The sequence below is a fragment of the Lactuca virosa genome, chromosome 6 (assembly GCF_052849685.1).
Source record: "Lactuca virosa cultivar CGN04683 chromosome 6, Lactuca_virosa_CGN04683_v6, whole genome shotgun sequence".
Classification (NCBI taxonomy): Eukaryota; Viridiplantae; Streptophyta; class Magnoliopsida; order Asterales; family Asteraceae; genus Lactuca; species Lactuca virosa.
In genome coordinates, this window is record NC_136431.1 from 274,374,253 (window position 1) to 274,518,431 (window position 144,179).

Below are 144,179 nucleotides of genomic sequence, written 5' to 3' on the forward strand. Positions count from 1 at the left end.
CTAGAACCAAAAATGTGAATGCCTCAAATGGAATCACAAATCACCTTCAACAAATGGAAGAACTTGAGAGAGAATTACTTGCTTCACAAAATCGGCTAGCACTCTTCTAAGTTTTCTTAGGTGTCAATTTTGGTAGCCTTAGGGTCTCTTATATAGTGTGGCAAACTAGGGTTACACCATGTAAACCCTAATGACCTTCCATATCCCTCATGCTCCATGGGTTAAAACCTCCATGGAGTATCCATGGGTCACCACATGGGTTTAGCCCAACATAAAGAACTATGGATCATAACAATGAATGATTTACCAAATCAACCCCTTATATTTAATTAGTCTCTTTTGATCACAAAATTAATTCCAAATTAATTCTTGATCAATACTAATTAAATAATATGATTTCATATTAATATATTAGAACTTATAATATATCAATAAATCATAATTATCCTCTTCTCAAAAGTCCATCCTTCAAATTGTCCCGGTGAAGTGCAACCCAAATGGACCATGCTACTCTCGGGTCAAGTACATACCAAATATAGTTATAGACTTAGACACCTTATCCAACATAAAGTGTCTCAGAAAGTCAATCCAGCTACTAGGAATCACAATGCCTTCATGCCTGTTAAGATCCTTAAGAGGCCATCTAATCCTGCTAGTTCGGATGTTCAGAACAAATCTGTTAATGTTTGTATAAAAAAGGTCAATGTTGAAACATATTTTGTAAAGACTGACTCTCATCAGACAGTTTCTTCTTGTGTGTTTATTGCTAAATCGGATGACACGATTTTCAAACAATTTTTTTTTCCAAAACCTAATGTGCCTTCGAAAGCGGAAAACAAAGGATAAGTTGCTAGGTACATTGATGTTCAAAAATTTTCCAAAGACTCAAAACAAAAGTTTGAATGGAAAGTGAAAAAGTCTGAAAACACAACTGTAACATCTGTGAACAAATTTATTCCTACAACATCTTGGAAAAATGTTCCTCCGAGAAAAGCAGTATCCAAACAACCATTGGTTGAATACGATTTTTGGATAAATGAAAAGACCATGACATTCTGCTTCTTTCCAACAGAATCTCGGAAAAAGCTTTCCGAAATGCCAATTGCTCAGAAATTACAAACCAAGTCCAAAGCCCATGCCAATTTTTCAGGCACTTTGTGCTTCAGAACAAGATACAATATGTTATATTGACAGTGCTTGTTCAATTCACATGACTGGGCAAAAAGACTTTCTGCGTGATCTTAAGCTCGCTCCTAACGCTGGTTACGTTACTTATGGCAATAAGTCAAATTCTAAAATTTGAGGTTATGGCGTCTTCACTAATGGAAACTTGTCTATCTCTAATGTGGAGTGTGTAGCTGATATAAAGCATAATCAGATTAGTGTGGCTTAACTCACTGATGCAAACCGGAGAGTTGAATTCTGCAAGAAGCATAGCTACGTTATGACAAAAGACTGGAAATAATGTCTTATAAAATCATATCGCATCAAAAACATGTTTCCTCTAGACATCAATATGATCATCAGAAAAGCCTCAACTTTGTCTTCTTTCAAAGGTCGTTCCTAATGTAAGTTGGATATGCAATCGGAGGCTCGCTCATCTAAACTTTCGATACATAAATGATCTAGTTTCTGGTGAAATGGTCCGAGGTCTGTCACTCCTCAAATTCAAAAATGATCATCTCTGTGCTGCGTGTGAATGTAGGAAGCAATCAAAGAAACGTCATCCTGTCATCATTGAAAATTCCATTTCAAATCCACTGGAAATTCTTCATATCGATTTCTGTGGACCATCCACTGTAGAAAGTCTACATCACAAAAAGTATATTCTTGTGATTGTTGATGACAACATAATGTTAACATTGGTCTTCTTCCTAAGGCTAATGTCCGAAATAGCCTCTGAACTCGTTAATTTCATCAAATGAATTGAAGTTCTTGTTAAACTGTAACACCAGTCAAAATAGGTCAACAACAATCACATGTGATTATGCCAATCATGTAATGTGATTTTGTCAAAACAAGTAATGTAGTAGCTCACTATGTATTTCATGATAATTCAAATACAAGTATGAAATTTTATGATACAACTCAAAGTATACGTCCATACGATTCCAAAAATATAGAGAACGTCTAAATCTGACTTCGCGTGAAGAAGTTATGATAAATCGAACACTATAAATCTCTATAATAAGAGGAATTTAAAATAGACTTAGAATTAGCTATTTAAGTCTAAAATAGAGTTGTAGTACTCATAAATACCTATGCGTGGATATAAAGAATGTCAAAAACTGAGTTCGTATGCAAAAGTTATGGCCTTCTGAAGATGTCGCTGTCAGAAACCCTAATTTGACTGAACTCATGACGTGAGCATTAAAACTCACGACGTGAGGAGTCAAACCGCCACATTTTGAAGTTAGAAGTATACAGAACGATAACCCAAAAGCTCACGACGTGAACAAGGTTTTCTCACGACGTGAGGACGCTGCAGGACACGAATCGGGGCTAGAAAACACGCGTTAAAGCTATGGGATAACTCTGACCATAATTTACGACGTGAACCTATCATTTTTCACGTCGTGAGGGCCAAAAATCAGCCTATAAATAGCCATTTCGACCCCAAGACTTAGTACACCTAATTTCCTTCCTTCTCTCTCGTTTGCTGAAGCCGTTTCGCTTCCCGAGCCCCGACGACTTTGTACCGCTGACCGTTTCTGCTTAGATTACATAAAATCACACTACTAAGGTGAGTTTCACGGCCCCACTTTCTAATATTTCGGGGGGAAACGCATGATAAATATTATATATACGTTATTATTATGTCTATATGATAATATATAGTTATAATAATCGGGGTATAGTTGTTCTAAATATAATATTTTGAATATATACAACTTGTCAGCATGTTAATTTACTAATGTAGATCTTGAGTTATACTTAGGATCCTATATATATGTTGTGTGCGATATAGGTCCGAAGTTATATTCGGAAGTTCTATATGTTAACTTATAAAGTATGTTGCTATTATTGGTTTTATGTCAAGATAAAACTTGGTATGTTATATGTTGTTATTGTCAGTTTTATGTCAAGATAAAACTTAGTATGTTATATATTGTTATTGATAGTTTTATGTCAAGATAAAACTAGGAACGTTATATGTTGTTATTATTGGTTTTAGGTCAAGATAAAACCTGGTTTTACTTCAAGATATACCTGTTATACTGCCTAAATGTTATGAAGTTAGGAGTAATATTTAAAAGCATAGTCTAGTAACTTAGGGTTTTAGACATGAAAATGCTTTTGTTGTTAGAGCTATAGGAAGCCGTCGAATTCTACATGAGTAATTGTATTCATCAACTAAGATTAGGGATCTTAGCGGAAATCCTCTGAACTGTAACCGTTAATCCCGTGTGAGCGAGGAAGTCGTGTATGAATAAGATACGGGTTGACTACCCCACTCGTGGTTGTTAATTACAACCCAAGACAAGCGAGTAACGATCCGTTCCTTTTATTTGTTATTGTTCCGGCGTCGATGAAGCGCGCGGTATTGTTTCTCATGGTAAATCACGAGTGTATTGTTTCTCCTGGTAAATCATGAGTGTATTGTTTCTCATTGTAAATCATGAGTGTGTTTTGTCAGAGGTTTTGTTGTCAAGCAGTGGTTACAGACTCATGGTAGCAACTTGTTAGAAACATTATACTTTGTCGTATACAAGTATTAATGTTAAGTATAAGTTTCCCCCTACTTATACCCTAGGTACTACTTGTATATTGAGTAGATAATTATACCTAACACACATACTCGTATAGAATTGAAATAGATTTATACGTAGCGGTTTTACTCGTATAAAATTGAAATAAGATTTATACGTAGCAACTTTCGTTTGTATGGAATTACGAACACTTATATTCATAGTATATGAGACTTATAGGTAAACTACTTATTTGGTAAGTAAAAATTTATACCTAGGATATATATACTAAACGTTGGAGAGTCAAAATGATACTTTCAAAAATATACTTTTGAACTTGGAAAATGTATTATTTTATGGAGTCAAAACCTGTGAACTCACCAACTTTATGTTGACGTATTTTTAAATGCATGTGTTTTCAGGAAGTTGATAACTATGATACGAGAAATGACGTTACACCGCCCGGTGTTTCCGCCGATGGCCGGGGTGTGACAGATTGGTATCAGAGCTATTAACTACAGTGAATTAGTACTTTCTTAGGAAAGCACGACTATAGTTTAGGGCTTACTCTGTTAGGTTTAGTTATATCCCTTAACCTACAAATAAAAAGTATTAGTAATTATACTACTGAAGGACTACTTACGGGAGCGGTGACAGGATAGACATGTCGCGTTGGGTTGCTGGATTTCAGAACGACTATATGCTAAAATGATCCTGCCCACCGACTGTCCTGAATGGCCGGTGCCTTATCAGCTAGACCTGAAGTAACAAACAATAATTAATAATACTTGTGAATACAACAAACACAAAGATATAGAGTTATGTATGAACTCAGTCCCACGATGAGAACACATGTATAACCCAAAAATATAGAAAGCCCAAACCCTCGATAGCAATACAACACAATGTTTTAGGTCAGACTCCTTAGTCGAGTTTTATTGTACATGGTTCGAACCACAACTAAATGTAGACCGATCACCTATGTTTAATTATGGTTAGACCGATACACAACTAAAATTGGATACGGTGGTTGATAGACTAAAACACCTGAAGATTCTAGAAGATTAAAGATAGATCTCAGATCAGGATACCATCAACTCGGAGTACAAGAAGACGATGTTCCGAAGACAACATTTAGGACTCGGTATGGTCTTTATGAGTTCCTAGTTAAGCCTTTGGATTGACCAACGCTCCAACAATGTTCAAGGACCTCATGAATAGTGTTTGCAAACCGTACTTGGATAAATTCGTGATAGTAGTTATCAATGGTATACTGATATATTCACGAACCAAGGAAGAACACGGTCAACACTTGCAAATAATCTTGGAACTACTAAGAAAAGAAAAGTTGTACGCCAAATTCTCCGAACGTGAATTTTGGATTTGAGAAGTACAAATTTTTAGAACATGTAGTTAGTAACAAAGGGATTCATGTCCAACCCTCCAAGATTGAAGCAATTAAGAATTGGGAAGCACCAAAGACACCAACAGAAGTGCGTCAATACTTAGGACTTGCTGGCTATTACCGAAGATTCATAGAGAATTTCTCCAAAATATCCAAGCCGTTTACAACACTAACCCAGAAGGATACGAAGTTCAACTGGGAAGTCAAACAAGAAGTTAAAGCAAATGTTGTGTAGTGCACCAATCCTATCCCTTCTAGATGGGACAGAATATTTCGTCGTATACTACGACGCATCAAATCAAGGATTGGTGTGTGTTGATGCAAAGAGGAAAAGTTATTGCATACGCATCACGACAACTTAAGGTGCATGAGAAGAATTACACTACCCATGACCTTGAATTGGGAGCTGTAGTTTTTGCATTGAGAAGTTGGAGACACACAATTGGCCAGAGAACATATAGGTGATACCTTATGTACCGAGCCATAAATAATCCACGAGACAAACTCAAAAGATCGTGCAAATTAAGGATCAATTAAAGGTAGCACGTGATCGTCAGAAGAGCTATGCTGACGTAAGACGTAAGCCTTTAGAGTTCCAAGTTGGAGATAAAGTAATGTTGAAGGTCTCTCCTTGGAAAGCCGTAATTCGATTCGGGAAACGAGGCAAACTAAATCCACGGTGTATAGGACCTTTTGAAATTCTAGCAAAAATTGGTTATGTCGCATACCAACTCAAGTTACCTCAAGAGCTAAGCAATGTACACGATGTTTTTCACGTGTCAAATCTCAAAAGATGTCTATCCAATGACACTCTTGTTGTACCTCTCGACGAGATACAAGTCAATACCAAACTCAACTTTGTAGAAGAACCTGTCGAAATCATGGATCGATACTCCAAACGATTAAAACAAAGCCGTATTCCCATTGTGAAAGTTCGATGGAACTCTTTACGAGGACCTGAATTTACTTGGGAATGTGAAGATCAGATGAAACAAAAATACCCCCAACTATTTAACAAAACCCCATCCATAAGATAAATTTCGGGACGAAATTGTTCTAACGGGGGGAGAATGTAACACCAGTCAAAATAGGTCAACAACAATCACATGTGATTATGCCAATCATGTAATGTGATTTTGTCAAAACAAGTAATGTAGTAAACTCACTATGTATTTCATGATAATTCAAATACAAGTATGAAATTTTATGATACAACTCAAAGTATACGTCCATACGATTCCAAAAATATAGAGAACGTCTAAATCTGACTTCGCGTGAAGAAGTTATGATAAATCGAACACTATAAATCTCTATAATAAGAGGAATTTAAAATAGACTTAGAATTAGCTATTGAAGTCTAAAATAGAGTTGTAGTACTCGTAAATACCTATGCGTGGATATAAAGAACGTCAAAAACGGAGTTCGTATGCAAAAGTTATGGCCTTCTGAAGATGTCGCTATCAGAAACCCTAATTTGACTGAACTCATGACGTGAGCATTAAAACTCACGACGTGAGGAGTCAAACCGCCATATTTTGAAATTAGAAGTATACGGAACGATAACCCAAAAGCTCACGACGTGAGCAAGGTTTTCTCACGATGTGAGGATGCTGCAGGACACGAATCGGGGCTAGAAAACACGCGTTAAAGCTATGGGATAACTCTGACCATAATTCACGACGTGAACCTATCATTTTTCACGTCGTGAGGGCCAAAAATCAGCCTATAAATAGCCATTTCGACCCCAAGACTTAGTACACCTAATCTCCTTCCTTCTCTCTCGTGTGCTGAAGCCGTTTCGCTTCCCGAGCCCCGACGACCTTGTACCGCTGATCGTTTCTGCTTAGATTACATAAAATCACACTACTAAGGTGAGTTTCACGGCCCCACTTTCTAATATTTCAGGGGGAAACGCATGATAAATATTATATATACGTTATTATTATGTCTATATGATAATATATAGTTATAATAACCGGGGTATAGTTGTTCTAAATATAATATTTTGAATATATACAACTTGTCAGCATGTTAATTTACTAATGTAGATCTTGAGTTATACTTAGGATCCTATATATATGTTGTGTGCGATATAGTTCCGAAGTTATATTCGGAAGTTCTATATGTTAAGTTATAAAGTATGTTGCTATTATTGGTTTTATGTCAAGATAAAACTTGGTATGTTATATGTTGTTATTGTCAGTTTTATGTCAAGATAAAACTTAGTATGTTATATATTGTTATTGATAGTTTTATGTCAAGATAAAACTAGGAACGTTATATGTTGTTATTATTGGTTTTAGGTCAAGATAAAACCTGGTTTTACTTCAAGATATACCTGTTATACTGCCTAAATGTTATGAAGTTAGGAGTAATGTTTAAAAGCATAGTCTAGTAACTTAGGGTTTTAGACATGAAAATGCTTTTGTTGTTAGAGCTATAGGAAGTCGTCGAAGTCTACATGAGTAATTGTATTCATCAACTAAGATTAGGGATCTTAGCGGAAATCCTCTGAACTGTAACCGTTAATCCCGTGTGAGCGAGGAAGTCGTGTATGAATAAGATACGGGTTGACGACCCCACTCGTGGTTGTTAATTACAACCCAAGACAAGCGAGTGACGATCCGTTCCTTTTATTTGTTATTGTTCCGGCGTCGATGAAGCGCGCGGTATTATTTCTCATGGTAAATCATGAGTGTATTGTTTCTCATGGTAAATCATGAGTGTGTTTTGTCAGAGGTTTTGTTGTCAAGCAGCGGTTACAGACTCATGGTAGCAACTTGTTAGAAACATTATACTTTGTCGTATACAAGTATTAATGTTAAGTATAAGTTTCCCCCTACTTATACCATAGGTACTACTTGTATATTAAGTAGATAATTATACCTAACACACATACTCGTATAGAATTGAAATAGATTTATACGTAGCGGTTTTACTCGTATAGAATTGAAATAAGATTTATACGTAGCAACTTTCGTTTGTATGGAATTACAAACACTTATATTCATAGTATATGAGACTTATAGGTAAAATACTTATTTGGTAAGTAAAAATTTATACCTAGGATATATATACTAAACGTTGGAGAGTCAAAATGATACTTTCAAAACTATACTTTTGAACTTGGAAAATGTATTATTTTATGGAGTCAAAACCTGTGAACTCACCAACTTTATGTTGACGTATTTTTAAATGCATGTGTTTTCAGGAAGTTGATAACTATGATACGAGAAATGAATTTACACCGCCCGATGTTTCCGCCGACGGCCGGGGTGTGACATAAACTTCCTGCTCGAAGAATTCGAAGTGACAATGGCTCCGAATACACAAATGCCATCATTGAGAAATTCCTCACCGACAAAGGCATCGACCATAATTTCTCGGCTCCCTACACTACTCAGCAAAATGGTGTGATTGAAAGAAGAAATCGAATTCTCGTTTAAGCCCCTCGATCGATGTTGAACTTTGTAAACCTTCCTCTCTATCTCTGGGCTGAAGCCGTCTCCACTGCTTGCTTCACTCAAAATCAAAGCATCATCAATCGCCGTCTCAACATGACACCATATGATGCAATGAATGGTCGTAAACCGAGTACCTCGTTCTTACACGTTTTTGGTTGTCGATGCTTTATCAAAAACAACCATGATCAACTCACCAAGTTTTAACCAAAAGCCGATGAAGCCATCTTTATGGGATACTCAGCCAAGTCTAAAGCTTACAGAGTTCTGAATCATAGAACGCGTGTACTTGAAGAAAGCTTTGATGTCACTTTTGATGATAATTTTATCGGAATTCAGATCCCACTCATGTTACAACACACATCATCAAGTCTGATACTCCTCCTCCTGGGTCTCAGAATCCTTAAATTATCCATGAATTTGATTTCGAATGCCTGTTTGGACCAAAGAAACTCCTCTTTATTTGGAATCTCGATCAAGACCATACTCATCAATCGAAGCTCCGATTTATCAAAATGTCTCTGGTCCGACCCCAACCTTTCCTCCATTTGATTCCGATCCATTTCAACCTTCTCAGTTTGAGGGGGAGAATAGTCATCCAACCCTCAAATCAAATGTTGATGGATTTCAAGATGCAACATATGAATGCACTGAATTTAATCCCATTCTGAACAAAAACGAAGATGATGCTAACTCCTTTGACTTTCCGAACAATGGCGACGTTGACATATCCAATTCAGAAGTTCATGGGGAGCATCATCCTCAAATTCAAACTGTTCAGGGGGAGCAACATAACCCCATTTTTGACATTGGATCATCCGCTGCACAAGAACTTCCGAGATTGCATATCTGGACAAAGGATCCTCCTCCAAATCAAGTCATTGGAAATCTCAACGCTGGTATTCAAACTCGCTCTGCTACCAACATTCAAAATGAGTGTCACTTCTCGGCATTCATATCAACGGTTGAACTAAAATCCATCAAGAAAGCTTTAGAACATTCTGATTGGATTACAGCCATGCAAGAAGAGCTAGCAGAATTTGACAAAATCAAGTGTGGACTCTTGTCCCTCCTTCTCAGGATCACCCTATTGCTGGTACAAAATGGGTCTTCCAAAACAAACTCGACGACGCCGGAGTTATAATTAGGAACAAAGCGAAGTTGGTGGCCAAAGGAATTACTCAGATCGAAGGACCCGACTACGACGAGACCTTTTCTCCTGTTGCTTGTCTTGAAGCCATCCTAATTTTTCTCGCTTATGCTGCCCACAAAGGCTTTAAAGTTGACCAAATGGACGTCAAAAGTGTCTTTCTCAACGGTGAACTTGATACCGAAGTGTATCTTCAACAACATCTCGTTTTGTAAATCTTTCATATCTAAACTACTGTTACAAACTTCAAAAGCTGTTTATGGCCTTAAGCAAGCTCCACGCGCCTGATACGAGACTCTCACTGATTTTCTAAAGCGTTCCGGGTTTCAAAGAGGAATTCTTGATCCTACATTATTCTGAAGATCGAATGGAAACCATCTCATCTTAGTTCAAATATATGTTGACTACATCATCTTTGGATTAACGGATTCAACAATGGTTGCTGATTTTGCAAAGTTAATGGTTAGTAGATTCCAAATGAGCATGAATCTTAAATTAAGTTTTGTCCTCGGTCTTCAAGTTGAGAATACAAACAGAGGAATCTTTATTCATCAAGAGAAATACATTTCCGAACTTCTGAAAAAATATTCAATGGAAACCTGTGCCTTTGAAAAGGTTCCAATGGTTTCTGACACAAGATCTTCTTAGACCCATCAGGTGTTGCTGTTGATCAGAAGAAGTACAGGGAATGAGTGGATCGCTACTCTACCTCACTGCAAGTCGTCCGAACATCATGTTCTCTACATGTCTGTGTGTTAGATTACAGGTTAATCCGAAGATGTCTCATCTTCTGGCTGTCAAGCAAATTTTCCGATATCTCAAAGGAACAAAGAACCTTAAAAATTGGTATCCGACAAATGAAATTTTCCTTATTCAAGCCTATTCTAACTCAAACTATGGAGGTATTCAACTGGATAGAAAAATCACATATGGAGGTTGTCAATTTTTGGGTGGAAGATTGGTTAGCTGGTCATCCAAGAAACATAACTGTATTGATCTTTCAACGGCCGAAGCAGAATACATTGCTGCTGCAAGCTGCACTTCACAAGTTCTTTGGATGAAATCTCAGCTTTTGGACAATGGTTATCGATTTCAATAGATTCCAATCTATTGTGACTCTCAAAGCGCAATTGCGATTTCTCACATTCCAATTCAACACTCCATGACCAAGCACATTTACATTTGGTACCATTTTGTTAAAGAACATGTTTTACAAAGGAAACATCGAGCTCATTTTTGTTCCATCTGATGATGAAATTGCTGATGTCTTCAGTAAGGCATTAGTCAAAACAAAATTTAATGGGTTCCTGAAGAAAATGGGAATGATGATGCCTGATCCACAGTTCTTCCAAGAGGCTTGTACTCTCTAATGGAAACATTAAAAAAGTAAAGCAATTCCGAAGTCAAATTCTTTTCTCCTCAAAATCGTTTCCTCTCAGAAAATATAGGATCAATATATGTATCTTTTTGCCTAACCTCTTCTTCTAGTTTTAAGTTGTATCAGCTTTCCTAATCACTTGAAGTTTTGACTTATAATGTAACATCGGATTACTCGAGAAATTCTATTTTCGGAGTATGTGTCAACAACAAGCATGTGTTATGAATTTCATCTCAGAATTCAAATCCGAAATGGTAATGTGAGTTCATCTCTTATCTTCTTCCGAGCTCCGTTCCTCCAATTTCTACCTATGATATTCAGTTTGAGAATATGCCATCTCGAAATCTATATTACATACTAATGATGTGTTTATATTATTTCCGAAGTATCTTATGACATCTCATCTCGGAATCTAATTATTCCGAGATCCTCAGCAATAAAAGAATTCTAAGATTATCATTAACGTTTTTATTCCAAAATGTTTTTAATTAATACATTAATGGTAATTTTTCTTCATGATTATCCTTTTAGTACTCAATAAACGTGATTTGGCACACGTTCCAATAAAGCAATGAGTGAATTCTAAACTGAATTGATGGTTTCCTCTTTTGAACAAACAAACGTCCCACCTTTCGTTCGAAATAGTCATTCATGAAATCTTTTTAGGAAATGAATTTAATGCGACCCATTTCGTGTTAGGGTGTCATCATTCTTTTCTTCGACCCGACCCAAAATATCCAACCTATAAAAGGATTTTAAATCCTAACTGTTCCCACTTTTCACTTTTTCTATCTTCTTCCTAGAGCTTTCTCTCTATACCCTGTTCTTCAAACTTTCAAACCTTCAATAATGGCGTCTTCTCAAACTGATCCTCAAGTTTCCAAACCTTCATCGAAGAAGAAATCTTCAAAGGGAACCGCCTCATCTTCATCCATTGAGTTCATCTTTAGAGAAACAACTCTACTGTTTCCTCTCGATCCCATGGATTATGATGAGTCCATCCACATCATGATCGAATTCATCTCCCGCCACCCCATCACAGTTCCTCTCACTAAAATCCCTAACCCTAAACTTCCACTTCATATTCTTTACAAAGCATTTGAACGCATCAAAATAGAGGGTGATGTACTAGAAGTGACGATTGCTGATGATAAAATTGTTCCTCTCCACATGAACACCTTTCTGAAATCCATCAGAATTGCAAAAAACACCAAAGGTTTTTGCATTCAAGAACCTACGACTGAAGAGTTTCAGTCGTTTCTGAATCAAATTGGGTACAATGAAGAATTCAAAGCAAATGAGTTCAAGAAGTCTGTTGTTCCCGACCTTTGGGCCGTACTGATGCATTTAATCCTTCACGGATTGTCCGAAAAATATGGTGGCACAGACACAATGAGCAAGGAATGGCTATCTGTTGTGTGCAACATATTCTCCGAAAGAGACAATGCAGTTGACCTAACCGAGGTGCTATGACAGGACTTTCGGAAATTTGCTGTCAAGAGGAAGCCAATGAAATTTCCAGTCTGGGATTCTGGGCTCTGACGCTTCAACAGCTGTACTTTGAGAGATTAGAAGTTATTCCTCTTAACTCGGATATCAAAAAGGTATATTGCTTCTTTAAAGCCATAAAAACTTATGGGTTAACGAACCAATCCACTTTCGGACCTAGGAACAAAGTATGACTCATCTCTTGATCGAACTATTTCCAACAATATTTGATTCCTCTTCATAGTCATACAATTACACTAAGATATTTTGAGGATCAATCATGATATAAATCCACAATCACTAAGATGATCATAAAACATGATACTAAAGCATTCTCATTTCTTATCAGATTGGAGAATCTTTTATCTTTCTGCCTAATAGATTCTTCTTATTCGTTCTGCTACTCTTTGAATCTTTTCAAAGTATCAAAAGTATGCTTAATCTTATAAACACAACCATATTTACTGAAACATGAGAAAATCATAACAAATAGAGTTGGGCAGCTTCGTTTCCAATGTCCCTTCAATTGGTAGTAGAAACTAATGGACTCTTTGGGGTAAACACATGGAACGATCCCAAAACTAGTTTTTGTTCTTTTTACCATATGATTAAACGATTTGATCTTGGACGACCCCTTTCCATTAGGAAGAGAAATCTTTTCTGGACCACCATTGTCACCATTTTCAATTTCCATGGAAACCTTGGAATTAGACCCAATAAGAATCTCTGCTTTAGATATGCTCTTAATCATTTCTGCTTCAGCAATAATCAACATTTGGGTCAGATCAATCAGGGCCACGTCGATATTCCTCATATAAAAATTCTCAATGAACTGATCATCTGTCTTTGAAAGCGAAAAAAGAACCAAATCAATGGCTTGCTCCCTTGGTAAAACGACACCCATTCTTTCCAACTTGTCAATGTATGATTTCATTTTTAGAACATGCGTACACACAAAGTTTCCATCCTGATGTTTACATGCCAATAAGGATTGAGTAGTCCCATATCTTTCAACTTAAGGAAAAAAAAACATAATGTTGGGAGAGTCACATGAGGAGGAGGTGGAAGAGTTGAAGAAGTATGGTGTTCAGTTCCATCATTTCTTAAGATAGGGAAAACAATTTCACCTTGACTTGAAGTTGGAAGACCATCTATTAGAAGATTAAGGAAAACCATTTCCATAAGAATGAGTAAGACCATTTCTATCTTCATAAGAAATCAAAAATAGGATAAAAGAGAATTCAAGTTACTTGATTTTAATCCTTAATTATTAAGCCATAAATATAAATTAATTTCAGGATCCATATTTTCGATTCAAACTTTGAAGAGGATGTCGTAATCAAAGTCGAATATATTTTAGGTAGGTAAGGCTTTTACCAATTCCACTCTTATGAAACTCCTAGATCCTTTGAGATTCATTGAATCTTATCAATTGCATCCTTAATCTCAGATTATGCTCTCATTTTTGTGACTGGGATGCCGATGATCACAAACGAGATGTGAATAACCGTGCAAACTCGTTTGACAACTTCAATGTCATTTATCATATCACATTGATGTGTCGGTTAACCACTCACGCTCCATCAATAATGATAATTTTTGATATGCCCATCATATCTCTTTATAGTCCCTATTAGTGTACCGGTTAACCACACACGCTCCGCAAACGACATATAAAGCATGATGTGTGTTTTCAAGGATTAGCGTACTTTTCACATTTTTCCTAAAGTAACTAGAGTGGGGTCTTAAAAAACTTGTTTAGTTAGTTTACATCATTATACTTATTAATGAGATGATGTCCTCTCAAATCCGTTCAGCTAACGACCCTCCACCATACAAGAAAGCGGTGGGTAAGAGTGGATACCCAATGACAGTCATTTTATAGGCCGCTTCCTTAAATTCCCTTTATAGCATTGCTTCGTGAATGAGGCGTAGGAGCAATTTGACTAATTTGTCTTGTACATATAATATATTAATCTTTTAATTATATATAGTATAAGATGTATTTTAAAACTTTTCTAAAATACTAGGTTTAGATTTAAATTTTAGAAATTAATAAAAAAAATAATTTGATTTAAAAACAAACCAATTTTGATTTAATCTTTATCTTTTAATTAAACAATTAATTAAATCAATTAAATCATTTTCGATTAAATAATTATTTGCAATTAAACAATTAATAAAATTATTCAATTTAATCCTAATCCTAAGCCTTCTAGTTTTCGAAAAATAGGCTAGGATTTATCAGGTTTTAATTGTTGAAATTTTAAGGCTTTTAAAATAACAAATAAGGAAACAAGGCAGACCCTAAAAGGGATCCTCAATTTTCAAAAACTAGGCAAAGGGGGCCAGGGTTTCTAAAACCCTTGCAAAATTTGAAAATATAGGGTGGAGGCTAGGGTTTCAGGAACCCTAGGGATTTTTCGAAAATTGCCTCCTTAGGGTTTAGTTTCTATAAACCCTAATTTTGATCTATTCAACTTTGCACAAGATCAATGAGAACAATGACTCTAATACGACTGATGGATTTTATATGTTACAAAAAATCTATTTTTGGCGGAAAAACATAAACCCTAAGTTCACATGCACCCTAAAGGATCTATGTTCTCACTATGATTTGCAAATAACTATTGAATATCAAGAACCCTAATAGTACATTGCTATTTTCGAAACTACTAAAGGTTTATTACAAAATACATACCTTAGTGTGAGAATAAGGATATTATGCGTAGGGACAAGGTTCGAAAACTCAGTTAATGCTTTAGATCAATGTCTGCTTATAATTATGAGTTCCAGTCAAGTCTGGCAAGACCAGTCGAGACTGAAGGGAGAAATCAACAAAGTACGTCAAGTATTAAATGTAGAACTATGAGTATAATCAAGGTAAAGACAATAAATGAACAAGTAGCATGTTTTGAAATAGTTTGATATGAGAGAAAGGTGAAAGAGAGCTAATGTGAGACTATGCTATCTTTGGAAGAACAATCCATAATATTCTTGTCATTCAATCACTCCTTAAATAGTCAAGGAGGAACATCGTACATACTGGTTGACATACAAAGGACCTAATAATAATACTACTTCTGACATAGTGATTATCCAAATAAACAGAAAGACTTGGTCCTATGAAAAGTTACATCTAACAAAAGACAATAATAACTAATGCATAGACTGACACATGATCTCGGAACATTTCTTCATCTCGGCACGTACTCCACTCTGGACTCTACCATCATCTCGTACCATAACCATTTCGTACTCAAGCCTGACTTCGGAACTCCAAGGGTTAGAGATTGCTAGAGGTTCACTTTCAGGTTCCAACAATCTCCCCCTAAGTGAACTTAGCAACCGAGTCAGCTTAGTTCGATTCTTCCTTGATAAACACATATGCCCGATACAACGAATCTCTGACTTTGATATACCACTGCAGTTGACTTATGAATTTTTCCTTCACATGCTCTTGTGCGTCGGACTTTGAAGCACGATTGATAAACTTTCGAAGGGCCTTGGTGGGTACCAGATATTTGTCAAGGACTTGGAAGAAGTCCTTCTTATTCGTTTTCCTTTGAAGATACAGAAACCCTAACACTGGTTCGTCAATTGGTCCCTCTACCAATATCTCAGCTTCTGGCAGCTTGAAGTCAATCTTTTCGAAGTATTTTTTGGTTCCGAACAAGTGGGCCAATTCAAAGTCGCACCTGCAAAATTCAGCGACATAATCATAGAGAAAACTCAAAGCAGCATGGTAGGCTCCCATGCTAATATTGTCAACTTGGTGGCTGCTGAAGTGTGCAGCAATCGTCAGGATGTCATTGGGATTGATTGCTGGAAAGTCGGCGTCGGTGATGGTTTTTTGAGTTGGTTTGTTCTGGAAGATGTGGTATCGGAACAACACACAATTCAGTTCAAATTTGGTTAAGATTTTCCTATAGAACCCAGAAATTTTGGTGATCCTTTTCCGAGACCATACTTCTTTTTGGGGAAGTGTGTTCTTGGAGTAAAAGGTCTTCAAACGTTCACGTTCATTTCTGATGATTATTTGTGGATCATCTTCCGAGTGGAGAGGAGCGAACTTTGTGTAGAATTTGCTATATGGAGAGAGAGGCAGATCAATCTGGTCCGAATCTTGGTTGGGAAGATCATAGTACATAAATGGCACTATGTCCAAATCATGTATAATCCCTTCTCGGCAAAGAGGGGAAAGCCCTAGCATCGGACGAGGATTGTCTTTTAAGGATTGAATCTGGATGTTTTTCTCAAGAGCTTGATTTATTTCTTCCTGGGACCAACCACTTCTCTCTTTCATGGGAGTTCCGGAGTAGGGAAATTCAGAGATGGGCTTCTTTCCCTTATCTTGTTGTTTGTTGAGTACCAAGAGAATGTGTTGCATGTTCTCATCTATGGCAAATTTCGAAGGAGAGGAAGTCAGGGGCTCTTCCGGAATATCATCAGGATTTCGAAGAGGAGAGCCTTCATCGATAGGAGCAATCTTGGGCGAAGGAATCGGAGGCAGAATCGATGTGGTGGCTCGGCAGGCGTCAACCGTTAGTTTGGTTTTAGCCTTAGCCACTTCTCGGCTTCTTTGAAGTACATTAGCCAGATTTGATGGCCATGAGACTGGTGACCAAATCTGTTGCTCTTCCTCTGAAATCACTTTTGTTGGGAACTTCTTCGGAGCTGGAATCCCTATGATGGCATTGGTAACATACTTATCTTCTTCATCCTCATCATCATCATCATCATTATCATCTGGAGAACCTGAAAGAACTTTCAAAGTGTAACACTTGTTCGAGGTACTATTTAATTTTCTAAGTTTTAGGGTTTTGGTGTTGGGACTCGACGAGTTGGGGAGCTCCGACTTGTCGAGTAGAGAACATTTTAGGGACGTGGGATCTAAGACCTACTCGACGAGTTGGAAGGCCCAACTCGATGAGTAGGTGCTGTAAAGGAAAAACCCTAATTTTAGGGTTTGCACCCTATATAATCTCCTTAAGAACCTTGAGGCTGACCTTCCATCAGCCTCCAAACCCTAAGAACGTCTTTGCTAAACCCTAATCCCCATTCTCTTTCATTTTGTGAGCTCGAGTGACTTGTGGAGCTTAAGAAGAAGAAGATAGTGAGAAGAAGGAGAAGATCCACCAAGCCAAGTCGTCACTCTTGAGCTTGACCATCTTGTGGATTGTTGTAAGTCTTCAAGATCCGATTTTTATCTTAGAATATGGATAGATCTTGAGTTTACTCTTCATTTCCTATCATTTTTGTTGATTGCATGCATGGGGTTCATAAAGTTTGCAACTTTATGAATCTCCAGGGAAAAATGATCCCAAGGTGGGCTAGATCTAGCTTTTGTTCAAGAAAGGATGCCATGCAAGGGTTTTTAGAGTATATTTCCCCTTTTTGGCCATTTTGACTTAAAGACATGCATTGGACATGCTTGTCCATCAAGCGTCCATCTTTGGAACGTTTTGAGGACTAGAAAATCTTCTGGAAAGGAGGGATTCCAGATCCCTAGAGTCTTGGACCACATAAAAGCTTTTGAGCTTTCCAACCCTTGATAAGGGCCTTAGAGCATTCAGAGTGGTTCTAGAGGGTAAAGTTGGAAAATTTATCCTTCTAGACACCTTAGGGTTTCAGATCTAAGCCCTGGAGTCCCTGCATTTGGCGTATCATCATAATAAGCAAACATGGAGGGGGACTCGACGAGTTGCCCTGGCCACTCGACGAGTTGCATTGGGTTCCCCCGTCTACTGGATATCAAGTGAACTCGTCGAGTTGATGAAACAACTCGGTGAGTTGGCTAGTGTTTGTTCCGGTTTTCTGGACTTTATAGGAACTCGACGAGTTGCTAAATGCACTCGACGAGTTGGGGTCAACAAGGACTGTTGACCTTGAGTTTGACCAGGGTTGACCATAGTTGACTTTGAAGATATTTATGGTATTTCGGGATTGTGAAAAATTAATCTCATGATGCTTATAGGAAGTTGAGTTGGAGTTGTACATTGGGACTTATTGGATCTTATCTTGTCAGTTCAGCATTCGTGAGAGGTCAGTCTCCTCACCATACCCATGGGTATAAGGCACCAAGGCCGACCCATTTTATGATAGGTGCTTGCTAGTTGTATATGTAGTATGTTTGTATGGAAGACCATGGGAGAGTCCATGACACTTGGATGTAAGTCCATGTGGAGAGCCCATGGCTTTCCTACTAAAGACCATAGGAGAGCCCATGGCAACCGGATGCAAGACCATGTGGAGAGCCCATGGCTTTCCTATTAAAGACCAGAGGAGAGCCCATGGCACTTAGGTGTAAGACCATGTAGGGAGCCCATGGCATCCTGGAGTAAGACCCTGGGGACGAGCCCATGGCATCCCTATTTGTTGTATGTATGGCTTATGTGGTAGATGTAGCTTTTATAGCTAATATGATATGTGATATGTGGATTGTGTGTGGGGTATGCTCTGGGGAACTCACTAAGCATTAGCTTACAGTTTGTGGATTTGTTTCAGGTACATCTGAGCCCAAGGGCAAGGGCAAGGCTTGATGGCGCGGTGTGCACTCTCTCTCAGGCGTTTGTGGGACACTCTGATGTTTTGGAATAAAATTGTTATTGTTACTAAATTGAAAACAATTGTATTTGGGGATTTTATGGTTTGTGGCAAATATTTGATTTATTAAAAATGAAAATTTTCTTTTGAAAAAGTGGGTCGTTAGAAGTTGGTATCAGAGCCTTGGTTTGAGGTATTCAGGCACACTCACGGGTGTGTCAGGACTCAAACTAAGGAAATGGTAAAATTGTTTTCAAAAATAAAATAAAAGTTAAAACATTTAAGGAAGGGGAAAGATGAGAGTGCAACGCGTGTGATCGGCCGAGGCAAGTAAGTAGTTCCCTAATATGATTAGCCATGTTATACTGATATTTGAGCTATGATAATCGTATGGTTCTTACTATGTGTATGCTTTTAAAATTGTATACGGTTAGGAGCTTATAGCCTTAGAATGATTAATTTAGCTTTATTTCCTGTTCCTTGTTTGGTTGTGGTCCTAGGGTAGAATCTCTTATTCGAAAGTCTATTTATCCTTTTCTGTGTATAATTTGCATGCATAAAGGCAACCTGTTATGATTGGTCTGATTGATGTGAGTAGAGCAAATCTTAGGATAGCTTGGGATTTGAGATATGTGATAGTCTGTGGGATATGATTTATTTTTGGGACGAATTAGAGTTATTAGGTAGAGCCTTGGGGAAGCTACAGGTAGGTGTGGAAGGTAGTATTGGTCCCGTACTACTGAAAGCACAGGACCTGTACCCGAACCAATGTTAGATCTGTAAGCTCTAAAGAGGACCGGGGTGAGGGAATCCTCCAATTATGTATCTTGATCATTATGATTTATGACATTTCAGTTCAGCATGGTGGTGACATGATTGGGTACAGGAGGATCATGATCGAGATCGAGATCTGGATCCGGGTCGGGCAGCGATACTGAGCCCATTGATGAGAGGCTGCGCGAGCTCATTGCAGCCGAGGTGACGAAGGACATCCTTGATGCTACCCCAGTGATCTTTGGGACATTCAAGGAGGGTATGATGGAGATTATGGAGGAGAGGCTCAAGTTATTCAGAGCCGAGATTGCTGTGGGACAGGTCGGGGCCCGAACTCGCTCATTCCGGGAGTTCAAGGCGTGCGGGGCGCCGGAGTTTTTCAGGGTCAGGGATCCCATTGTTATCCGACGCTGGGTGGCGGATATTGAGAACGCCCAGTGCACGAGTTCTTGCCCTGATGCGGTAAATGTGGGTTTTGCTTCATGTATGCTGAGAGACAAAGCCCGAGACTGGTAGGGAGAGGTAACCATCCAGGTGGGGGAAGCCGGTGTGGCTAAGATGAAATGAGCCGAGTTTGTTCGGCGATTCGATGTACAGTTTGCACCACCTATTGAGGTGAAACAGCTTATGAGAGAGTTTCATGACCTTCAGCAGACCACCGAGACTGTGGCGGAGATCACCGCTAAGTTTCGGGAACGAGCCTTGTTGATCCCACAGTACGCTACGGATGAGGATATGAGGCGGACGAGATATTATTCCATGCTGAAGGATGATATCCGGGAGTTTGTGAGTTTTACAGGGTGCAAAACCCTGAACGAGATGGTGGAGAAGGCCCGTGAGCGGGAAATAGAGTTGGACTTCTGCACCAAGTGGAAGCCTGAGCAGGCACATACAACAGTGGGTCAGGCTAAAAAGCCTAAGACCTCGGATCCTTCCAGCATGGGCTAGCTGGGCCGTAGCCGGTGTGCCAAGTGTGGTAAACAGCACAGTGGGGCTTGTCGGACGGCAGGCTCGGGATGCTATGCATGTGGCCAGTCGGGCCACGTGCAGGGATTGCCCCAAGAAGGGCTTGATTTGTTTTCACTACAACCAAACCGGCCATAAGCGGGCCGATTGTCCGAGGTTGCAGGGAGGGGAGGAGTGGTGACGGTGCCTGCGCCCACCACACTGAGGATCACAGATGGCCGCCTTGCTAAGGCGGATGCTCCAGCGGTGAAGAGCCGCGCAGTTCAGTTGACTATCGAGGAGGCACGGGCTGAGCCAGACGTCGTGGCTGGTATGTGTTTATTCTTCTCTACTCTATATTTATTTTCACTGCTTATGTGTACACTGTGCTCATGTATAAGGACCTTTTTGGTCAATGGTATGTCGGCTTATGTTTTGTTCGATTCGGGAGCTACACGATCGTTTGTGTCTCTTGCACTTAGCAAGAAGTTTCGGGATGCGCCGGGAACTTTGGATTCCTAGCTCGAGGTGGAGATTACGGTTGACCGCACCGTGAGTGTTGCGAGGGTGTATCAGGACTGTGTCCTGAATTTGCTTGGGGAGAGGTTTCGTGTTGATCTAGTCCCGATACCGTTGCGAGGACTGAAGGTGATTGTCGGGATGGACTGGTTGGGGGCCAATGGGGCCATGATCGATTGTGTAACATCCCAAAAATGCGGTCCAAAAATTTCATTTTTAATCTATTAATAAAATCATTCATCCAAAATCATAAAGTCATTATCTTAAATCAGAGTATCATTTCAAAACACTAGTTCATTTGATCAGAGTAAACATCCCAGGCTAAACTTCTTGGTATGTGCCATGCGATCATCCCGAGCTCTTCCCTCCGCTACCGGAAGTACCTGAAACCAAAATTGAAAACCGTAAGCACGAAGCTTAGTGAGTTCCCCAACCTACCACATACCACATACATAACCACATGCTGCAAGTACTGGGCCTCGCCCTCTACCTCGGGCCCCGTCCGGCTTCGATTACATCCAACAACAGGCCCCGACTGGCTTCGAGCCCCGCTCGGTGTACAGATTTGTTTCTCTTAGGCCCCGCCTGTCTCTGGGCCCCCCCGATTAACATATACAAACATATAACATATCGCATAGCACATAAACTATAACTACTCTACTACATTCCTGTATTAAGGCCTCTCCTATCTTGGACCTCGCCCCTGTCCTGCTACTGATGAGTCATGGAACCCCGTCCACGCTCCTGCTGGTAGTGAGATACGGGCCCCCGCCCACACTCACCTCCCTACTAACCCGTGCCTCGGGCTAACCCCGGTAACGGATAAACTGCATCGGGCTAACCCCGGTAACGGATCTAAATCCGAACATATCCCAATAAGTGCCTAGGGCCAACCCCCAGGTCTTCCTACTGCACATAAGTATAAGTATAAACATAATGGGCCGGCATTGTGGCCGTAGACCCATACATACAGTGAGGAGACTCACCTCACACTGCTGAAGACCTGCTGATACCCTTCTTGCTGCTAGCTGGCAATCCCCCGGACTGCTGATCCTTTAATTCTCGAACTATCAATATCCTAACGTAACACTTAGACCACAATATTCCAAAAGTCAATCCATGTCAAACCTGGTCAAAGTCAACGGTCCAAGTCAACGGTCAAAGTCAACCTCCAGTTGACTTGACTCACCGAGTTGGTCTACCAACTCGTCGAGTCCATGCTTCTCCAACTCAATACAACCACCGATCCGACTCGCCGAGTTCATCCTTGAACTCGTCGAGTTCATCTCCCTCTTATGAATGTCCAGACTATGACTCGCCGAGTTGTATGAACAACTCGTCGAGTCCATCTTCATAAACTAAGAAGATTGCCTTAGACTCGCCGAGTTCCTCATTAAACTCGCCGAGTACGATGATCTTCATGCCTGCTATGGACCCAGACTGACTGAGTCCCATACCAACTCAACTCATACCCTTTAACAGAAGGGTTTTAGGGCAAGAAAGCGGACTGACTCGCTGAGTCCCATAAGTGACTCGCTGAGTCCATCAATGTCTCATTCTATTCAGACGATTTCTAAGCCAAACATCTTCTCCCAAAGGTAGATCTGGGCTCCTAAGATCGGTATAACACGTAAAGTCCCTGCCTTTCCTTCCATGCATGGCCTTTTGAGGCTTAAAAGGCCATAATAACCCCTTTAAGCTTGCATGAGGGTTTCTAATGGCATAAAGCTTGCACCTTTATGCCTTAACTATTCTTAGGGATACCAGATCTGAAAAGATCTTTGCTTGGGACGTCCTTGTCCCATAGATCAAGCTCCATGAACCAAAACTCTCATAAAGTGGACATAAAGAGATCTAAGAGACTATAAACCAAAGTGAAGACTTTATTACCAGAAAAGGATGGAAATGGGATGATGATGCTGGATCTAAACTCTCCTCCTCGTGCCTTGCTTCCAATCTTCCAAGGAGTGCACCACCAATACAACTTTTAGCTTCACAATGCTCAAGTATGGAGTTGGGTGGCTAGGGTTTCGTTTCTGGACCTGAGAGAGTATCAAGGAGGCTGATGAGAGGTTATAATGTTCTTTAAATAGGGTACAAGACCCGCATTTAGGGTTTTCCCCAAACCTGGCCAACTCGCCGAGTCAGTCTTCTGACTCGTCGAGTAGGTCACTAAACCCGCGACCAAATCGCACTCCTACTCGTCGAGTCACCCATCTACTCGACGAGTCACTTCCTCATTTGAGGTTTTCTTCTCTTTCAAGGATCTTCTGAATTCGGGGTGTTACAACTCTCCCTCACTTAAACTAGACTTCGTCCTCGAAGTCCGCTACGACCCACAATCTTGCAATCTGCTCACAACATTTCTGCCCGGTGAATTCATCTCCTACTGAGTCCGATCCTTGAGGGATCACTTTCATTGACCTTCCGCCCAATCATTCAGCGAAAACTAATCCTTGAAGATAAGAACCTTGAGAGCACTCTGCTCACCAACAATCTTGAGAACACGACTCTTTCCCAACTGATAATCCTTTCGGTACTCCTCGAGTACTTATATTGGACATCTTAAGGGCTCACCCCCTTAACTTTGTGCCGCTACGGCCTTCCCAAGGCAACAGTACACAATCAACTCCTTCTCCTATCTTTGTGAAGGACATACCCTTCGCTGTATCTACATCTCCAGCCACTCCCAGTGCTGGTCACTTCACTGATACCTACTGAATGCTTCCTCTTACTATATCCTGATGCTGGAAACCCCTCCCAGCGAACGGACCAGATAATCCTTCGAGTAATAGACTCATCCCTGCAACGGTTAGACTCAAACGAGAGCTGCGCAACAGAATCAAATCACTCACTCTGAGATTATTTAGTCCTGCTGTTGGTGACTTAGCACATCTCAGTCAACTAGCTGCTCCACCAGGAATTTTCTTATCGCTATCCCTGTCCGAAGATTCTGCTGTCCCTGATCCGCTATCCGGATGAACCGATACCACCCCGGTCCCAACTATTCTGCCCTCATCTTGAGCACCGGACTCCTACCGGTTACTGAACTCAAACTCCATCTCTCAGTCGCTCTCAGCGACTTCCGAAGAAAACTTCGGCTAACTAAAACTGCTCTGTCTACCTTGCCACTCTGGCTCTCTAAATCCTGGGATCCTCGATCTCCTATCTTGACTCTAAAGTCTCTACCAGGTTCCACCTGAGCTGCTAAAATCTCAAGGGCCTCGCTCACGGGTCTCACCCAAACTAGATCTAGAGCGGTCTCTCCCTCTAGTTTCACCTGTACTGCTACTAATATACGGGCCTCGCCCACGGGTCTCACCCAACTATATCAGGTCTCACCTATCTTGGGTTATGCAGGCCTGCCTCCATACTAAATCTCAACAAACTATGTCTACCTGATCCTGACCATACTAACTAGGAGATACGGGCCTCGCCCACACTCCGCTAACTAGGAGATACGGGGACTCGCCCACACTCCTCTATCTAGCAGATACGGGCCCTCGCCCACACTCCTCTAACTGACTACTAACAAATGTTGTGGCTATCCCGCAGTCTTACCACACTCCCCATGCTGTCTCTACACTGACTACTAATCCGAAAGCATCCCATGACGGACATTCACTCAATCTGTATCTTGACTCACCCGAGTCCTGCTGGCGGTCCTCCAACCTGGTCTTCCAAACCACTCATCTACTAATCGCTATTACACGAACTCGACAATGGAAAGTTTCCCAAACTCCCATCTCACGCGTTTTCTCAATCCGAACAGCCACTCGGACTATTACCCTGCTCAACAGAGTTGCGAACTCATTCCAACTCTTCACTTACTTCTGCTCCTGAATGCTTGGAGGGTTCTCCCCCACTTTGACTCAACTAGATCCTCACAGTTCACTGTCTTGAAAGGATTCCTAATTCTTCTTACCACTCCATAATCGTTCTACTAAAAACTGATGCTTACCGCTGCCAGTGCTCCAAAACTAACCAATACCATGACGCCACCGTCCTTGAAAGCGGGCGAAATACTTCTAGAGTCCCAATGCACGCTTGCTACAACGACCACATCCTGAGTAACCTGCTCTAAAAGGGGGGGGGGGGGTACAACACACAATTGGCTGCTGAAGTGTGCAGCAATCGTCAGGATGTCATTGGGATTGATTGCTGGAAAGTCGGCGTCGGTGATGGTTTTTTGAGTTGGTTTGTTCTGGAAGATGTGGTATCGGAACAACACACAATTCAGTTCAAATTTGGTTAAGATTTTCCTATAGAACCCAGAAATTTTGGTGATCCTTTTCCGAGACCATACTTCTTTTTGGGGAAGTGTGTTCTTGGAGTAAAAGGTCTTCAAACGTTCACGTTCATTTCTGATGATTATTTGTGGATCATCTTCCGAGTGGAGAGGAGCGAACTTTGTGTAGAATTTGCTATATGGAGAGAGAGGCAGATCAATCTGGTCCGAATCTTGGTTGGGAAGATCATAGTACATAAATGGCACTATGTCCAAATCATGTATAATCCCTTCTCGGCAAAGAGGGGAAAGCCCTAGCATCGGACGAGGATTGTCTTTTAAGGATTGAATCTGGATGTTTTTCTCAAGAGCTTGATTTATTTCTTCCTGGGACCAACCACTTCTCTCTTTCATGGGAGTTCCGGAGTAAGGAAATTCAGATATGGGCTTCTTTCCCTTATCTTGTTGTTTGTTGAGTACCAAGAGAATGTGTTGCATGTTCTCATCTACGGCAAATTTCGAATGAGAGGAAGTCAGGGGCTCTTCCGGAATATCATCAGGATTTCGAAGAGGAGATCCTTCATCGATAGGAGCAATCTTGGGCGAAGGAATCGGAGGCAGAATCGATGTGGTGGCTCGGCAGGCGTCAACCGTTAGTTTGGTTTTAGCCTTAGCCACTTCTCGGCTTCTTTGAAGTACATTAGCCAGATTTGATGGCCATGAGACTGGTGACCAAATCTGTTGCTCTTCCTCTGAAATCACTTTTGTTGGGAACTTCTTCGGAGCTGGAATCCCTATGATGGCATTGGTAACATACTTATCTTCTTCATCCTCATCATCATCATCATCATTATCATCTGGAGAACCTGAAAGAACTTTCAAAGTGTAACACTTGTTCGAGGTACTATTTAATTTTCTAAGTTTTAGGGTTTTGGTGTTGGGACTCGACGAGTTGGGGAGCTCTGACTTGTCGAGTAGAGAACAGTTTGGGGACGTGGGATCTAAGACCTACTCGACGAGTTGGAAGGCCCAACTCGATGAGTAGGTGCTGTAAAGGAAAAACCCTAATTTTAGGGTTTGCACCCTATATAATCTCCTTAAGAACCTTGAGGCTGACCTTCCATCAGCCTCCAAACCCTAAGAACGTCTTTGCTAAACCCTAATCCCCATTCTCTTTCATTTTGTGAGCTCGAGTGACTTGTGGAGCTTAAGAAGAAGAAGATAGTGAGAAGAAGGAGAAGATCCACCAAGCCAAGTCGTCACTCTTGAGCTTGACCATCTTGTGGATTGTTGTAAGTCTTCAAGATCCGATTTTTATCTTAGAATATGGATAGATCTTGAGTTTACTCTTCATTTCCTATCATTTTTGTTGATTGCATGCATGGGGTTCATAAAGTTTGCAACTTTATGAATCTCCAGGGAAAAATGATCCCAAGGTGGGCTAGATCTAGCTTTTGTTCAAGAAAGGATGCCATGCAAGGGTTTTTAGAGTATATTTCCCCTTTTTGGCCATTTTGACTTAAAGACATGCATTAGACATGCTTGTCCATCAAGCGTCCATCTTTGGAACGTTTTGAGGACTAGAAAATCTTCTGGAAAGGAGGGATTCCAGATCCCTAGAGTCTTGGACCACATAAAAGCTTTTGAGCTTTCCAACCCTTGATAAGGGCCTTAGAGCATTCAGAGTGGTTCTAGAGGGTAAAGTTGGAAAATTTATCCTTCTAGACACCTTAGGGTTTCAGATCTAAGCCCTGGAGTCCCTGCATTTGGCGTATCATCATAATAAGCAAACATGGAGGGGGACTCGACGAGTTGCCCTGGCCACTCGACGAGTTGCATTGGGTTCCCCCGTCTACTGGATATCAAGTGAACTCGTCGAGTTGATGAAACAACTCGGCGAGTTGGCTAGTGTTTGTTCCGGTTTTCTGGACTCTATAGGAACTCGACGAGTTGCTAAATGCACTCGACGAGTTGGGGTCAACAAGGACTGTTGACCTTGAGTTTGACCAGGGTTGACCATAGTTGACTTTGAAGATATTTATGGTATTTCGGGATTGTGAAAAATTAATCTCATGATGCTTATAGGAAGTTGAGTTGGAGTTGTACATTGGGACTTATTGGATCTTATCTTGTCAGTTCAGCATTCGTGAGAGGTCAGTCTCCTCACCATACCCATGGGTATAAGGCACCAAGGCCGACCCATTTTATGATAGGTGCTTGCTAGTTGTATATGTAGTATGTTTGTATGGAAGACCATGGGAGAGTCCATGACACTTGGATGTAAGTCCATGTGGAGAGCCCATGGCTTTCCTACTAAAGACCATAGGAGAGCCCATGGCAACCGGATGCAAGACCATGTGGAGAGCCCATGGCTTTCCTATTAAAGACCAGAGGAGAGCCCATGGCACTTAGGTGTAAGACCATGTGGGGAGCCCATGGCATCCTGGAGTAAGACCCTGGGGACGAGCCCATGGCATCCCTATTTGTTGTATGTATGGCTTATGTGGTAGATGTAGCTTTTATAGCTAATATGATATGTGATATGTGGATTGTGTGTGGGGTATGCTCTGGGGAACTCACTAAGCATTAGCTTACAGTTTGTGGATTTGTTTCAGGTACATCTGAGCCCAAGGGCAAGGGCAAGGCTTGATGGCGCGGTGTGCACTCTCTCTCAGGCGTTTGTGGGACACTGATGTTTTGGAATAAAATTGTTATTGTTACTAAATTGAAAACAATTGTATTTGGGGATTTTATGGTTTGTGGCAAATATTTGATTTATTAAAAATGAAAATTTTCTTTTGAAAAAGTGGGTCGTTACAAGTTGGTATCAGAGCCTTGGTTTGAGGTATTCAAGCACACTCACGGGTGTGTCAGGACTCAAACTAAGGAAATGGTAAAATTGTTTTCAAAAATAAAATAAAAGTTAAAACATTTAAGGAAGGGGAAAGATGAGAGTGCAACGCGTGTGATCGGCCGAGGCAAGTAAGTAGTTCCCTAATATGATTAGCCATGTTATACTGATATTTGAGCTATGATAATCGTATGGTTCTTACTATGTGTATGCTTTTAAAATTGTATACGGTTAGGAGCTTATAGCCTTAGAATGATTAATTTAGCTTTATTTCCTGTTCCTTGTTTGGTTGTGGTCCTAGGGTAGAATCTCTTATTCGAAAGTCTATTTATCCTTTTCTGTGTATAATTTGCATGCATAAAGGCAACCTGTTATGATTGGTCTGATTGATGTGAGTAGAGCAAATCTTAGGATAGCTTGGGATTTGAGATATGTGATAGTCTGTGGGATATGATTTATTTTTGGGACGAATTAGAGTTATTAGGTAGAGCCTTGGGGAAGCTACAGGTAGGTGTGGAAGGTAGTATTGGTCCCGTACTACTGAAAGCACATGACCTGTACCCGAACCAATGTTAGATCTGTAAGCTCTAAAGAGGACCGGGGTGAGGGAATCCTCCAATTATGTATCTTGATCATTATGATTTATGACATTTCAGTTCAGCATGGTGGTGACATGATTGGGTACAGGAGGATCAGGATCGAGATCGAGATCTGGATCCGGGTCGGGCAGCGATACTGAGCCCATTGATGAGAGGCTGCGCGAGCTCATTGCAGCCGAGGTGACGAAGGACATCCTTGATGCTACCCCAGTGATCTTTGGGACATTCAAGGAGGGTATGATGGAGATTATGGAGGAGAGGCTCAAGTTATTCAGAGCCGAGATTGCTGCGGGACAGGTCGGGGCCCGAACTCGCTCGTTCCGGGAGTTCAAGGCGTGCGGGGCGCCGGAGTTTTTCAGGGTCAGGGATCCCATTGTTAGCCGACGCTGGGTGGCGGATATTGAGAACGCCCAGTGCACGAGTTCTTGCCCTGATGCGGTAAATGTGGGTTTTGCTTCATGTATGCTGAGAGACAGAGCCCGAGACTGGTAGGGAGAGGTAACCATCCAGGTGGGGGAAGCCGGTGTGGCTAAGATGAAATGAGCCGAGTTTGTTCGGCGATTCGATGTACAGTTTGCACCACCTATTGAGGTGAAACAGCTTATGAGAGAGTTTCATGCCCTTCAGCAAACCACCGAGACTGTGGCGGAGATCACCGCCAAGTTTCGGGAACGAGCCTTGTTGATCCCACAGTACGCTACGGATGAGGATATGAGGCGGACGAGATATTATTCCATGCTGAAGGATGATATCCGGGAGTTTGTGAGTTTTACAGGGTGCAAAACCCTGAACGAGATGGTGGAGAAGGCCCGTGAGCGGGAAATAGAGTTGGACTTCCGCACCAAGTGGAAGCCTGAGCAGGCACATACAACAGTGGGTCAGGCTAAAAAGCCTAAGACCTCGGATCCTTCCAGCATGGGCTAGCTGGGCCGTAGCCGGTGTGCCAAGTGTGGTAAACAGCACAGTGGGGCTTGTCGGACGGCAGGCTCGGGATGCTATGCATGTGGCCAGTCGGGCCACGTGCAGGGATTGCCCCAAGAAGGGCTTGATTTGTTTTCACTACAACCAAACCGGCCATAAGCGGGCCGATTGTCCGAGGTTGCAGGGAGGGGAGGAGTGGTGACGGTGCCTGCGCCCGCCACACTGAGGATCACAGATGGCCGCCTTGCTAAGGCGGATGCTCCAGCGGTGAAGAGCCGCGCAGTTCAGTTGACTATCGAGGAGGCACGGGCTGAGCCAGACGTCGTGGCTGGTATGTGTTTATTCTTCTCTACTCTATATTTATTTTCACTGCTTATGTGTACACTGTGCTCATGTATAAGGACCTTTTTGGTCAATGGTATGTCGGCTTATGTTTTGTTCGATTCGGGAGCTACACGATCGTTTGTGTCTCTTGCACTTAGCAAGAAGTTTCGGGATGCGCCGGGAACTTTGGATTCCTAGCTCGAGGTGGAGATTACGGATGACCGCACCGTGAGTGTTGCGAGGGTGTATCAGGACTGTGTCCTGAATTTGCTTGGGGAGAGGTTTCGTGTTGATCTAGTCCCGATACCGTTGCGAGGACTGAAGGTGATTGTCGGGATGGACTGGTTGGGGGCCAATGGGGCCATGATCGATTGTGTAACATCCCAAAAATGCGGTCCAAAAATTTCATTTTTAATCTATTAATAAAATCATTCATCCAAAATCATAAAGTCATTATCTTAAATCAGAGTATCATTTCAAAACACTAGTTCATTTGATCAGAGTAAACATCCCAGGCTAAACTTCTTGGTATGTGCCATGCGATCATCCCGAGCTCTTCCCTCCGCTACCGGAAGTACCTGAAACCAAAATTGAAAACCGTAAGCACGAAGCTTAGTGAGTTCCCCAACCTACCACATACCACATACATAACCACATGCTGCAAGTACTGGGCCTCGCCCTCTACCTCGGGCCCCGTCCGGCTTCGATTACATCCAACAACAGGCCCCGACTGGCTTCGAGCCCCGCTCGGTGTACAGATTTGTTTCTCTTAGGCCCCGCCTGTCTCTGGGCCCCCCCGATTAACATATACAAACATATAACATATCGCATAGCACATAAACTATAACTACTCTACTACATTCCTGTATTAAGGCCTCTCCTATCTTGGACCTCGCCCCTGTCTTGCTACTGATGAGTCATGGAACCCCGTCCACGCTCCTGCTGGTAGTGAGATACGGGCCCCCGCCCACACTCACCTCCCTACTAACCCATGCCTCGGGCTAACCCCGGTAACGGATAAACTGCATCGGGCTAACCCCGGTAACGGATCTAAATCCGAACATATCCCAATAAGTGCCTAGGGCCAACCCCCAGGTCTTCCTACAACACATAAGTATAAGTATAAACATAATGGGCCGGCATTGTGGCCGTAGACCCATACATACAGTGAGGAGACTCACCTCACACTGCTGAAGACCTGCTGATACCCTTCTTGCTGCTAGCTGGCAATCCCCCGGACTGCTGATCCTTTAATTCTCGAACTATCAATATCCTAACGTAACACTTAGACCACAATATTCCAAAAGTCAATCCATGTCAAACCTGGTCAAAGTCAATGGTCCAAGTCAACGGTCAAAGTCAACCTCCAGTTGACTTGACTCACCGAGTTGGTCTACCAACTCGTCCAGTCCATGCTTCTCCAACTCAATACAACCACCGATCCGACTCGCCGAGTTCATCCTTGAACTCGTCGAGTTCATCTCCCTCTTATGAATGTCCAGACTATGACTCGCCGAGTTGTATGAACAACTCGTCGAGTCCATCTTCATAAACTAAGAAGATTGCCTTAGACTCGCCGAGTTCCTCATTAAACTCGCCGAGTACGATGATCTTCATGCCTGCTATGGACCCAGACTGACTGAGTCCCATACCAACTCAACTCATACCCTTTAACAGAAGGGTTTTAGGGCAAGAAAGCGGACTGACTCGCTGAGTCCCATAAGTGACTCGCTGAGTCCATCAATGTCTCATTCTATTCAGACGATTTCTAAGCCAAACATCTTCTCCCAAAGGTAGATCTAGGCTCCTAAGATCGGTATAACACGTAAAGTCCCTGCCTTTCCTTCCATGCATGGCCTTTTGAGGCTTAAAAGGCCATAATAACCCCTTTAAGCTTGCATGAGGGTTTCTAATGGCATAAAGCTTGCACCTTTATGCCTTGACTATTCTTAGGGATACCAGATCTGAAAAGATCTTTGCTTGGGACGTCCTTGTCCCATAGATCAAGCTCCATGAACCAAAACTCTCATAAAGTGGACATAAAGAGATCTAAGAGACTATAAACCAAAGTGAAGACTTTATTACCAGAAAAGGATGGAAATGGGATGATGATGTTGGATCTAAACTCTCCTCCTCGTGCCTTGCTTCCAATCTTCCAAGGAGTGCACCACCAATACAACTTTTAGCTTCACAATGCTCAAGTATGGAGTTGGGTGGCTAGGGTTTCGTTTCTGGACCTGAGAGAGTATCAAGGAGGCTGATGAGAGGTTATAATGTTCTTTAAATAGGGTACAAGACCCGCATTTAGGGTTTTCCCCAAACCTGGCCAACTCGCCGAGTCAGTCTTCTGACTCGTCGAGTAGGTCACTAAACCCGCGACCAAATCGCACTCCTACTCGTCGAGTCACCCATCTACTCGACGAGTCACTTCCTCATTTGAGGTTTTCTTCTCTTTCAAGGATCTTCTGAATTCGGGGTGTTACAACTCTCCCTCACTTAAACTAGACTTCGTCCTCGAAGTCCGCTACGACCCACAATCTTGCAATCTGCTCACAACATTTCTGCCCGGTGAATTCATCTCCTACTGAGTCCGATCCTTGAGGGATCACTTTCATTGACCTTCCGCCCAATCATTCAGCGAAAACTAATCCTTGAAGATAAGAACCTTGAGAGCACTCTGCTCACCAACAATCTTGAGAACACGACTCTTTCCCAACTGATAATCCTTTCGGTACTCCTCGAGTACTTATGTTGGACATCTTAAGGGCTCACCCCCTTAACTTTGTGCCGCTACGGCCTTCCCAAGGCAACAGTACACAATCAACTCCTTCTCCTATCTTTGTGAAGGACATACCCTTCGCTGTATCTACATCTCCAGCCACTCCCAGTGCTGGTCACTTCACTGATACCTACTGAATGCTTCCTCTTACTATATCCTGATGCTGGAAACCCCTCCCAGCGAACGGACCAGATAATCCTTCGAGTAATAGACTCATCCCTGCAACGGTTAGACTCAAACGAGAGCTGCGCAACAGAATCAAATCACTCACTCTGAGATTATTTAGTCCTGCTGTTGGTGACTTAGCACCTCTCAGTCAACTAGCTGCTCCACCAGGAATTTTCTTATCGCTATCCCTGTCCGAAGATTCTGCTGTCCCTGATCCGCTATCCGGATGAACCGATACCACCCCGGTCCCAACTATTCTGCCCTCATCTTGAGCACCGGACTCCTACCGGTTACTGAACTCAAACTCCATCTCTCAGTCGCTCTCAGCGACTTCCGAAGAAAACTTCGGCTAACTAAAACTGCTCTGTCTACCTTGCCACTCTGGCTCTCTAAATCCTGGGATCCTCGATCTCCTATCTTGACTCTAAAGTCTCTACCAGGTTCCACCTGCGCTGCTAAAATCTCAAGGGCCTCGCTCACGGGTCTCACCCAAACTAGATCTAGAGCGGTCTCTCCCTCTAGTTTCACCTGTACTGCTACTAATATACGGGCCTCGCCCACGGGTCTCACCCAACTATATCAGGTCTCACCTATCTTGGGCTATGCAGGCCTGCCTCCATACTAAATCTCAACAAACTATGTCTACCTGATCCTGACCATACTAACTAGGAGATACGGGCCTCGCCCACACTCCGCTAACTAGGAGATACGGGGACTCACCCACACTCCTCTATCTAGCAGATACGGGCCCTCGCCCACACTCCTCTAACTGACTACTAACAAATGTTGCGGCTATCCCGCAGTCTTACCACACTCCCCATGCTGTCTCTACACTGACTACTAATCCGAAAGCATCCCATGACGGACATTCACTCAATCTGTATCTTGACTCACCCGAGTCCTGCTGGCGGTCCTCCAACCTGGTCTTCCAAACCACTCATCTACTAATCGCTATTACACGAACTCGACAATGGAAAGTTTCCCAAACTCCCATCTCACGCGTTTTCTCAATCCGAACAGCCACTCGGACTATTACCCTGCTCAACAGAGTTGCGAACTCATTCCAACTCTTCACTTACTTCTGCTCCTGAATGCTTGGAGGGTTCTCCCCCACTTTGACTCAACTAGATCCTCACAGTTCACTGTCTTGAAAGGATTCCTAATTCTTCTTACCACTCCATAATCGTTCTACTAAAAACTGATGCTTACCGCTGCCAGTGCTCCAAAACTAACCAATACCATGACGCCACCGTCCTTGAAAGCGGGCGAAATACTTCTAGAGTCCCAATGCACGCTTGCTACAACGACCACATCCTGAGTAACCTGCTCTAAAAGGGGGGGGGGGGGTACAACTACAGACTACCACTCTAAAACCCATGGTATGCAGATGGCATATAACTCAATCATAAGCAGGAAACAGAATCCAAAGTACAATCACTAATATCGATGCAGTACCATAGCAAATACATCGCAAATAAAACTGTCAAACAGATAAAGGATACGCACCTGCCACATCCGGGGCTGCTCGCATGTCATCTGAAACCAACTGGTACGCCCTGCTCCATGCCGTAAGCGCCTCTGCCCGGCCCTGCCGACCGTCGGTGATCCTCAAAGTCATAGGGGCAGGTGTTATCACCTGTCCTGCTGAAAGTAAACTCGGACACTGGGCCTTCTTCTGGCCCCTCTGACTACAATGAAAACATATCAGGTCTGATCCCTGAGTGGTGGTAGCTGTACAATCTCTACTAAAATGACCAGTCCGGCCGCATTTGAAGCAGCCAGAATCACCACCACTACCGCTCCTGCACGCACCCTCATGCGCCCTGGCACACTTGCTACAGCGGCTGCGGCTCTGGAAATCCCTCGATCTCGAATCTGGCCCCTTGGGTCTCTTGCCTGAATCTGTGGCTACCTGAATCTCATCAGGTTTCCTCTTCCTCTCTAACTCCAAATCAATCTCTCTCTCTCTCTCTCTCTCCCTGGCACGAGCAATCATATCCTCCAGTGTCTTGCAGCTGGACCTGCTCACAAACTGCCTGATGTCACATCTCAGCATCTCGTGATACCGAGCCTTCTTCATCTCCTCGTCTGCCACATACTGCGGCACGAGAAGGGCTCTCTCTCTGAACTTGGTGGTGATCTCCACCACAGTCTCAGTCTTCTGCTTCAAATCCTGAAACTCTCGTGCTAGCTGCTGCACCTCGATCACTGGTGCAAACTCGGACCTGAACCTGGTTGAGAAGTCAGTCCATGTCATCACGTCCAACGCGGCATCATCTCCAATGGCATGTCCAACCTCCTCCCACCAATCTCGTTCTCTATCCTTCAGAAGACAGGAGGCAAGTCGAACCTTATCCCCCTCGGGACATCGGCTCGTACGGAAAGCGTTGGCAACATCGGCCAACCACCTGCTGCTAGCGATGGGGTCCCGAGCCCCATGGTAATCTAGTGCACCACAAGCTCTAAACTCTCGAAATGTCAAAGTACGCGCTCCCAGCATGGCTACCATCTAGGCGCGGAAGGCTCCCACCTCTCATCCAATATCTCCAATATGCCCTCCTTGACTGTGCCAAAGATCACAGGAGTCTGATCTAGAATACTGCGCGTAACCTCGGCTGATACAAACTCCCTCATCCGCTCCTCGAGCTGCTCGGTCCCTGAACCCGAGCCTGATCCCTCTCCGGCGCCTGATCTGCCAACTGGTCTACCCTATAGTGTCACCATTCTGTAACAAATCATAACTACTATCAGACTACACATTTCTACCGAGGGATCACACTCACACTACAAGTTTCCCGGTTTTATCTCAGCCCTTCTTGAATCGAGTACAGATCCTCTACTTTCAGGAGTATGGGCCCCTACTACCTTCCACATCTATCTGTACTTTCCTCAAAAATTGCCTCAACTACACCAAGTCCCTTTCACTGCTACTAACACTGCTCCCAACACTACTCTCATCCTAGGCTTGCCCTAGGGTAACCTCCAACTCACTATCTGCCATCAGCTGCATAAGAAGTCCTTGTTATCTCCCCTTAACTAACTTGCGAATACCATTACATATTGCTTAGGCTAGATAATTCTTCGAATGAGAGGTCCTACCCTACAACGGTTAGACTCAGACGAGAGCTGCGAAATAGGGCTAGACCTAACCTTCTGAAATTATTTAGTCCTTGCAATATGTAACTTAACATATTCGTTTACTAGTTAATTAGAGATAATTAAAACTCCTAATCGCACAAAGCAAGAAGCATTCGGGCATTGGGAAAGCTAACCACATAATACAATCAAGCTGTTCTATCCTCTAATCAGAAATCTGTACTAGCATGCAATTCATAAAGCTCATACACATATAACAGGCACATAAGGCATCCTCCTAGATCCTTAGTCCTAATCTAGCATGCAGTTCTAATACACATAGCATAACATAACTTGTATGGGTAATTTGGGAGAACTTACTTGAGCTCGGCTGATTGCATGCACCACACCCTTTTCTCTTTTCAAAGTTCTTTTCTCTTTTCAAAATCCTTTTTCTTTTTCTCAAAGCTCTTTTACAAAAATGATTTTCCTTTGAAAACCTTCATACCAAGTCCTCAGTTTGAGTTCAGACACACCCAAGAGTGTATCCGAATCCCTCAAAGCAAGGCTCTGTTACCAACTCGTAACATTCCAAAAATGCGGTCCAAAAATTTCATTTTTAATCTATTAATAAAATCATTCATCCAAAATCATAAGTCATTATCTTAAATCAGAGTATCATTTCAAAACACTAGTTCATTTGATCAGAGTAAACATCCCAGGCTAAACTTCTTGGTGTGTGCCATGCGATCATCCCAAGCTCTTCCCTCCGCTACCGGAAGTACCTGAAACCAAAATTGAAAACCGTAAGCACAAAGCTTAGTGAGTTCCCCAACCTACCACATACCACATACATAACCACATGCTGCAAGTACTGGGCCTCGCCCTCTTCCTTGGGCCCCGCCCGGCTTTGGATACATCTGACAACAGGCCCCGACTGGCTTCGAGCCCCGCTCGGTGTACATATCTGTTTCTCTTAGGTCCCGCCTGTCTCTGTGCTCCGCCCGATAAACATATACAAACATATAACATATCGCATAGCACATAAACTATAACTACTCTACTACATTCCTGTATTAAGGCCTCTCCTATCTTGGACCTCACCCCTGTCCTGCTACTGATGAGTCATGGAACCCCGTCCTTGCTCCTGCTGGTAGTGAGATACGGGCCCCCGCCCACACTCACCTCCCTACTAACCCGTGCCTCGCCCCTACTCTGCTACTAATAAGATACGGAACCCCATCCATACTCGGCTAGTGATGAGATACGGGACCTCGCCCGACTCACCTCCCTACCAGGCACATACAAGTATCACAAAGACAACAAGTATCACTACACATACACTATTTCCTCAGGTACCACCCGGCATTGGACCGAAATCCGGAACCGATAAACTGCATCGGGCTAACCCCGGTAACGGATCTAAATCCGAACATATCCCAATAAGTGCCTACGGCTAACCCCCAGGTCTTCCTACTACACATAACCATAAGCATAAACATAATGGGCCCGCATTGTGGCCGTAGACCCATGCATACAGTGAGGAGACTCACCTCACACTGCTGAAGACCTGCTGATACCCTTCTTGCTGCTAGCTGGCAATCCCCCGGACTGCTGATCCTTTAATTCTCGAACTATCAATATCCCAATGTAACACTTAGACAACAATATTCCAAAAGTCAATCCAGGTCAAAGTCAACCTCCAGTTGACTTGACTCGCCGAGTTGGTCTACTAACTCGTCGAGTCCATGCTTCTCCAACTCAATACAACCACCGATCCTACCCGTCGAGTCTAGCAAGAACTCGAAGGGTTCTCCTTCAGTCTTACAATCAGGACCATCTCGAACCGACTCGCCGAGTTCATCCTTGAACTCGTCGAGTTCATCTCCCTCTTATGAATGTGTAGACTATGGCTCGCCGAGTTGTATGAACAACTCGTCGAGTCCATCTTCATAAACTAAGAAGATTGCCTTAGACTCGCCGAGTTCCTCATTAAACTCGCCGACTACGATGATCTTCATGCCCGCTATGGACCCAGACTGACTGAGTCCCATACCAACTCAACTCATACCCTTTAACAGAAGGGTTTTAGGGCAAGAAAGCGGACTGGCTCGCCGAGTCCCATAAGTGACTCGCCGAGTCCCTCAATGTCTCATTCTATTCATACAATTTCTAAGCCAAATAACTTCTCCCAAAGGTAGATCTGGGCTCCTAAGATCGGTATAACACGTAAAGTCCCCGCCTTTCCTTCCATACATGGCCTTTTGAGGCTTAAAAGGCCATAATAACCCCTTTAAGCTTGAATGAGGGTTTCTAATGGCATAAAGCTTGCACTTTTATGCCTTAACCATTTATAGGGATACCAGATCTGAAAAGATATTTGCGTGGGACGTCCTTCTCCCATAGATCAAGCTCCATGAACCAAAACTCTCATAAAGTAGACATAAAGAGATCTAAGAGACTATAAACCAAGGTTAAGACTTTATTACCAGAAAAGGATGGAAATAGGATGATGATGCTGGATCTAAACTCTCATCCTCGTGCCTTGCTTCCAATCTTCCAAGGAGTGCACCACCAATACAACTTTTAGCTTCACAATGCTCAAGAATGGAGTTGGGTGGCTAGGGTTTCGTTTCTGGACTTGAGAGAGTATCAAGGAGGCTGATGAGAGGTTATAATGTTCTTTAAATAGGGTACAAGACCTGCATTTAGGGTTTTCCCCAAACCTGGCCAACTCGCCGAGTCAGTCTTCTGACTCGTCGAGTAGGTCACTAAACTCGCGACTGAATCGCGCTCCTACTCGTCTAGTCACCCATCTACTCGACGAGTCACTTCCTCATTTGAGGTTTTGTTCTCTTTCAAGGATCTTTTGAATTCGGGGTGTTACAGATTGCGAGCGCCAGTTGGTGAGGGTTCGAACCCGAAGTGGGGGACAACTGGTTATTCAGGGTGAGAGGGCCTCGCAGGGGCCAACCCTCTGTGCAGCTGCGAGGGCTAGGAGATTACTGCAGCAGGGATGTACGGGATTTCTGGCTTATATCTCGGATACAAGGGTTAAGACCACGACGGATGTGGCCAGTGTGCCGGTTGTACAAGAGTTTCAGGACGTTTATCCCGAAGAGTTACCAGGGGTGCCTCCGGAGAGGCAGGTGGAGTTTCACATTGATTTGGTGCTGGGAGCCGCTCCGATAGCCAAGGAACCGTACCGGATAGCACTGCCTGAGATGCATGAGCTATCTACACAGCTTCAGGAGTTGCTAGACCGAGGGTTTATCCGTCCGTGCAGTTCCCCGTGGGGAGCACCGATCCTGTTCTTGAAAAAGAAGGATGGATCTCACTGAATGTGCATTGATTACCGAGAGATGAACAAATTAACGGTGAAGAATCGTTATCCATTACCGAGGATCGATGATTTGTTCGACCAGTTGTAGGGTGCGTCTTGGTTTTCCAATATTGATCTTCGGTCGGGATACCATCAGATGAGGATATACCGAAGACAGCTTTCAGGATGTGGTATGGGCACTATGAGTTTGTGGTGATGCCATTTGTCTTACCAACGCCCCAACAACATATATAGATCTTATAAACAGAGTGTGTAGACCGATGTTGGATCGGTCGGTGATCGTTTTTATTGATGATATCCTGGTATATTCTAAGACCAAGGAGCAGCATTAGCAGCATCCGAGGGAGGTACTGTAGAATCTGAGGGCAGAGAAGCTTTATGCAAAGTTCTACAAGTGTGATTTCTGGCTGCGAAAGGTACAGTTTTTGGGGCACATCATCAATCAGAAGGGAATTTCGGTTGATCCAGCCAAGGTGGAGGCAGTGATGTGGTGGGAAGTACCGAAGAACGCATCCGAGATCCGTAGTATCTTGGGTTTAGCGGGCTATTATCGGAGATTTATCCAGGATTTCTCCAAGATTGCTGTGCGATTGACCCGCTTGACCAAGAAGAATGTGTAGTTTCTATGGGGCACGGATCAGCAGTTGGCTTTTGAGACCCTGAGACGGAGGTTATGCGAGGCTCCGATTCTAGTACTACCTGAGGGATTAGATGATTTGGCGGTATACTGTGATGCGTCGATATCAGGGTTAGGCGCGGTACTGATGTAGAGGGGATATGTGATAGCCTACGCCTTGAGGCAGTTGAAGCCTCATGAGGCGAATTACCCCACTCATGACCTGGAATTGGGAGCAGTGGTGTTTGCCCTCAAGATTTGGAGACACTACTTGTATGGAGTCTGGTGCACGATTTATACTGATCACAAGAGTTTGAAGTATTTGATGGATCAGCAGAACCTCAACATGCGACAGAGGAGGTGGTTGGATGTGCTGAAAGACTATGACTGTGAGATCGTGTACCACCCCGGAAAGGCGAACGTGGTGGTCGTTGCTTTGAGCCGCAGGGAGGCCGATTCCTCGATTGGGAATGTATGTTTGAGGATGACGGTGATTTCCCCATTGTTGGATATGATCAAGAAGGCTCAGGTTGAGGGTGTGAAGAAAAAGAATTGAAAGATAGAGCGGATTCGGGGGCAGTATCCCTTGTTTATTAAGGATAGTCGTGGCCTTTTGACACAGTGTGGCCAGGTGTGGGTACCGGTGACTGGAGGAGTGAGACAGATGATATTGGAGGAGGCACACAAGTCCAATTTCTCTATACATCCAGGGGCTACGAAAATGTATAGAGATTTGAGACTGGGTTACTAGTGGCCCTGCATAAAGTGGGAGTTCGCCTGGTTTGTGGAGCGGTGCTTGACCTGTAGGAAGGTCAAGGCCGAGCATCAGCGGCCTCATGGCAAGGTTCAGCCGCTACCCATTCCCATGTGGAAGTGGGAGGAGATCACTATGGACTTCATCACGAAGTTACCGAGGACAGCGAGGGGTGTGGACGCCATATGGGTGATTGTGGACAGATTGACGAAGAGTGCTCACTTTATTCCGATCTCTAAGAGTATATCCGCTGAGAAGTTGGCGGATATTTATGTACGAGAGGTGGTGGCGAGACACGGGGTTCCAGTGTCGGTAGTCTCTGACAGAGATGTTCGATTTACATGTAGATTCTGGAAGAAGTTCCACGAGGAACTGGGCACTCAGTTGCATTTTAGCACGGCGTACCACCCCCAGACAGATGGCTAGAGTGAGAGGACGATCCAGACACTTGAGGATATACTGCGGGCATGTGTGCTGGATTTTGGAGGGAGTTGGGATATATATCTCCCGTTGGCAGAGTTTTTATACAACAACAGTTACCATGCCAGTATCGACCGACCCCCGTTTGAGATGTTGTATGGTAGGAGATGTAGGACCCTGGTTTGTTGGGGCGAGGTTGGACACCGGGTCATGGGGAGCACTGAGGTAGTGCTCTAGACTACCGGGCTAATTCAGCAGGTGTGTGACCGGCTGCGGGTCGCACAGAGTTGTCAGAAAAGTTATGCTGACCGGCGGCGATCGGATCTTGAGTTCCAGGTGGGGGACTTTGTGCTACTAAAGGGGTCGCCATGGAAGGGAGTCATCAGGTTTCAGAACAGGGGCAAGCTAGGGCCCCGATATATTGGACCGTTCAGGATCACGGCCTAGGTGGGCAAGGAGGCCTATCGCTTGGATCTGCCGGATGATCTTAGCCAGATTCACAACACCTTCCATGTGTCACAACTTCAGAACTGTGTCGCAGACGAGGCCGCAGTCGTCTCTCTGGACGACATTTAGGTGGATGAGATCCTGAACTACATTGAGAGGCCTGTTTCGATTCTAGATAGGAAGAGTAAGGTTCTTCGAAATAAGGAAATGAAGCTGGTAAAGGTGCAATGGCAGCACCGAAGGGGCTCCGAATGGACATGGGAGCCGGAGGACGAGATGCGAGACCACTACCCGGACTTATTTGGGTCAGCAGACTTCGAGGACGAAGTCCAGTTCAAGTGGGGGAGATTTGTAACACCTGTTCCATGTATTATTTAATTTTCTAAGTTTTAGGGTTTTAGTGTTGGGACGCGGCGAGTTGGGGAGATCTGACGCGTCGAGTAGAGAACATTTTGGGGACGCGGGATCTAAGACCTACTCGACGAGTTGGAAGGCCCAACTCGATGAGTAGGTGCTGTAAAGGAAAAACCCTAATTTTAGGGTTTGCACCCTATATAATCTCCTTAAGAACCTTGAGGCTGACCTTCCATCAGCCTCCAAACCCTAAGAACGTCTTTGCTAAACCCTAATCCCCATTCTCTTTCATTTTGTGAGCTCGAGTGACTTGTGGAGCTTAAGAAGAAGAAGGTAGTGAGAAGAAGGAGAAGATCCAACAAACCAAGCCCTAACTCTTGAGCTTGACCATCTTGTGGATTGTTGTAAGTCTTCAAGATTTGATTTTTATCTTAGAATATGGCTAGATCTTGAGTTTAATCTTCATTTCCTATCATTTTTGTGCATTTCATGCATTGGGTTCATAAAGTTTGCAACTTTATGAATATCCAGGGCAAAATGATCCCAAGGTGGGCTAGATCTAGCTTTTGGTCAAGCATGGATGACACGCAAGGGTTTTTAGAATATCTTTCCCCTTTTTGGCCATTTTGACTTAAAGACATGCATTAGACATGCATGTCCATAAAGCCTCCATCTTTGGAATGTTTTGAGGACTAGAAACTCTTCCGGAAAGGAGGGATTCCAGATCCCGAGAGTCTTGGACCACATGGCAAAGCTTTTGAGCTTTCCAACATTCGGAGTGGTTCTATAGGGTAAAGTTGGAAACTTTATCATTCTAGATACCTTAGGGTTTCAGATCTAAGCCCTGGAGTCCCTGCATTCGGCGTATCATCATAATAAGCAAACAGGGAGAGGGACTCGACGATTTGCCCTGGCCACTCGACGAGTTGGATCAAGTTCCCCCGTCTACTGGATATCAAGTGAACTCGTCGAGTTGATGAAACAACTCGGCGAGTTGGCTAGGGTTTGTTCCGGTTTTCTGGACTCTGTAGGAACTCTACGAGTTGTTAGATGCACTCGACGAGTTGGGGTCAACATGGACTGTTGACCTTGCCTTTGACGAGGATTGACCAGAGTTGACTTTGAAGATATTTATGGTATTTCGGGATTGTGAAAAATTAATCTCATGATGCTTATAGGAAGTTGAGTTGGAACTGTGCGTTGGGACTTATTGGATCTTATCATGTCAGTTCATCATTCGCGAGAGGTAAGTATCCTCACCATACCAATGGGTCTAAGGCACCAAGGCCGGCCCATTTTATGATAGGTGGTTGCTAGTTTATATGTAGTATGTTTGTATGGATGACTATGGGAGAGCCCATGACACCTGGAAGTAAGACCATGTGGAGAGCCCATGGCTTTCCTACTAAAGACCATGGGAGAGCCTATGGCAACCGGATGCAAGACCATGTGGAGAGCCCATGGATTTCCTATTAAATACCATGGGAGTGCCCATGTCACTTAGGTGTAAGACCATGTGGGGAGCCCATGGTATCCTGGAGTAAGACCCTGGGGACGAGCCCATGGCATCCCTATTTGTTGTATGCATGGCTTATGTGGTAGATGTAGCTTTTATAGCTAATATGATATGTGATATGTGGATTGTATGTGGGGTATGATCTTGGGAACTCACTAAGAATTAGCTTACAGTTTGTGGATTTGTTTCAGGTACATCTGAGCCCAAGGGCAAGGGCAAGGCTTGATGGCGCGGTGTGCACTCTCTCTTAGGTGTTTGTGGGACACTCTGATGTTTTGGAATAAAATTGTTATTGTTACTAAATTGAAAACAATTGTATTTGGGGATTTTATGGTTTGTGGCAAATATTTGATTTATTAAAAATGAAAAAATTCTTTTGAAAAATTGGGTCGTTACACAAAGAATCATCAAAGTCTTCATCTCGGAGTCTGAACTCCGAGACAGGTTTCCAGGGGATGGATTGACTTCTCCTACTGGGCCCTTCTCCCCTTCTTGCAACGGATGATCCGACAACCAGTGCAAGCATTGCAGACTCTTTGAGGTCCGAGAATTTGTTAAACACCTTTTGAAAGCTTGTATTCATTTGCAGTGTTAAGGCGTCATAAGCTGCAACTATAGGAGCCTGAGCTTTCAGGTGGTCAAAGAGTTGGCGGACGTGGGTCTGTTTGATGAGCTCATCTGTGGCATCCACAATGTTCGGAACATCAAACTTGTTGTTCGGAACATCCACAATGTTCCAACATGCCCTAAGGAGCTTGATAAGGACTTGTTGTATGATCAGGTTCATCTCATCTTTCTTCCTGATCTCCTTCTCGAGTCTCTGAATTTGTTTTTCATGGCGGACATGGGTCTGTTTGATGAGCTCATCTATGGCATCGATCAAATCATCGAAAACCTTCAACATTTTGGTGATGGGATCGAGATAATGATCGAGAGTGGCATCATACTTTTGTTCAACCTCCTCAATGGTATGCTTGCGTCGTAGGGAAATAAGTTGATCGAGCTGAGCTTCCCTTTGAGCAGTTGTTGATCCGAACTTTGTGGCTTCAGACTAGGAGTTTAAAATTGCGTCTAGCTTGGAGTCTAGACCAGAAACCTTTTCATCAATCTTGGTATCGAGTCCGGCCACAGAGGTTTCAATTGACTCGACCTTCTTTACAGTTGCAGAGATATTGTCTCGGAGTTCCAATAGGGCAAAAGGATCAGCATAATGACCAACTGATGATCTCGTGTCCGAACTGGAGGTCCGAGACTTAGCTTTATCATCTTCTTGGTTAACAGGTGGTTCGAAGGGGCCATCCTGAGTTGAATTGGCTGTATAATCTTCCTTGGGAGGAGTAGACTCAGTTTCAGTTCCGAAAATGAACTCTACCCAACCCTTGGCCCAAAAAGATAAACACTCCTACAAGGCCCAATATATGGCCCAATTTCATTTTGGGCCCAATCCCTTCACATGGGCCTCAACATAAGGCCCAATAATGCTTTTCTAGTCTAAAGGTTCAATTCCAGATGGCCCACTAAAGCCCAAGATACCAGCCCATGGAAATGGCCCAAACCTAGGCCCAAACAACGCAAAGCGCAAATCTGTTGAGTACGCGGGGCGTACTCCTCTGTACGCTAAGTGTACAGGCTGTATGGCTTGTATGCTGCGCGTACATGCATGTACGTCCAATGTACTGCTCTGTTAAGCCACTTCTACCATTAAGCACTTAATACTTTATTCCAAAGGCTAAAATCATAGATCCAAGTCCTCTTCAACGTCTTTATCCATAAAGTCACTGATTTGGTGACTTTATATGACCCACATGAACCCAAAATCAAAGTATAGCAATCTACTTCCATGAAAATGGCCATAACTCTTGCATGAACCCATTAATACCTTCAAGATGGCAACTTTCTATCTTAGGGACTCAAATAGCACCAAGGGTGACAACCCTAAGCCTAGAAACGGATTTGGAACCATAAAGCTCCATTCTTGGGACCAAAAAGGTCCAAAAACTCAACATAAGAGATCTAAGAACTATAGGATCAAGTTCAAGACTTTATACCTTGAAAAGGTCTAAAATGAAGCAACGATTCCAGATCTAGAACTTCTCCTTTGAACCACCACCTTGCTTTGCTCTTCACTTCCTTGGAGAATGGATCCAAAACACCAAAATGCTCTCAAACGGCTTTCTAAGCTCCAAGATCACTCAATTATGGAATAGGGTTTCGTTGTAGCTTCTTTAGGGTGAGAGGGAGGCTGGTCTTGAGGCATAATGTTCCTTATATAGTGCAATACCCTAAAACTTAGGGTTTTGGTCTGAATGGAGTACGCCCCGCGTACCTCTTAGTACGCCCGACATACTCACAAACCACCCGCGACCATATAGCTTTATATGCTGGGCATAACCCAACTTACATTGGGCGTTCCCATCCAGACACGTGCATGCATCCCTTGCATGTATGGGACTTATCTGCCAAACATTTCCATTAGGGGCTAAATCTGCCAAAACCTTCAAAGTGCTATAACTTCTTCGTTCTAACTCCGTTTCCGACGAACTTTATATCCATGGAAAGGTGACGAGAATCACTACGCTTCTAACAAATCCTCATTACCTAAAAACTTCCCGAACAAGAACCCAAAATCCCTAGAAGACCGAGATGTCAAATTTCAATTATACCCTTGGCCTCCGAAGACACAATCAAACACTTGGATCACGTATACCCTAACACCCACATCCAAAATGGGCCAAATCCTCCTTTTCCCAAGGCCCTGACCCTTATGACAACTGATGATTAGGCCGCAGCCCCTAGCAACGAAGCACTTTTGAAACCAGGTGTTACAACTCTCCCCCTCTTAAATTAGATTTTGTCCTCGACATCTCTGCTTACTAACACCCATCTCCCAACAAATGATATGAGGAATGCAACCAATGATTCTAAGCGTAAAACAATCCTCTCAAGACAACCGAAAACCAACCGAACTTCCATCCCGAAGAAAGCAAACTTCAAGCTTCCGCAAATCACTTCTGCCTCTCTAGAGTCTGAATCCCATACTGGTATGTCTCCCTGACAGACTGATCACGCATCTAATGGCTTTAGAGCATAAAAACCCTAAAGCTTGGATCTAGGTTTCTCTATTGAAGATGCAATTCATCCAAGACTTATGAACCCTAGATCCAGCATACATATTTCGAAATTAACCTAATATATCAGATCTAGATGATTACCTTTCTTGAATGGCTTGAATCTTCTACTCTTTGGAGCTTAGTGTCAAAAATGTCACACCTCTAATGGCTTACAAACACCACAAGAAAGAGGATGCTGTTTAGGAGAGAGGATGAGAGGCAAAAGTCAGCTCCAAACTTCCAAGGGATCAAGTGGCCGATTTTTCTAGCCCTAGGGGTCCTTATATACTTGAGCTTCTAGGGTTTCAGTCAAAACCCTAATTGGATGACTTAGGCCCTAAGTAACTTGAGAACCTTCTGGAATAAGGCCTCTATGGTCAAAATTAAGATGGAGTCCTCTTAATTTTGTCCATTCCCTAATCCATAAGGATTCTCAGCCCAATATTCAACTATCACACAATTGACAGTTCTAGTCCCCTTTATTTAATTAATGTCTTTTAGCCATAAAATTAATTCTTAATTAATTCTTGTGTAATATTAATTAAACTATATGATTTCTCTTTTAATATATTATTCATATAATATATTAATAAACCATAATAACCTCTCTTTCTCCATAAATCATCCTATCAAGTTGCTTTGGTGAAGGCAACCCAAAAGGACCATGCACAACCGGGTCAAGTACATACCAAATATAGTTACAGGCTTAGACACTAATCCAATAACATCACCATCAGCAGAACAATTATACTTGACAGAAGGCTCATATAATCCTTCGAGTAGAAGATTCATCTCTGCAACGGTTAGAATCAAACGAGAGCTGTGCAACAGGGTCAAATCAACTACTATGAGATTATTTAATCCAACTGTAAGTAACTTAAAACCTTCGTTCAGCAAGCTACTCCACACACTCGGATCCTCACATTACTACTTCTGCCCGGACATCTTGCTGCCTCTTATCCACTGTCCGAAAGAGTCGAGGCCTCCCAGGTCCCAACTTGTCTGTCAACTATCTGGAATACCGGATTCCCACCCAGTTGCTGAGCCAATGAGCACCCTCTTAGTCGCTCCTCGCGACTTCCGAAGAAAACTTCGGCTATGGCTATCAAAACTGCCCTATCCACATTGCCACTCTTGGCTCTATAAATCATGTGATCCCTGATCCCATACCTTGACCCAATGGTCTCTGTCAGGTCCCACCTGTATTGCTATAAGCACACGGTCCTCGCCCACGGGTCTCACCCAATCCATAATTCAAAGCGGCCATGCCCACATGTCTCAACTATCTAGGGCTACACCGGTACAACTCCACCTCGAATCCCATCGACCTATACTTTTCTGATTCCGATCACGCTGTGGCCTTCCCACGATCCTACGAATTAACCCACCCTGGCCTAACTTATCTGAATGAATCTGTGAATGCTACGGCTCATTCCGTAGTATAACAACACTTTCCCATACTGTTTGGCTACTGATGAATGCTACGGCTATTCCGCAGTCTTACAACACTTTCCACGCTGTCTCAACAGCTGATTACTAAATCGAACACATCCAACGTCGAGCACACACACGACCTAACATCCCAAATGAACCCGCGTCCTAAAGGGGATTCCCCAACCTGGTTTCCCAATGCTAGCTATCAAACACCAAGAACACGCGGACCCATTGTTGGGAAGTTTCCCAAACTCCCAACTCACACACTCCTCGACCCAAACAACCACTTGGGTCGTCTTCCTCTCCAGCGGGAATGCGAACTCATCCTAGTTTCACACTTACTTTTGTTCCTGGATACCTGAACGATTCTCCTCCACTTTGATTCAACTAACATCTTACAGTACCCAAGACTGGAAGGACTCCCAATCCTTCTTACCATCCAATGATCAATTTGCTAGAAACCAACACTTACCACTGTTAGTGTTCTAAAACTATCCAACACTAAAGTTTTACAATTCTTGAAGACTAATAGAACACCTCCCAAGCTCCAATCACACTTGCTACAGCTACCGTATCCTGGTAACCCACTATATAAGGATACGACCTCACGCTACTACTCTAAGATTCATGGTATGCACATGGCATATGACCCAAACATAAGCAGAAAATATAAATCCAAGATATACTTACTCATACTCAGTGAAATTCGAAGGCAAATACAATTACTGATCAAGAGTAATTACACAATAATATCATTACAGAAAGCGGAGTTCGAATTACATACCAACGATCTATTGCGGCTCGATCTTGACTTTCTGCGAAACGATGGGCGCTGGAACCTGAACTCTCTCCACCACCCAAGCAGGACAACGGGACTTGAAATGACCTGGCTGGTGACAATGAAAACATATCTAATCCTTCTTACAATCCCGATGCACATGCCCTCTTTCTCCATACTTGAAACACCTAAACTTGTGACAAGCAAACCCATGGGTTTCCCCACACTTGCCACACACCTCAAGATCTCCCTAACATCCAACATCCAAGTCAGCCGTGTCGGACCCTCCACCTCCTTCCAATAGTCCTGAGATTGGTGTCCGCTTCCTTTTTCCGAGCCGTACTTCCAAACTCACATTTCCTTCACTACCAGCCCCACCAGCTGCACTTGCAGCACGTGAGAGTGCGGCCCGCTCCTCTAAATTGACAATAATTTTGTCAGTGATCCGACCAATGATATCAGGAAATCCTTCGCGAAGGTCTCGTGAAATCTCAACGGCAATCCGATCACGTGGTTGACTCTCCTGAAGGCACGACGCACAAATGTCCTCCGCTGCCGAATGACTAAAGCTAACAAGAGGATCCTCCTCCCTGAAGGATCCTAGGGATCCACAAGCCTTGGGCTGCAGATGAGCCCCTAACTGCCATGCTATAGTCTCAACCTGAAAGGCCCCGAGATAACTATCCAATACTTCCAAAATCCCTTCCTCGACTGACCCCAAGATCATAGGAGTCTGCTCCATCATACCGCGAGCAATCTCTGACGAGAGGAACTCCCGTATCTGCTCGCTGATCGACTTAGCACCTGCACCTGCACCAGAACCCGAACCTGAACCATCTCCCTAAGAGCTCATCTCCAAACTGAAATACAATCAATCCAATAATCAGAATTCGCCCAAGAATCCACCTCTCATAAGCTCCTTAGATTCGAGTATGGATCCTGTGCTTTCAGTAGTATGGACCCAATACTACCTTCCACACCTATCCATACTTTCCTCAGCAATCCTCCTGAATCCTCTAAGTTACTTCTTCAGACCATTATGCCAGTACTCACTGAACCATACCACTAACCCACTGCAGCATATCCTAGGCTTTCCTAGGTCCCCGAACCCACTTAGTCCTCAGCTGCTGAAGGATTTCCCATCAATGTCAACTAGATACCTCATGAATATAGCCACATGCAACAGAGATCAAATAATCCTTCGAGTAAAATACTCATCCCTAGAACGGTTGGACTCAGATGAGAGCTGCGCAATAGGGACAAGTCCATCACTCTGAGAATATCCGGCCTGTGCCCCATGTGACTTAGCATATTCACTTAGTAGCTAACCCACATCACAAGAGTCCCTCAAAGCACAAAGCAAGCAGCATTCAAACAATGGAAAATCTAACCAACATACTCCAATCAAACCATTCTATCCTCTAATCAGGAATTTGTACTAGCATGCAATTCGAAGGCTCATACAATCAGGCATAACCTATACAGGCCATCCTACCATTGGTTGGCCAATTCTAGCATGCAAATCTACAAGCTCATATAATCATACAAAGGCATCTCTCCTTGATCCTTATCTTTAATCTAGCATGCGATTCACATATTTACAATTCACATCATAACATAAACATGTATGGGTAATTTGGGAGAACTTACTTGAGCTCGGCTGATTGCATGCACCACACCCTTTTCACTTTTCGAAATCACTTTTATAAAAAAATGATTCTCTTTTGAAAATTTTCATACCAAGTCCTCAGTTTGAGTTCAGGCACACCCGAGAGTGTGCCCAAATCCCTCAAACCAAGGCTCTAATACAAACTTGTAACATCCTAAAAATCATAACCAAAAATTTCATTTTAAACCATTAAACAAAACCATAGTTACCAAACCATTTCATCAAAACATGAGTCAAAGTATTTCAAAACATTATTATCAGAGTTCCCAAATCAAAACATCAGAGTAAACATCCCAGGCTAAACATCATGGTGTGTGCAATGCAGTCATCCCGAGCCCTTCTCTTTGCAACTGGAAGTACCTGAAACCAAAACTGAAAACCATAAGCACGAACTTAGTGAGTCTCCCCAAACTACCACATACCATACACATAATCACATAAAATGGGCCCCGCCCCTTCATCGGACCCTGCCCGGCATCGGACAGTGTCTGACATCAGGCCCTGCTTGGCATCGAGCCCCGCTCGGTATAAAATGGGCCCCGCCCCTGCTCTGCTAATGATGAGATATGGACCACGTCCATACTCAGCTAGTGATGAGATACGGGAGCCCGCCCACACTCACATCCTTACCAGGCACATACAAGTTTCACGCATACAACAAGTATAATCTAACATGCACATAGTCATCGGGTACCACCCGACATCGAACCGTAGTCCGGGAACACATATATAAACACTCCTCGGGCACCGCCCGACATCGGACCTTAGTCCGGAAAAGCATACATATAAACATTCCTCGGGTACCGCCCGACATCGGATCGTAATCTGGAAACATACAAATACCGACACATGCAAGATTCACAAAGACCTCAAGCATAACAAACATTCCTCGGGTATCGCCCAACATCGGATCGTAATCCGGAAAACATATAAACATATATATACATGCCAACATTGGTGCCTTCGACCTGTTCAAACAAGAGGCAACTCACCTCGCAAAGTTGAATCTCACGGATAATCCTATGGCTACTAGCTGGCAGATCCCCGAACTGCTGATCTCTCGACTCCCCGAGCTACTAATTATCATACAAACTAGTTAAGTTCAGGATTCTTATAACTTAACCATAAGTCCTCACTGGGGTAAAAGACCATTCTAACCCTCACATACTCTTGTCCCAAAATGAACTCTACCCAACCCTTAGCCCCAAAAGATAAACACTTCTACAAGGCCCAATATATGGCCCAATTTCCAATTGGGCCCAATCCCTTCACATGGCCTAAACTTAAGGTCCAATAATGCTTCTCTAGTCCAAAGGTTCAATTCCAGATGGCTCACTAAAGCCCAAGATACCAGCCCATGGAAATGGCCCAAACCGAGGCCCAAACAACGCAAAGCCCAAATCTGTTGAGTACGTAGGGCATACTCCTCTGTACGTTAAACGTACAAGTTGTATGGCTTGTACGTTGCGCGTACATGCATGTACGCCCAGCGTACTGCTCTGTTAAGCCACTTCTACCATTAAGCACTTAATACTTTATTCCAAAGGCTAAAATCACATATCCAAGTCCTCTTTAACGTCTTAATCCATAAAGTCGCTGACTTGGTGACTTTATATGACCCACATGAACCCAAACTCAAAGTATTGCAATCTACTTCCATGAAAATGGCCATAACTCTTGCATGAACCCATTAATACCTTCAAGATGGCAACTTTCTGTCTTAGGGACTCAAATGGCACCAAGGGTGGCAACCCTAAGCCTAGAAACGGATTTGGAACCATAAAGCTCCATTCTTGGGACCAAAAAGGTCCAAAAACTCAACATAAGAGATCTAAGCACTCAAGGATCAAGTTCAAGACTTTATACCTTGAAAAGGTCTGAAATGAAGCAAAAATCCCAGATCTACAACTTCTCCTTTGAACCACCACCTTGCTTTGCTCTTCACTTCCTTGGAGAATGGATCCAAAACACCAAAATGCTCTCAAAAGGCCTTCTGAGCTCCAAGATCACTTAATTATGGATTAGGGTTTCATAGTAGCTTCTTTAGGGTGAGAGGGAGGCTGGTCTTGAGGCATAATGTTCCTTATATAGTTTCATACCCTAAAATTTAGGGTTTTTGGTCTGAATGGAGTACGCCTCGCATACCTCTCAGTACGCCCAACTTTATACGCCAAGCGTAACGCAGCTTACGCTCGGCGTTCCCAGCCGGACACGTGCATGCATCCCTTGCATGCATGGGACTTATCTGCCAAACATTTCCATTAGGGGCTAAATCTGCCAATACCTTCAAAGTGCTATAACTTCTTCGTTGTAAGTCCATTTCCGACGAACTTTATATCCATGGAAATGTGACGAGAAGCCCTACGCTTCTAAGAACTCCTCATTACCTAAAAACTTTCTGAGCAAGAACCCAAAATCCCTAGAAGACCGAGATGTCAAATTACAATTATACCATTGGCCTCTGAAGACACAATCAAACACTTGGATCACGTATACCCTAACACCCACATCCGAAATGGGCCAAATCCTCCTTTTCCCAATGCCCTAACCCTTATGACAACTGATGATTGGGCCGCAGCCCCTAGCAACGAAGCACTTTCGAAACCAGGTGTTACACAACCCAACCTTTTAGATAATTGAGTTGTTATCGGGTTGAACTGTTTATGCAAGTTCCTAACCCAACCTACTACATAAATTGGTTAAACATGGGTTAACCCATTTAAAATAAATAAAAAACTAAAAATTACACCGCTTAAATTTGTTCCAAACGTAAATAAAGTTTTAAAGTATGACAAAAGCACAATCATAATTCACAAATACATATAAATTGTTCAAATAACATTAAAAATGTTTAATTTCGAATTGATTTTGGAGAGAGTAACTAGTATTGTCGGTGCTAAGAAAAAGTATGAGACTTAAGATTTTAGTTTTTTTAAAACATAAATAATAATACAACATTATAATTTATAAATCAATACTATGATTAATACATTGTAATATTCAAATAATTATTAAATTAAATATATATTAAAGTTAAATGGGTTGACATGTTGATAATTTTTACCAAAGCCAACCTATTTCATTAAATGGATTAAATAGGTTAGCCCAACTTAAATAGGTTGAAAATGACAACCCAACTCGCTAATTTTGGTTTGGGTTAGAGGATTGAATCGATTTTTTCCAGCTCTATTTCTAGTCGTGTTTTTAAAAAACTTATTATCATTCTTAAATGCTTATATAACTTGTTACAAGTTTTAGGGAATATTTTATTCAAAGTTTTTATGAAAATAATAGAACTTTAATATCTATCCAAAATTAATACATTCTGAAAGGAGGGCCTCTCTTCTATGGGTATACTTAAGGGTACATTTCGAAATCTATCTTCTTGTGAAATCTCTTCATGATCAATCATCATTGGCCATAATGTTACCGAAAGGTGACATCTAGTGGGAGCATTATGGGTCCAAGTGTTTGTAAATAACGCCCAAATACTCAATTTTGAGTTGAAAAAGTAAGCGCCTATTATTCATTTTGAAACTTCAAATCCATGAATCTAGTAGGGTATGTCCTACATGTTCAAACCATCGTATGTAGAGTCACCGCAACATAATAAAACCAATAAAACCAATGATATATTTCTCAAAACTAATCGATTCCTAAAAACTAAAAGATATATTCGATAACTAAAAGTTGGAAATTATTGTTTTATTTGTGTAGAAATATTAGTAAAAAATAGTTGTAAGTTTTTAATATGTATAAAATAACATAAAATATATAATTTATAAGTTTTCAAAAACCACTTAAAGTAGCTTTTGGATTTATATCTTTTCATTTAAAGTAAAAGCGTTAAACTCTTTCATCCGAACAAATCTTTTTCTATAGTTTGAGTTTTTTTTGTTAAATATTAAAAGTTAAAATCTCGTAAAAGCATTCAAAAACTTATTTCCGAACACACTCTAAATTTGAAGTTGATTTTAATTATATAATATACAATAAGAAAAACTAGGAATATCATACCTGCACATTGTTGCGGGAAATTTATTTATGTATAATTGGCGTGAAATAACTTACAATACAATTTGTAGAAAAACACGCCCAAAAACAAATGTGTAAAAATAGAAAATCTTTAAAACATATGCATAAAACAAGAAATGTAAAAAAGTTCTAAAAATTAATTTTGCAAAATAAATTTTTTTTTTCAAAAAATGAATTTAAAAAAAATACTAAGGTATAAAAATTGTAATTAAATTTGTATATTAAAAAACTTTAAAATTATTTAATTTTAAAAATTATAAAAAATAAAATTGTTAAAAAAATTGAAAAAAAAAACCCTTAAAAAAAGCTTGGACTAATTTGTAAATATAATTATAAAAATAGAGAAACTTTTACAACACAAATATAATAAAAAATATGAAAAAAATATTTTGTAACAATAAAATTTTGTAAAAACGAACTTAAAAAAAATGTTGTAATAAATTGTAAAAGAGTTGCAAAAAAGAATTCTTAAAAACCTAAGATTTAAAAAATATATAAAACCAAAGTTGAAAAAACGATTTTATAAAAACAAAAAAAAAATCTTTAAAATGAATAAAAAGAAAGATGTAAGGAATCAATTTTATAAAATATTAATCAAAAACAAATTTGTAAAATAATATAAGAAAGTAATAGGGTTTAGGGTTTAGGGTTTAGAGGCACCAAGGCCTTATGTTCCATCGAGGCCAAAGGCAAGAGCATTCCAGATGACCCTGGAAGCAGCAAGGGATGAAGCAGATGCCGCTTCAGGTACCTTTCTTGTAAATGGATTGCCTGCTAATATATTGTTTGACTTTGGAGCAAATTACTCCTTTATATCGTATAAATTTGGTGGAAGACTAACATTGCATGTAGATAAACTTAATAATTCTCTAGTTGTAGAAGTTGCCAGTGGAAAATTCATATCTGTTAGCGATTGCATTAAAAACATCATCATCGACTTGAACGAGAATAAATTTCACGAGGAGTTGTTACCCATTGAGTTGAACGGTTTCGACATCGTACTAGGAATGGATTGTCTTAATGCAAAAGATGTCGAGATACTATGCAGGGAGAACATGGTGAGAGTAAACCCACCTGGAAAAAAGTCATTTATGGTGTACGAGGACAAACGTAGAGTAAATTCTGGAATCATTTCCCTGATGAAAGGCAGAAAATGTTTGTCCAAAGGATGCATATCATACTTGGCATTTGTGATCGATGCAAAGAAGGGTGAGAAAGAAATACAAAGAATACCAGTGCCGTGTGACTATCCGAAAGTTTTTCCTGATGATCTTCCTAGATTACCCCCTGATAGATAAGCAGAGTTTCGAATAGACTTGTTGCCAGGATCGACGCCAATAGCGAAAGCACCATACCGATTTGCACCGACAGAGATGAAGGAGCTTATGATGAAACTTCAGGAGTTGTTGGACAACAGTTTCATTAGACCTAGTTCATCACCCTGGGGAGCTCCGGTGTTATTCGTGAAGAAGAAGGATGGAAGCTTGAGGATGTGCATAGATTATAAAGAGCTAAACAAGGCAACGGTAAAGAACAAGTCTCCATTGTCAAGGATTGATGACCTATTCGATCAACTGCAAGGTTCGAGCTATTTCTCAAAGATCGATCTTAGGTCAGGATATCATCAGCTGAAGGTGAGAAAGCAAGATATTAAGAAGACCGCATTCAGAACGAGATACAGACACTATAAGTTCTTGGTTATGTCATTTGGACTGACCAATGCTCCAGCAGCATTTATGGATTTGATGAACAGGGTTTGTAAACCATTCCTCGCTAAATCCATGATAGTGTTCATAGACGACATTCTGATTTAATCAAAGAGCCAACAGGAGCACGGCAAGCACCTGCGAGAAGTATTAGAAGTTTTCAAGAAGGAGAAGTTGTACGCAAAGTTCTCCAAATGTGATTTTTAGATTCAAGAAGTCCAATTCTTGGGTCATGTGGTTAACCAAAAAGGAATAATGGTTGATCTAGCAAAGATTGAAGCTGTGATGAATGGGAACGACCAAAAAGTCTCACTGAGATTCGAAGCTTTATGGGATTAGCTGGATATTACCGAAGGTTTATCCAATGCTTTTATGTGATAGCTTCTCCATTAACAGCTTTGACCCATAAAGGAGCTACATATACATGGAGTAAGAAACATGATGTCACACCCCCAAACCAGAACGGTGGAAACGTCTGGGGACAGATGGAGTGACTTCATGTACATTATCATAACAATTGAGTATAAATGAATCATAGCAACACAAACATTTATACATTGAGATTTCATGTATTACATTGTTTACGAATCTCTGTTTGTTCAAAAGTTGAATACAAATAACTGAAAAGTAGAAAACATGAAATAGCGACGCCGACCCTCAAAATGATTTGAATAACTGTCTACTGATTTCCTGAGAATACAAATGATTTTGAAAAGTGTCAACAATTAAGTTGGTGAGTTCATAGCAGTTTGTATGAGAAGGATTTGTAACGTTTTTGTGTAAAATGATTTTTGTATACTTCTAGAAAATCCAATATTTTCTTTAATATGAACTATAAATGTATGTATTTCCTTTGTATCTTTTCCTTGTAAAATGATAATGTACGTTTCTAGAAAATCCAATGTTTTCTTAAGTATGAACTGTAGATGTATGTATTTCCTTTGTATATTTTCCTTGTAAAATGATAATGTATGTTTCCAGAAAATCCAATATTTTCTTAAGTATGAACTGTAGGTGTATGTATTTCCTTTGTATATTTTCCTTGTAAAATGATAATGTATGTTTCCAGAAAATCCAATATTTTCTTAAATATGAACTGTAGTCTTAAACCCTAAGACCAAAAATGTATAAGTATTGTTGTACTGAAAAATAGTATGTAGTTATATATTTTTATAAAACTAATGAAGTGTAAGTTACTCCGCAAACCAAATCGTTTTGTTAATCCCTATGTGAGTTATTATAACCATGCTAATATGACTGATATGCCTGAATGACGTTCTTCAGGCGCCAGCGCTGGTAGACTTTTGTCACCCTAAACTTTCCGGTCTAACTGTAGCTAACAGCTGAGGTGTGGGGTTGTCAATCCCGTATAGATCTATACACAACTATCTCGCTCTCCCTCAACGAGACACTGGTTATAATGCATGACTTAAGGTGTACGCTATGTAGATCCGGTGATGGAACGTCTCACAAGAGCATCAACAGATTTACATGAACTATGACTCATTTTTCTTGTGAAATGAAATAATTATACCTTTGAAAAATTATATGGTTCTTCTGAAATGAAAGTGTGGTTTTGTGACTCCCAAACTATGCCAATTATAGTTTATCTTGTATGTTTGTTGAGACTATTTATATATTCTTTTATATAAATATAAAGTTGTAATCTTGTCTAGTGTCAAAATATGAAATCAAAACATGATATCTTTGTTGGATTTGGTGTCTAAGCCCATAACTATAATTAGTATGTACTTGAACCGTTAGTAGCATGGTTTATTTTGGGTTGCATTCACCTGTTCAATTTGATAGGATGAATATTTGAGAAAGAGGTTATTTGTGATTTATTAATATATTATAAGTATAATATATTAATTGAGAAATCATATTATTTAATTAGTATTGATCAATAATTAATTTGGAATTAATTTAGTGATCAAAAGAGACTAATTAAATTAACGGGGACTGGTTATGTAAATCATTGATACATATGGTTTGGGCTAATGATCCATGATTGATTTGTGATGGGCTAATCTTATGAGATAGTCCATGAAGTGTTAGTCCAAATCAATTGTTGGATCATAAGCCTAAGTGTAAGAATTAGGGTTTACAAGTGACTCTTGGGTTTCTACACTACATATGTAACCCCTAAGCCCTAAAATCGTATATACAATAGTATTCCAAGAGGTATAACCGATTTTTGGTGCTCCAAGCTCTCTCTCATTGTCATCCAATTGTTGGTGGCGTTTTGTGAAACATTTTAGGCATCACACTTGAGGTGCTAAGCTCTTGAAAGGCCAACTTCTACAAGATAGAACAAGAGGTAATCATCTAACTAGGTTTTATGATTCTAATATCTAATTTTTATGCTAGATAGGCTTCATGCTTTGGAAAAATGAAATTGCATGTATAATTAGAGAAAACTTAGATCCGAAGCATTAGAGGTGTATGTGCACCATAGGGATGTTATAGTGCTCAAAACCCTTCAATCTTTGGGTTGTAACCCACCAAAATAGTAAATGACTACAATGTAACCATTTTTGCAAGAAAAGTTATCTTTTAGTAAAAGTTTCCAAAAACCTTGTACTTTTCCAAATCATACCTTTCCTTATGATATTTGTAGCATATAGTGAGTTACGTTTTTGTAAACTTTGCATATCAAAACTAATACATCACAAATGTTGTATAAAAAGTAGTGATAATCATATCTTATGCAAACAATACCTTATTTTTAACACAAAGATAAAAACATATAAGTATTTGTGTGATGAACAAAGTTTTACTTGTATTCCCCCTCCCCCCCCCTAAAAGATGAAAAGCTTGAAAATGTGGGGGTATGAACTCACCTTGAGTGGTATGTTTTTGTTAACTTTGCATATCAAAACTAATACATCACAAATATTGTATAAAAAGTAGTGATAATCATATCTTATGCAAACAATACCTTATTTTTAACATAAAGATAAAAACATATAAGTATTTATGTGATGAACAAAGTTTTACTTGTATTCCCCCCTTCTAAAACATGAAAAGCTTGAAAATGTGGGGGTATGAACTCACCTTGAGTGGTTTTGTGGGTTATTTGAGAAGATGGTGTGAAAGTTTCCAAGCCTAACACTTGAAGGTGATGGTTGAACTTTCTTGGCAAAAATGTTATCCTAAGAGTTTAACATATAATAATATGTGTGTAAATATAATGAAACTAACATAAAAGTGTACAAATACACTAGATTTGAAGGAATACTTACCAAATCTAAGAATACACTTGAAGATTTTTAAACTTAGAAGTTGGATTTGTTTCCTTGGGAGATAATGGAGTTAACAGGAAAGGAAATGAAAGTGGTGGGAGGATTTTATGGTGAACTCATTCTAAGATGTGGAAGTACTATGAGTTGTCATTTGCTTGGTAATCTGATGGTCATAAGCTTGGGTATACGTTGGTTAATAAACTGCGTGGGAAAATGATGAAGTATCTTATCACAAAAGTCAACTACCTTATCCTTTTACTGATTCACTGAAATCACCTTGGGAGGGGATCAACTTTGTGTTTTCGGCCATGAATGATCGAAATCACACTATTCCCTTGGTGATTTCGGTCCTAACTCCCCCACCAAGTATGATTTCGGCCTTAGTGGACTCATCCTTAGAGTTTTCGGCCTTAATGGACTTATCTTTGGAGTTTTCGGCCTTAGTGTTTTCTAAGCATTGGGATTTCGGTCATACCTCCTTCTCCCATGGTGATTTTGGTTTTGAATCACCCACTAAGGGGGTGATTTCGGTCTTGAGCAATCCAATTCATTAAATGGGTGGGGTCCTACACTTAAGATTATAAGGCATGGTCTAAATTCATGACTTAGGTTCCATTTAGTTGTCTTGCCTTGCCATACCATCACTTGTGGATTTTTAAAGGTTTATTACGAATGTGATCTTCCACGTATATTTTCTTATACATACACTTATTCTAACCATGCCTTCTTGGTTTTCAAAGTTTTATTGCAACAACGTTACATAAATATGCATTGTGGGTACACTTATACACAAGAACTCTTAGACCTTGTTTGACCTAATTTTTTTTAGTTGTCACATCATCCCCCCGTTAGAGGGAATTTCGTCCCGAAATTAGCATCTTGGATGGGTTCTTGCAACTTGGAGGAAAAGTTGTGGGTATTTCCGTTTCATCTGATTCTCGTGTTCTCACGTGAATTTGGGTCCTCGCTTGGCGTTCCAACGGACAATTGTTTTTGGTATTTGACTTTGTTTCGTTCTTTTGATTTCCCTCTCCATGATTCCCACATGTTCCTCTTTGAGGTGTAGGCTCTTGTTTACCTCAATTTCGTTGAGTAGGACTACAAGAGTTTCGGCGGACAAACACTTCCTAAGGTTGGACACGCGGAATGTGGGATGTATGTCACTGAGTTCTTGTGGCAACCGAAGCTTGTGAACCACCGGACCAATCCTGGCTAGGATCTTGAATGGTCTAATGTACATCGTATTTAATTTTCCACGCTTCCCAAGCGTGTCGTCCCCTTCCGGGGTTAGACTTTAACCTCACGCGGTCGTTGACTTGGAAATCTAAGGGTTTTCCGTCATTTATCCGCGTAGCTTCTTTTGTCGGTTCGTAGGTGCCTTAGGCGTTCTCGAATTTGGACGATCTTTTCGGTTGTATTTCTGATGATCTCAGGGCTGGTGATGGTGCGGTCAGGTGTCTGCCCCCTTGCTAGTTGCGTGTCACCCACCTCAGCTCAGTACAGGGGTGGCCTGTATTTGCGTCTATATAGGGTTTCAAGGCTTCGAGCTTGCGCCTCTTTGATCTTTGGGGCGGATGTGAACGGATGGCCATGGCCAATGAAGATTGTGTATTTGATGCCCTAAAGGTAGTGTCTCTAGACCTTAAGGAGAACACTATTGTCACCAAGGTTAAGGTTGCGTGTGGTGCAGTTGGCCTTATAAATCTTAGGTTGTCTCGGGAATTTCTTCCTACGGAATTCTGAGCTAGTGGTATGCCGACTTTTGTTCTTTCCTTGAAGTTGGTTGAATAGATCGTCGATTCGGAATAGGGGATATTGGCCCTTTATGGCGGGTTTCTTTGGCTCTTGGCAGTTAATGGTCATATGGACAATTCGCCCTTCCTCTTTACAAGCCAGACGGGTGCACTCTGAGGTTAGAGGCTCGGTCTGATAATTTCCTTACTTGTTAGATCGTTCCATTGGCTGGACAAATTCAGTATTTATGTCGGCGTTAAGTAGTATTGGGGATTTGGCTACGTGAGTGGTTCCAAGGGTCAAGTCGATTTCTAACTCAACTCGGCACACGAGTGGTATTTTCGAAAAATCTTCTGGGAACACATCGGGAAGGTTACATACTTCTGGGATATCCTTGATATCTTTTGTTTCTTGTTCCCCTATTTCTATTGTGGGCTAAGAAAGAGCGTGGTACCCCTCGCATAGGTATTTCTGAGCCTGGATGCATAGGACAATTCATATGTGTGTGTTTCGGGTTTGTTGTTTTAGATAACGCGGGTTTCATTATTTAGTAAGTTAAGTCGAACAGTGTCTCGTAACGTATGATATGGGTTTGGCGAGGGCTTATCTAAGACATGCAAATGGTCATACCGGAGTTTCCTACTGTTACTGGTATTAGGTTGATTTTAGAAGAAATGTTCGTTTAGAGTTAGAGTGCATCCTAGGTAGGTATTGTTGGTGGTTATAGTTCTTCCCCTAGTCATTTATTTTCATGAATGTTTAAGGGTTTTGATTTAGCATGAAATTATACCTTGTGACCTACGAGTTTCTTTTCCTCACCTCTATTGTAAGGTACACATGCGTATGAGTTAGTTGGGGAGAAGTGTACCGGTAATCACAGTAGGGTCCTTCATTGCCTCCTCGTATTCCATGGTTGAAATGCTTCCGACGTCTCTGAAATCTTTGTTCTTAGTCCTTGGGAACTCTCTCTTGAAATGCCCCGTCTCCCCGTATTCGTATCAAGCCTCACTCCTCTTAGCATTAGCGGCTTGGATGGCCTGTCGGGTTGGCACTCTACTAAAGTGAGTGGTATGCCCTTTTCTGTTGCAATTCTTGCAATGCATCTCTCGGCGGGATCCTTTGTGATGGAAGTTACATTTGTGGCATTTGGGTAGGTCTCCAGCATACGATTTTGTCGGCACTAAGGCAGTAAGGATAGTGGTGGCATGAGCTGCCACAATTTGTTGTCTTTTGGCGGGTTCCCGAGTCAAACAACCCCCTTTCTTGTTCCAAAAATTTTGTTTCTTGGGTAGTGCCCTCCATTGTTGCGGGAGTTCTTAGGTTTGAGATTTGGGGTGCCCTTGTATGAACACACCCACTGATGTCCTTGGTTGCCATCGGGGTTGGTACTGCGGGCACCGCTCCAGTTTCCTTTTGTGTTGATAGCACTAAGTTGTACCATGACGACTGTCACGGCGGCTGTTACGGTGGCTTGAACTGTAGTGAGGTCCATTTGAAGAATTGGTGGTTCACCGACATACTGGCTACTTCTGTGTTGCGGCATGATTTTGTCGTATAGTATGAAACGAGTTCGTAATTAACTGTGGTCGTTGCTAGTTGTATTTCGTCTATATATATATATATATATATATATATATATATATATATATATATATATATATATATATATATATGTATATACGCATATAAATTACATGTTTTGTTGTATGATTCCCAAATGTTTTGACCACATCCTCAAAATGTACTTATGGTGGTAAGTAGTAGGTATTGTACGAACGTTAAGTTATCAAATAAGAACATATCCGTCAATACATTAAGTTGCCTTGGGTTACATGAGTTCTTGGAGGGCGTAGCTCTCTTGATTTACTACTACTAGTTGTGATGAAAGATGCAATAAACCTAAGACACAGTGTGAGTAGTGTAGTCCCTAACTCACTCGGTTATACTAGTCTATCATATGCCAAAATGGCGCACAAGGTGCCCAACCATTTCACTCATTTCGCGAGTGGCCTCCTCCGCTCTATGTTCTGCTAAGGCTGCCCTAGCCTCAGCTGCAAGGATCTGTTGTCTCATGGTGGTCACTTCCTACTCTAAGGAGTGTAGACGATTCGTAATGTCCTCCTGCTCTGCTTGCTGGTTCAGTATAGCTCCTGAATGGTGTTCTTGTTCTTCGCGTAGGCGTCGAATTCACATTGTCGCATTTCGGGCTTCGCCTCCAATCTCCATTACCTCAAGATGGAGAGCCTGAACCTGGGTGTCTAGACGGGCCGCTTGTGGTGCAATTGGAGGTAGTGCTTGATTTGTGAGGGTACTGGGGCCCGGAGTATGGTGTAGTGGGTGCATGCCTAATGCGGATCGTCGGCCGTCTCCTCTAGCCCAGTTATGTAGTTGGGTTGTCCCTTGTAGAGGTGCATCCTGGACAAAGGTAGATGTCAGCAATGAAGGTTGCCCTTGCATGGGCAATATTTTCTTACTAGAAATGTTCATCCAAAGGGGATCCCTATTGGGTGGTTATGTACCTGGAAGGAAGGAGGTGAAAGGGTCTCTTGCTTACTCCCAATAGGGTAAGGTTCGCTAATGACTCCAGCACCATCCCCCCCCCCCCCCCGTCTGACTCTTCATCAGAATCCTCCTCCTCGTAATCCACCTCTTGGTATTCTTCAGGACCCTCTTCTGGGTTCTCCTCATGAACCTCTTCTGGCTCCTCCTCGATCCATCTGTTGGCTGCCATGGCAGGGTAGTAGGGATCTTCGGGGTGAAATTCAGCCATGTCGTCTATACGAGAATAGAGGTATAATAACTACATAGAGGGTTTAAGTGTATGCTTCTATGGTATCCTAAAATACTCCTATAGTATTTTAAATGTTGCGTTTGAGTCTTGGTATCTTAGTATTGGAAAGTGTAGACTCGTTGTCTACTACGACTATTTCCCAGCATATGCTAGTTACACCTCGGGTAAATATAGTTGATCAGACTATATTTATTCAAGGTCTAATTACATATCCCGAGGCCTACCCGTAGTTTTCAACTCATCATACTACTTTTATTACGCCCTTGTTATGACACTGCCCTAACTTGTATGTACTTATGCTTTACTTAAAATATTATTATATTTTTAAAAGTATATTTGTAGTCAGAGTATTTTTAGCCCCATTGTATTTATAGTTGTATATCTTGTACAGTTTGATATACTAGTTCACTATAAACAATGCTCTGATACCAATCTGTCACACCCTAAACCAGAACGACGGAAACGTCTGGGAGCAGATGGAGTGACTTCATATACAATATCATAACAATTGAGTATAAACGAAACATAGCAACACAAACATTCATACATTGAGATTTCAAGTATTACATTATTTACAAATCTCTGTTTGTTCAAAAGTTGAATACAAATAACTGAAAAGTAGAAAACATGAAACAACGACGCCGGACCTCAAAATGATTTGAATACATGTTTACTGATTTCCTGAGAATACAAGTGATTTTGAAAAGTGTCAACAATTAAGTTGGTGAGTTCATAACAGTTTGTGTGAGAAGGATTTGTAACGTTTTCGTGTAAAATGATTTTGTATACTTTTAGAAAATCTAATATTTTCTTTAATATGAACTATAAATGTATGTATTTCCTTTGTATCTTTTCCTTGTAAAATGATAATGTACGTTTCCAGAAAATCCAATGTTTTTGTTAAGTATGAACTATAGATGTATGTATTTCCTTTGTATATTTTCCTTGTAAAATGATAATGTATGTTTCCAGAAAATCCAATATTTTCTTAAGTATGAACTGTAGATGTATGTATTTCCTTTGTATATTTTCCTTGTAAAATTATAATGTATGTTTCCAGAGAATCCAATATTTTCTTAAATATGAACTGTAGTCTTAAACCCTAAGACCAAAAATGTATAAGTATTGTTGTACCGAAAATAGTATGTAGTTATATCTTTTTATAAAACTAATGAAGTGTAAGTTACTACGCAAACCAAATTGTTTTGTTAATCCCTATTTGAGTTATTATAACCATGCTAATATGACTGATATGCCTGAACGACGTTCTTCAGGCGTCGGAGCTGGTAGACTTTTGTCACCCTAGACTTGCCGGTCTAACTGTAGCTAACAGCTGAGGTGTGGGGTTGTCAATCCCTTATAGATCAATACACAACTATCTCGCTCTCCCTCAAGGAGACTCTGGTTATAGTGAAGGACTTAAGGTGTACGCTAGGTAGGTACGGTGAAGGAACGTCTCACAAGAGCATCAACAAATTTACATGAACTATGATTCCTTTTTCTTGTAAAATGAAATAATTATACCTTTGAAAAATTATATGGTTCTTTTGAAATGAAAGTGTGGTTTTGTGACTCCCAAACTATACCAATTATAGTTTATCTTGTATGTTTGTTGAGACTATTTATATATTCTTTTATATAAATATAAAGTTGTAATCTTGTCTAGTGTCAAAATATGAAATGAAAACATGATATCTTTGGGTTGTAACCCACCAAAATAGTAAATGACTACAATGTAACCTTTTTTTCTAGAAAAGTTATCTTTTAGTAAAAGTTTCCAAAAACCTTGTAGTTTTCCAAATCATACCTTTCCTTATGATATTTGTAGCATATAGTGAGTTACGTTTTTGTAAACTTTGCATATCAAAACTAATACATCACAAATGTTGTATAAAAAGTAGTGATAATCATATCTTATGCAAACAATACCTTATTTTTAACACAAAGATAAAAACATATAAGTATTTGTGTGATGAACAAAGTTTTACTTGTATTCCCCCTTGTGACAGTCGTCAAAATTCGAGTCGGTTTTAGATTTGACTAAACTTAGTTGCACATATAGGCACTACACATACTAGACTTAGTAACTAGAAGCTAAGTTATAACCTACTAGAAACTTGGAAACAATTAGAATCAATGGATAGTGTGCATAGATTTCACATTGATATGTGAATTCTATAACTACTTAAATGTAGAGACTATCCATATTCGGGTCATTCTTTGACTCGAACACCATTTCATGAATCATATTCACACATCATGCACTTGACCTAGAAGTAGAAATTAGGTCAAAGTCTCATAGAAACTTAAGTCAAAGTTGAAGAGTAGGACTAGTATACTTGATTCCTCTATTTCGTTTGAATCTCAGAATCACAACATAGAATGCCAATAAACCGCTAAAAATAAATTACAAACAATATTTCTAATTTGAATAAGAGTTATGAAACTCTAAAATAGTTTGAAGTCTCAAAATTCAAGTAATTTTGATATCCAAAGATTTACAAACTCTCAAAAACCCTAAATGCCCTAAAAACTCACATTTATAAACTTTGACCTTAAAAATTCTATAAAAATAATCATGAACCTTATAATATGATCTTATAACAATTAAAATTATGAAAATGCATTCAAGGAAAATGAAATTTAACTCATTAACATTTACCCTTAATTTATAAACCAAAAATCAAGAGTTTTATGCATAAAAACTAGGTTAAGGTGCACATTTTATAAAAAGTTGGATATTTTTATAAAAGATTTGAATTTTTATAAAAGAAACAAGAGAGAGGGAGCCTCTCCTCCCCTAAAATAGGATCCCTCTCTCCCCATATCTCTCTCTCACACTCTCATTCTCCAACACACACATCTCTCTTCTTTCTCTCTCTAGAAAACTCTCTCTACCTTCTCTCTACTTTTTCTCTCCAAACACCACTACATTCTCTCTTCCTCCCTCTAAAGAACCAAGAAATATTCCAGAAAACAAACCCAAGAACACTCCTCAAACTCGAAATCTTCATCATCTTGTGGTATTCTTGAAGGTAAAATCGATTTCTACTTCACTTTTCCTTCAAGTTTTGCTCTTTTCTTACACTTTCTCCTTCTTCATCTTCTTCAAACTTGTTTTCTTTTTGTTAAAATGGTTTTTAGAACATGATGGATGTGTTTTAACACCATGCATGTATGTTAAACAAGGTTGCATGTTCATGATCTTAGTGCAAAAATCGATTTTAAGGATTAAAACATCAAACTCAAGTTAAGAGTTTTTGAGAAACAAAATTTTCTTCATAAATGCATGTATACATTTTGATAAGTTTCAATCTTTTGATATCTGGAAACATGACCAAAATATGAGGTTATCATGATATATTTAAAATACTTCAAAAGGTTTACTCAAGGAAATGATGAAAACCCACTTTTCTAACCAATCATCATGCATGCAATCTGCCAGATTTCTTTACCTGACTTTAAACTGTCATATCTCACTTATTTCTTAGCCAAAATTCGTGATTCTTTTTCTGAAATATAATATTCTGAGTTAGCTTTCACACCCATCTGACCTCACTGAAAAATTCCAAAATTTCGATTTTTACCAATTTTTACAAAACTGTTGCTCAAACAGCACTTTCCTTATGAACATTTGTTTTGTGTTGCATGTTCAAAGGACTTATTCATCACTAAAAATCATTCAAAAATTATTTTGAACTCTTAATATCATGTATTAATAGGTACAAAAAGATCTTGATTCAAAAGTCTTTGTAACATGTTACAAAAATTGTCAAAGTAACATCACTAATCTTTACATAAATCACAAGAACTAAGTTTTCTCTATAATTTATTGAGCCTTTAGGCATGGTGTTCAACATCAAAAATAAGAACACAAATTGTCATTGTTATCAAATTGTATGAAGATGCATTCTGGAAATTTTCAGCTCAATATATATTTTCTTTATTTTTATATGAAAATAATAAGAAAATAAAGTGTTAAATCATATAAAATACTTAAGCTAGTAAATAAATTATGGAAAAATTCTTGGATGATCCTTTAAGTTAATAAACATCTCCCATTAAGTTTCATCCATTTTTGTTACTGTTTAATATGGTTTTGAAATTTCTTTTTGTTTAGCTCTAATAAATCATAAAACCACATTAGGGAATATAAAAATGGTATCTAATAATTTTCGCAGCTTATACTCTCTGTGGAACACTTAGAAAAATATTTTCAGAATTTTTCATAGTGTATTCCTATTTTTCTCCGATTTTTGTATTTATAATGAACTAAAAACAGGAAAAATAGTTTTACTCATCCAAACATTATGAAAATTTACCAGAACACCTTGTAGTACATTAGGATGCTACATAAAAATTTTGATGATTTTTCTCTTCTGTATACTATTTTTCTTCTATTTTCCCAAGATTAAATACACTTAAACCCAATTTTTATTAGAATACATACACAAAAATCATAAAATTGGGATAAACAGTTTAGAAATTCATTTTTATATTTTTCCTAGCTTAATAATGACTAATAACAGCGTTACAAAAATTTTGGGCAATTTTGGAAACTACTTTCTATTTATTTCAATTTTTATTAGAATAAATACACAAAAATCATAAAATTGGGATAAATAGTTTAGAAATCTATTTTTCTATTTTTCCCAGGTTAAGTATGTCTAATAACAATACTATAAAAAGTTTGGGGCATTTTCTTAACCGATTTCTATTTTTCATGAATTTTTATATATTTAGAGAATTAAATATATGAAAAATGGTTATGCATATTCATAATCCATGAAAATTTATCTAGAAGTCTTTTAGTACATTTAGAACCAAAATCTGAAGTTTGGTAATTTTTATTAACTGTTTAGTATTTTTCATGATTTTATGGTTATTCAAGAAACTAAAATCGTGAAAAATAGTCAGACAAATAAAAAATTCAAGAAAATTTATCTTAAGGTCTTTGACTTCAATTAAAACTTAAATGCAAAGTTTGGGAAAGTTTAGAACTAAATTGATTTAGTTTTGAATATTTAATCATTGGAACACCTCTAAAATGTTAAATATTAACATTTCAATAATGAAAATTTTCCACTTAAATTGTTATATAACAATTGATTCTTTGAAACTTAATTTCCACAGAAAAATGTTTGTAACTTATCAATATTAAATTTTGACACATTATTGGCATAATTCTATTGTAGTAGTAAGTATACTAGTGTTAGATTTCGATTAGAGACTCACTAGCGAATACCATTATTGTAGGAATCGGTAGTGGTACACGTGGAACGTAGTTCAAGGCACCATTTGCATCATCTAAATGTATTGTGAGTATTCACGACTCCCCTATTTTCGGTTTTTATGTTTTGGGGTGGAAAAACATGTCCTAAACTATTTATGTTTATTATATTTAGTTGACTCGTATAAACTTGATAACTATATTTTGCATATTGTGAGTATTCACGCACTCCCCTATTTTCAGTTTTTATGTTTTGGGGTGGAAAAGCATGTCCCAAAAAACTATTATTTGAATGTTGTATTTAAATTGATTTGTATCAAACATGATTGCTATTTTATTGCTATGTCTCTCTATGTATGTCTATGCAACACGGAACATGAGAACTTATCGTACTAAGGCCCTTCCCTTATCTCTAACCATTAACTCTTTGAGCCAATGGTCATTATGGATAGCGCTATTAGGAATTGACAACTCCTCACTCGCCCTATTGCTGGAGTGCATGATACCATATTCATCTATGGAACGATAAGCATAGATCTTGATAGGGCTTCAGTCATAGGTTTGGTTGAGACTCATTGTTTGCTCATACACATACAAACTCGTTACTTGTTATAGCAATAAACTTGTTTATTAATTATAGCAATGAACTTTGTTTCTCATTACAACAACGAACTGTTATTACTGAAAACTTATATACATGTTTTAGCAATGAAATTGTTTGCTCCTTGTAGCAACGAAATTGATTGCTCATTTTAGCAATGAAACTTGTTTACTCGTTTGAGTAACGAACTTTATCTTCCATGAGAATATGAATGTTGCATCTTATTTGGGCAACATACCTTATCTCTCATGATGACAAAGAACTTTGTTTTTACAAACTTATTTACTCATCTTAACAATATACTTTTATTATTGGAAACTTTTATCAAAACTTTGATTTCAATTCATGGAACCAGTATTATTTTGTTTATCTGTGAGTACTCACCAACTATTTTTGTAGTTGACGCTCGTTTTACATGCTTTTTCAGGAATCATCGAGTAAGTGGCACTTAGGGACACTTCACTTTTAGGAGCATTCGCATGTGTTGTATTTCAATTTACATTGTAAATTCTTTTAAAAGTTGTTCAAACCCATTGTGAATTTGTAATGATTTTTAATACTATGGTTGGTGTTGTCTTTTAACTTTTGCTATGAAACCCTTTATACTGCCACGCCTCGTGTTTCCGCTTTAGCGGGGTGTGACACCCCTCCCCCCTAAAAGATGAAAAGCTTGAAAATGTGGGGGTATGAACTCACCTTGAGTGGTTTTGTGGGTTATTTGAGAAGATGGTGTGAAAGTTTCCAAGCCTAACACTTGAAGGTGGTGGTTCAACTTTCTTGGCAAAAATGTTATCCTAAGAGTTTAACACATAATAATATGTGTGTAAATATAATGAAACTAACATAAAAGTGTACAAATACACTAGATTTGAAGGAATACTTACCAAATCTAAGAATACACTTGAAGATTTTTGAACTTAGAAGTTGGATTTGTTTCCTTGGGAGATAATGGAGTTAACAGGAAAGGAAATGAAAGTGGTGGGAGGATTTTATGGTGAACTCATTCTAAGATGTGGAACTACTATGAGTTGTCATTTGCTTGGTAATCTGATGGTTATAAGCTTGGGTATACTTTGGTTAATAAACTGCATGGGAAAATGATGAAGTATCTTATCACAAAAGTGAACTACCTTATCCTTTTACTGATTCACTGAAATCACCTTGGGAGGGGTCAACTTTGTGTTTTCGGCCATGCATGACCGAAATCACCCTATTCCGTTGGTGATTTCGGTCCTAACTCCCCCACCAAGTATGATTTCAGCCTTAGTGGACTCATCCTTAGAGTTTTCGGCCTTAATGGACTTATCTTTGGAGTTTTCGGCCTTAGTGTTTTCTAAGCATTGGGATTTCGGTCATACCTCCTTCTCCCATGGTGATTTCGGTTTTGAATAACCCACTAAGGGGGTGATTTCGGTCTTGAGCAATCCAATTCATTAAATGGGTGGGGTCATAGGCTTAAGATTATAAGGAATGGTCTAAATTCATGACTTAGGTTCCATTTAGTTGTCTTGCCTTGCCATACCATCACTTGTGGATTTTTAAAGGTTTATTACGAATGTGATCTTCCAAGTATATTTTCTTATACATACACTTATCCTAACCACACCCTCTTGGTTTTCAAAGTTTTATTGCAACAACATTACATAAATATGCATTGTGGGTACTCTTATACACAAGACCTCTTAGACCTTGTTTGACCCAAAATTTTTCTAGTTGTCCCACATGAAGAAGCATTCGAGAAATTAAAGAAGAAGTTGTGTGAAGCACCGATTCTTTCTTTACCTGACGGAGTTGAAGACTTCGCAGTCTATAGCGATGCATCTGGACTTGGTTTAGGTTGTGTTCTGACCAAGAGAGATAAAGTGATAGCATATGCATCTCGACAATTGAAGGATCACGAAAAGAACTACCCAACTCATGATCTGGAGTTGGCAGCGGTAGTATTTGCATTAAAGATATAGAGGCATTATCTTTAGGGTACAAAGTGCAAACTCTTCATTGATCATAAACGTCTCCAGTATCTTTTTGATCAAAAGGAATTGAATATGAGACAACGACGCTGGCTAGAATTGCTCAAGAATTACGGCAGTGAGATACTTTACTACCCTTGTAAAGCAAATGTCCTAGCTGATGCTCTAAGTCGAAAAGTAAACCTAGAAAGGAAAAGTCCAAGAGCGTTAAGAATAGAAGTTTTCTCAACAATTGTGGAAAGCATTAAGAAAGCCCAGGAAGAAGTTTTGGAGAAAAATAACCGAAAGGGAGAAGGTTTAGGCAAAACGTTGGTATTCGGTACAAATAATCAAGGATTAAAGGTATTCCAAGATAGGATTTGGGTGCCTAAGATAGGAGGAATAAGAGATCTTATGATCGAAGAAGCTCACAAGACCATGTACTCGATTCATCCCGATGATGAAGTTCAATGTTGCAAAGTATGTGGCAGAGTGTGTAACATATGCGAGAGTTAAAGCACAACATCAGAAACCATATGGGAGTTTAGAACCTTTACCTGTACCCATGGGTAAATTGGAAGACATCACCATGGATTTTGTGACTAACTCTTTAGGCGCCAAATAAAATTTCATTTTATTTGCCATTAACCACGATCAATTATAAACTAAAATCCGGTATTTTAAAGTTTAGTCGTAGATCGGTTTTAAGAATTGGTAACAGTCTTAATAAAACTTTATTCTATACTTAAGACTTGGAGTTTTGGATGAGTTATAAAATCACTATTTTTAAACTTCCTTTTAACAATCAAAAAAGTTATGACTTCATGAATTTGTAGAATAAACTCATTTTATTTTATAAATTCAATTTTATGCATCTTATGATAAAAGTCATATTTTGATAGACCAAAACTAGGGTGATGATACTTATGTTTTAAATCTCATTTAGCATGCATAAAACATAATATCAACATGTTGCGTTCTGTTTAAACACCAATATCATATATTAAGTTTCGACACAAAAATAATCAATAGTTTTATTATTTGTCGTTATAACGCTATAAACCGATTTTAGTCTTTTTAATAAAAACTCCTTATTTATTATAAAGACATCGAGTTTATATAAAGTTTAAACATCTTTTAAACCATTTCAAATATTTTAAATTTGGGTATTTATAAGTTTTACAATAAAACTATTTTCAACAAAAATTGAGTTTTAACTGGTAAAACATTTTTATAAATATTCATTTATAAACATCTTATGTTATATTTTAAATATTTTTTACTCAAACTGCAAGTGATATTATCTTATGAAAAAATGTTATTTGACACGAAAAAACCATTTTTATACATAAAACATAACATATATTTAACATAAAATAAACTCCACAAGCATGCATTATAATGTGTATAAACCAAGCCATGTCTAGTAATAATTTTGTGAGCCATCACAAGAATTATTAAGTCTTTCCTAAAGCACTTAAGGGACACTTCAAAAGGTCTTCAAGCTCCCACTTGCCAAGTCAACTCTTGCATGCAAAAGGACTTCAAATCTTCATGTTGTGGAAGTTGCAACACTTAAACCATTAAGATTATAATTAAGCCCAAAACCAAGAGTAGAAGCTCATGGTTAGGATTATGGTCTTAAGTAGTTAAGTTATCTTCAAAGTGGTAATTTCTTCATCTTGTTACATTTAAAATAAATACAACTAGTCTAACTAATTTATTACAACAAATCAACAAATGAAAAAAATACATATTTATCTATTACATCTTATGAATAAATAAATATCAACCAAACACAACACAAAGGTCCAAATGGCTTGTTTATACACAACAACATATCAAATATTACAACAAACAACTCTTTGTTTTTTTAAGGCAACTTTTATGTAACCAAAATGCATGAAAAATATAAAAATAAACAGTTTTAACTAAGAAGTTGCCAAAGAAGACAAATATGGAGTTTTCTTAACCAAAAGAAATTAATGCTTGTTTTCCAAAAACCAAAGATTATCAAACATAAAAAAAATCATTCTAACATATAAAAGATGTCTCTGATACCACTGTTGTGTTTTGATACGAAATAAAAGTTTGTTTTTCATATACACCGGCAACGGAAGACTTTAAAAATAACAAGTTTATTTTTAGCTCATAACAAAACCGAACCATTATGAATCCATTTATAGAGGTTAGAATGAAATAAAAAACAACCATAGGATGTTTTAGAGATAACCTTTGAAGCCTTTGAACCTACCTGGTTTTGGGGTGTTGATGAAGATAGCAAAAGATCAAAGTGTATGATCTTCTCTACAAGTATCCACCATCAAGAGTAAGACACTTAGAATTCTAGTTCCTTCTTGTATTCTTGAGTGTGTAAAGCCTTTAAGTGCTTAACTCAAATAAGCACTAAAGGAGACAACTCAAGAGGGCTTCTAATCACCAAACTAACTTCAAAAGAGAGAGAGAGGAAGAAGAGAAGAAGAACCCATAATTATATGTTTCGGCCTTGCCTAATTAAAAAAGAAAGATTCTTTATTTTTTATAAACTCCAAGTTTATAAAATATAAACTTTGTCTTTAGGTAAAATACAAAAGAATCCAACTAGTCCAAAATGTTGTGCATGACTTATTAATTCATACCATATGAAATAATAACTAGTTATACTCTCTTATAATTATTATTTTCACAAAACAATAATTATTCCCTAATTAAAATACAAGAATTGATATTATACATTAATAATCATATTAATAATAAAGATACAAAATGTGCCAACTTGATAAATGTGTGACCCTATAGGATTATATATTATTAGCAATATCACTCCATAATGGTTCTTGGGCATATAGATCCAACAATTTTCAAGTAGATCTTTTGGTGGGAATAAAACTAGTTTTACGTTGTTCAAATTTTAAAGTCTTCTGTTGCTAATCTTGAGTTTTAGAAACAATTTTTTAATAAAAACCCAACACATAAAGGATCAAAAATCCTTGTAATGTTTTCATGCTCCCATTTGCTTCAACACGTTAGAAAGTTAATAAAAATAAATTTATAAAGTTTATAAACCTTTAATACAATCAAGTTTATGAACTTTTGATCTTCAAAATGGCCACCATCTTCATTCTTGCTACAATTTTATAATAATAAACTATTCTTAAAACTAATCTACTACTTATAAAAAATAAACATAATGAAAACTAAGTATTTAATTATTACATACCATACAAATAAATAAATTACAACCATTTTAACAAATCAACACAAACAACATCACAAGAAGTCCATGGCTTGTTTATGAACATAACACACAGACACGCACACACACACAGACACGCACACACACACATACACACATATATATATATATATATATATATATATATATATATATATATATATATATATATATATATATAAATAACACTTTGTTTTTGTAAGACAACTTTAGTGACAAAATATGCATGTAAACTTTTATCTCTAAAAAATAACAATTATAAATATGTCATAGAAAATATTCATGGATTTTATTAAAAAAATAATGTTTGGTTTCATTCAAAAAAATAATCTAATTATAGTGTCAAAAATATGTGATTAGCAACAAAAACATTTTAAGATTTGAATAAACTTCAAACCATTATAACCCAAAAAGGATCGGCTTGCAAAGCATTGAAATATTAGAACAACCATAGATGGAAAGAGCTACACCCTTTGATGGCTTTGATTACTCTCGGGAGGTTGGAAGTTGATGAAAATGGAAAACACTCCAAAGTAGAAATCCTCTAGCGATATCCACTAAGCAAGAGTAAACCACTAAAACATTTTAGCCTTCACTTGTATATAAGTTGTTCTTGAGCATTAAAATTTTATACTAAATAAACCTTAAAAGGAGAATCTACTGAATCAACCAAAACTACATTACATAATGCAATAGTTAGAGAGGGGTGAGGGCATGAGTGCTTTCAACAATAAGGAGAAAAAGAAGAAGAAAGAACAACTAATACAACTAGCTAAGCTCTCTTTATATACGTACACATATGTACTAAGTCAAAGCTATTAGTTTAAAGAAGATATGGTATCTTTTTTACAAGCATGGCATGTAAGAACTAAAAACACCACACAATCTAAGCGTAGGATTATAGACCCCACAATTTTGACTAGTAAAGTCAAAACCATATTGTCTTTCATTCCATTACTCCAACTAGATAGTTACATGTATAATTATATGATTACTCAAAGTGTCCAAATAAATGTACATGACATCATATTCATACTATATGAATATAACTAGTTTTTGTTCTCTTTTCTAACTATTTCCTAGAAACAATAATTCCTAATATGTTGGTAAAATATTATTTACATAAAATATTTTCCAATTAAATACAAGTGTTGATTGTTTTATTAATAATCAAATTACTCTAACACATAATCAATTAGTAGTAAATTGATATAAGGTGTGACCCTATAGGATAGTATGTCTTTAGTAAATATCATTCTTTAGTGATTATTGGGCATAAAGATCTTTCAATATCTCACTTGCACAAGAATCGTCATAGACTGATATAGACAATGTTGAACAAAGAATGCCATACATCAATATACAATTCATAGAAGCTCCAAGCTACATTTGATGTATAAAGTAAGTTTATCAGTTATCCTTTTAGTATAGACATGCTGTTGAACATGAGACTTGGATCTCAATCAATCTTATTTGGTGTTCAATTTTGGGTAACACGCGTTATATGTCTAACTCTCAACACATAAGACAAGTCTCATCTTGATTGTATAAGCCTCTTACATAGTTCATACCGCACCAGATAATAGCCTTTATAATTGCCTTTTTATAGATGAACATTTGACCATATCAAAGTATAGCATTTCCTACATGTTGGGTGTTATTGTGTTGCGTCATGGGCTTATTTTGTATATCCGGATTGGGCCTGTCCATCCGTGATTATCTAGTAGGGTTAGACTATAAATAGTGCATGCATGTATGCATTAGATACGTTCTTGATTATCATCATTATTGTTTTTTAACCCTAAGCACCTCTACAGTCGAAGTTCTTAATCGAGCTCTTCTGAGGTGTTAAAGTTTTAATCATACGACATCTTTAAAGCCATTCTTGTGTTCATAATTACGTCCTTAATTGTTTGCCTGCATAGAATCTATCGATCCTAATAGAACATTGTTCTAACAATTGGTATCAGAGCAGGAGACTGTGTGATCAATACACATTCCTTCTGTGTTAAGAATTCTTTAGGGTTTCCGCTTTTATCGAATATATAGAAGCCGTCTTCTTCCTGTCGACGGTAACTCTGGTGTTTGATAAAACCCTAATCTCAAGTTTACAGGTCTGATTCTAGCGGCTCACCATGTCTCACGAAGATTCTCAAACAAATCCCATCAACATCTCTAACAACATTGGATCCACAACCAGGATTCCCATTCTTTACACTCAAGACTATGAAGTATGGACGCACCACTTTGAAGATTATGTGGTCGGATCTAAAGATAAAGGTTATCTCATCTGGGAAGCCATCACGCTTGGGCCGTTTGTTCATTCTGGAACGAACACGACTGTTAAAACCCAAAAAGAATATAACAAGCTGGTGGCAGACGTAGACAAGATTCCACAGGATGAGAAGGACAAGTTGCTGTGTAATGTGAAGGCCATGAGAATGATCAGATTCGCCTTGCAATCTGACACTTTTCGGTTAGTTGGTTCATGCACGATGGCCAAAGAAATCTGGGATAGGTTGAAAGAACATTACTCAACCGATGAAGATCTAGAACACTCTATTCAAACCTTGTTGCTCTCAGAATTTGGAGTTTTCGAACAGAAACTTGAAGAAAAACTGATACAAACTTTCGATCGGTTCAATCATCTCCTAAGTAAGATGATCAAGCATGGAATAGAAAGAAAGTTGATCGAGCAGAAGGTAACCTTCATGAACGGTCTGAGACCAGAATGGATGGCTGTGGTTTCAACAGTGAAAGCTCATGAACAGTTCAAAACTTACTCACTAGCGAAACTTGTAGGAATACTTAAGTCCCATGAAAGTGTGGTAACCAAGGAGGCGAAGGTGGTTTCGGGTGTGGGATCGTTGGCCCTTATCTCAAAAGGAAAAAGTATTGCAGATGAAGAAGAGGAGTCAGATATGTCTGAGTGTGACCTTACAAGCGAAGAATATGCTATGATGATCACCAATCCAAAGAAGTTTGCACGAAGAAAATTTCATGTCAATAAGAACCGAAACTGGCAGGGAAGTTACAGTTCTGAGAAGGTGAAGGATGAAGCGAAGAATACTTCTCAAAAGGATGAAGACAAGAAGGAGAGCATGCTTGCAGGAGACTCTAGGTTCGACTGCAATTACTGTCACGGCAAGAACCACTTTGCCAAAGATTGCATGCTAAGGAAGATGGCTGAGAAAAGAGATGGTGAAGACGATGAGGCGTACTACATGCGAAAGTTGGAAGAGATCAAGAAAAAGAATGCATCTAACAGTTCTATGAATGCCTTGATTGTGCAGGAAAATGCAGATGAAGATGAGTTCGGTGGCGTTGAAGTTTGGTCAACAGATTCTGAGGATGAAGAGGTGAGAAAGCCCACTCATGGAAAAGCTTATGTGGCAAAGGATGTAGGTTCGGCTGGAAGATGTTTGATGGTCACAGCTGGTGGATCAACCGAAAGTGCAAATAAGGAGCCGAACCTAACTGAGGACAAATGCTTTGCAGCCAAGCCCGTGAGCGAGAAGATCAACGACTGTGATCGGCTGATCAAAAAGGTACAATCCATCCTTGAATCACTTAAAGTTCCAGTAACAGATTATGAAGAAGAATTAAATGAATTAAAATTTAAATTTTCTAACTTAAGTGGTAGTCTCATGCAAACTCGCTTAGCGAATTCTAACCTAACTGAGCAACTCAGCAGGGTGTCTTCAAAAAGTGAGGAGAGAAGGATGTGGATTGAGCTGAAGGAGGCGGAGTTAAATAGGGCTAGGGATGAAAGTATTTATTTGCAACGAGACAATTTAAAATTTTTGAAACAAAGGAATGTTTTTTGTTTAATTGCTAAGCGCTTATATACTAATATTTCTTAATTGCATTTAAGTTGTGAAATAGGGAAAAAGATTCATAAGATGATCTTACCCTTCCTTGAATTTAAGGAGGATGAGTTCATTGCAGAGTGTGAATCAATAGTGTCCTCAGAAGAGACATCCATCGCTTACAAAATTGGACTGGACAAGATAGAGACCTTCATTGACTCTAAGGAACATAAATGTATGCTCAAAAATCTTTTAGATGAAAATGATAGGTTAAAAACTAAGTCCGAAACTATTCAATCATTTGATTCGTCGAACGCTAAATTAATTTCAGAAAATAAAATGAACATAGAAAATACGTCTGAATTTGATGAGGAAAGCGAGATGAGCGAAATCTCAGTTGAAGACGTGGTTGATTGCTCTGAGTTTATGAAGAGGGAAACCGAGAATGAGAAACCTCTCATTTCTGAAAATTCGGTTGAATACGCTCGCCTGTCAAAGGACAAGCCACAAAAACTCAAGGAGAAAGCAATGGTTTATCATAAGGTTCAAACTGTGCCGAATCAAGTCTATGCTGTTACAGGAGTCACTGCAAGACAAACTACAGAATTGAAAATACTGGTCGACAAAGACAATGCTGAAGGGTGCGACAATTATTTCTGGTCAGCCCCTATTGATAACGCAGATGAAACCATCGACTTATCTGAGCAAACTTCATGGAGGGCAAAAGGAAGATACGTTGCTGAACCTATCAACAAACCCTCGAGTTTCGACAAACCAAGCACAAGTGGAACAAAAGAAATCGCTGAAGAACCAATGAAAGAACCGATTGTTCCAACTAAGACAACCGAAACTCAAAAGGAGAAGCCAAAGGCTAGCTTCAATATCCACGAATCTCAGAAGGAATTAGATGAACAGAAACGCCAAAGAAATCAAAGATACATGAAAAATCTGAATGAGCGAAAACGTTATTGGCAATCTCAAAATCCCAACTACGTACCTCCTAAGAAAGAATCAATTGACAAAGGAAAGGAAAAGCTAAAAGGAAAAGAAAATTTCAGTCCAAATTCCTACTATTCCAAAGCTCAGAACCGAACGTCTAGTTTATGTCCAAACGTCAAGGCTAACAACCAAACGTCTACTTTCGGTTCCAACACCAGCGCTCAAAACCGAAAGTCAAGTTTCGGTCCCAAGTCTAGTTTCGGTCCTTCCAACTCCCAAAGAAAATCAAATTCAGTGAAGGACATCAAAGGAAAGGGAAAGCTTGATTCTGATTTTAATTTCAATAATAAGAAAAAGTCAGCTAACCCTAGGATTCAAAAGAAAACACCAAAACCATCTAACAACACACCATCGAATACACCGAAATTTAAACAAGATAAAACTAAAATCAAGGTGTATACCATCAAAAGAAAAGATCAATCCACTCTAATAAAAAGAACTTATTTGGTTGATGTTTCTACTGCAATTCCTTTTTCTGTGAAAGACTCACCAGGACCCAATAAACTTTGGGTTCCTAAATCTGCTTGAATTTGCAGGTGATTAGTGACGAGCAGTTCGATGATGAATGGTATATAGACAGTGGCTGCTCGCGTCACATGACAGGAAGGAAGGAAGAGCTGAGGGAGTTTCGATCCCTAAAGGATGGTGGATGTGTGAAGTATGGTAACAACTCCTATGGCACAATCAAAGGATATGGCATGATAACCAACAGAGACTTCTCGATTCGAAAAGTAGCTTATGTGGAAAGGGTTGCAGCATAACCTCATCAGTGTATCACAATTAGTTGTAGGAACAGGATTGAAGGTTTCATTTGATGATGAGGGCTCAGAAATAATTGAGAAGCAATCTAAAAAGGTTCTGTTGAAGTCTGAACGCAAGGGAGAAATGTATCCTTTAAATCTCAACCCAATTAGAGGAAAACCAACGATATGCCTGCTATCAAAGGCGAACACTGATGAAAGCTGGTTGTGGCATCGACGTCTATCGCACCTAAACTTCAAAGACATTAATAAGCTGGTGCTTGGTGATCACGTTCGAGGCCTTCCTCTTCTCAAGTTTGATAAGGAACATCTGTGTGCAGCGTGTGAAATGGGTAAACAAAGCAGAAAGAGCCATCCTACACGTCTAAATACTAAGATTGTTGAAGCTCTTGAACTCCTACACATTGACTTATGTGGACCTTCAGCTATCGAAAGCTTCGGTGGTAGTAAGTTCATTCTTGTCATAGTAGATGATTTTTCACGCTTCACCTGGGTTTTCTTTCTTAAACAAAAATCAGATGCGACTCCCATATTGAAGACGTTCATCAAGCAAGTGGAAGTGCAGCTGCGAAAGTTGGTGAGGAATATCAGAAGCGATAACGGGCTGGAATTCAAGAATAAAGATTTTGAGGATTTTCTGGCTGACAAGGGGATATCTCACAACTTTTCGGCCCCTTATACACCACAACAGAGCAGAATTGTTGAAAGACGAAACCGTTCTTTATGTGAGGCAGCCATAACCATGCTAAGCTTCGCTTCTCTACCGCTATACTTCTGGGCTGATGCAGTTGCAACCGCGTGCTACACTCAGAACCAATCCTTGCTCAACAAAAGATTCTCAATCACTCCATATGAGATTCTGAACAATCGAAAGCCCAACGTCAATTTTTTCCACGTGTTCGGTTCAAGGTGTTTCATCTTTAATTCAAAAGAGAACCGAAACAAGTTTGACGTCAAAGCTGATGAGGGAATTTTTCTTGGTTATTCACTCACTTCAAAGGCATACAGAGTTTTGAACAAACGCTCCAAACGAATTGAAGAAACATATTATGTAACCTTTGACGATAATTACATGAAGAAAGTTCAAAGGAGTGAAAGTGCCTTGGGGGAAATATTTCCTGAATCAGGACAAGTCTCGGTTCCTATATCCAACTTATTTGAAGAGTACATTCGGCTATTTGATGAACCAGAGAAAGCTGCACACTCAGAGGCGAAAGCAGCAGACAACAAAATCGACAATCTCAAAAAGATCATAGATGAAGCTGCAAAAGTGATGGAAAATGAACCTCCTAAAACGACTGGTGGTCAACCCTCAACTGACTCTCCAAACAACAGCTCAATGTTCAAGGGGGAGAGTTCATCTGCACCAAAGACAACCGAAATGTCTTTCGAGGGGGAGAATCCAACACCATCCCCAACCCGTAAAGGTCTAGCCGAGGGGGAGAATCCAACTCCAACACCACCCAATGATAGTCCAATCGAGGGGGAGAATCTAACTCCCACAGAAGAGGAAAACTCTGAACCTGACAAGGGATACACTTCGCCATTTGAGGGGGAGAAAGAGAACACAACTGACGAAGGTGATCTATCAGAGCTTGAAGAAGAAGTAAACGCAGAATTGGATCCAGCTTATGATCCTAATTACCCTCCTTTAACGAAATGGACTAAGGACCATCCAAAAACACAAATAATTGGTGAATCATCTGAGAAAGTTCTAACACGTTCTCAATTGAAAGCGAAACAAACTGCATTATTCTCCAAGGTTGAATTCTGCATGTTTAATTCGTTTATATCCAAATTCGAACCGAAGACAATTAATGCTGCACTTGATCATTCTGATTGGGTACAAGCAATGCAAGATGAACTCCATGAGTTCGAACGAAATCGAGTTTGGAGGCTGATTCCCACACCAAAGGATGCTTCAGTGGTCGGCTTGAAATGGGTCTTCAGGAATAAATTGGACAAAGAGGGGAACGTTATTCGAAACAAGGCTCGGTTGGTGGTGAAAGGATATTGCCAACAGGAAGGGATAGATTATGAGGAAACCTTCGCTCCTGTAGCAAGGTTGGAATCAGTTAGAATTTTTCTGGCATATGCTGCTCATAAAAACTTCGAAGTTTTCCAAATGGATGTAAAATGCGCTTTCTTGAATGGAGAATTAGAAGAAACGATGTATGTTGAGCAACCACCTGGGTTCGTGAACGAGAAATTCCCTGATCATTGCTATGTGCTGGATAAAGCTGTATATGGTTTGAAGCAAGCACCGAGGGCCTGGTATGAAACTTTAACTCTCTTTCTGAAAATGTCGAAATTTAAGCAAGGTTCGGTTGACCCAACCTTCTTCCGAAAGAAAGAAGGCGAACATCTAATGATAGTTCAGATTTACGTCGATCACATCATCTTCGGCTCCACGAATCCTAGCTTAACGGTTGAATTCAGGAAGTTGATGGAGACTAAATTTAAAATGAGCGCAATGGGTCCGATTAATGTTTTCCTTGGTTTGAATATTAGACAGGGACCAAAAGGTATATTTATCAACCAGGAGGCCTACACAAATAACTTGCTGGCAAAATTCGGTATGATGGGAGATTCGAAAGTGAAGGTTCCTATGGCATTTGGCACTAAGTTAACACCATCTCTGGAAAAACCTGCTGTTGACATAACACTATATCGTCAAATGATAGGGTCCCTTATGTATCTAACAGCTAGTAGACCGGACATTATGTTTTTTGTTTGTTATTGTGCCAGGTTTCAAGCAAATCCAAGAGAACCTCACATGGTGGCAGTGAAAAATATTTTCTGTTACCTGAAGCGAACCTCGTCTCTCGGTCTTTGGTACCCTGCTAGATCTGGATTCTTTATTCAAGCCTTTTCTGATGCTGATCTTGGAGGATGTGGTCTGGACCGAAAGAGCACTACTGGTGGATGCCAATTCCTTGACGATAAACTTGTTAGCTGGCAGTCCAAGAAGCAAACCTGTGTGTCACTTTCAACAGCCGAAGCTGAGTATATAGCTGCAGCTTCCTGTACCTCTCAAGTAATATGGATACAAAGCCAACTAAGAGACTATGGGCTAAGTATGAAGAAGATACCTCTCTATTGTGACTCAGAAAGTGCGATAAGAATATGCCACAATCCAGTACAACACTCAAAGACAAAGCATATTCCACTAAGATATCATTTCATCAAGGACCATGTAGAAGTTGGGAACGTGGAAGTACATTTCGTTCGGTCCTCTGATCAACTGGCTGACATATTAACTAAAGCCTTACCTGAAGCAAGCTTCAATAAAATTTTACAAGGCTTGGGAATGATGGAAGCAGAGTCGGTACCGAATCCTCAAATCTCTCTCTAAAAATTAGACAAGCGAAATAGAGCGAACGCTCGGTCTATTTCGGTTCCGAATTTTTCGGGAACCGAAATGAACCGAACGCTCGGTCTATTTCGGCTCCATAATTTTCGGGAACCGGAATGAACCGAACACTCGGTCTATTTCGGTTCCGGAATTTTAAGGAACCGAAATGAACCGAACGCTCGGCTTATTTCACTTCATTCTTTTAAGATTTGGTTTCGGTTGTACATTTTGTTTATTCTTTTAAAAATATTTTTTTTTCTGTTTTTATTATTTTTCAGAAAACTTCAAAAATCCAAAAATATTTTCTTTTTCTGTTTTTATTATTTTTCAGAAAATTTCAAAACTCCAAAAATATTTTTTTTTAACAAAGTTTTTTTTGTTTTGTTTTGGTTTGGTTTGTTTGTTTGTTTTGTTTGTGTGGTGTGTTTGTTTGCTTGTTCGTTTAATTAGGTCCCAAGTCAATCAGTGCAACAGAATTTGGAGCTAAGGCAGGTATGATTCTTTCCATATGAACTAGTTAAGAGTCCCTAGAAGCATGCTGCTGCATGTCGACCGAAGCCTCTAAAACTAAGAGCAAGGCCTTAATGATTCGATCTATACCTATCGTTTCTTCCCAATCAGGCTGTTAAAATCAACTCAAGTCAAGAGCTATCTTACTCTTCTCAAATGAGTTAAGAGTTTTCTGCTTTGTCATGTTAATATAGCAGTGGTACTTTCGGTTCTTTAACCACCCTCCTTACATTCTCCATCAACTTTCGGTTCACTACTGTAACCCTTGACACTTTCGGTCTTTACCACTGAGGTTTATGGTTGCATAAAATTTGTGTTTATGATCTTAGATACGTACACCACGTGCTGAGTGAAACCCTAAATTCAACACCAACAATGAATTGACGGTGAATCTTTATATTCAAGATCTGACTTATTACCTAATGAAATCTTATTTTATTTTTTGAGTGGTTTTTTATGAAATTGTCTAACACAAAGACATTTCTACCCAAAAAGATCCAGTTTGTTTTTGTTTTTGAGATTTCTATCACATCTTTAGTCACAGAAAAATATATCCAACCTCCTTGTTCAATAGACCACATTGGTCTCACAAGTACTTCTTCCAACGTTCGGTCTTATGTTAAGAATCGACGTTCGGTTGAAGATAAGCCACCATTAGCCTATTAATTAAAAGAAACCTTTCGATGTTTCTCTACAAGCACTCGATTGTATTTTCTCGGGAAACCACGCAAGCACTTCAAGTCTCTCTTGACTTTGAAGGAAGCGATTCTTGCCCGGAATCTTCTGCTTTATGTCTTCTAACAGACATCACTCACATCCTATACACATTTTGCTTTATTTCTTTATCTTTTGTCATACTATTGCACGAAAATTTTATGTGATTTTCCATCATTCTGACTGAGCAACAACGGTTATCCTAATTTTTGGAGCGTAGCTGAATTTCAAACGACGGGCTGTGGATAAGATTTTGAGCGCGTGAATTTGAACGGTTACTAATCCCACGCGTGCTGACGTATACCTAGGAGGAACCAACCTGTCACATCGCGCTTTTTCAGGCGACGTTTTAGTGACCGCGTCATTATCATGGAGATTATTTCTCTCTCCTGGAAACGGTATATAAAAGGGTTTCTAATCTTATTTGTCTTTTACTAGCAACAAATTCTCTCAAACTACAAGGCGATTTGAAACTGTTCATCTTCTTCATTAACTCAACAATGGCGACTTCTTCATCTGCTCACGATCAAACTGCTTCGTCCACATTGCTCTCGATCAAGCCAAACCAGAATATGATCATTGAACTCAACCCTTTTCTGTACGATTCATACATGTTACAAGTAGTTGAGTGTTTGAAGTATTCACCTCTGGTTCTAGCCCTAACACAGGTGGAATCCGTTCCAATGTCACTCCTATCGCAAGTCTACACTACTGCTTCATATGATAAGAACAAGGAGAGGATCTACATCCAAATCGTCTCTCACAAGGCTTCGATTTCGAAAGGGAGGTTTTGTTCACTATTACAGCTTGCTGTGGATTCGTCTGTGATCTCACCTGACTTCATCACCACTACTCAACTATTCTCGATGCTCTACTAGATGGGCTACACTGATGTGCTTACCACGGTTACGAAGGTTAAGAAGTCATGCTTACCGCCCCAATGGAATGGATTGCTTACCCTTCTCATCAAGAGTTTGGCGGAGAGGAGTGGTGGGTTTGATGGTACCAGCAAGGGTTTTCTGACCCTTCTATACGGTCTTTACAATGGCATAAATCTCGACTATGGGTCGATTATCTGGTCATAAGTGGTGCAAAGCCTCAACACTTTAACGAGGCACTCTGAAATTTCGTGTGGTCGATTCTGGACTCTCATTACACGAAGGGTGATTGATACTTTGCAGATTTAGGTAATGAAGGATCCCCTAGTCGCGTCTGTGGCTTCTTTTCACACCAAGAAAATTATCATTTCTGATCCTACAAAGTTCCCTCACAATGGCTCCATACCTGAGACGATGTACAGGTGTGTCTCAGCCGAAAGTAAGGTAATGGCTGATTATCGCAAGCTTCCTCCCAAGGAACCGAGAGTACTATCTCCTGAACAGCAGGCTGCCTTGGATGCTGTGGAGAAGCCTGGAAACCGAGGTAAAAGGGCTACTACCAAGAAAGGGACAACTGAGGATGATAAGTCTAAGCCTTCCAAGTCTAGGAAGCGAAAGTTTGAAAAAGGGGATTCTTCCAAGCCAAAGAAGATTAAGAATATTGCGAAGAAATCCAAGAGTCCTTCTCCTTCCAGTTCAGAACATGATGAGGAGGATGAAGAAGAGCATCATGAATCACCGAGAGGTAACAAACCTCCTCGATCACCAACTCCAACCGAACCTCTTACTGATAAAGTTCCAACACCTCCTCCATCTCCACCAAAAACCACCGTTCCAATTTCAGTTGCTCCTGTTCCCCCACCTACCACCTCTCAATCAACAACTTCTATTCCACCACCACCACCACCAGTTAGTACCATTCCTATTTCTACAACTCCTTTATCTCCTCCTATTATTTCCCAATTAACTACCACCACTATCCCATAACCGACAGTAAGAGTCAACGTATCTGATACGGGGGCGACTACTGAGACCGAACCTCCAGTTACTTCTAAACCTCTTTCACCCTCACCTTCAACCGATTTCGGTGCCACTCTCGGTGGTGATAATGATGAGTTTGACTCTACTTACTACAGTCCCTATCGGCTTCCTACCGATTACAATGACGAAGCTCCAGTCACACGACAACAACTGCTGAGCATTGATGAGAAACTTGATAAATTGCTTGATGCCAACAAGTCATACAATGATGTGGTGCTCAAAGCTTTTATGGACACTGCTCTTGAGCAATATACTGGGGCTATTGACAAATCCACAAAGGCTGTTAATGCTTCTACTTCTTCTTGCAAGAAGGCCACTACTGACGTAGCAGAAATTGTTCACAGTACCCAAATCTTTCTTGAATCACTCAAAGGGCATGCTGACTCCAGTGCAGCCAAAGTCAATGCTTCAGTGGATTCCTTATCCAAATTACTTCAAGAGGAGCAAACAAAGTTTGAGGCTATTCGTTCTTCAATGCAAGCAGAGAACACTTCACTTATCAGCTCTGTGAATTCTTGGCTTGAATCTCTCCAAGCTGAATTAGCAAAGGAGAGTGCTCTAAAGGAAGATCTTGCCCGCCAAGCCTCAACTATTGAAGTTCAGAAGGTGCGGCTCGCTCAAGCTGAAACAGAAATTTCTTTGTTGAAGACTGAGAGAGCTGTTTTTCGTAGCTGTGCTGGAGATGTCAAGGATATGCTTACCAACCTTCTTGGTGCTCATGATCCTATCCTTACTCTCACTATCAGGAATCATCTGACTTCAAAACTTCTTCCTGCCCTTGCAATGTTAAATGAAATGAAGGGTGTTTCGGAGAGATTCGTCCCTCCAAAACAAGGAGGAGAAGGTGCTCAACCGAAGGTTACTGTGAAAACCGAATCTGCTCAACCGAAAGTCAAAGTTACAACCGAACCGAAGGGTAACGAAGCTTCGGGTTCTGGTTCTCAAGCTAAGAAGAAGGGAATTGATGATGACAGTAATGAAGAAGAAGAAGAAACTATTGCTGAGGCCCTCAAAAGAAAGAAGAGGGACGGAGAATTGGATGAAACCCTAAGGGTTGCGAAGGAGGCTGAGGAAAGGGAAAGGAGGAACAAGGAAGAACAAGATGCCTTAAACTGCAAGAAGGCCTTGTTTCCTCTCTGGACAAGAGAAAAACTCATCAATGAGGCAATAGAGTTTCCAAGCGTCTACTGGCTGGAACCTGTCGCTTCATTTGATTGTGATAATTCAAAGGATTCATAGTTTGATATGCCGATAACACGAAAGGCATTCACTTTTCATTGTTTTGATTCGACTGTTGAAGTTCCTTTCCCTCATCCAAAAGTTGATCGCGAACTGATTGATTTTTATTTGAAATTCGGTCAAACCCAGTACTTGAAATGGAGTGCACAGAAGATAGTTACTGTCAAGGTACTAAAACCTTCGCCTGCTGGGAAGTTCATAAATGTTAGTTTCAAAATCACCCGAGGATCAGCAAACTCGGTTTCGATTATTTCCCTGGCAGATCTTCCAAATTTAAATCCTCATGACTGGATCCTGTTGTTTAACATTCTGCTCACCAATCCGAAAGAATATGAGCCGATACTGGATCATTTTAAGAGGATGTTGGCCTCTTACATCCATGAGGTTGCTGCTATGGATCAGGAGATAGCAAAAGTGATGAATAAGAAACTGACTGTCAAGCCAACACCGAAACCAGGAGATGTGAATAAAATGAGGATGGGCCAAATTGACTCTACACATCTAACTGTAATGTTCACAAGAGGCGAAGCCAATCGTTTTCTGTTCGCTCTTGTCGATAAACATTTGTTCTCAACAGACTGCTTAGAGCACATTATCAGTATCATTCATCGGTGCAAGCAGAATTCTGATGCAGACAAGAAGAACTTTACGGACATGCTTCGGTGGTACATTACTTTTCGTCATCATCTATTGGCCATCATACCGAAGGTGTTCAAGACAATCAAGAAGTCTTCTGTAGCTCAACCGAAGTGAGCTTTCGGCTCCATTGACGCAAAGGGGGAGATTGTTTGGTATTATTGTGTTGCGTCAAGGACTTATTTTGTATATCCGGATTGGGCCTGTCCATCCGTGATTATCTAGTAGGGTTAGACGATAAATAGTGCATGCATGTATGCATTAGATACGTTCTTGATTATCATCATTATTGTTTTGTAACCCTAAGCACCTCTACAGTCGAAGTTCTTAATCGAGCTCTTCTGAGGTGTTAAAGTTTTAATCATACGACATCTTTAAAGTCATTCTTGTGTTCATAATTACGTCCTTAATTGTTTGCCTGCATAGAATCTATCGATCCTAATATAACATTGTTCTAACACTACACTTAAGTCTTACTATGTATCTCAAGTATTAAGGATACAAAGATAGTACCTTTTATCAAATATCAGTCATGATAGCGATCCATGAGGTGATCTTGATGTGGGTCATGTTCAATACTTATTCTTCGACAATTAGCTATGAATATTTTTTACAAACTATTGCCTACTTACATCTTATGAGAGTCAACTAATCCAATTCATATTAGTCTTACTTCATAATTGCTCTCATAATTATAACTGACTATGAACTTTTAGAATAATTAAATTACTCGTAGATTAAACATGTTAATATAGAACACAACAAGTATTAAAGTGAAGATCATATGCCAATATATCATAACAATATAATAGTTGTTGTCACAGTGTTCGAATATACAAATACTAAATCCAAATCAAATCCCATTTCAAGAATAACAAGGTCCTATAGCTGAAGCTTGACCTTTCATGCTTAGCTTAAAGGAAGGGCTCTATTAATGGCTGTGACTAAATTTAATTTGTATAAATTCTGCAAATACGATTATCTCCATATTTTAATTTATTCTTAATATATTTAAATATCTTAGAGAATATGATTGGTGTTCAGATGTAACATAGAGTTCTTAGCTTGATTAAGTACACTCTTGAAGTCAAAAAAGATTTCTAGGTTATCCTTGAATGGAAGGATTGAACTTAGTTTTTCAATGAACTCATTCATCTAATCATATTTGATTGTAGCTTCAGAAGTACCAGTGTATTCTTATTTTGTAGTAGATTGTGTAATTTTGTCTTGCTTGGAGCCCATTCCAACAAAACTTATTCTTTATTCACAATGAATTCATAATTATCTCTATCTATTTTGAAGTCATCACCTTGTGTACCTCTTTACATAAAAATCTTTTTCTAAACTGATTAACTCATGTTAAATCTTTTATTTCTTCTTAAGTACTCTTAGAATGTCATTATAGTCATCTAATGACTTTCCCATGTATCTTATTAGCATCTTATGATATGCTCATAGCCTAAAAATATACCTTCTCTTGTGCATAAAATGGCATAAATGATGGATTCATTTGTAAAAGCAAAAATACTATTAATCAATTTATCTAGCTCAAACCTATGTGTTAGGTGCTTTTGAGGTAAGCTCAAAATGGTTCCATGTGGCAATACAAAGAATCCTTTATATGAATCTTGTATCTTGATCTCTTTCAAGATATTGTCAATATATGCATAAAGAATTAAAACTTCAATATTAATTTTTATCTATCTTCGTAGATTTTACATTCCAAGAATGTATCTTGTCTTTCCTAAGGCTTTCATTTTAGAAACACTTTTCGAGTCAAGGCGAAGTGGCCTTGCATAGTTGGAATATAATTTCTCATGATTAAGTATGACTTATTTATAGATGATTAGGAATACCACTATGCGCCCACTATTCTTAGTAAACACAAATGTTATCTTCGTTTTCATATAAAAGCATACATTGTGTTTACATATTAAAATGACGATTCCAACCTTAAAATGTTTGTTTTATATCCAAAAATGGATCTTAAGGCTTACACATTTTGTTAGGATAATTTGGATTTAGAAAACTTCCAGGCCGAGCTATATAGTCATTTTCAAGTAGGTGTCTATTAGGAAAAGTAGTTTTTCTTGAAATATATTTTCCATGTCTCATAATCTAAATATGTCATTATCGTAATAATATCCCTGTTGATCTAATCACAACTACTTGAGAAACGTTTTGATCATAGTCATTGACATAAGTATTGTTAAAGCCTTTAACAATAAGTCTTACTAAATGTGTATAGATTTCCATGTTTGTATTCTTTCTAAAAGAAATACTTACTCCTGCTAGCCTTCCTATAGGGAAGAATATTAATCAAGCCCAAACTTGATTATTAGACATGGATTACATCTCAATGTTCATGATTTTAAGGCCCCGTTTGGTTCATGGATTCCTAAGGAATTAGAAGGAAATGGAATTTAAAATCCATAAAAAAACGTGTTTGGCTTACCAAAGAAAATGAATTTGTTTTCATATTTACAATTATAATCCGTATATGACTCATTTACAATTCGTTAGTTAATTATCAAGAAACTAGATTCCATCCCATATCTTTTAAAAAAAATATAAATTAAATTGACCTTCCTTCCATGTGTAAACTATATATGTGATCTGTTTTCAAACCACAAGACGAGATTAAATTATCTCTCTTACGAATAAATTATTTCAAGCGGTTATATATCTCTAAAACGATAGCCTGTCAAACTTGTTCTTCACCCTCATTTTGTACAGTTTGTAGTTTAACTTTCATCTTTACAAGATAGGAATTAACCTAATTGTTAGGCATAATTGTTTTTTGAGTATGCCAATATTACTTTAAACTTTTTAATCTGATGTATCAGTAGGTATGTTGGATTTTGTAGTTTGATTTTATTAACGTAAGATATGAAATTTATCCTTTTATAAATTTGCATATAAGGTGTTTGTGTTTTTACCTATGTGAATTATTTTTTATTTAAAAAGTTTTTTATTTGTAAGAGGGTGTTCATCAAAATACATGTTAGTTATTTGTGTAATTTTTATTTTGTAAAAGATTTTCATAATAAAAAAAATTAATGGAAAATTAATTTAAGCTTATTAAAGAAAAGAAAATCTCTAAAAAATCACTAAAGGGGTATGTCGGTCATATTACATAAATTCTTTCCAATTCCTTTGACAAATCAACAAACCAAACAGAAAACAGATTCCATTTCATGTGAACCAAACGCATATCAAATTCCAATTCATTTGTTAGATTCCATTCCTTAAAAAAAAATATGTGAACCAAACACCACCTACGTCATTAATTAGGATTAAAGTTTGATGGAGCATTTCGATAGTTTATGGATTTTCCAGAAACCATCAAGAAGAAATCATCAATGAGAGATTTCATATGTCTCATGTTATAGATGATTCCTACCATATGTGTGGACAATTTGAGTTTATGAATAACTATTATTCATGTTTAACAGTTCTTGTTAAAACTAGTGCCAACTCTTGCTACATCAGACTATGGTTCCATGTGCCTCCGACTTGCTTTGTCATTAGAAGTTTTTTTTTGATAGCTCAACTTTCAGAGGAATAAGAAAACTTATTTTTCGTGGGTTAGTATAAAATAATCTAAGCAACCTTTTAGAATATTCTACAAATATATGTACTTAATAAATTTTAGGATTAGAAGCTTTAGTATAATATAGGCTTCAAATCCTCCAAACATTAAGTAAAATAAGGTTGGAGTTTTTCCATACTAAATCTTATAAAGTGTTTTATCTACTTCTTAGTTGGTGTTTATATTTAAGATACAAGTGATAGTGAATAAGGAATAATCTCAAAAGGATAAAGGAAGATAATTTCTACCGATTAGAAAGTACACCATATCTAGTAGAATTTAGTTCATCCATTATTATCTCTAAGGCTTTAGATGGTACTACTGATTTGTTTCTCAACTTTATATTTGAAACTACAAAAGGTTTCACAATTATCTTTTAACATGTAAAATATAATTACAATGACTATAGTTTTTAATAAAGTTGATTATGTATCTTGAACTAAATCTAAAAATTCATTAGAAAGGAAGTCATTAATCACAGTTTCTTAATAATTATTTTCTCTACAATTTAGTGAAACTGTCGTTAGGAATATTTTATATATAAATAAGATTCACATATGTCAAATAAGCTACATTATTTGCCTTCAAAAATCCATTTCTTGAAGCTGGAATATGTGTATTTTATTTATATAATAAAGATAACTATGTCATAGATAATTTGATTCAAATCAAGTTTGAGTCAAAAGTGTTTTGCGTATAGAACTTATTATTAGAAAACATTGATATTTAGTTTATAATTCTATTAAGAGACCTAGTTCTCGTAAATAGAATTTAATCATTTCAAAATATGAATGTGATCGTTATGAAAAAAGATTAAGTAAATAAACAATCATCTAATAAGTTAACTTAAACATATATATTTAGACAGCCTAAATTTGAAACATACATTGTTCTAAAACAAAACATTGTTTTACAATACAACTACTTTATGTTCTAAGCATAAATAATAAACTAAACTCTGAAAGTGACGTTCTAAATTAAGTGTTAAGTAAAAATTATAACTTGTATCTAGTAGATACATGAATGACTGATCAGGCCAATCCTACTCATATAAGAGGGACATTTCCTCTTCTAGTATCTTATTTCTCTATAGTAGAAACAAGATCCATCTCTATAGGCCTTCCTGGATTTATTAGGCCTAAACTTATCCTTGCCATGAACTAATGGCTTCTTAGAGCACACATGGTGACTCTTTTGAGCCTTGCATTCTTCCTATGTTTGAACTGATTATACCAACTAATAATGTATTTTAGAAATATCTGCTCCACCTGACGAAATGTGTGATATGCTTCTTAATTGAATAAGATTTCTTGAAAGTTCGGAATTACAAATCCCGGTATGATGTCAGAAACATCTTCAGTTATACTGATAAGTGCAAGTTCTTTGGGAATAGGGCCTTTAAGAATGTACAATTTTTGATCTCTCTTGAGATTAACTCTTAAGAATGAACCCATTCATTGAAATTGCATACATTGAATATTATATATTGTTTAATAGAGTCTACTTCATTTTATATGTGTTTTTACTTTAGTTATGGGATAAAAATCGTTTACTTTCATTTAGAGTAGATGTGCCTCAAAACTATGTGTTGATTTCAAAATTTTGGATTTATTCTTTGGTTATTATTAGTGTTTGATTGATCACTTTACCTGTCATGTTAAAGTTATAATTTTATTTCCTATTGTTGAGTTATGTGTAGTTAAGATGCCCAATCTAATTACATTAACTTGAATATTAATTAATTTATGATATTAAACTGTTAGGACTAGAGATCGATGCAATCCTAGGGTTACGTAATATTAATTGTTAACTTTGATTAGGTTAGAGAGCATTAGATATCCATGTTATGCTTTGATTGATTGTCATGACCATTGATAATAAATCACTAGATCATACCATTTATAATACGAATATATTAAATTAATTATGTTTTCAACAATTACTTGATCATTGAGTTGTTTATTCATTAATTATTAGTACTAGGAAATCCGATCAAGATAACTAGTCATTATAAAACTTGGTAACCAATTTATAAATCCATTGCACTATTAAAGAAATCAACCATTAGAGAGAGGTGGATTGAATCTAAACCGAAGTACTCTTTTAATCTTGATTTAAATTGTTATTGATAGTGTATGGAGATCAAGCCATAAAAAAGATGAAGGAGTGCCATTAAGAGCTGTCTAGTTATAAACAACAAGCCCAAATACTTAGGATGTCGGTAGTTCTCAACAAAGCTGACCGACCAAGCAAACCGAGAAGTAATATATTAAAAGCAAAGAAATCATCCGTATAGATTCTTTGGTAATATACCAGGAAACACGAAAAAGGCAACAATGTTATATTGAAGGGTACTACCATTGCAACTATTATACATTCACAATACCCATTTAGAAAAGAAATAAATCGGACCATGACGTCTGTATATATAAGACTTTCGATACGCACCAACAAGGTAGAGTTTTTAGAACCCAATAAATTTTACTACTCTTCTATTTGACATCTAACTTAGGCATCAGAGAGCAATATCGGGGTATATCCCTCGGTATAGCTTTCTAACCTAGTGTTTTCCATCTTTGGCAGCATGCCTTCTAGATTTCACATTAGAAGAGGAGCACTTCATCCAGCTACCAATCAGTCAGGAGGCTATGTAGCAACATTGGCGCCATCCGTATACAAACATGCAAGAAAAAAAATCAACCTTCACGTCCCTTACTAGACTCAACTTTCAGCCCTATCAACTTAATCCTAGCATTCACCCCTATTACAGCGGCAAGATCGTGTCATGCCACCAACGATTGCCTCATCTCTACCAACAGAACCAACTTCATACTGGGCACACATAAAAGAAGAGGGGGAACCAAATGAGAAATCAACGGGCAAAGGGAAGAAGGCCAAATATACAATATCGGTCACGGTAGCATCATATAGTAGTTCTACTAAAGAAGAGCAAATATGTCAACAAGACCGCCTAAAACCACTCCCAGAAACAACGAGTTGACAGTGTATGTCTTACCACCATTGTTACAGCAACACCTAGCAACAACAGCAACCCTGACGTAACAAAATGTACCACCATACATATTTTTATCACCTCCATTCCCATATGCCCATTACCAGACATTTTGGCTGCCGCAATCCCAGAAAACCTACATTCCACAAAAGTCCTAGGAAAGTAAATAGAGGCACAAATTCAGTGGTCACCACAAACGACGAATAACAATAGATATAAAGAACCAAACAATAATGTTAAAAACTATCGATTCCTAAGGTCAGAAAACTCACCTCTCACTAGAAGCATACGAGAATATCAGCTACCAATAGGAGTGAACATACCAGAAATCTCGAAGTACGAGGGATCGGGTGACCCAGAAAATCATATCGAAAACTACAAATGGATAATGGATTCTTATTACCTGGAAAAAAATATTGGTGTATTTTCATCCCAACGACCTTATCAGGACCAACACGATTATGGTACAAGAGCTTACCGGTAGAAAGCATACATGATTTCAATCAGTTGAGAGAATAGTTTATTAGCCAATTCGTACAACAAAGAAGATATATGGTGGATGCCCATCCATCTTTGGATGCAGACAACGTGAAGACGAGTCATTACACGCCTTCGTGCACCGTTTTAACAAGGCTAATCTTAATGCCTCGGAAAGGGAAGACAACATAGCGATAGCCGCGTTCACTTATGGATTACATCCATGAGTTCTATTCAAAAAACTGGTCTGAAAACTACCCAAGTCAAGGAAGGACATGATGGAGAGGTTCCACCGCTACATGAAGCAAGAGAAAATAAAAAAACCGATCAAGAGGAAAGATCCTATGTTCAAAAAGACGATCGCATGCCCTATGTGAGAGCTTAAAATCCAAAAATACAACAATGTGAGGGCATAACGATCGACCTGATTCATGCACCAAAATCGTAATAATAAAATAGCAAGAAATAGGGGAAGGAATGATGTAGCAACAATAGGGGAAAACAAATGGAACAATGGAGCAAGAACAATAGAAAGGTCATCAAGTAGAGAACATGGAAAGTTCTTTGAGTTCCACGAATCCTCCAGGAACGACACCATCGAGTGCACCATGTTGCAAAGAGAACTAGAAAACAATATGCAGGCCAGACAACTAAACAACTTGATAAAGGGACTACAGTCGAAGCAGCTAGAAAGCATTTCCCTAGTAGATCCCAAGATAAAAAGTTTAGGGAAGAATGAAATCTTCATGTTCAGAGAAACGGAGCAATCAGATGAAGATCATGAGTGGGACGATTAAAGAATCAAGTTTGACAAATGGAATTACAACAACAGTAATCATAGAGGATATGAGCCCATCGTAATCAGAGGATTCATAGGAAAAAACTACATAGATGACATCTACATGGACAACGGTAACTCGACAGATGTCATGTACAAACATTTCTACAAGCAGCTCCGAGCCATGTAAAAAAGAAAATAGAACCACCCGAGAGGCATTTAATCAACTTCGTCGGACACAATGTATGGCTAGAAGGAACGATCATGTTTCCGCTCACTCTAGTAGACTAAAATAATGGCACAAATAGTACTAAACCAATCAGTTTTATGATTATCAATACGTCATCATAATACGACATAATCTTTAGGAGAACGACAACGCATAAATTCAGAGTCATAGCGTCAACAATTCACAGAGTAGTCAAGTTTCATACCATGTCGGGAGTATGCACAATACCAAAAAAGAAAAGAGTGGGGAAAGTAGAGCAAGACCAAAAGTAGAACGACATGCCTAACAAACTTAGCAACATTGCATTCAAACATGACATCGAAAAGTACAATCGACAAAAACGAACACGGGAATGATGAAAGTAAGAGTGTGGAGCCTAGCACAGCAAGCCCAAATGTAAGCAGCATTTTGAAGAGACGGAAACATGGAAAGTAAGAGAGCAGGACGTCTCAGTTGTTGTGAAAAAGTTCAATGGACAATAAAAATAACGACGAACAACGATCAGAACTCTTTTTGGTTAATACAAACCCATTAATTGTTTAATTTGATTAATTCTTTATAATGACAAAGAAGTTGGATTTTCGGATATCCGATTTGGTATCGAATCCGTATTTGAAATTTCGGATATCCGAATTTTCGGATACGGGTTTGGATACCAAAATCTACTATCCGAAATTTCGGATATCCGGTTTTGAACACCATTAAATATATGTATAGAAATATCTTAAGAAAATATAGAGCCATGATGTAAAATACATATACACGGCAAAACAAATGAATACAAACTGGCCAACTTTTTTAAAATCAAATTGCATACGTGCTATGGTTATCTATGAGTGTATGTATGGTTATCTATGAAAGATTTAAACTCATAACTTAAAGTTGTTGAAACTAATTTGTGCATTTCATATTAATTGTTGGATTTAATCTCACTTAATTCAACGTGATCGACTATAAAGTATAAACTATGAATATCAGATACGATGGATGGTTGATCAATAATCACTTAAATTGTCCTTAAAACCTGATATTAGACAGTTTTTGTTTCTGTCGACTTTAAAATACTAGTTTTTGTTTTTTGTTAATTACCTAAATTTATGCTATGAATTTTTTAGTACAATATTCTCTTTATACTTCTTTTAGTTTCTAAACAAACATATAAAACAACTAACACAGAACCCATAGAGATTTCTGCCCAAATAATCCAATCAAACATGGATGCCCTACCGGAATAATTACTGCCACCCACACACACATGTGCATGTATTGTGTGTATGTGTGTGTGTTTAAGAGATGGGCTGAAGCACTTGGACTGACCAACTAAAGTACCACATACATGTATAAAAATCAAAAAAACAAAAACCAAAAAACACATTGGCATAGTGAATCTATTTCACTTTAATTGACCCATAACATGATAAAAACAATGATTAAAAGAGGTTGTAGATCTTCAAAATATATCATATATGCTACCATATTCTAGGTTTTCTTCTTTGTTAACATGCTGGCTTAACAGACACAGGACTCTTGATGCCGGTTGACATGGAGGATTTGGGTTTGTTCTTGTTGATGAAAATGAAGAATTAGGTTTCTTTTTGTCTACTACTGAAAGGTAAAAAAAAAATGGGATATGTTTCTGCCAAGAAACATAGCCCTTAAGTATCTCTCTTTAATGAGAAAAAAAAAGCTCAGAAGGGATAGACAAGGAAGGAGAACGTGAGTTGGGTGGGAACGAAGAAAGATAGTGAAAAGACCTTTAATCAATTTACAGTGATCTAAGGTCCACACGACAACAAAAGGTAAGGAGATAGAAGATGTGGTTGGGTCTTACAAGGTCAAGAATAGGTCTTACAAGGTCAAGAAAATCAAATCTACAAGAAGAAAAAAAAGCAACAAGTCAAAAAATAAACAAGAATCAAAACCAGAACTATAGAGGAAAGGTTGATTAGGATGAAAGCTCAGGTAAGGATAGCACCGAATTTAGAACAAACAAACAGCCACAATCACAACGTTTTCGTCCTCCTCCTCTTCTTCTTTCTCCTCTCTCGCCACAACATCATCATCATCAACGACCTCGTTCATTGTAATTGAAACTTCACTTTCTTCTTCCTGCATAAATCTATACACACAAATATATGTAATTCAGATTAATGATTTGTACGAGGATTAAGATAGGATGATTTGACAAGTGCTGTTCGTCGAATATTGGTTTTCTTACCTAAGAACGATGTTGGAAATGTTTGTTCCTTTTGAGGACTGAAAAACCTAGAGAGAGAAAGAGGGGATTTAATTTGAGAGAGAGAGAGAGAGAGAGAGAGAGAGAGAGAGAGAGAGAGAGATATGTAGAGTTTTAGAAAGAGGGGATTATATAAGAAGAGTGGGAGGATACGTGTGTGAATGCCCTGATTATGTAAAACCTGACATTGACAGGTCCAAAAGGCCCAGAAGAAGAATTTGGTAACTGATGCTTTTCCCCTGGGGGCCTGAGTCAGCCATATTGAGGAATGGGGTGTGTTATAAGGCTAAAGGGGTGTCCTACATTTTTTATTACGGTGGATATATAAATTGTTAGTATTTTTTTACAATTTTTCCCATTTTTAAAAAAATGGTTAGGAGTGATGTTGTTAAAAATATTAAATGTTTATTGTAAGATTAACAATGAAAGGTTTTTCTATATTCAAGGTAAAAAAATGTAATTTAATAAGATGTGGTTGTGAGTTATTTATTATGCAGGGTCAATTTTGTTAGTTTTTATTTCTATAGGGATATATCGTGGCTTGCTATTAGAGAAATTACATAAACATGCAGGTTATATTCCGTATTTGGTTCTGGGTTAAACCGGACTTGTACCGGATATCGGATCCGGAGTATATAATGTTGGATGGTAGTTGTGATTGATCAAAACTCATCTTTTGCATCTGAAGTTTCTTTCGTTTTTCTCTATCTCTTCCACCTAATTTTAGGGTTTCTGTTTGTAATCTTTGTATTGTGATTCCTAGAGTTGTAATGGTGTTCTGATTCTCTTGTATTGATTTTCTGTTTGAGTGAGAGTGTATTTTTTAGTGAGTTTTCAATGAAAACTAAGTGGATCTTATTTTTTCATAAATAAAAAGATATGTTGATATTGTGATTAGTTTGAGTTTTTGAACATGGTGTCAGAGCGAAGTTTATCTCGTTTGTAATTCTTGTGTTGAGTCGTTTGTGTCCAGATCTGGACTGGTTTGGTTCATCTAGGGTTTGTTCTCTAGGTTGGATTTTTTTCCATGTTTTCTTGCGTCGATCAGTTTTATGCTTTCGATATTCGTTATCTCTGTGTTTTTACAATTATCTTTGTCTGTTACAATCGATTTTTTGTTTGGAGGTTGTTATCTCTGTTAGTTATTCGTCACAGGTTTAGCAGTAAACGAAGGGCTTAGAGTCTGGTTTAGTACAGACACCAGTTTAGCCAAAGGAACCCAGTCTGGTTGTCACATAGATTGCATTAATCATGGTCGGAGAAACTCCAACTCCTGGTTCTGGATTTGGAACAAAGAATCCAGATCATTATGATTTTGATGATTCGTTGTTCTTGCATCCATCTGATAATGATATTGTTTCTATCATTAGCTTCAAGTTGTGTGGTACTGAACAATTTAGAATATGGTGATGTTCTATGAGTTGGGATTTAAAAGGTAGAAATAAACTTGTTTTGTTGCTAAAACCTTTCCTAAACCAACTGGAGATGAAGTTAAGATCCTTAAATGTCAACGTGTTAATGTTATTGTTTGTTCTTGGATTTTAGGCTCTATTGTTGAGTCCTTATATGCTAATCATGCTTGTGCTGAAATTGCTTCTGATATTTGGTCTGAACTGAATGATATTTATCATAAAGCTGATGGTTCTTTTGTTTTTAATATTCATCAAAAAATCAATTCTCTTACTCAAGGTGGTTTATCTATATCATTGTAACATCCACAAAAATCATGCCAAATTTAAACTTTTAAAAATATTCCAAACCATTGATTATTACAAAAATTGTTTCCAAAATAGTTTAGTGACAAAATATCCCAGAATCAATCATAAACAGTAGGAGGTGTACGATCATGCCTTCGCCTTCCCGCGATCATCTGATGTACCTGAAACCACAACTGAAACTGTAAGCCCGAAGCTTAGTGAGTTCCCCCAAAATACCCATACACACAACAATATATAATCACAAACAACATACTATGGGTCCAGTTAACCATCGGGTTGGAATACCCCAGGCCCTCAACCATTAGGTTGGAATGCCAACATACTATGGGTCCAGTCATCCTCGGGATGGAATACCTCAGGCCCACAACCATCAGGTTGGAATGCCCACATACTACGAGTCTAATCATCCTCGGGATGGAATACTCACGGCCCACAACCATCGGGTTGAAAGGCCCAGGTTTGTTGGCTCTTGCACAAAGCAGATAAGCCTCAACCACCAATCAAACATGTGCACATATATTAGATAATCACATAACAGCCTATAGACAGACAAACCGATCTAACAGATCATAACAACATAATTTCATCCTATCTACCAGGATACCTGTCTAACAGATCATACTAGCATAACATCATCCTATCGACCAGGATACCGATCTAACAGACAATAACAACATAACACCATCATATCTACCAGGTTACTGATCTAACAGATCATACTAGCATAGCATATCAGGATAACAATCCAAAAGGGTCGGCCTTGGTGCCTTAGACCCTTGAGTATAGTGAGGAAAACTCACCTCACAGATAAGCTCAAACTCTCGAATCACAGCCATGAACTCCACCACCTTTATTTGCCATGAGACCACTCCCATAAATTTCCAATTTACTAAAATACCCCCAGAAGTCAAACTGGTCAACCCTTGGTCAAAGTCAAAGTCAAGGGTCAAGTTCAACAGTCCATGTTGACCTGACTTGTCGAGTGCAGCACATTGACTCGTCGAGTTCATTCAGAACTCACAAAGTCATAAAACCCTAGTCGACTCGCTGAGTTTCCAGGCAACTCGTCGAGTTCAAGCGTGTTCAAAAGTCGGGAAAACCCCATCTGACTCGTCGAGTCATCTTACTGACTCGCTGAGTCCATGTAGAAACCACCTCAGACAATCTTCATCCGAATCGTCGAGTTGACCATGCAACTCGTCGAGTCCCTTTAGTCTATTACCCATTCAGACGATTTTAAGCCACCCAAAGCTCCAAATTGCAGATCTAAGTTCCTAGGGCATACTTCCTATGTAAAGTTGCAAACTTTACTTATATGCAAGGTGCTTAGGGCCAAATCAAGCTAAAGGAGAGGTTCTAGGTGAGGAAAAGGCATTATCTTGCTAAAGGCTAAAGCTTTATGACTATAGAGACCTAGGGAAATCCAGATCTGAAGTTACAACTTCAGATCTTACCCCAACAGCCGAAATGATACCCAAACATGCTAAAGTTGGCCTTAATCCCAACAAGGAGAAGATCTAGCTAATGTAAAGCCAAGGTAGCGACTTGTTACCTCCAAACGATACAAAGGTGAAGTAGGACTCGGATCCACAACCTCTTCTTGTTTCAAGCTCTAGTACTTCGAACTCTTCTCACCACAATCCACCTTCAAAGCTTAATATCACACAAAAATGAAGAGTAAACAGCGATTTAGGGTTTCTGGACTCAAAAAGGGGCTGTAAGGGAGGCTATGGGGGAAAATGACCCTTAAATAGGGTGCAAAACCCCGAGGATTAGGGTTTTCTTGTTCCGGCTCCATCTCGCCGAGTTGGGTCCACCAACTCGTCGAGTTGGTCATTTAAACCACGTGGCCAAACTTGTCCCTACATGACGAGTCGGAGCATCGACTCATCGAGTAGATCTTCTTAGTGTTGGGTTTTGCGCATTCTAACACTCCTAAGTGTACATGCAACCCTAAATACCTTGGATCTATGTTTTCTCTATTATACATGCAATTATGAACTTTCCAAGGTATTACCCTATCTAGCATACAATACTTGATACTTGGGTAATCAAATGGATAGAATACATACCTTTGTTTGATGTAGCTTGTCTCCATGAAGCTTGAGTGCCTAGTGCTCCAAGTGTGACACCTCAAATGGTTCACACAACACCAAATGCACATGGAATGACTTGAGAGAAAAATGGAACACTCCTTGAAATCGTCTAGCCCTCATATTCACACATTAGTGCACGATTTCTTGAGCCATGGGATTCTTTTATATGGTGACTATTAGGGTTACACTATGTAACTCATAACTTTACCCATTCCTTATGCTCCATGGATTTTAACCTCCATGGAGTATCCATGGGTCACCCCATGGACTTAGTCCAACATAAGGAATCTTGGATCACAAGCCCACATATATAAGAATGAATGATTTACACAATCAACCCATATATTTAATTAGTCTCCTTTTGATCACTTAATTAATTCCAAATTAATTCTTGATCAATACTAATTAAATAACCTTATTAATATATTATAACTTATAATATATTAACCAACCTTAAGTGTTATTTCTCTTATTATAGTCTATCCAAATGCATGATGCCATGCAACCCAAATGGACCATGCCGGGTCGGGTCAAGTCTTACCAATTATAGTTATGGACTTAGACATTAATCCAACAGTCTCCCACTTGGATAAGTCTAAAACTATTATTGCGTATGACTTCAGGAACCGATCAGCAATCGTAGCTCTCAAAAGCTTTTGTCGAACTCTGACCTTGTCGATGAACTCTGACCTTTGTCAATGACTTGTCCATTAGATAAGGGATCATATATTCCTCCATTCTAGATATCATATGGACTGAGACATGGATTATCAATCATTCTCTCTGTCCATTTGTTGTTTCCTGATTTCCGATTCATGATGACTGACTGATTGAACAAATCAAATCAGTCCTGGCTTGGCCAAGCACTCACATGTATCATCTTTAAATCATCGAGGGGCCCACATATATCGCTTTTATCCCGAAGGTAAAAAGAATGGATAAACTTCGACTCATATGGCTTGTTCTACTACTTGTTGAATCATACACAAAGGCACGTTTTATAACATCGAGTTACCGAATGTGTTTTCGTGCAATCAATGTACAACCAACTCATAGTAACAACTCATATCTCTAGGTTTGAAGAATATAAGATATTATCGTCTCATGATCACTCGTGATAAAATCCATGAAGTGATTCAAATGAGCGCGGGTTGAATCCAATACTCAGAACTTATGAGCACTCATGAGTGTTGTAGCACCACTTTGTCCACCAACTTGGACCTCTACAAACCAACCCATGACAGTCTTGATTCATATCTACTTCCAACATATGACCGACTGTGGATGGTTTGAATAACTTAATCATTCAGGAAGAGCGACTTAGTTATTCTGGAAGTCAAAACATGCAAAGTGAAACACAAGAATAAATGAATCAAATATGGTATCAAACCCTATGAATATAAATAAACACTTTTATTTATCACCATACTGATTACTCATTATTCATTGTTTCGGTTTTATCAACTTTATACTTGAATTAAAAACACTAGTTGTCCCATGCTCCAAGCATGTACACTATGTTTTTCTTAAACAATAGCTTTGCCATACACCAATTATGCACTCTATGTTTGTCTATGATCATTACTTTGTGAAATAAACCAATTGAACATAATTTCAATGATTCTAATTTCACACTCCCAAATCCTTATCGAAAAATGTGAGAATTTCAAATTCCTATCATTTATCGAAATTTGTTTAGATTTTAAACTTATATGCACTGACCCTCCTGTAATGAATATGTACAAAGTCACAAAGACTTGTCAACAGTCATTATAAGGTATTCCAATGGAGATCAACTCCATGGAAACTAAGTCTCATATTCAAAGTACATTGCTTTGGACATGCTTCTTGCATTAAGTTTTCTAATCTTACACAGATAACTTCCACCTATGGAGACAACTCCATATTCTCATTTTGACTATTACTTCTGAATAAGAGATGCCTCTTTTCATAATATGTCAATATGGTCCTTCCAAAATTAGCACTATACTTCCAACTGTCCCTGAGCAACCAATCTTTGGTAAACCTCAGATTGTCCTCGACAATTGCTTAATCATTTTAGTCATATCCAATTCTAGACCTTTTCCCTTCTTAATGCCTCTGGGCATTTGGAAAAATTTAGAAATGACAAATATTATAGCACATGCAATCGATCCTGTACCCAAAGCAAATGGTACACGATTCATGATTTCTCACATAAAGACATGATTCTAGACCAGTCTTTTGCTACAATATTTTTATTTGCCATGTTTTCAAAATTTGACTATGAAGAGGGATGCCGTAATCATAATCGAATTTTGAGAACGCAATATATAGAATTTCCTTAAGTTGAACCAATCCAACATGAAATTAATATATATATTCTTGACTAAAGATGATTAAGGTCTCAATCTAAGCCTTTAGAACTGAAATGAAGTATATCCTCTCCCTTAATTATAGCAAAACAACTTTTTCAATCCCTGCAGCCTCACGAATTGAAACTTTTGTTTTCTATAATTAACATTGCTAACTTGCAACACTAACAATAATTATCATGCTCCCACTAACATGATGATTATTAGCATAACACCTATGCTCCCACTAGCTTTGACATGTACTCAGAAATCAGCTGGACTTCTAGAAATCAATACTTTATTGACTTTCTTACGAAAGTTCAGATTTCTGATACGAGATGCTTTGATAAAACTTTATCAAAATCATACACCTTTCCTTAGATAGCATGCATGTGTGTCTAAACAATTTCAGAACTATGAAAAGGGATGCCGTAATCATAGTCTCAATTGTTTAGACCTTTTGCCATCTGCTTCAAATCTACTTGGTGGAAGTGTTTCCTCACCATCATTTTCATGAATCGGAGAGAAACCTTATGACCCTTAGATTTTATGGTGTATGTGTTCTTATCCATGTGAAACGTCAAAACCATAGTCACAAGACAAGGATAATGACAAATCCAAACTCATATGGACTGAACTTATGCAATCTTAACTTCTTGCCACCTGGCAGTACAGGGCCTGCCATTGCTTACAAGTTGTTATGCAACCAATTGAGAACTTTCAGAACTCCTATGCAAAGCCAACTTTAACTGGAATGGGCACAGAATATGTCAACACGATAGGTTATAAACCTCAAGTCGTGTGCTAGTGAAGAACCTCAGGTTTTATTCTTGATTAGTTCTTGAAATTCTTTTTAGGATCTTTAAGACTCCCACTATCCTCTTGACATATAAGACTATCTTGTCAAATATTCAAGAGATAGTGCGGATTATACATGCATATTTTGAATTTTCCAAAGCATACATCCTAACTAGCATACAAATTGTCAAATGAACAATACAACTAGTTAGATGACTTACCTCTTAGAAGGACTTGTAGTTCTTGACGTTTGAAAGCTTGAGCACCTCAAGTGTGATGCCTCTAATGGTTTACAAACACCAATATGCAAGAGGAGGCTTGAGAGAATAAGTTACTTAGCACAAAATCAATATCAATATCTTAGAATGATGTGGCTATATGTGTAACCGATTTTGGTCATGAGGGTGTGCTTTTATAGTGTAGGAAATGCTAGGGTTACACTTTGTAAACCCTAATGACCTTACATATTAGCTAGTATCCATGGGTTAAGCTCCATGGACTATCCATGGTTTATCTCATTGGCTTAGCCCATCATAAATAACCATGGATCATTAGCCCACACTATAAGAATCATTGATTTACACAATCAATCCCTATATATTTAATTAGTCTCTTTTGATCACAAAATTAACTCCAAATTAATTATTGATCAATACTAATTAAATAATATGATTTCATATTAATATATTATACTTGTAATATATTAATAAATCATAGATAACCTTAATCTCAAAAGTCCATCCTATCAAATTGAACTTGTGAAGGCAACCCAAAAGGACCATGCTACAATCGGGTCAAGTACATCGTAGTTATAGTTATGGTCTTAGACACCAAATCCAACAGTCTCCTACTTGGATAAGTCTAATAACTATAACTACGAATGCAACTTTAGGATCTGAATTAGATACGTAAGCTTTCAAAAGCCGCTATTGAACTCTGACCTAGTCAGTGACGTATCCTTCAGATAAGGGATCATATACTCCTCTGTTCTCAAGATATCTATGCGGACAAATACATGGAACATAATCATACTTATTGTCCTACAATTTGTTTCCTGATTTCCGATTTGTCTGACATAGTATATAACTGAACACATCAATTTAGTTCTGACCGAGCCCGACACATAGTACAAACAGAATCATCGAGGGGCACAAGATATTGCTTTTAATCCTCTTAGGATAAAAGGAACAGATAAACTTCGACATTATATGCTTGTACTAACTACTCATTAAATCATGCACAACGACATGTTTTATAACATCAAGTTATTGATGCGTTGTCATGCCATCAATGCGCAACCAACTCGTAGTCAACAACTCATATATCTTGGTTTGAAGATTATATGATATTATCGTCTCCCATTTACTCGTGATAGATTCCATGAAGTAATTCAGGTGAGCGCGGGTTGATCCAATACTCAAATCTTATTTCAGGAGCACTCATGAATGGTGTAGCAAACTTTTACTATGTCTAACTCCTTAGACAATCTACAAGCCAACTCATGACAGTCTTCTTTCATACTTACTTCCAACGTATGATCGACTGTGGATAGTTTGAATAATTTTATTATTCGGGAAGTCAAAACATGCAAAGTGAAACACAAGAATAATACTAATCCTATATGGCCCCAAAACTTTTGAGTGTAAATAAAATACCTTTTTATTTAATCACCACATTGATTACACATTATTCATTGTATATTGTTTCGATTTATCAACTAATACTTGAATTAAAACAATAGTTATCCCATGCTCCAAGAATGCACACTATGTTTACCTACGGTCCTTACTTTGTGAAATAGATCAATTGTAAACATTTCCAATGACACTCACTTCACAATTCCAAATCCTTACCGTAAGTGTAAGAGTACCAAGTCTTTCCCACTTACTATAATCTGTTAGATTCTAAGCTTATATGCAGTGATCCTTTTGTAATGACTATGTACACAAGTCACAGAGACTTTGTGAATTACAAAACTTTCCATTGGAGATTGTTACAAGACAATTCCATAGATCCGAAGTCTCATATTCAAAGCACATTCCTTTGAACATCCTTCTTGCATAAAAGTTTCTAACTTTCTCATAGATTCTTGATATTCAACTCCCATTATGGAAACATTTCCATATTCTCCATCTGACAACTCATTGTTAATAGAATCCTGTCTATTCATAATAAAGTCAATATGCTCCATCCATTACTATACTTCCAACTATCTATAAGCAACCAATCTTTGGCGAACCTTGGATTGTTCTTAGCAGTTGTTTAAGAACTTTAGTCATATCCAGTTCTAGTCCTTTTTCCCTCTTAATGCCCTAGGAATTTGGAAACTTAAGACACATGAATATTACAGCATATTCAATTGATCCTATACCCGAAGCATATGGGATACGATTCATAATGTCTTACATAAAGACATGATACTTGACCAGTCTTTTGCTATAGTATTCCCATATATAGAATTTCCAATGTTGAAGCATTTCAACATGGTATTCATATAAATCCTTGACTAAATTTGATTAAAATCTCAATCTAAATTTTTAGAATTGAAATGAAGTATAAGTTCCTCTCCCTTAATTATAGCAAAACAACTTTTCAAACCCTGCAACCTTGTGAATTGAAACCTTTGTTTTCTATAATTCACATTGCTAACTCGCAATACTTACCATAATAATTATGCTCCCACTAGCATAATAATTATTATTTTACTAGCATAACACTTATGCTCCCACTAGCTTTGACATGTACCCAAAAATAAGCTGGACTTCTAGAAATGAATACTTGTTGACTTTCTTACCAACGTTCATATTTCTGACACGAGATGATTTGATAAGCCTTTATCTAAGCTCCTCAAACTCATACAACTTTCCTTAGATAGCTCACATGTGTGTCTAAACAATTTTAGAACTTACAAAAATAAGCCTCAAAAGTTTAGACCTTTTTCCATTTCTCACAATTCGAACTATAAAGATAGATGTCGTAGTCATAATCGAATTTGAGAATGCAAATATCATAATTGCTATCTCCTTAAAATCTACTTAGTGAAAGTGTTTCCTCACAATCATTTTCATAAAGCAGAGAGAAACCTTATGACACTTAGATTTTTATGGTGTATGTGTTCCTATCCATGTGAAGTTTTCAAAACCATAATCACAAGACAAGGTTAGTGACAAATCCAAACTCATATGGACTGAACTTGTTCAATCTTAATTTCATGACACCTGGCAGCTCAAGGGCCTACCATTGCTTCCAAGTTGTTATGAAAATAATTGAGGACTCATAGAACTCACATGCATAGTCAACTTTAAGTGGAATGGCCATAGAAACAAGAATATGTCAACACGATAGGTTACAAACCTCAAGTCGTGTGCTAGTGATTAACAATAAGTTTACCCTTGATTAGTTCTTGAAACTTTTCAAGACCTTTAAGACTCCCACTGACCTCTTGACATATAAGATTCACTTTGTCAAGGTAAATTACTTGATAAACAAATATTCAAGAGTTAGTGCGGTTTCTTATCAAGACAAACACTTCACACAATTGGTCTTAGTTGATCTTTGTTTTATCCAAAACATCACAACTTACCAATTTCAAATGTACAAGAGTAGAAAATATTTTACTCTACATTTGATAAGTGTTATAAACCTTTCTTAAGATTATGTCACTCGAGTTACATTCTTGGAGTATGACTCTAAGACCTGATTTTGGAACGAAGCATGATTCATCTTAATTGATTTAACTATTTCAACAATTCTTGATTCCTCTTCTTAGCCAAACAAATGCACTAAGGTGTCCTTAGAGGATCAAATTGTGATATGGTTTTTCAGAATCATTAAGATGATCATAAAACACGATACTCAAGTACTCTCCCATCATCTCAGATTGGAGAAACTTTTATCTTTTTGCCGACTTTGATTCTTCTTATTCGTTCTGATATACATTGAGACTTTTCAATGACTAAGAATTATACTTAATCTTGTAAGTACAACCATATTTACTAACTTTTGTAAACCATAACGAATAGTCTTATCGTTCTTTGTGGTGGACCTGAACAGCGCACAACCAAGTGTACCTGATCCCCTAGTCCTTCACTTGACTCACATATACATCTGAACAAGGAATTAGTCCTAATTTCCCAAAGATGAAGGTCCTCATTCATCATACAATACAAGTTGCATGATCCCAAGTTTTTGTCCAATCGACACTTGGGTGATGAGAATCTTTCCTTATTTGGTAAATTTAGACACTACCACAAACGAAAGAATCAAATCCATATTGCTAAAAAATACAAACATCAATTTTCACATATGCCATTGCAAGGAAATATAAAATAAGATAAAAAATCAAAATTTTATTTATTTATAAAAAGTGCGGAAAAAACTTTTCCTTACAATGCAATTACAAATGAAAACTATGTTACTACATATTTCTAAGCAATCTATCATAACTCCTAAGCAGTAGCTCAAAAATCCGATCATCGAACCATGCGATCGAAATCCATCTCTTCGCGATCAGACTCTGCATGCATTTCCTATAAGCTTCCTTTGATCCTATAAAACATCAAAATGTAATCTTATCACATCATGTATTAAGAATCTACAAATAGGAACTTAATAGAGTTAGATAAGAGTCCTTTACAGAACCTGTCTATTTTCTCTGTAAAAGTTGAAAGCATAAATGAGCAGAAACCAGATTTTATTTACATCGTTTGTTCAATCTGCATTCGTTTAACTCTGATTTTGATTAATACTTGATTCCACGATTCATCAATAGGTATCAGAGCAGGAATCATGATCTGAGATCTAATTTTCATTCTGTTTCAAAAATTCTGCAACAGATTTGTTGAATCGAGTATTCTACTTTGTTTTTCTGTTCAATTCAGCAATTTGCTTTCAAATTCTCTTTGATTTCTCATAAATTCTCAAAAATTTTCTTCCGTACATCAATGGCGAACTTCAATCTCAACTCGATGACTTCATACTCTCATCTGCTAGGATCTTCAACTAAGATTCCTATGCTCATTCCTGAATACTATGATCAGTGGTCTGATCGTATGCAAGATTACTTGAATGGAATCGATGAAGAGCTTTGGTCTTGCATCTCAGGGAATGTTACTCTTCCAACGAACCATCAAACAATTGGATCTTCATCCAGTACTATGAGTGTGGAAAATCAAAATGATCGTATGAAGAAACATGAAAAACGATGCATAAGGGAGTTGCGTGGTGCATTGCCTCCAGTGGTGTATAACTATGTCAGAAGTTGTACAACTGCAAAGGAAATCTAGAATAATCTCAAAGAAAAGTTTCAAGGCAGCGAGAAGACGAAAATCAATTCAGTTAAGCAATGTTTGATTGAATTGAAGGATTTCAAGCAAAAAGATGGTGAAACGATTGAAAGTTACTATGATAGGCTGAATGAGCTGATTTACAAATGCAATCGTTATGGAATCACGAGGTCTGCCATGGAATTCAATCTCACCTTTGTTATGCGACTCCGTAAAGAATGAAGAAGTGTTAGCATGATGGTGAAAAATCAACAGAGTTTCGACACATCTTCTTTGAATGATTTTTACAATCAACTGAAAACTCACGAAAGTGAAGTGAACGAAATAGCAGAAGAGTCGAAGCTTAGTCTGGGAGGTCCATTAGCACTTGTGTCAAAAGTGACTGAAAAGGAAACTGTCGAAAAATATGATTCTGATGATGAAGAGGGGTTTATAATGAATTCGGATGATGAGGCAATTGCTTTTTACTCTAACAACCGAGTCAAAAAGTTTTTCAAGAAACCTTTTAATTCGAAGGTGAAGCAAAGTGAAGGAAAAGGAAGTTTCGTTAACAAAGCTGCAGGAGAAGAGAAGAATAAGTATGAGAAGAATGATACGAAGGGTGCTGAGGAAAAGAAAGAGAAGAAATTGAAAGGAGATTCTGGTATGGTATGTCATTATTGCAATGGAGCCAATCATTTAGCAAATGATTGCATGCTTCGAAAGAAAGATGAGAAGAAGAATAGAGTGAAGGATGAGGCATATTATGTGGAGAGGTTAGAAGAGGTACGTACGAAGGCGAAAAATCTGTCTTTGGTGGCTCAAGGTGAACAGGAGAATGATGGCACATATCAAATCTGGTCTTCGGGCTCCGATGATGAGGAAATGCGTAATCCTACGCATGGGGAAATGTATGCGAAGCTGGAGGAAGATTCAGACGAAGAGGTCAAGGACCGTTGCTTTGTGTCAAAATCTGCTGATAAGTCTCCAATGATAACAAAGGTACGTAACATTCTTCAATCTTTCAATATTCCTTTGAGTGCATATGATTTTGAAATTGTTGCTTTTGATGATACTGTTGCTTATTTCAATAATTTGGTTGTTTCTGCTAGCAATGAAGCTAAGAAATTAAGCAATCAGTTGTTAGAGACACATAAGAAGTTAGATTCGAAAGTTGTCAAGATAGAATGTTTAGAATTGCAAATAACAAACATAATGTGTGATCTTGATTCATTATCTAGTGATGTAAAACTTTTGTTAGCTCAACGAAATATCTACTGCAATTCTGCTAAACGTCTATATGCGAAATTAACTGCATTACATCATTCGTGTGATATTAGCAAGGAACAACATAGGAAATTATTACCTTTTCTAGCATACGAAAGAGCGAAGGTAGATAATATTTCGTATGATTGTGAGAAAAACATTGCTGAGTTTGACAAAATTCCTGATGATAAATATGCTTATGGAATTGTCAAAATTGATGAATGTCTTGATACAAATGAATTGGTTAACATTGTGAATGATACTTTGACAAAGTCAGAACAAATCAAAATTTTGAAAAAGACTGAGAATTCGACATCTGATTCTCAATCTAATTTTGCCGATATTGAAGATAACTCTGACAATATTAGCGAAATTAGTGATATTGAGGATGTTGATTGTTCTCAGTTGTCTGTCATTAATGTCGCATCAAAATCTAAAGGAAAAGAAAAAATTAAGGATTTGGAAGTTAAGATTGACAGTGACAAACCTTCAACTTCAAAAGTTTGTGATTATGAGTTTGTGGATATCCGAGATAGTCAAACGGATAGCAGTGATGAAGACAATGATGATGATGAATCGGACAAAAAGGTCTCTTCAAACAAAGATTCGAAAGACAAAGAAATTCCTCGTGTTGTTGATCAAGTATTTGGGGACACTGAAAATTTCGACAAAGTGTTGTCTGAAAAAGGAGCCCATTATTTGGAAACAAATCAAGTGGTGTATCCTAATTTCAAGTGTACTGATGATGTTGTCTTTCCAAATCAAGTGTTTGTTACAACTAGAAATGTTGAAAACATCAAACCAGAATTCACAAAAATGGTCGAAGATGACAACAAGAAGACAACGAATGAAGGGTTCTTTTCAAATCAAAGCACAGTCGAAAATACCTTAACAAAGAATTCGTATGTTTTTCAAAGACAAAAACCACAACGCAAATGGGTTGAAAAATCGAAAATTGTGAAAGAAATTACAAAAGTAATTGTTGTGGAAACAGAAACTGTTGTCAAATTAAATTCCAAAGAATTTAAAGAACAAATTGACATGTTTTCAAAAGAAAATGCAATTTCAAAAAGAGAAGCTCAAAAGAAGATTTTTTGGCAAACCATGAAACTCCGAAAACAACAAAATGGGTTGAATTTGAAAACAACTGAAAACAAAAAGACTAAAACTGTTGAAAACAAGTCTTCTCATTCAGAAATTTATTCAGATCTTAAGCAAAATCCCGCTCAAACAAATAAATCTAAATCTGAATTTCAACCAAAAACAAATTTTTCGAAAGTTTCAAACTCATCATTTTCAAAAGATAACAAAAATACCTTAAAGACTGTTCAAAATCAAATATCACAACAACGATTTTATTCTAATCAACAAACAAGGTTTTCTCAAAAACAAAAATCTTCAAATCGATTTCTCTCAAAATCGAAGTATTGGCAACAATGATGGAAGTCGATATGCTATGGCATTTCGACCTAAATCAAATGTTGATTTCTTTCCACAAAAACCGAATTTTCCAAATCCTACAGGAAAACAAACCTTAAAAGTTTCGTACACAAAAGGGTTGTCTCGTGACAAAAACATCGATCATTGGCTTGAAGGAAAAGGTCGAAAATATCAATCAAGGAAATATTCTCAACAACAAATTCACGAAGCCTATGAGAGTTATGTGAATTCTTCGTCAACTGCAAGCTCATCTTCAAAAGATTCGTATGTTTCGGTAAAAACTTGGCAACCGGTTTCGAAAGAAAAGCTTGATCATACTCAATCTAAAAAGACGAAGGCATGTGTCAGTGACAATCCCAAACTAACAAAAACTTATGTTTCTGTTTATTTAAATAATGATGTGGACTTAATTGATAGTCTCAAAACTAAAGTTTGTGATTGGGTTAAAAGTTCTTCATTTCATTCTGTTTTCAAAACTAATTTCCAAGGACCCAAACAGCCTTGGGTACCTAAATTCTTTCATTGATCGCATGTACTATGTGACGAGCAATATGATGAGAAATGGTATATTGATAGTGGTTGCTCACGTCACATGACTGGACGAAAGAAAACCTGAGAGATTTTCGCAGCTTAGAAAATGCAGGAGTTGTGAAGTTTGGCAATAATCACAAATGCCAAGTGAAAGGCTATGGTAAAGTCACGAATGGAAAGTTTACTGTTAATCGAGTTGCTTATGTAGAAGGTCTTCAACATAACTTGATAAGTGTTTCTCAACTTGTTGTGGGCACTGGCAATCAAGTGGTGTTTAACGAAGAAGGCAACATCATTTCAAATGTTGAAACTAACGAAGTTTTGCTCAAATCCAAACGACATAGTGACATGTTTACTCTTGATATCAAACCAATCATCGACAAACCCTCAGTGTGCTTACTTTCGAAAGCTTCCTCTGACATCAGCTGGTTATGGCATCGACGTTTATCGCATTTAAACTTTCGAAACTTGAATAAATTGGTTGTTGATGATCTTGTTCGTGGTTTACCTGTACTAAAATTTGACAATGATACATTGTGTGCAGCTTGTGAACAAGGGAAACAGCACAGGAAAGGACATCCAATTGTGATAGATTCGAACATTATAGAACCGTTGGAACTTCTACACATTGACCTTTGTGGATCATCAACTGTTGAAACTCTCAACAAGAAACGGTACATTTTGGTTATTGTTGATGATTTTTCACGATTTACTTGGGTATATTTTCTCAGGTTAAAATCTGAGGTTTCTCAAACAATGATCGAGTTTATTAAGAAGATTGAGATGAGTCTGAAGAAAAATGTTCGAAAGATCAAAAGCGATAATGGATCTGAGTTTAAGAACAATGTGCTGGATTCATACTTAACAGAAAAAGGAATTTCGCATAATTTCTCTTCGCCTTATACACCGCAGCAAAATGGTGTGGTTGAAATACGAAATAGGTCACTTTGTGAAGCAGCGAGAACTATGTAGACATATGCGAATCTTCCTCAATATCTATGGGCTGAAGTAGTTTCGACAGCTTGTTTCACTCAAAATCGATCTTTCATTCATCGTCGATTCAATATCACTCTGTATGAAATTATCAATAACCGAAAACCTAATGTCAATTTCTTTCATGTTTTTGGCGGCAGGTGTTTTATAATGAATCTTAAAGATAACCTTTCAAAATTTCAAGCTAAAGCTGACGAAGGCATATTTTTGGGATATTCGCACAATTCGGTTGCATACAGAGTGTTAAATAAACGCACAAGAAAATTCGAAGAAACTTTCAATCTTACTTTCAATGATTATTATGTCAAACAAGTTGAAAATAAATTTGAACAAAAACCAATTATTAATGAATCATCTAATGAAACTGACGAATCAAATTCATCTGACTTTGATTATGATTTAATTTTTGGTATTCCTGACAGGGCTGTGGATGCTGAAGTTCATGTGAATGATAATCATCACTCAGAATCTTCGAAGCATAATGATGACATGGAAATTCCTCAAAACATAATAGATGTTAATTCAACGACGAATTCTCTTGGACTTGGCGAAAGTATGCTTAATAATCCAGAGGAAGGAGAGCACTTGGATTCGAATACTCTCGTTGAGGGGGAGCATTCTTTCGAGGGGGAGAATGGGAGAATGGATGATGTTGTTGAGGGGGAGCATCTGGTTGAGGGGGAGCATCAAAATGATAATCTTGTTGAGGAGGAAAATGATACAATAAATTTTAATCAAAATGATGATTTTCATGATCTAAATGATAATGTGTCTGTTGTAGGATCTGAAAATGAAGAGATGTACGAAGATGCACCTTTGGAATTCGATCCAGCATATCCACCGTTAGAAAAATGGACAAAGACTCATCCAATTGATCAAATCATTGGAAATCCTCAAGATGGAGTTTTAACCAGAGCTCAAATTTGTGCGAAGAACGAGGTATTAAATACTCATCAAGAATTTTGCATGTTCAATGTTTTCATATCTAAAATTGAACCAAAGACAGTTAAGATGGCAATGGAACACTCGGATTGGGTTGTTGCAATGCAATCAGAACTGGCTGAATTTGAAAGAAACAAGGTTTGGAGATTAATTCCTAAACCTAAAAATGTTTCGATTGTCGGGTTAAAATGGATTTTCAAAAACAAAACCGACAAAGATGGAAATATTGTACGAAATAAAGCACGTTTAGTTGTAAAAGGATATTCGCAACAAGAAGGGATTGATTATGAAGAAACCTTTGCCCCTGTTGCAAGACTCGAGGCTGTTCGAATATTCTTAGCATATGCAGCTCATAACGATTTTGATGTCTATCAAATGGATGTGAAATGTGCCTTTCTCAATGGAGAACTCGAAGAAACTGTTTACGTAGAACAACCTCCAGGTTTCGTAAATGAAATACATCCTGATCATGTATATATTCTAGATAAAGTTGTATATGGGTTAAAACAAGCACTAAGAGCATGGTATGCAACTCTTACCAGTTTCTTAAAACAGTCGAAATTTAAGCAAGGTTCAGTTGACCCCACATTATTTCGAAAGAAAGTTGGGAATCATCTGATGCTTGTTCAAATTTATGTTGACGATATTATTTTTGGCTCTACTGACCTTGCTTTGTCTAGTCAATTTGAAAATTTGATGAAAAGCCAATTCGAAATGAGCATGATGGGTAAAATCAATAATTTTCTTGGCTTAAACATATGTCAAAATAGAGAATGCATATTCATCAATCAAGAGAAATATACAAGGAATTTGCTTGAAAAGTTTGGATTGACAAATAGCACGAAGTTAAGAGTACCAATGGCTGTTGGTACAAGGCTAACACCTTCGTTAGAAACGCCTGCGGTTGATCTTACTTTATACAGGAGCATGATAGGTTCATTGCTTTATCTTACTGCAAGTAGACCTGATATCATGTTTTCTGTATGTAATTGTGCTAGGTATCAAGCAAATCCACGAGAGCCACATTTAACAGCTGTGAAGAATATCTTTCGTTATCTCAAGGGAACAATTTCGTTAGGATTGTGGTATCCTTCGAAAACAGGATTTTTCATTCAGGCATTTTCAGATGCAGATCTAGGAGGGTGTACATTGGATCGAAAAAGTACAAGTGGTGGTTGTCAATTTTTGGATGGAAAGTTGGTTAGTTGGCAGTCGAAGAAGCAAACGTGTGTCTTGATTTCTACTGCTGAAGCCGAATATGTAGCAGCTGCTGCTTGTACATCACAAATTATTTGGATTCAAAGTCAGTTGAGGGATTATGCTGTGAATATGAAAAAGATTCCATTGTATTGTGATTCTCAAAGTGCTATACGCATTTGTCATAATCCAATACAACATTCGAAGACAAAACATATAGCTCTTCGTTATCACTTTATCAAAGATCATGTGGAAGATGGAAACATTGAAGTTCATTTTGTAAAAACAACTGATCAGTTTGCTGATATTTTTACAAAAGCTTTGGATGAAAAATCATTTGTTCGAATTTTGACAGGCTTAGGAATGATTGAAGCGAGTTCAGTTCCAGGACGGATTTCGAATGTATAACAAAGGTGTGTTATACAAATATGTCGATTCAGAGGCAATAAGACGCCATTCAACGGTTACTGTTTATAGTCAACGCTTCGACACGCTTCGAATTCGACAATTTGCATGTTGGTTGTGTGGTACAAAATTTTCGTTAATTTGTTAAATTTTCGTAAGGTTGTCCAATTTTCGTTCGTTTGTCAAATTTTCGTAAGAGTGACAAATTGTAGTTTGTTTACAAATTTTCGTTTGTTTGTAAAAATGTTTTTCGTAAGTTTGTATGTTAGTTTTCTTTTCGAAAAATCAAAAACTCCAAAAAGATTTTCTTTTTGTTTTGTTGTTATCTTTTCGAAAAATCATAAACTCCAAAAATTGTTTTGTTATTCTCTTTTCGAAAAATCAAAAATACCAAAAAGATTTTCTTTTGTTAATTGTTTCATTTTTCGAAAAATTCACAAAAACCCAAAAACATTTTTTTTGTTAGAAAAATCAAAAATAACAAAAAGATTTTTGTTATTCTCTTTGTTTCTTTTTCTTTGTGCAGATAACATGAACATTTTTTCAAGGGTCATGCTTGTGTTTCTATGGGAAGGTAAAATTTCAACAACTATGTACTAGTTAGATTGTCTCTAGAAGCATGCTGCATCATGTTGACCCAAGCCTCTGTAAACTCAATATGTGTTTTTGAAAGCCTTAATGAAATCTTTCATACGAAAATTTCTTCCCAAGTCAAGCTTATATTCACATTAGTCGATTGAGCTACCTTACTCTTCTCACATGAGTTAAGAGTTATCTGTTTTGTTTGAAAATAACAGAGGTACAATTCGTTACTCAAAACCAATCTTTTTCATCCCAAAATTTCTTACACTTGCACACACGAAGACATATATCTAAGAGATCTTTGATTCAACCCATCAAGATTTAGATATATCAAAATTATGTGTTAATGATCTGACATCATTAGGCCATGATGAAAGTGAAACCCAACTTCATATCTTAATAAGGAATTGATGGGGCCCTATGTTCCAGATTTGACGAAACATTTGTTTCAGTACCATTTTTCGAAACTCAAAATCATATTCTATTCTTATGCGTGATCTTGATCAAACTATCGAAACCCACGATGTTTGTTACCCAGCAGGGTCCAGAACAAATATTTTTTTATGAATATGATTTTTGTATGAGTTTCATTTGCTTTCCACGTTACTATCAACATACTTCAAAGCATACTTGTGACTGACTACACTGGTCAAACAAGTAATTTCTTTTACAATTACTCACCTTATGTTTAGGATGATATGTAACGAAATTCTAAACCACCCAATAAGCCTAACAAAAGAAGCCCTTCGATACTTCTCTAGAAGTATTCGATTGTAATTCACGGGAACATACACAAGAAGTTGATTATCTCTCTTGATAATTAATGAAGTAACCTTTGCTCGGGGTTTCTCTGCTTTTGTGTCGAAATTTTTTTAACATCACAGATCCAAATTTTCGTTAATTTGTTTCTTATCTTTTCTTTGGCACACAGCACACACGAAATCCTTGAGGTTCTGAGTACTACCAACTTAGGCTGATGATTTCGACAGTCTAGCAAATGACTTCGTCTCTAAACCTAAAGACGAAAGAGCTTAACCTCCATCCGAAGGTTGATGACGGTTACTATTCCTTGAGGTGACACGAAAAGACTGTGTGAGGAGACGTTTCCTGGTTTCAAGGCGGTGTGACAGTTACTTTTTGACGCATGGCAACTTTATTGGCAGACTGGTGCGACTTTTAAGATGCCACGTCAGATCTCAATCAATGCCTATCCCGCGTTCAATTCAAATTAAGGGTTACATATAAAAAGGACATTTACAGATTCTTTATCTTTTTATGCTCACAAAAGAACTCAAATACCCAAATTCTCTCCGTTCTTCAAAGCTTCTAAACCCTAATCATGGCTGGCGTTGATTCTACTTCTCGAACAACTGAAGACATCACTTCTCAACCGATCATGAAGATTCAAAGCACCAATTATCAAGTGGAAGGGGATGTGTCTCTGTATCCTGAAGAATTGAAGATGCTCATTGTCGCATTAAAGAGTTCTGTTCTTTCCAAGGCGATGTTCAACTCATTCGCAGTTCCTCTCTCACGGCTTTCTCAGGCAGTATCCACTCCTACTTATAGCAAAGCAATGGATATCATCACCATTCAACTGGTGAATGACAAGAAAATCCGTTTGTCCAAGAAGATCTTTTGTCAGATTCTGGATATTCCCAATTCTCAACTTGTTACTGATCTGAATTATGCACAAGTTGTTCATATGTTTAATGAGATGGGTCATCAACCCCCACTCACGAAGATTAGTGATTTCAAGAAGTCAGCTCTGCCAACTGTTTGGAATTTCTTGTTTGGAATTTTTCTTCGATGCTTGACAGGTCGAAGTGTTGGCTTAGACAAAGGTCGCATGGAGGTTTATGCGATGGTGGCAGGATTGTACTATGATCTCTCTGTCGACTACTCTACACAACTGTGGAAAGAATTCCAAAAGAGTGTTGAAAACACGAATGTGGTTCAAGGTATTTCGTGTGCTAGGTATTGGAGCTTAATACTTGGTTATTTATATGAAAAAGAAGGAATTGCTGTTCCTGCTGATGAAGAAAAGGCCGAGTTTCTGACGTATCACTTTCCTAAGGAAGTTTCGGATGATTTGGAAGTATTCACACACATTGATCGGATTCATGATGCAATGTTAAAGAGGGTTGAGCCAACAAATTCAGTGTTGGTTGAGTACTTGAAAACCATTAATCCAGATGCTGAGACTGGAAAATTATTGTCGAAAGAAGAAGTTGGTCCTTCCAAGAAGTCTAAACGTTCTAAAAAGGATGCAAAGGCTACACCAGAGAAGCCAGTGCACGAATCAAAGAAGTCTCCTAAGAAAATTGTGCACGAATCCATGAAGTCTCCAAAGAAGCCTGAGACGGCTGAAGTGAATGTTTCGACTGTTGTCATCAAACCAGTGGAACCTGTTGATGATACTGTAGTGGCAGAGAAAATTCCTTCAAAATCTGGTGTTTTTCGACGATTGAAGAAAAGGACTAGGGGTTCACGAAAATCTTCTGATGGTATGTTAAAATCTTCTCCTTCTAATGTTCGTAAACCACAACTCTCTCATCAAGGAGTCATTTTTCGAGAGGTTCCAGTTCCAGTTTCGCCTCTGTCCAAGAAATGTAGAGCTGAAGATGTGGCCAAACATATTTCAAAGAAGAAGAAACAGCAACAGAAGTTGGTTATCCAAGAGGAGTCTTCCGAAGAAGAAATAGTTCCTAAAACACCAAAACCAATTTTTTCTCAATCTATATCTACTCCTGAGCAGACTATTGTTATACCACCCGAAGTTTCGCTAACTGAATCAAATACTGAGGAGGTTCGAACTTCAGGCATTGTTACACACGTATCTGATACGGATGTACATGTCAACATGGGTGAGGAAGAGTCGAACAAAGAAGTTGAGGTTACTTCTCAAGGTATTCCTGTATCCTCAATACCAGATACTTTCGTGTCATTACCTCCTTTTATTATTCTGAACACTACAAGTTCCCCAACCTTTGAAAACATTCTTCATCAACCCTTTACAATTCTTTTTCCATCTCAATCCACTGATTCACCCAAAATTGATTCGCATGTTAAAACTTCACCTGTTGTTTAACCTGATACTGACAAAGAAGGTTTTGGAGGCACGTTTGACGATTTACAGTTTGATGATGAAGAAGATCACTTTCCTAATCATATGTTAATGACAATGAAACAATTCAAGATTCTCAACAAGAAATTGAATTCTATTCTTCAATCTGAAGCAGATTTGGGGAGTAATTCGTCTGTCTCTAATATGGAAGTTAGTAGTCTGCTGAAAACTCTCGAAGCAAAGGTGGTGAGTAAAGTCTCTGGAATGGTCTGAGATTCAGAGATTCGACTCTTGGAGAAGATTGATCACAATGATCAGAATGTCGAATTAAGGGTGAATTCTCTAACTTCGATGTTTATAGGGGAGGTAAAAGAATTCGAGCATTTGGTGAAGGAACGACATGTGTTATTCGTTCAGGATGTTAAGAAAGTGAGGGAAGATGTGAATTTGCAAATTCAAGAGCTTTGACAGGATATGCAAAAGGAAATCTCAATTGTGCAAAGGGATTATGCTTCGATTAATCAGAAAGTTGACATTATTTGTGATGCTGTTACCAAATATGTCAAGTTGTACGAATATTTGAGTCCTGAACTTACTCAATTATCGACAACGGAAAATCAAAACTTTGTGGAAGTACTCAAGCTGCTGAAGGAGCTCAAAGATTTAACTGTTAAATCAGTTTCATCTCCGTTGATCACTCCGGACTTTTTGTCTCAAAAGTTCGTTCACTTTGAAGCTATTTTACACAAACAACTTGCTCCTCTTTCTCATATTTCTAGCCTTCTTCCATCGAATGCCCCGCCTGTTTTCACAGGTGTGCAAGGGGGAGAAAAGGAGGTTGGTGGTATGAAGGCTAGTGGTGAAATTTGCATGCAGATGCAAAGGTTGTTGGAAAGGTGTTTTCTTCGAAGATTCCAATAACAAAACCAATCATGTCAAATGCTGAGCCAGTTATTTCGACTGTTATGACAACAATGCCAATTTCAACGAAGCCAATTTCAAGACCAATTTCCAAAGGAATTATGATTGGGGAAGGTGACAGCAGTTCGAAGCCTAAGGAAAGTATTGATAATTCCTATGTAAAAGACAAAGGCAAAACGGTTATGGTCGAAAAGTCAAAGGAAGAAAAGAAAGCTGAAGCGGAGGCTGAGGTTGAAAAGCTCCGAATTGTACAAAGCATTATGCGACTTCGTGCAAATGATCCACCTGGGATGAACAAGGGTGATCCTTCAAAGCATTACAATTATGAAACAATAGAGTCGAAAGTTGCATATAATCATATATATGCTTTCGAAAAGAAGCCAAAGAAAAGCTATGTTGTTCTCAACACAGATATGAGTCAGTTGGATTTTCCCATCAATGAGATGATGTTCATTATGGCTCAGTACAAAATAGCTGAGAAATTTGACAATTATGATAAGTACACTTACATGAAGATCACATTTCATGCTGTACTTGGAAAGCTTCCAGAGGAGATTTGGTCACTGGTGAAGATAAAGAAGGTGATAAGCATAAAGCCAGATGTGTTGTTCGAAAATATGATGTAGAATCTTCGCTTTATAGTTTCAAGGGCAAATGGGCAAGTGTGTGATTTCTTAGTAGCTGATTTTCCTTTAATGAACTTGTATGATCTGATATAAGTTGCATTGTTGCTAAAGGATAAAGATGCTTCATATCTTCGAGAAACTGATCCTGAAGTTTTTCGACTTGGGTTGGCTCACATCAAGATTTTCATTGACAACTATTATGAGTGTTTAGCACTTACTGATGTTGAGTTAGCTACACCAAAGGGATTGACTGTAAAAGTGCCAATGGAACTTCCTTTAACTCAACCTGAGTTGAAGAAGTATGCAGACGGAGAAATATGCTTGAAGCCTTTTGGTATGGTATTTGTTGGGAAAGATAAAAATGGGAAGGCTAAAAGATTCTTGTTTCAAGCTTCCGAAGTGGAAAGATATACAACATCCCAATATACGAATTTCATTGTTCGTATGAATAGCTGCAAGAAGAATAATGAAGGAGATAAGAAGGAACTGAAGAAGATAATCTCATGGTACACTGAGATTCGAAGGGTTATGCTGTATGCTATACAAATACTCTTGAACTGACGAAGGTCGACATTATTACAAAGGGGGAGATTGTTAGGGTCGAATTATATTGTAATATGTCGAAGTCTGTTTTACCCTTCGTATGTTTTGCTAAGTTTATTTACTGAGGTGTATTTCGTACGAAGCTTAATTGTCAATGCCTTAGTATTTTTTGTATGCTTTTACTGTTCCTATAAATATGGAACTTTACTAGAGTTAGATAAGAGTCCTTTACAGAACCTGTCTATTTTCTCTGTAAAAGTTGAAAGCATAAATGAGCAGAAACCAGATCTTATTTACATCGTTTGTTCAATCTGCATTCGTTTAACTCTGATTTTGATTAATACTTGATTCCACGATTCATCATAGTGTATTTACCTGAATTAGAGTCAAACCTTTTTGACTTTACCTTCTCTTAGATCTTTCAGGTATTTTTGGGCAGCTTCGCTTCCAATGTCCCTTCAAATGGCAGTAGAAACCACTACAAGAAAAATGGGCTTCCGTGACTAAAATATTAGAGACTGATTAATCAGTCTTGGATGTCATGTATCTAGGACTGATGAAATAGTCTTAAATACCATCTAGGACTGATTTTAATATGTGAATAATTAGAGACTGACCAAACTTATTCAAGACTAAAAATTAGTCCCTAATATGTTTGTGCCAATTTAGGTTTGTGTGGAAACACACCGAGGACTGAATTTCAGTTTCGAATAGTTTAGTGCCAACTTAGACTTTGGAGAGAAAGTTACGTGAGACTGGATTTCAGTCCCTAATAGTCCTGTTTTAGTTTTGATTGTGTATGGAACTTTTTGGTGACTAAATTTCAATCATTAATACAATTGCACCAATTTTTCCTTTGGATGTGATTTTTTTGAAAACTGAATTTCAGTCCCTAATAGAAATACACTATTCAACATTCAAATGAACACTTATAACTGACTGAGTTTTAGTATCTAAGACGGATTATTTAGTCATATATGTCATATATTAGAGACTGATTAAATCAATCATGAATATTATTTTGAAGAAAATTTGTTAGGGATCGAGTCTTAGATAGACTATCCACATTCGACTGTGGCAAGAATCATTAGAATTTTAATCTTTGAGACTTGTTATTTAGTTAAATATATACCATATATCAGAGATGGATGAATCAATCACATATGCTATTTTGATTAAATCATTTTAGGGACTGAATTTTAGTCATAGATAGTCTATCACCAATTTTGAATTTGGAAGGGAAGTTATGAGGGATTTTAACCCATGATAGACATATGCTAGTTTTGACTGTGTAATAACCTTATTACAGACGGAATTTCAATCTTTTATACAATTGCACTAAATTGTTCATTAATTGGGAAGATTATTAAAGACAGAATTTCAGTCCCTAATAGACATATTGTATAATTAATTTTATACATAAACATACATAATTAGCCTTTTGTAATTAGACACTCGTATACAAATTAGTATTACAAACTGAAAATTATAGTTTTAATTATAATTTTAAATTTCAGCTTATTTAATTGTATTTTTAGTGCACTTATACATATGGGGAACGATTGAATCCCAAAATAAATTTCTAATTGTTAAATTACTACTGTATTAAGGTATTATTTTATAAACAAAGAATAAATTAATCTATTAAATATATTAAATTCTATTTATTTTGATATAAATATAAATCTAATCTAATATTAAAATAATTATGTAATTGATACATTTAGTTTAATATTATAAAATACTTATAAAGTTTAAGTTTTGGATTAAAACTCGCCGCGATTTCGATGCCGCCAAAAACACAACATAATATTTTTAAATAATTTGATTATCTTCCAAAATCCTAAAATCACACAATTTTAGATACCGCCTAATATATTTACCTCCCCCAAATTAATTTATCCCTAATTGACGTTGATTTAGGGGGTGTTTGGCTTATCTTTTTGAGAAGCAAAAGTCCTTTTTGGAAAAGATAAAATGTAAAAGATGTTTGGTAAAAGGATTTTAAAAGCTACTTTTGGATTTTTGATATAAGAAAAACTGACTTTTTGGAAAAGTCAGGAAAAAGTCACTTTTTGTGACTTTTCCAAAAAGGACTTTTGCCTATCAAAAAGATAAGCCAAACACCCCCCTTAGAATCAATCTACGGTGGCCTTCTATTCCAAAACCTAACGACCATCGTTGCTCATTTCTACTCCGTATTCTCCGAAACCAGTCACCAAAAGTTGCATTTATCATCACCCTTCGTCCTCGTGTTGCGCCTTTGTCGACACGATCAACTCTCTTTTTCTCGATTCAGGTTAGGTCTCGTCTCTTTTCTTTCGTTTCTTCTCTAACACATACTCTCTATCGCTTTCATCATCATCCGTTTCAAGATTCTTGTGAGTTATGATATCATCTGTTTTATGTTTCTACTTCCGATATAATATATTCCAATTTAATATTATTTGAATATTATTATCTAATATCATGGGTTCTGATTTATATGAACGCTTTGATTTTATGGATGTTTTTTTAATGTCATTTCTTTATGTGAATATCTGATTTTACCTATGTCATTGTACTTATAAAAACCCCATCGTAATTAAATTCCCAATGTTAAATCTTCTAATATAGAATGAGGGTTTATGCCATTGTAAGAGTAGAAGTTTTGGTTTTAGGTAAGTGACGTATTTGATAGCATATAACAAAAAGATTCATTCCTAAAAGTCACATTTGATAGCTCCATGTATCAATTTAGTTACTTATTAGTTCAATTATACATAAAGACCACTTGAACAAACAATTTCTATTTAAAATATGTAAACAAGTCCTGAACTACTTGACATGTCTTTGTAAGTGAGATTTCTTTGACTTTAACCGGTGTTTTATCTAAAACCAAGAAAAAAGCCAATTCTTTTGGGTTTTCATTTATTTGTCTATGTATGTTTTTTCTATTCTTCTAGTTTGTACTTACTTGTTTGAATCTAAGGTTAAATAATGTTCATTTTGAAGTTCTGTTGGTTATTTGCTATAAACTTTTTTTCACTAATTAACCTATATTTCGTTATCCCTCTTTGTGTAGGCTTACATGATGATCTTGGCTGGTAAAGTCTTTTTTTTCTTATTTTTTTGTACTTTGGGTATAGACCTATCTTAACATCTTGTTGTATCTAGGATTCATCCATCAGAAAATTGGATTCATAGTTAAATACTTGCAGTAGCCTGATATGGAATTAAAGGTCTCAAAGATGATATGAATGGTTTTGATGAATTGGACGATGAAGCAGTTGCTAAAGCATATTTGATTATTTTTTATCATTCATGTAAGTCACTTGGTATGTGATCCTTTTAACAATTATTTACTCTTGATTTGATATTGACCAATTGTTTAATGATTATGTATTTGAACTAAATGTATTAACATTATTGTTGTTGCCAAGGTTGATATTTGTAGGTAACATAGATGGAAATGCCCCACACTTGATTTATAGTAATGGTGTTGCCTTTCTCAATGATGTATGATCCTATTTGAAACTTCCTTACCTATTCATTCTTTTTATATATTCAGAGCCTTCTAATCTATACTACAAATAAGTCTCTATGTCAAACATGTTACTTGGATTTCGAAGAGGATTTAGAGGCGTATACGGGAGACATGTATTTTTTTGTATAAAGAAGACAACTAAACATAAAAATTTGAATAGGAAAATTTAAACCGATGATTAGTGAACATACAATTAACTTATTGCACACTTTGTGTTCTTTGTAGGTAATGTGAGCATTTGCTCACTTTGAAATAGTTAGACGTGAATTGCTATGTGCCTTTTATAGCAAATGATGTCATTGTGGAAGTTAATTATAACCCCGACCGTGATGCTAAGGTTAAATAGTGATAATATTTGCAGACAACAAAAAGATCTTAAGAAAAGCTTGATTAGATACAATGCTCATGTGTTAGTGTGATTTTTTTCATATGTAAATGATTGAAAGTTTATATTTAATGTTGGCATAATATTTTGTGTAATTGATTTGATATGTAAAGCACTTTATGTCCATTCCCTGAAAAATCAGCTTAGAGATTGAATGACATTATATATGAGATTGATATTTAGTGCTTGAAAAATCAGGTTTAGGAACTAAATGAACTTGCATCCAAAACTAATATTTAGTAACTGGAAAATAATACTAGAGACTAAATTTGATAGTTTAAAAGAGTGATATTCAGTTCCAAAATCATACCTACTGAACATGATAGTATCAAAGACTAATATTTAGTCCTTGAAAGATAGTATCAGAGATTGAATCGACATAGAATATAGATTTCATTGAAACATATTGGAGACCGAATGATATATCATAAAGGGCTAATATTCAGTCCATAAAAGATAGTACCAGGGACTGATTTGGCATTAAATCGAGAATTTGAAGAAAACAATTTAGAGACTGAATGAGATATCATCAAAGACCGGTTTTCTGTCTTTGATACTTAGATGTATTAGAGACTGATTTTCAGATCCAGATAGATTAAAAATCGACTGTCTAGGACTAGAATTCAGGGACTAGCTGGGGACTAGCTAAATCAGTCCCTGATTCTCATCAGAGACTGATTGTTGACTATCAAAGACTGATAATGTCAGTTTTTGATACCTTTTTTCTTGTAGTGAACAAGTGGACTATTTGGCATTTGCACATGCAACTATCTCAGAACTGGCTTTTCTCTTATGCTCAAATCTTTTGACCATAGCCAATTCCCTTCCCATAGGAGAAAGGATCTTTTCTGGACTATCTATGTCATTGCCTATGTCCATGGCAGCTTGGGAAGTTGATCTTCCAATCAAATTTGCTTGATCATTGCGCCAAATCATTGCTGATTCAGCAGCAATAAGCATATAGGTAAGATCAATAAGGGTCACGTCGCGATCTGTCATATAGTAGTCTTTAACAAACTGACTATACGACTCGGGAAGTGACTGAAGAACCAAGTCAACAACCAACTTTCTCGGGAAAACGACACCCAAAATTCCTAGCTTGTCAATCTGTGACTTCATATCCAAGACATGTGCACACACAGACCTTCCATCTTGGTGTTTACTAGCCAATATGGCTTGAGTGACCTTGAACTTTTCAAGTAATTTGTGGGTCAGGGAGAATAATTGGAGGAGGTTGAGGAAGTGAAGTATGATATTGTGGAATATCATCTTCATGTGGAAAGCTTTTTCCAAAAGATTCGGGAAGACCATAGTTGTCTGAACTAGACATCTACAAGGGAGAAATTCAAGTTAGTTGATTTAAGTCCTTAATATAACACCCAAAACAAAATATTAAGGCTAGGACCCAACACAATATTTTACAATTGCGAAGAGGGATGCTGTAATCCAATTGTAAAATATTTGAAGGTAGGTAAATGACGATTTACCAATTTCCATCATGAAAAACGAAATAGATTATTATGTTTTAATTGGATTGAAATTCCTAGATCCTTTGAGATTCATTGAACTTTTCAATGACATGTTTAAATCTCGATTGTGCCCTTCAAGTTTGTGACTGGGATGCCGAGGATCACAAACAAGGCGTGAATAAACATGCAAATTAGCTTGGTACACTCAATGTTACAAATCACCTAATAAATGTGCCGGTTAACCACACACGTTCCATTGATCTATGATTAACATCAATCTACCCTTTTCCACACATTGTCAGTCCCAGATTAGTGTGCCGGTTAACCATGCACGCTCCACTAACGACTTAACAAGGTACAAAGTGTAATTTCATGGATTAGCACCATTTCACATTTTCCTAAAGTAACTAAGATTGGGAATTTTAATAAAAGTTTAGTTACTTTATATTTAACATTATACTTTTAATGAAGGAGAATTAATGTCCTATCCTACCCGTTCGGCTAACGACCCTCCACCAGTCAAGGAAGCGGTGGGTGAGAGTGGACACCCATTAAACTACCATTTTATAGGCAGTAACCTTACACCCCCTTATAGACCGGCTTTGTGAATGAGGCCTACTAACGGTAAGACTGACTTGTCTTATACACACACACACACACACACACATATATATATATATATATATATATATATATATATATATATATATATATATATATTAAACTTATAATATTATAAAGTATAAGGGTTGAATTTTAACTTTTAAAACTCTAGGGTTTTGAATTAAAGTTCCATTAGTGAGACTTTACAAATTCCAAAACTTGAGGGCAAGTTTTGAAACTTGTCAAAACTGATCAATTCTATAACTTATGAGTTTAATGTTGGTTTTATGAAAAAACTCTTGATTTTCCATAACTTGAGGACAGATTATGGAGTTCATTAAAACATTTATGATAAGACTTTCCATGTTCCATAACTTGAGGACAAGTTATGGAACCCATTAAAGAACAATTAAATCAATTCTAACAAGGAAAATTATCATATAATATTCTATTGATCTAATCTAACTCATATAGTAAGGCAATTCATATCAAACAATACAAATAATTAACCTATTATCTTAATATTTGACAATTGTCCTTTCATTTTCCATAACTTATGAGTTTAATGTCATTTTAATGTATGAGACTTCTCATTTTCCATAACTTAATGACAAGTTATGGAGGTCATTAAAATTCGTTTAGATCAATTTACAACAACTAAAATTATCATATGATTCTAGATTGATCTAGCTAAACTCATAAACAAGATAATATCAAGTCAACAACTTGCAAGCAACTTTGTTTATCATATAAATCAACAATTACCTTAAAACTTTGACAATTATCTTGTAATTAGATGAGAATGATCACTACCATATCAGAAAAAACAGATTTTATGATTCAAAACAGTTTGTGGTAATGATCCTAAACAAATTATGGCCAAAAACCTCGAATTTTGGCAACCAGAGCCTACAACTCATCGAGTGCATGAACTGACTCGTCGAGTTGCTCTGTTTCTGAGTGGACTTAGCGAGTCAGCCAGTGGACTCGGCAAGTCCATCAGTCAGATGCAAAAAATTCGATTTTTTCAACTTGGAAAACTAACAAGCATCAAGTATAACAGAAAACAATCCTAGGCTCTGATACCACTGTTGGGTTTTAAAGCACTATAACACTCCTATGGTGCACATGCAACCCTAAATGCTTTGGATCAATGTTTTCTCTATTATACATGCATATTTTCAATTTTCCAAAGCATATATCCTAACTAGCATACAAATAGTCAAATGAACAATACAACTAGTTAGATGACTTACCTCTTAGAAGGACTTGTAGTTCTTGACCTTTGAAAGCTTGAGCACCTCAAGTGTGATGCCTCTAATGGTTCACAAACACCAATATGCAAGAGGAGGCTTGATAGAATAAGTTATATAGCACAAAATCAATATCTATCTCTTAGAATGATGTGGCTATATGTGTAACCGATTTTGGTCATGAGGGTGTGCTTTTATAGTGTAGCAAATGTTAGGGTTACACTTTGTAAACCCTATTGACCTTTAATATTACTTAGGCTCCATGGGTTAACCTCCATGGACCATCCATGAATTATCTCATTGGTTTAGCCCATCCTAAATAACCATGGATCATTAGCCCACACTATAAGAATCATTGATTTACACAATCAATCCCCATATATTTAATTAGTCTCTTTTGATCACAAAATTAATTCCAAATTAATTCTTGATCAATACTAATTAAATAATATGATTTCATATTAATACATTATACTTGTAATATATTAATAAATCATAAATAACCTTATTCTCAAAAGTCCATCCTATCAAATTGCACTGGTGAAGGCAACCCAAAAGGACCATGCTACAATCGGGTCAAGTACATCCCAGTTATAATTATGGGCTTGGACACCAAATCCAACAAATACCACCGCTCCCAACTCCAGATCATGAGTAGGGTATCTCGTCTCATGCAACTTCAATTACCGTGATGCATAGGCTATCACCCATCCTCTCTACATGAGGACTGCTCCCAGTCACGTGATGGATGCATCACAGAATACCACAAAATCCTCAACTCCCTCCGGAAGATTCAAGACTGGAGCCTCACATAGTCGCTGTCTGAGGGTCTCAAACGCCCTCTGCTGCTCGGGGCCCCACCGGAAATCCACCCCCTTCCTTGTCAGACGAGTGAGGGGTACTGCAATCTTGGAGAAATCCTGTATGAATATCCGGTAGTACCATGCCAATCCCAAGAAGCTCCTGATATCCGAGGGAGATTTCGGAACCTCCCACTGCATAACCGCCTTGATTTTGGCCGGGTCGACCAAAATTCCCTCCTGGTTAACGAAATGTCCAAGGAACTGAACCTATCGTAACCAAAACTCGCACTTCGAGAACTTGGCATAAAGCCGTTCTCGCCTCAGAACTCCTAATAACTCCCGTAGATGCTCCTCGTGCTGATCTCGGGTCTTGGAGTACACCAGGATATCATCTATGAACACGATGACCGAGTGATCGAGCATCGACCTACATACCCGATTCATAAAGTCCATAAATACTGCTGGCGCGTTGGTGAGCCCAAACGGCATCACCATGAACTCGTAATGTCCATAACGAGTTCGGAATGCGGTCTTTTCCATGTCCTCCTCCCTAACTCTTACCTGATGGTACCCATACCTCAAGTCTATCTTGGAGAACCAAGATGCTCCCTGTAACTGGTCGAAAAGATCATCTATCCTCGGGAGTGAATAACGGTTCTTCACCGTCAACTTGTTCAACTCCCCGTAGTCAATGCACATCCGGTGTGAACCATCCTTCTTCCTGACGAAGAGAATCGGCGCTCCCCAAGGAGAACTGCTCGGACGAATGAACTGCTTGCCCAGTAGTTCCTACAGCTGTGATGGCATCTCCTGCATCTCTGGTGGTGCCAACCAGTACGACGCCTTGGCGATAGGGTCCGCACCCGACACTAGGTCGATCCTAAACTCTACTTGCCTCTCCAGAGGCACTCCTGGTATCTCCTCCAGGAACACATCAGCAAACTCCCTGACTACCGGAACCTCTGAAACTGAAACCTGATCTCTGACCCGCGTATCCACCACATACGCTAGATAACCCGCACACCCATGCTGAATGTACTGCCGAGCCCTGGCAACTGAACAAAACCCTGATCCCATTCTGGTACCCTCACCATAAACAATTAGTTCTCCCCCACTTGGGGTTCGAACCACAACTCGCTGTCCCTCGCAATCGATCATAGCTCCGAAGCGACTAAGCCAGTCCATTCCCACGATCACACACACATCCCCCATGGGAATCAGAATCAAGTATATCGGGAAAGACACTCTAAAGATCTCCAAAACGCAACACCGATAGACCGAAGAAGCGGATACTCCATGTTTGTTGGCGATGGAGACTCGCAATGGACACTCTAACTCTCGCACTGGCAATCCGAACTCCCTACTAAAACACTGAGAAACAAACGACTGACTCGCCCCCGAGTAAAATAATACCAAAGCAGGTAAGGAGTTCACTAAAAACGCACCTAATTACAGGTACAAACATGTAAGCATAAAACATATATAATCAGTAAGAGAAGGGATAGAAACATACCAGCGACCACATCTGGTGCTGCCCTGGCCTCCTCTGCTGTAAGCTGGAAGGCGCGTCCCTGAGCCCTCGGGGGCGCTGCTCGACCCTGACTCCCGTCAGTAATCCTCAGTGACTTCCTTGCTGCCGGGGCCTCCTGATCGCCCTCCCCTGATCCCGATCCGGATCTGGTCACAAAACGCCTCGTAACCACCATATTGAAAATATACCAGGAAGATATTAGATAATCTGCATAAATAATAGGGAACCAACTCCCAACTAAACCCTAGGGGTTGTGACTTCCTAGCTACGCGTATGGGTCCTGTGCTTTCAGTAGTACGAGCCCATACTACCTTCCACACCTACCCATATTTGTCCCAAGTATCATCACAACACCGTAACAATATACACATGCATGGTGATCGCTCAATCCTCTCTCCCAGAGGGAAGCTAACTATCTCATAACTGATCTACTGACCTCGCACAACTCAACCATCCATGAAACTTCCACCAACCCTGCCGCACTAGTGTATGCTAGTCATACATAATGCTGGACCCTATAGACTTTCAAATACCTGATCCTACCCTAAGCCCTTCATCAAACAAGAATAGGAAATGAGGCCAAACCAAACATTCTCAGGCTATAAGATCTTAATTATGTACGGCCGTGATGCATACACTAAGCAACTACAGTAATGATGTCAATTTCATATAAGGAAAACCGTAGGCCATCAAGCATCATACAATCAGGCAATTCTATCATGCAATTCCTGAAGATCCCTAGCCTAGTACTGGCATGCTGTTCTAACATATCATATAATCAAATAACTACATGGTATTTTGGGGTCTACTTACTGGCTCCGTCTGATCGTACACTTGCATCCTCCTTTTATTATCTTGAAAACCGTTTAAAAATCATTTTGAAAATATTTTCCTTAGTTTGAGTCTGGATTCAAATGAGTGTTCCTCCAATTCACTCAAACCAAGCCTCTGATACCAACTTGTAACATCCATAAAAATCATACCAAATTTAAACTTTTAAAAATATTCCAAAACCATTGATTATTACAAAACTTGTTTCCAAAATAGTTCAGTGACAAAATATCCCAGAATCAATCATAAACAGTAGGAGGTGTATGATCATGCCTTCGCCTTTCCGCGATCATCTGATGTACCTGAAACCACAACTGAAACTGTAAGCCCGAAGCTTAGTGAGTTCCCCCAAAATACCCATACACACAACAATATACATATAATCACAAACATCATACTATGGGTCCAGTTAACCATCGGGTTGGAATAGCCCAGGCCCTCAACCATTAGGTTGGAATGCCAACATACTATGGGTCCAGTCATCCTCGGGATGGAATACCTCAGGCCCACAACCATTAGGTTGGAATTCCCACATACTACGAGTCCAATCATCCTCAGGATGGAATACTCATGGCCCACAACCATCGGGTTGGAATGCCCAGGTCTGTTGGCTCTTGCACAAAGCAGATAAGCCTCAACCACCAATCAAACATGTACACATATATTAGATAATCACATAACAGCCTATAGACAGATAAACCGATCTAACAGATCATAACAACATAATTTCATCCTATTTACCAGGATACCGGTCTAATAGATCATACTAGCATAACATCATCCTATCGACCAGGATACTGATCTAACAGATCATAACAACATAACACCATCATATCTACCAGGCTACTGATCTAACATATCATACTAGCATAACATATCAGGATAACAATCCAAAAGGGTCGGCCTTGGTGCCTTAGACCCTTGACTATAGTGAGGAAAACTCACCTCACAAATGCCGAACTGAAGTGATAACCTCAAACTATCAAATCACATCCACGAACTCCACCACCTTTACCTTCCATGAGACCACTCCCATAAATTTCTAATTTACTAAAATACCCCCAGAAGTCAAACTGGTCAACCCTTGGTCAAAGTCAAAGTCAATGGTCAAGGTCAACAGTCCATGTTGACCTGACTTGTCGAGCGCATCACACTGACTCGTCGAGTTCATTCAGAACTCACAAAGTCATAAAACCCTAGTCGACTCGCTGAGTTTCCAGGCAACTCGTGGAGTTCAAGCGTGTCCAAAAGTCGGGAAAATCCCATCTGACCCATCGAGTCATCTTACTGACTCGCCGACTCCATGTAGAAACCACCCTCAGGCAATCTTCATCCGACTCGTCGAGCTGACCATGCAACTCGTCGAGTCCCTTTAGTCCATTACCCATTTTGACGATTTTAAGCCACCCCAAAGCTCCAAATTGCAGATCTAAGTTCCTAGGGCATACTTCCTACGTAAAGTTGCAAACTTTACATACATGAAAGGTGGTTAGGGCTAAATCAAGATAAAGGAGAGGTTCTAGGTGAGGAAAAGGCATTATCTTGCTAAAGGTTGAAGCTTTATGACTATAGAGACCTAGGGAAATCCAGATCTGAAGTTACAACTTCAGATCTTACCCCAACACCCTAAATGATACCCAAACATGCTAAAGTTGGCCTTAATCCCAACAAGGAGAATATCTAGCTAATGTAAAGCCAAGGTAGCGACTTGTTACCTCAAAAACGACGCTAATGTGAAGTAGGACTCGGATCCACAGCCTTTTCTTGTTTCAAGCTCTAGTACTTCAAACTCTTCTCACCACAATCCACCTTCAAAGCTTAATATCACACAAAATTGAAGAGTAAACAGCGATTTAGGGTTTCTAGACTCAAAAGGGAGCTGTAAGGGAGGCTATGGGGGAAAATGACCCTTAAATAGGGTGCAAAACCCCAGGGATCAGGGTTTTCTCGTTCCAACTCCAACTCGCCGAGTTGGGTCCACCAACTCATCGAGTTGGTCATTTAAACCACATGACTAAACTTGTCCCTACACGATGAGTCGGAGCATCGACTCGTCGAGTAGATCTTCTTAGGTGCATGAAAGTTATAAAATTATATACCTGGGAGTCGGGGTGTTACAATCAGACAATTATAGTAAGCTTGATGCTTTGTGGACAAAGTTTGATGGTCTTGTTAATTTAACTGAAAGTAGATGTGAAGCCGCTACTCAGTTTAACTATCATTCAAAAGTAATGAAACTTATGCAGTTTTTAAACGATGTGGAGAGAAAGCAGAGGCACCTTTTAAACATTGCTAGATCTCTTCTGTTTCAGTTTGGCATACCTCTTAAAATTAGGGGTGAAGATATTTTAACAATTATTTTTTTAATAAATAGACTTCCTACTTTAGTGTGAAATGATTTATAATTGCTTTCCAAAGTTTGAAAATTTAAGAGTTTTTGGTTGCTTTTGTTTTGCTGTAAAATTAAATTTGTCTGATAAGTTTGTTAAAAGGTCTGAAAAATGTGTTCTTATTGGTTATTCAAATGAGAAAAAGGGTTAAAAGTTAATTAGTCTTTATAGTTCTTCTGTTTTATTTTCCAGGGATGTAAAATTCTATGAAGATGTTTTTCCGTTCAAAATGAAAAAGAATTTAAATGATGGTGTTTGATTATCTTCATTCTTTGATTAAACTGACCCCTTACTCTCTAGTTCCTATGATGATTCTCTTATATCTTATTTTATGAATGATATTCCTAAAATTGGTTTACCTGTGATGAGCCACCATACTGATAACACTAGTGTTGCCACTTCATCCAAGCCCGCTAGTGTTAGCAGCCAAGGTGTCTTGGTGCAAGTGCCTCAGTCTTAGGTGGTTGGTCCATGTATTTTAAGTCTTTCTCGAGAAAGTATTCCTATAAATATTCAACCATCTGGTAGTGATTCTATTATTAGGTCTAGGAGAGAGTGTAAAATCCTAAAAATCATGACCAAAAATTTCGTTTTAAGTCATTAAATAAAACCATAGTTATCAAATCAATTCATCAAAGCATAGTCAAAATATCTCAAAACATTATTATCAGAGTATCAAAACATTAGAGTAAACATCCCAGGCTAAACATAATAGTGTGTGCGATGGACTCATCCTGAGCTCTTCTCTTTGCCACTAAAAGTACCTGAAACCAAAACTGTAAACCGTAAGCACGAAGATTAGTGAGTTCCCCAACCTACCACATACCATACACATAATCGCATATATTAGGCCCCCGCCCCTACATCGGGCCCCGCCTGGCATCGGACCATGCCAGACATCAGGTCCCGCCTGGCATCAGGCCCCACCTGGCATCGAGCCCCACTCGGTATACAAATCTGTTTCTCTTAGGCCGCTCTTGTCTCTGGGTCCCGCCCACACTCACTTCTCTCCTATCACGGGCCCCGCCCCAACTCTACTATGGATGAGATATGGAACCCCGTCCATACTCAGCTAGTGATGAGATACGGGACCTCGCCCACACTCACCTCCCTACCAGGTACATACAAGTATCACACAGACAACAAGTATAATCTAACATGCGAACATTCCTCGGGAACCTCCTGGCATCGGACCTTGGTCCGGAATAACATACTATCATACAATTCCCAGGCTAACCGCCGGGTCCTCCTACCATACATAAACTAAATGGGTCGGCATTGTGGCCGTAGACCCATGCAAACAATGAGGAGACTCACCTAGCACTGTTGAAGTTCTGCAGATAATCCTCTCGCTGCTAACCGGCAATTCCCCGAACTGCTAATCCTTCGGCTCCCCGAGTTATAAATACCAAAATAACTTTTAGTCCAAAATGCCTTCAAAAGTCAAACTAGGTCAACCTTGGTCAAAGTCAAAGTCAACGCTCCGAGTTGACTCCACTCGTCGAGTTATCTCCTAACTCGTCGAGTTCCCATGCTAATCAGCATCGATGTATCTCGACCCAACTCGTCGAGTTTACACCCAACTCAGCGAGTTCTTCCTTTTCAGGATCAGGACATTTCCAAGCCAACTCTTCGAGTTCATCCATGAACTCGTCGAGTTCTCTAGTTTGTTAGCTCTTCTTGAAGCATTATGCCCTTTTCCTTTAAATCTACACTCTATACTCCGAGTCTAGGCTGGAAATGCTACTAGAAGGGTAAAGTTTCCAACTTTACCCAATAATACCTCTCCTAAAGGGATTAAGCTCAAAACCTAACCCAAAAAGGTCAAGGTGTTAATCCAAACTTCACCAAAACTGCAAGATAACCCATAGGGTTGTAGATCTGGACTCTATGGGCAAGAAAATCACGTAAAGTTTCAAGCTTATCTACATGCATGGCACTTTGGAGCTAAAAAGGCCAAAATAGAGGCTTAGAGGTTGCATGGGACTTCCATGGCCATAAAGTTGGCACCTTTATGACATGAGAGTCCCTCTAGACACTAGATCTAAAGTGTTCCTCACTTGGGACGTCCAAATCCCAAAAGTCATATCATTTGGACCGAAAACGACATAAAGATGCTAAGGTAGAGATCTAATCAACTACTAGTCAGGTTTGAGACTTGATTACCAGAAAGTGATGGAAATAAAGTGGTGTTTCTGGATCTATTAGCTTCTTCTTGATTCCCCAAGCTTCTCCTTCCTTCCCAAGCTTCAACACTCACAAGAACACTAAAAAATGGCTCACTATAGCATTAGGGTTTCGAGATCTAGGGTTTGGACAATGGAGCCAGAAATGAGGCTGAAAGGTGGAGATTAAGATGCTTAAATATGGTGCAAAATCCCGGATTTAGGGTTTCCCAAACCCAGTCCAACTCGTCGAGTTGGTCCCTCCAACTCGTCGAGTAGGTTTCCTAACCTGCGTCCCAAATCTGTTCCTACTCGTCGAGTTCTCCTCCTTGAACTCAACGAGTTGCCATCTTGATTTGGGGTTTTTCTTTCCTTAATTGGCCTTCTGGTTTCCGGGTGTTACAACTCTCCCCCACTTAAACTGGACGTCTTCCTCAAAGTCCATTACAGTCACCTACCCCAGGTACTTCTCACGCATCACACCCTCTTATCTTTTCAAAATTTCTTTCTCTTTTCAAAGTTCTCTTTATAAAAAATGATTTTCTTTTGAAAATTTTCATACCAATTCCTTAGTTTGAGTTCAGACACACCCGAGAGTGTGCCCGAATCCCTCAAACCAAGGCTCTGATACCAACTTGTAACATCCCAAAAATCATGACCAAAAATTTCATTTTAAATCATTAAATAAAACCATAGTTATCAAATCAATTCATCAAAGCATAGTCAAAATATCTCAAAACATTATTATCAGAGTATCAAAACATTAGAGTACACATCCCAGGCTAAACATAATGGTGTGTGTGATGCAGTCATCCCGAGCTCTTCTCTTTGCCACTGAAAGTAACTGAAACCAAAACTGTAAACCGTAAGCACGAAACTTAGTGAGTTCCCCAAACTACCACATACCATACACATAATCGCATATATTGGGGCCCCGCCCCTACATCGGGCCCAGCCCGACATCAGACCATGTCCGGTATCATGTCCCGCCTGGCATCGAGCCCCGCTTGGTATACAGATCTGTTTCTCTTATGCCCCGCTTATATCTGGGCCCCGCCCGCTATACACATGCAACAATATTATATAATCATACTAGCACATAAAGAAAACATAATCTAAATGTATTTCCTGTCCTAAGGCCACACCTAACTTGGGCCCCGCCCCTGTCCAGCTACTGATGAGTCATGGAACCCCGTCCACATTCCTGCTGATAGTGAGATACGCCCCCTGCCTACACTCACTTCTCTCCTATCATGTGCCTCTTCCCTACTCTGCTATGGATGAGATATGGAACCCCGTCCATACTCAGCTAGTGATGAGATACGGGACGTCGCCCACACTCACCTCCCTACCAGGCACATACAAGTATCACACAGACAACAAGTATAATCTAACATGCAAACATTCCTCGGGCACCACCCCGCATCGGACCTTGGTCTGGAATAACATACTATCATACAATGCCTAGGGCTAACCCCCGGGTCTTCCTACCATACATAAACTAAATGGGCCGACATTGTGGCCGTAGATCCATGCGAACAGTGATGAGACTCACCTTGCACTGTTGAAGTCCTATAGAAAATCCTCTGGTTGCTAACTGGCAATTCCATGAACTGCTAATCCTTCGGCTCCCCGAGCTATAAATACCAAAATAAATCTTAGTCCAAGATTCCTTCACAAGTCAAACTAGGTCAGCCTTGGTCAAAGTCGAAGTCAACGGTCAAATTCAATGCTCCGAGTTTACTCAACTCGTCGAGTTCCCATGCTAATCAGAATCGATGTATCTCGACCCAACTCGTCGAGTTTACACCCAACTCGGCGAGTTCTTCCTTTTCAGGATCGGGAGATTTCCAAGCCAACTCGTCGAGTTCCTCCATGAACTTATCGAGTTCTCTAGTGTGTTAGCTCTTCTTGATGCATTAAGCCCTTATCCTTCAAATCTACACTCTATACTCCGAGTCTAGGCTGGAAATACTACTAGAAGGGTAAAGTTTCCAACTTTTCCCATTAATACCTCTCCTAAAGGGATTAAGCTTAAACCCTAACCAAAAAAGGTCAAGGTCTTAATCCAAACTTCACTAAAACTGCAAGATAACCCATGGGGTTGTAGATCTGGACTCTAGAGGCAAGAAAATCACATAAAGCTTCAAGCTTTATCCACATACATGGCACTTTGGAGCTAAAAAGGCAAAAATAGAGGCTTAGAGGTTGCATGGGACTTCCATGGCCATAAAGTTGGCACCTTTATGCCATGAGAGTCCCTCTAGACACTAGATCTGAAGTGTTCCTCACTTGGGACGTCCAAATCCCAAGAGTCATATCATTTGGACCAAAAACCACATAAAGATGCTAAGGTAGAGATCTAATCAACTACTAGTCAAGTTTGAGACTTGATTACCAGAAAGTGATGGAAATGAAGTGGTGTTTCTGGATCTATTAGCTTCTTCTTGATTCCCCAAGCTTCTCCTCCCTTCCCAAGCTTCAACACTCACAAGAACTCTAAAAAAGAGCTCAATATAGCATTAGGGTTTTGAGATCTAGGGTTTAGACAATGGAGGCTGGAAATGAGGCTGAAAGGTAGAGATTAAGATGCTTAAATAGGGTGCAATATCCCGGATTTAGGGTTTCTCAAACCCAGTCCAACTCGTCGAGTTGGTCCCTCCAACTCGTCGAGTAGGTTTCCCAACCCGCGTCCCAAATCTGTTCCTACTCGTTGACTTCTCCTCCTTGAACTCGACGAGTTGCCATCTTGATTTGGGGTTTTTCTTTCCTTAATTGGACTTCTGGTTTCTAGGTCTTACAGAGAGTCTAGGATGCCTCTTAGGTTTGATGACTATGTTATGGAAGGAAAATATAGATATGATATTGAGAGAACTTTGAATTATGCAAACTTAAATGCTGAAACTTTTTGTTGTGTCTTATCTAAACAAAACTATTGAGCCTCGTAATTTTTTGGAAGCTTCGACTGATTTCAACTAGGTAACTGTCATGAATGAGGAAATGAAAGCTTTACACCAAAATAGAACCTAGGAAATTACTAATTTACCCCCCTAATAGAAAACCTATTGGTTGCAAATGGGTGTATAAAATTAAATATAAATCTAATGGAGAAGTTGAACGTTATAAAGCAAGACTTGTAGCTTAAGGCTACAATCAAAAATAGGGAATAGACTATGAAGAAACTTTTTTCACCTGTAGCAAAAAAATGGTTACTGTTAGGGTTGTAATGTCATTAGCTATTAATAATTCTTGGAATTTGTATCAACTTGATGTGAATAATGATTTTCTATATGGAAATCTTTAAGAAGAGGTTTACATGACCCTTCCTCAAGGGTATCATACACCTGGAGATACTCATGGTTGCAAACTGCTAAAATCTTTATATGGCCTGAAACAGGCACCTAGGAAATGGAATGAAAATAATATTCCTCCCTATTTGAGTTTGGTTTTGTGCAGAGTATGAATGATTATTATCTGTTTGTTAGAAGTAACAATGAGAAATTTTTGCACTTCTTGTATATGTGGATGATATTGTTCTCACTGGTAATTCTAAAGTGGAAGTTAATAAAGTAAAATATTTTTTAAAATCTAAATACTTGATCAAGGATTTGGGTAAACTAAAGTTTTTTTTGGGAATTGAAGTTATAGATAAGGTTGATGGAAATTGTTTAACTGTAACACCCAAATTTTCAAAACAAATTTTCACATTTTATAAAACACGTTTTCATTCATAATCGTTATAAAAACACCATTGTATCACATAACATCATATCCCAAGATCATAATAAAATCTCCCCGCGTGTGTACTGATCAAGCCGGCGCCTTCCCGCGATCCTCGCTGGTACCTGAGACACATAACACAACACTGTAAGCATAAATGCTTAGTGAGTTCCCCAAAATACCACACATAACACATATAAGCCACTCGAGGCTATAACTCTGTTTGACAGTCTGGTCAAAGTGTCTATGTGGGACCCCCCAGTCCCATAACTCTGTGGGCCCTCTGGCCCTAACTCTATGGGTCCTCTGACCCTAACTCTGTGGACCTTCCGGTCCTAACTCCGAAAACTCTGTAACATACATAGCATATAACACATAGAAATCACATCATGCAAAGTATAGTGAGAAGACTCACCTCGAGTAACTCGGTAAAGCTCGAACTCTGTAAAGTCGGGTCTAGCCTCCGCCTAATCATATGAAATAAACACTCTGAATCAATACATCTCTCAAGGCTAGACTATTCCTCCTCTTAGTACTCTCAGAAGGGTAAAAGACCATTTTACCCCTCTCATGGCTCAAAGACCCTAACGTTGACCAAACCCTAAAAGTCAATAAAAGTCAACGGTCCAACTTTTGACCCGACTCGCCGAGTGCACAAATGTGACTCGGCGAGTTCAGTCGTGAACTCGAGTCCTCTATTCCCCCTCTGACTCACTGAGTCATTCCCCCAACTCGGCAAGTCACTCACTGAGTGATTCACGGGAAACCCTAACCCTACTCGCCGAGTCTGCCCTTGGACTCGGCGAGTTCATGTCATGCACCAACTTAAATGACCTCCTGAGGTCAGATCTGTTCCTCTAATCCATAGATCTGGCCTTCCCAACCACTATAATCACGTAAAGTCTCGATCTTGATGCACAAGCAACATTTATATGACCATATATGATGATTTAGCCCCAAATACCTTAATCCAAGGCCATGACCTCTATTGTTCTTCATAAAGCTTGATGAATAAGGCTCTCTGGACCTCTATGGATCCAGATCCAAAGCCTTATCACCAGAAGGGGCTATTTGGACATCAAATCTAACCAACAAAGGGTCTAAGAAACCCTAAATCCATATGATCATCATAAGAACAGAAGGAGAGTCGAATTACTACCTCAAATGTGAAGATCTTAGCTCCAAATCCACAGAATAGCAACCTCCTATGCTTCCTCTTGGCTAGTACCTCCTTCTTCTTTCTAAAC

The 144,179-nt window shown here is 38.7% G+C and overlaps 1 long non-coding RNA gene across 1 annotated transcript; it reads right to left on the minus strand.

Annotated features, from left to right (window-relative positions):
* Positions 1-98,668: 98,668 nt before the first annotated feature.
* Positions 98,669-99,658, minus strand: LOC145120481 (uncharacterized). Its single transcript, XR_013714213.1, has 2 exons — positions 99,517-99,658; positions 98,669-99,417 (listed from the first exon to the last, which is right to left on the minus strand). It is a non-coding gene; the product is annotated as an uncharacterized LOC145120481 (long non-coding RNA).
* Between the last annotated feature and the right edge of the window lie 44,521 nt (positions 99,659-144,179).